The sequence below is a fragment of the Ascaphus truei genome, chromosome 3 (assembly GCF_040206685.1).
Source record: "Ascaphus truei isolate aAscTru1 chromosome 3, aAscTru1.hap1, whole genome shotgun sequence".
Classification (NCBI taxonomy): domain Eukaryota; kingdom Metazoa; phylum Chordata; class Amphibia; order Anura; family Ascaphidae; genus Ascaphus; species Ascaphus truei.
The window spans coordinates 83,552,103-83,675,393 of record NC_134485.1 but is presented as its reverse complement, the minus strand read 5'-3'; the positions used below and the strand labels follow the sequence as shown (position 1 = coordinate 83,675,393).

The 123,291-nt window shown below is 45.5% G+C and overlaps 3 protein-coding genes across 6 annotated transcripts; 1 reads left to right on the top strand and 2 right to left on the bottom strand.

Moving 5' to 3' along the window:
* Positions 1–2,031: 2,031 nt before the first annotated feature.
* On the bottom strand, positions 2,032–6,792 carry LOC142491611 (thioredoxin domain-containing protein 17-like). Its single transcript, XM_075594424.1, has 4 exons — positions 6,346–6,792; positions 3,709–3,790; positions 2,782–2,857; positions 2,032–2,338 (listed from the first exon to the last, which is right to left on the bottom strand). The coding sequence occupies exons 1-4, from the start codon at positions 6,488–6,490 to the stop codon at positions 2,270–2,272; spliced, it is 372 nt and encodes a 123-aa protein (XP_075450539.1). The 5' UTR covers positions 6,491–6,792; the 3' UTR covers positions 2,032–2,269.
* Positions 6,793–6,932: 140 nt separating this feature from the next.
* Positions 6,933–85,521, top strand: KIAA0753 (KIAA0753 ortholog). Of its 4 annotated transcripts, none has more exons than XM_075594418.1 (18): positions 6,933–7,421; positions 9,190–9,323; positions 51,209–51,342; positions 52,521–53,097; positions 55,176–55,282; positions 55,671–55,733; positions 56,778–56,999; positions 58,285–58,504; positions 62,135–62,328; positions 64,499–64,656; positions 64,744–64,863; positions 65,996–66,085; positions 71,169–71,238; positions 79,147–79,305; positions 80,341–80,419; positions 80,521–80,641; positions 81,381–81,593; positions 83,588–85,521. In XM_075594418.1, the coding sequence occupies exons 1-18, from the start codon at positions 7,285–7,287 to the stop codon at positions 83,712–83,714; spliced, it is 2,925 nt and encodes a 974-aa protein (XP_075450533.1). In that variant the 5' UTR covers positions 6,933–7,284; the 3' UTR covers positions 83,715–85,521. The 4 variants fall into 4 exon arrangements, with proteins under 4 accessions (XP_075450533.1, XP_075450534.1, XP_075450535.1 ...); XM_075594419.1 differs by having other exon boundaries at positions 6,935–7,421; positions 79,168–79,305; XM_075594420.1 differs by having other exon boundaries at positions 6,957–7,032.
* On the bottom strand, positions 34,753–49,498 carry LOC142491610 (thioredoxin domain-containing protein 17-like). The gene is made up of 4 exons (XM_075594423.1): positions 49,133–49,498; positions 36,827–36,908; positions 35,953–36,028; positions 34,753–35,059 (listed from the first exon to the last, which is right to left on the bottom strand). The coding sequence occupies exons 1-4, from the start codon at positions 49,275–49,277 to the stop codon at positions 34,991–34,993; spliced, it is 372 nt and encodes a 123-aa protein (XP_075450538.1). The 5' UTR covers positions 49,278–49,498; the 3' UTR covers positions 34,753–34,990.
* Positions 85,522–123,291: the final 37,770 nt, after the last annotated feature.

Below are 123,291 nucleotides of genomic sequence, written 5' to 3'. Positions count from 1 at the left end.
CAAATAACACAATCGCAGTGTAACTAGCCAACTGGGGCCTTAGGGGGAAGAATCTAGCCTGAACTAGGTGCAGGGGCCCGCTTCGGTAGGCTTGCCCTGAACAGCGTCTTCTCCGTGCTCTTCAACCAATAGCACTTTCGAATAGCCCGCCAGTCATGATGTCAGTCTCCGATCCACGCTCCAGGATTAACTCTCGAATGGTCTGGTATTCTGATCGTCCGTGCCCCTTATATAGGCCTTGGTCTTTTTGCTGAAGCAGATGCCACCGACCAATCAGAGCACAGATCGTGACGGTGCAGCCAATCGGAGGACGAGGGGTCGTCCGGCTGCACCAATCAGAGGGGCGGTTTAGGGACTCTGGACCGCCCCTTGGGGAGTGAGCTACTGGTAAGCAGGAAATTCAAACTAGCCAATGGGAATCGTGCCTACGGGGCTGAGACACGGCAACAGTTTCCCTGACTAGCCTTATACCCCCTGCGGGGTAGGCGCCTTAGCATCTCGGAGAACAAAGGCTCTGCAGAGCCAGGAACTAGTTCCCAGGCACAAGTCACAGTTCTACCCCACTCACCATTGTCCAGGTTTTCAAGCTCTGCCACAAACCAGCATTTCTCCGTATGCAGCCCAGATAAGTGAATTACTGTGTCTGCCCACAGAAAAATGCTAACACACAGGACATTGCTGTCTTACGAACTGTGCGGGGAAAACACTAACCAGGAATAAAAGTGCTTTTATACAATCCCAGTTCCCCCCTTCCAGATATCACACTGTGATAATGCTCTTTTCTGGAAGAGGTTACACAAAACACATAATACACAGGCCAAAAATGAGCCTCACGGAGGCAGCCATTATACACGGTTTTGGGCCAGCCAGGCTCACCTATATTATGTGAGGCTGGTTGCCCTTACCGTCAGTGTTGATATGGAATCTTTAGTTATGAGGTGCGTTCATGCAGGCACTACTTTATCTAATTAATAGTGAAATCTTGATTTAAAAAAATAAAAAATATATCAGTGATGCAGAGGACCTTTTATACATTCCTGTTCAATATGGCGACAAGCAGGGTAATGCAAAGTTGATGCAATCATCTCTGCTTCTCCTATTTGAATAGATGTCTACAGCTAAATATTTCAGTTTCCTTAAGTGTTTCTCCTTAGAACTTGTATGAACAGAACAAAAATAACTTGAGCTTTCAATACTGAAGAGATTGAACGCCTTTACCTCGTCTTCAACCCATGAGATCAGAAATATTCATTCACAACTCTAGTCTGTCATGCGACAGCTGTATCATTTTCTTTGGCCATCTTGTTAATAAATATTTTTAAAACAAAGTCTCAAATCTAGTTATAGAGTAATCACATTATGAATTATGAGCTCAATTTGTCACTCCGTATGTCTTTAATGCAAATGTCAATTTTCTGCACAGTTGAATACGGGAAATGTATGGAGATTTAATCTCAGGTACTGTTTTAACCCACAACTTTATTTATTTATAAAATGTTTTACGAGGAAATAATACATTGAGAGTTACCTCTCGTTTTCAAGTATGTCCTGGGCACAGAGTTAAGATGACAAATAATACATAGTTACATAAGTGATAACTTTATTATATGATAAGATTATAAAACAGACTAAAAAAAAAAAGTGTTAGCTGCTTTCTGCTTTTAACCCTTTCCTGCACAAACCAGCGTTAATGTTCTCTCCTATACTGTGGGGTTTGTAGTTTGTTTCAGACCATACTTATAATGCAGTAATGTTGCATACAATGTCAAATTTAAATATTGCAATTTTTATAGGATTAAATGAAAATGAATTGCCTGTGATTATCTAACATGTTTACATTATTTTAGTTGCATCAGTATATTTAGCAGAAAAAACATTTAAGGCCGGGATTCCATCAAAGCAATATCACACTTGATCCAGTGTTAACTTCCATTGATCTGAATGTTAGTTAACACCGGATTGGGGAGCAGTAGCACCTCTCCTCCGCCTTCTCCCCAGTCTTAGCGTGAAAAAAATGGCACAAGAATTGAATGAATATTTAGCAGTTTATTGTTATTTGTCCGTGTAATTCCTGTGATTGTGTTCATATTACAGTTGGGCATCAGAACATTTTAGATGTTTGAAGGAAATCGGAATTACTTTGGCCTATTCTTGGTCTTTTGAAGAAACATTTGCTTATGTAAGCCGTTTAGACTATTATGTAATGGATTCATCAACCAACAATCATCCATAGTTCAGCATTTACTGGGCACATTTCAAATAAGGAATGTTAATCTTCTGAAAACATCATCCTCACGAGATCAGCCTTATAGCATTCCTCTTCCACCAGCTTCTGGGGCTGAAAAGAAAGAGGGTAGGTCCAGCTTACAAATAAATATTCACAGTCCTACATAGTGTGAAAGTCGTATTTAAAGTAGCTGCACATCACATGTTTTAGAGCAACATTGAATTTCAGAAATTCGTAAGAGCATGTCCAGATACCAGAAATAAAAGTGGCATATTCACAGAGGACTTTAAGGCCCAGATTCACTAAAGGGTGCTAACATTGATCACACCTCAACTCCAATTCAAGTGACTGGGGATAAAAGGCGTGCTCAAGATTAGCACCTTTTAGTGAATCTGGGCCTAAGATTATCACAGCCTGCAAAAGTCTTAGCCAACGAAGCTGTTCGAAAAGTTCCAAAAATATTTATTGAACGAGGTAAGGGGGCTCCAGGTTTACCACAAAATGTTTAAGACCAATGGTTCTCTCTCATCCATGTGCAATAATAACAGACTCACCGTTCCATACTTTAGAAGTGTGGGGACAGAAGTCAGTTTCAGGATACTTTTGAACTCATTGCTAGGATCCTTCCAGCTACAAGGAAACAATAGATGGTGATGTCACAGAATAATTATGTTTGCACAATATTATCAATAAAAATACAAAACCCAGAAAGATGAGCAGAAAAACACTGAGGTGTCCATTACAGAGGCTTAACCAGCTCATGTAACATTTCAGTTGATCATTGAAGCTTACACCTAACTGGAGTTGTATGGTGCAGTAGTCGGTTTGTGCTCTTCAGAGCTTTAAAATCTGATTCAAAATACAAAAATGCTTCAGATTTCCAATGTATCAAAAAAGGTTCTGTAAAAATGGCATTTCATAACACATTTAAGTGAGGTTAATGAATTGATGCAAACATTACTCCTGTTTTGCAACAGATTTTTTGCAACTAATGGCAGAACGAACACACACACACACACACACACACACACACACACACACACACACACACACACACACACACACACACACACACACACACACACACACACACACTTTGGATGGTGAAAGGAACATTATACCAAGCAGCATTAACATTGAACTAACGTTTACTTAGAAAATCTGAGGACCAACAAATCCTGGTATTCTAATACTCTGTAATAGTTTTTTTTTTTGAGTTTTCAGGAGACCATAGGGGGGAGGGGGTGCAGATATGACGGCTTTATTGGTGTATGATGATTTTGATTTGTCGTAGTCTAAAATGTATGCTGATTTAAGATATCGTTCACTTGTTTAGTGTGTTTATGGTAGTTAATGATTTAGGTAATTAACGTACACCTGTAACTTTTGTTTATGTGCAATGTTTTGTATTTTTGGGGGGAGCGGGGGAAACTTAATAAAAACTTTTCAACAATGACATAAAAATGATGCATGCAACTTACTATGCTTTCTCTCCAACCTGGCAATATATAAAGACTGATCCTTCAGGAAGGCTCTCCAGTTCACCACGCACAATAGGCTCGGCTGGAAAAAGAAATGTATATACAGTACACAGACACGTTTACTGTATGAGCGAGTATGGGTTAGCAATCGTTATTTAATTTCTTAAGTGATAAACGTAAAATAAAGTTTACTCCGAAGTGCACAACACTTTATTGAGAGTTTTCTGATTGCAAACAGAATTTCCCCATTCTAGGCAACTGGGCAATCCAGTGTGTCAAGATGCTGATTTCAAATACGTGAGGAGGGGGGAAATCTAGGTGAAAGAAGATTGTTCTTGTGCCGAAAGTGAAATCTTAGGCCTCGGCCAGGGTGCCGCTGAGCGGGCGCGCTCACTCTGGGCGCGATAAAACACATTGATGCAATGTGTGTGGCCCGCGTGAGCAAGCCTCTGCGCATTGCTTATCTGCATGGCGTGACAACCAAATTTGATTTGGCTGCTCGCTGTGGATGCATCACGTGAGCGGTTCGCCCAATGAGGGAGAACCAGCTCTTTGACGTGCAGGCCTCGCCCCCTGACACGCCCCCTCAAGCGCACACCTAGCCGGCCTCAAATCCCCCGGCTGAGTTGGAGCGCGTGACGTCATCGCGCGTGAGCACCAGCTCCCGGCCTAACAGCAGCCTTAGAAGGGCAAACTGATGTGTGCTGCAGACCTGCCAACTCGCAGAGTTTCTGTGAGCCTCTCAGATTTGGAGTCAGTCACACTGATTTTTAGCATCAGCAGACTTCAGATTCAAACTGATCAAAATCACAAATTTTCGATTAAAATTAATTTTGTTTTTGCAAAACTCACTGATTCCTGGCCTTGCAGATTGATATCTTTTGTTGGGTGCCATCTTAAAGTGTATGGTGTGGGGAGGAGGGAGAAATGTAATTGTTTCATTATGTTTAATTTGCTTCAATGAGTACTTTAAACAGAAAGTTGCAAATTATGAGAAAAAATGTAAACATTTGGAGAGGGGGAGACAGACAGAGACAGAGAGAGACACAGAGAGAATATAATATAATAACTGGGACTAAAAAATTGCAAATTGGCCTGAAATAACTGCTAGACCATTCGATAAAATTATTTTACGCCCAGTTGGGTATAAAATATGTATTTGTAATATAGAGCAGTAAACAAAGAATGCCCAATGCATGTTCAATGTCAGATTATTTGATTTCTGTTTTTTTTCTTGTCATAAATAGGAGTTATTAATTTCAATCTTGTGGCCAACACACATTAAGCCTGCAACCATGTCAAGATAGCCCCCTTTCAGCAGGTACCTACACTACCAATGTTATACTGTGTCCTTTGTATTTCCTCCACTGCTTAAAGAAAAACAAAAAAACAAAGCAATGATACAGTCATTAGCATGGGATCCATGACATGTATGTGGTGCCCAAGGGGTTAGAATTAAATCCCAATGCACATCCAATATGACAAATTACTTTATTCATTTTTATATGTTTTTTCTTCTCATAGGGGCTACCAGCGCATCACAGAACATTAGCAATGCATTGCTAAGCCTTCTGGCAGGATCCTGCTTCCAGTACGAAGAAAGCAAGGACACAAATAGTTGGAGATTTGCTCTTCTTCAGCAGTGGGAAGCAGCATATTGAGAAAGGGCAAGTAGCCTATATGTTCATAGGCTGGGGCCATGGTGCCTTCGCCCAGGCGGAGACTGTGAAGTCACCAGATGACGCGGGTGTTTTCCTTGGCCATGGGGGACAAGCCGTGGGTGGCGCTGCAGAGCTGGTTCGCCCTCATTGGGCAAATCCCTCACGTGACCTGCGTGTAGCGTCAAGACATCAATTTCAAATGTTTCTAAGGCTACGGTCTCAGTAATGTCTTTGACGCGCGCCCGGCAGTGGCGCGTGCACAGTGCTAAACGCGATCTGAGGGGAGAGAGGGAGCTTGCGAAGGTAGGGGGCGTGGTCGGGAATTTGCGGGGGCGTGGCCATCACGTCACGCTTCAGGTTCGCCCTCATTGGGTGAACCGCCGGTGGGGGCGTGGACACGCCTCAGTCGCAAGTTTTAAACTCAATTTCATTGAGTTTAAAAAATCTTGCAGCACGGCGCAGCTGCACCTTCAGCGTGAAGGTGAGTACTGGGCCCAGCCCCATTGAGGGGCGGTGCTTACACGCACAGCGCACGCCGAGCCGTGCGCTGTGGCAGTGACTGGGACAGCAGCCTTCTGCAACGCGCCCCCTCCTGCCTCTGCAAGGTCTATGGACGCAATCAATGCCTAAAAGGCAGTCTAATCGTGCTCTGCGCGGTCTCCCACACCATGGACTCAGTCTAAGTGATGCTAAGCAATAGCATGGCTATCCTCCCATTCATCTGAATGAGGGTCAGAACTTGTTGAAGTGCAGAACCCTTCAGTGCATATGGGCCAATTAGTCTAATCTACAAATCAGCAAGACTCATAGAAAAGCAGTGAGACTTCAAAGGTTAGAGTAGTAGTTTTGGTACCAAAGACAAGATAAATCCTCCTGCTGATAACAGCCTTCTTGATCATTCCCTGCACTATATCAGCAGCATGACACAATGCCAGGGTCGCCGCATACCCCTTTCCTGGGGGAGGGAATTCTGTACCTATCACACAGTGTGGGCACCAGTTCACCCCTTCTGCATTTTTGTTGCCAGAGAAATAGGTGAATACCGCCTGACCCTTATGTTTCTCCACCTCCTTGCAGTACTCCTCGTAACCCTGCACTTTCACTTCTGTATACGTAGCCATGATGTGGTGTAACGGGCAAGAGGAGCGTTATACAGAGGCGCAGACGTCCACCGCAACAGCACACTCAGCACGTGCACGTGTCCACTTCACTTCCTGACTGAGCTCTTAAAGGGGCAGATTTAAAAATAAATAACTCAGTGTAACTTGCTTCCTGAGAGGTTCAATCACCTTTAACCCTTTGGGTGCCTGATGGGCCACAGTGGTACTTATTCGTATCTGTTACAAGCAACAACAACATAAAATGCAGACATGTTAGTTTCCAAGGACCCACGAGGCAGATTTGGGGGTTGTAACTAAGGCAACAATGGGATTTTTACATACTGATGTTAAAGTGATTACAATGACCCCCCCCAAGAATGTTACACTCCGCAAGGGCACAGACTTTATCCACGTGACACGGTCGTTGGTGTGAAAGAGAGGTTTGAGGCGCAGATGGAACTGCTGCGTCACTTACGTAAGGCGCTAATGACGACCATCTTTGGTTTGGGAAATGACGAGTCAGCCCTACGTGGATAATGCTGTTTCAATCAAATATAGCTGAAGTGTGTATGTTTGGTGAACACGTCTATATTCCATCTATTGTCACATATATATTTTTGTTATACGTTTGCCAAATGGATAATGGCCGTCAAAGGGCTTGAACTTTTCCGAATATTTTATCGTTGAGCCTGTTAGCTGAACTATTCCCGCCCGCGTGAGGCCGCATTCGATGAGGTTTGGTCCGTGCGGCGACTCGTAGAAACTGATTTGAGACTTAGTGCCAGCTGCTCCCATCAGGCCCTTCGGCTGTTGTCATGGCGCCAGTTTCAACTGCTGGGTATCTGTGTCACCGGGTTAATTATGTGTGGGCTGGGGACAGAGAGCGGCCCGGAGCGGGTGTGAGGCGCTGGAGTCACCAGCCTCCCCACCATCAGAGGATCCAGACACACAGGTGATATATCCCTGATGTCTCTTAGTAACTCATAGGTCATTCGTTGTAATGCTCAATGGAGCAACAAGGGAGATCTGTTATGATACTGTGCGATGAACTGTCATGATACTGTGTGATCCGTGTCATGACGTTGTGCGATCCGATGTTGTGATGTAATAGTGAAACCGTACAGGCCTGCCCTCCATGTGTTACATACATGACGATATCTCTTGTCTACTGTGGGTTAGCAAATCCTAGAACAAATTCAGACTGGCCTCGTCTCACTGATATAAGTCATCTCCCAAAAACCCCACTGATAAGTAGTTGGAGGTTGACATATCTAGAAATGTCATCGGGCGATGCAATAAATGCGGTTTGGTGAATCTACAATTTTTTTTTTTAATGGGAAAATATTGATACCAATCAGAGCCAAAACATGTAAGATTGGCTGAAAATAAAAATGAATATGGCAGGTCTGCAAATGAACACTTCTACACTGCAACCCATTATTAGTTATACAAAAAGTATGTGAGAAAGGCAGCACTCCACCACAGGTGATGTGAAACAATAAGAAAATAAATGTAGTGGTGCACGGGCACAGAGAGGGACCCTAACCCCCTCAAAGCAATAACCAATAAATCTATACAGGCAGTCCTCGTTTTACAACGCTTCGCTTTACAACGAATGGCTTATCCAACGCTATGCAATGCATACCTATGTTCATTTTTACAACGCCAAAATGGCTTATCCAACGCTCTTATGACACTTTGCAACGTTGTGTATGTGTGTATATATATATACACATTCACATAAACAACGTTGCAAAGCGTTGTAAGAGCGTATATATATAATATTATACTATATAATATTATATTATACTATATAATATATTATTTATTATGTTATATTATATGTATATACACTATATAATTTATGTGTGTGCTGCATATCTTATTGCCTGCATAAAATATTTGGTGTATTTTTGTGTTAAAAATGCCTTCAGGAACGGAACCTTTCATTTAACAGTGTTCCTATGGGAAAACGTGTTTCGCTTTACAACGTTTCACTTTACAACGCTATTTTGAGTAACGCATTGTGTCGGATAACCGAGGACTGCCTGTATAATGGTTCCCAGCACTCAGTATGAAAAAAACAGACACAAGCGTCAATATGTGAATGAAAATGATATATTCAAAAGTAATACAGATCAAAAGCCAACCCTAATGGGGGCTAGGTAGGAATTAAGCATTGAACTAATCAGTAAACAATGGGTAAAAAAAAGGGGGGAGGGGGATGGAGGGAATACATACAGTAGGGAACAAAACATAGTAAAAAACAAAGGGGGGGGGAGGACAAAGTATAACAAACGGCCTGGTCAAGGTAATACATTTTTTTACCCATTGTTTACTGATTAGTTAAATGTTTAATTCCTACCTAGCCCCCATTAGGGTTGGCTTTTGATCTGTATTACTCTTGAATATATCATTTTCATTCACATATTGATGCTTGTGTCTGTTTTTTCATACTGAGTGCTGGGAACCATTATATAGATTTATCCATTATTAGTCAGATTTCTGATATGAAAGAGACCCTCTAGACGTCTCAGAAAGGCAGCTGCCGTGTTGAGAATGGGATTCTGATTTTTACTTGTTAAAATCGAGATGAAAAATAAAATCCAGGTGGGATGTGATGTATAAACATTGTGATAGAGCGAGACTGAGAAGCATTGATCGAGGGCATACACTGGGCTCCATGCTCATCTTCTGCTTTTTTTTGTGTTTCTCCAAAGGTATAACGATGGCTTTGGATTTTCAGCATTACCCAAGAACATCAAAGTTGGACTTATCCGGCATAAATATTTCACCACACAATGGAAGCCACCAGTTGCAGGGGTTATGGAAGCCCTCACATCCCCAAACTCAGGTTGGTAATTAGAATTATTTAAAACCAAAGACATAACATAAAACACAGACAAAGCTCAGTGCACATCCAGTAAATATTATACATGGTACAGTGCCTAAATATACATATATACAATGCCTAAATATACATGTATAGATAACTAGTTGCAAAGTTCTAAGTCTGATTGAAGCTTTTAATAACCTGTACATTACCAGGAAAAGCACTCTGTAATAGATTTGTCACAATCACACTGTATGCAAGCAAGTTCCCCTCAGAGTGGGAGATGCCATGGAGTGAGCTTTTAACCATTTAAATGTGGGAGGGAGTGAGCTTCAATTAGGTAGGAGGTTGCCACCCTCCAATCAGCTAAGACCAGCTGAACAAGAATTATAAAACATACAGAACACCTTCAAGCTCATATTGAACCCCCAAAATAACCACAACATATATATAAGCATATAAGTTTCACAGAGGAGTGCTATTGAGCATGGGAATATATATATTTAAAACCAAAGACATAACATAAAACACAGACAAAGCTCAGTGCACATCCAGTAAAACTTATACATGGTACAGTGCCTAAATATATATGTAATTTACAAGAATTATAAAACATACAGAACTTTGCAACTAATTTTGACAGATTTATTATAAATCATTCTTCCTGGCAATGCACAGGTTATTAAGAATCTATATTAGTGTTAGGGACCCTTGAAACGTGGTCTGCCGTGCAGTTGGCTCAGGGGCTTACAACAATTTAGCCAAAATGTTAAACTAAAAGACCATTTGATTTATTAGTTATCTATACATGTATATTTAGTCACTGTACCGTGTATAAGTTTTACTGGATGTGCACTGAGCTTTGTCTGTGTTTTATGTTATGTCTTTGGTTTTAAATATATATATTGCCATGCTCAGTAGCACTCCTCTGTGAAACTTATATGCTTATATATATATATATGTTGTGGGTATTTTGGGGGTTCAATATGAGCTTGTAGGTGTTCTGTATGTTTGGTAATTAGAATTGACACGGGAAAGAGCAGAGCTCGAGAGATGTGATAAATTATCCGGATGTGGGATTTCAGAAATGATCTGGGTACAAAATGTGGTATGAAATGTGGCCTTCTATAGTTTGCTGTGATCATGACTTTTTTTTTCTCCAGTTAAAAAATAATGGCAGATGAGCAGTTAACACAGGTATTATTACAAATGAAAATCCCATCAAGTTGTTCTGTTTTCCAAGGGAGAATACACAAAGTAAGACCTGCACTACAGGACATATAAGTCTCACACCTTTTTACTAAAACTAGACTTTATTTGTGGCAAATCACAACTAGACCAACACTTGAAGGGAATTAACCAATATTTATAGGTAATATTTGCTCAGGTCTATGGCTAAAGATTACTCAGGATAATTTCTTTCAAGCGTTAATGTCCTCTTTAGAATCACTGCAGCATTATTTTAATTGTTCGATATCAACCCCTAATGCAGTGTTTCCCAACTCCAGTCCTCAGGGAACCCCGTCAGGTCTTAAGGATATCCCTGCTCCAGCACAGGTGGCTCAGTCAAAATGACTGAGCTGCTGATTGACCCACCTGTGCTGGAGCATGGATATCCTTAAGACCTGACCTGTTGGGGTTCCCTGAGGACTGGAGTTGGAAAACACTGCCCTAATGAAAGGATAATGCATTGTGGAACATATTTACTAAGCCGTGACAACTTCATAAGACAACTTTTAGCACTGCTAGGTAAACATGGCCTATTCAAGTGGATGGTCTCCTCCGAAGCAGGGGGGGAGGGGTGGGTGTCCTATGGAAAAGCATTGCTTACTAAATAGGGGCCCGTCTATCCCATATCATTTATTTTTAGCTGTTTAAATTGAGGCTTTCAGACCTAAACTCTTTGCTGCTAGAAGCAGCTGCAACACATTTCTCTTCATGAAGGCCAGGCCCGTGCTTTGTGTGCATTGTATTACATTCATCCAGTGCTTCACTGGCCCCTATAGCAGTGAAGAGGTTAACTTTGAAACCTTTTCACATCTGAAATGATGAAACTTAAGCTAAAAGGGTAGGCCGATTCCTTTTTATTATGCGAGTTCAATACATTTTGTTCAGGAATAACCCGGTACTCGCGAGGGGTACAGTTCAGGCTAATAACATTGTAACCTGTCATGTATTGTGTCATTTTGCTTTGTAGCTCCAGTTCAATCGGGACGTTATTTCTCACCCAGCTAATTTGGCCGCCCGATATTTCAGCCCTTGTCCGATTACAATAGAGAAACTGAGCACACCTCGCAGGTTATTGTACGATGACCCTGTGTTAACTTCAGTTTAACGCGAGGCTGCAGTATAACGTTTGTCAGATTAATGAATCTATGTGATGGCCTTTACGCCCTACAGCACTCCGGTATCTGCTCTTGTAATTGCTGGTCCTCCATACTGTGCTGTAAAAACATTCTTCTTGTTGGCTCATAATAGGAAATGAGGCTACTGTCCGTTTCGCTGTCTTTCATTCCCACCTACATGGGCCCATACACAATCGGAGTTAGGAATAATAGACTTTCTTTGCTTCTGAACATTGTGAAAACCTTGAGTTGAACCTGCAGAAAACCAATTTCCAAGGAGGCAGCCATTTTAGATTGGATCTTGGCGGTGTCACAGTGCAACACTATCAGTTGTCGGTTACAATAGACACACATTAACTCTTTAGGTTGGCAAAGGCCCTGCCTTTACGTTTTTGTATATATTTTGTTTGATATAACACATTATTTTGACTGTTTATCATTTCTATCTATATTTGAGTGTCAATAAAATGGCTTTATAACTGAAAACAGCATTAGAAAATACTTACAAAATACAATAACCTCAATGTGGAAGGAGTCTAGAATGCATGTGTTGTTTTTAGGAATTCAGTTAGAAGTATCCTAAACACTAAAAACAAATGCTAGATGGCGCTCTACTAAACCCAATGAAACAGTGAAGTGAATAAATCAATAAAACTATGAAGTGATTAAATAAATCAATTAAAACAATAAAGTGAATAAATAAATCAAATAGTGATAAACATTCAGTGGGTGTAAATCGTGAATACAAAGGTAAAAACCACTTATCACTCGACCCTGCAGAAAAGACTGTTTCAAAAGTCTGAAGGTGCATTGTTGATCGAATTCCAGGGGAGCGTCGCGGATACCCAAAAAAGAAAAAATATATATAGTGTAATACAGTAACAAAGTGTCGATAAAAATATAAGGGGTTGCCAAATCACTACTCACAAACGAAGTAGATTTTAAAGCATTGAATCTGTCTGGAACCGTGAAACACCCCAGTCAGGTGCGGTATAAACGGACAGCAATCTCATGAAAAAGAGAAAATAGCCACGGTGCAGATAGAATAACAAAGTTTTATAAATAAAGGACACAAATGGAGGCTTACATAGATCGTAAAAGTAAAGGCAGTATGCAGCGGGGTCTTTAGTGTGTCGCAATCTCTCACCGCCCGGTACACACTGCTCTAAGCTCTCTCGTGCGTCTGGACACCGTGACGTCACTTCCGGATCGTGTCGTCACAGCTCGCCGGAACGAAAGACACCACCGAGACTCCCTGTGCTTCTCTTCCTCCTGTAAGATGGCTAACGAGCCAGACTCTACGCGTTTCGACGTAATGATTATCCAGTAATAACTCCGGAGGGGGCACTTCCCGGGCTGTCAGCTCATGGGGATTTCCTTACTCCCTTGCCTGCCTAATGCTTGTAGTATTCACTGTTGCTGGGCTGTCAGTTCATGGGGACTTCCTTACTGCCTTATCTGCCCTACGCTTTAGTGCTCACTGTTGCCGGGCTGTCGGCTCATGTTTACTGTTTACCCTACCTTTGCCTTGATCATTGGGGGTTTGCTCTGACTGCACTTTGTGCTACATTTGGACTTCCCCTTTATCCTGCTTACTACTTGTTTGCTATGTACCACCATTATTATTTTCTTAGTCATTTGGGTATTTTTTGCTGTATGTTACACAAACTTTCCCCAGTAATTATGTTTCTGTGCCTGTTATGTTATTGTGTTATTTCATGCAGTATCTGTAATGTTTTTGTTATCTGACTTGCAGGTTTTTGATTAATTATTTTGTGCTCTGGTTTGTCCATTAATTATTTTGAGTTCTCATTTATTCTTTGATCGGCCAATCTTTGTTACACTACTCGGGGAATTTTCTTTCCCCTGGTTCTGTTATGTCCTGTTAGAACTCTTATTATTTGGTCTTTCCAGGTTAGGGGTTGGTGTGTGTTTAGTTATTATAAGTTATATTTTGCAGCAGTTTATTATGTGGTATGTGTTTGAGTTTGTCTCTTGTGTTTTTATGATGCATTGCTAATAAAGTCCATTTTTCTACTTTCCCATTACATACTATGACTGCTCCTTTGTTTTGACCCTTCTTTTTTTCTTTTTGTGTTTATATATCATGTATATATGTTACATAAGGAACAGAACATTCTAAATAATTTTAGTAGCCAAGTGGTGTTTGTCATGGGAGACCAGAACTTTTAACCCCTTTTCCACCGGGATCACTATCACCAGTTGTTGAATAGACGACAGTTTATTCTGGTAAGCCAGCAAACATACAAATAACACAATCGCAGTGTAACTAGCCAACTGGGGCCTTAGGGGGAAGAATCTAGCCTGAACTAGGTGCAGGGGCCCGCTTCGGTAGGCTTGCCCTGAACAGCGTCTTCTCCGTGCTCTTCAACCAATAGCACTTTCGAATAGCCCGCCAGTCATGATGTCAGTCTCCGATCCACGCTCCAGGATTAACTCTCGAATGGTCTGGTATTCTGATCGTCCGTGCCCCTTATATAGGCCTTGGTCTTTTTGCTGAAGCAGATGCCACCGACCAATCAGAGCACAGATCGTGACGGTGCAGCCAATCGGAGGACGAGGGGTCGTCCGGCTGCACCAATCAGAGGGGCGGTTTAGGGACTCTGGACCGCCCCTTGGGGAGTGAGCTACTGGTAAGCAGGAAATTCAAACTAGCCAATGGGAATCGTGCCTACGGGGCTGAGACACGGCAACAGTTTCCCTGACTAGCCTTATACCCCCTGCGGGGTAGGCGCCTTAGCATCTCGGAGAACAAAGGCTCTGCAGAGCCAGGAACTAGTTCCCAGGCACAAGTCACAGTTCTACCCCACTCACCATTGTCCAGGTTTTCAAGCTCTGCCACAAACCAGCATTTCTCCGTATGCAGCCCAGATAAGTGAATTACTGTGTCTGCCCACAGAAAAATGCTAACACACAGGACATTGCTGTCTTACGAACTGTGCGGGGAAAACACTAACAAGGCATAAAAGTGCTTTTATACAATCCCAGTTCCCCCCTTCCAGATATCACAAAGTGATAATGCTCTTTTCTGGAAGAGGTTACACAAAACACATAATACACAGGCCAAAAATGAGCCTCATGGAGGCAGCCATTATACACGGTTTTGGGCCAGCCAGGATCACCTATATTATGTGAGGCTGGTTGCCCTTACCGTCAGTGTTGATATGGAATCTTTAGTTATGAGGTGCGTTCATGCAGGCACTACTTTATCTAATTAATAGTGAAATCTTGATTAAAAAATATATATATATATATATCAGTGATGCAGAGGACCTCTTATACATTCCTGTTCAATATGGCGACAAGCAGGGTAATGCAAAGTTGATGCAATCATCTCTGCTTCTCCTATTTGAATAGATGTCTACAGCTGAAATATTTCAGTTTCCTTAAGTGTTTCTCCTTAGAACTTGTATGAACAGAACAAAAATAACTTGAGCTTTCAATACTGAAGAGATTGAACTCCTTTACCTCGTCTTCTACCCATGAGATCAGAAATATTACACAACTCTAGTCTGTCATGTGACAGCTGTATCATTTTCTTTGGCCATCTTGTCTTAATATATAAAATCGAAAGGTTAGTGCTATCTGCGGTGAATCTGATTGGTCCTCAGCCTCTGGCCAATCAGATTGTGGGTCTGACGTCACCCAACTGCCACTGTCTTCCCCCTCGGCCACACACACACACACACACACACACATACACACACTCTCTCCCCCCCCCCATCACACTCGCCTCACTCCCCGGCGCTCCAACTCACCTCCCTCACTCCCCGGCGCTCCAACTCACCTCCTTCACTCTCCGGCGCTCCAACTCACCTCCCTCACTCCCCGGCGCTCCAACTCACCTCCCTCACTCCCCGGCGCTCCAGCTCACCTCCCTCTCCCGTCTCCTTACCCGCCTGAAACACACCTCAGCGCGCACTTCACCCTCTCCGTGCCCTTTACATGCTGGCGGGGGGAGCAGAGCAGTGGCGGCCGCAGCGGGGCTGACTGTAGTCAATCCCCCCCCCGTGCCTCCCACACAACCTGCCGCCTCCCCAAAGGTTCCTCTCCGCGTGAGGGGGGGATGCCCAACCGCTATCTTCATGCCGCCTGAAGTGTGGGGGTTGCCGGGACGCTAACTATTTGCATGCCGCTGTCACGTGAGGTATGGGGAGTGCGGGGGGGATGACGGCCTGCCCTCTAGCTTCATGTCGTCGCATTACATATGGGGGATGCAGGGGGAGGAATGCCGGCTCGCCTGCTATCTTCAGGCCGCCGCCTCCGGTATGGGGGGGGAGGGCGAAATGTCACCCAGTCACCCACGCAGTCACTCACTCCTCACCCACCCAGTCACTCATTCCTCACCCACCCAGTGACTAACGCACTCACCCACCCAGTCACTAACTCACTCAACCACCCACCCACTAACTCACTCACCCACTAACTCACTCACCCACTAACTCACTCACCCAGTCACTAACTCACCCAGTCACTCACTACTCACCCACCCAGTCACTAACTCACTCACCAACCCAGTCACTAACTCACCCACCCAGTCACTAACTCACCCACCCAGTCACTAACTCACCCACCCAGTCACTAACTCACCCACCCAGTCACTAACTCACCCAGTCAACCACCCACCCAGTCACTAACTCACCCACCCAGTCACTAACTCACCCAACTCACCCACCCACCCAGTCACTAACTCACCCACCCACCCAGTCACTAACTCACCCACCCACCCAGTCACTAACTCACCCACCCACCCAGTCACTAACTCACCCACCCAGTCACTAACTCACCCACCCACGCAGTCACTAACTCACCCACCCAGTCACTAACTCACACACCCAGTCACTAACTCACCCACCCACTAACTCACCCACCCCCTAACTCACCCACCCAGTCACTAACTCACCCACCCAGTCACTAACTCACCCACCCAGTCACTAACTCACCCACCCACCCAGTCACTAACTCACCCACCCACCCAGTCACTAACTCACCCACCCACTAACTCACCCACCCACCCACCCAGTCACTAACTCACCCACGCAGTCACTAACTCACCCACGCAGTCACTAACTCACCCACCCAGTCACTAACTCACCCACCCTGTCACTAACTCACCCACCCAGTCACTAACTCACACACCCACTAACTCACCCACCCCCTAACTCACCCACCCACCCCCTAACTCACCCACCCAGTCACTAACTCACCCACCCAGTCACTAACTCACCCACCCACCCAGTCACTAACTCACCCACCCACCCAGTCACTAACTCACCCACCCACCCAGTCACTAACTCACACACCCAGTCACTAACTCACACACCCAGTCACTAACTCACACACCCAGTCACTAACTCACACACCCAGTCACTAACTCACACACCCAGTCACTAACTCACACACCCAGTCACTAACTCACACACCCAGTCACTAACTCACACACCCAGTCACTAACTCACACACCCACCCAGTCACTAGCTCACCCACCCACCCAGTCACTAACTCACCCACCCACCCAGTCACTAACTCACACACCCAGTCACTAACTCACCCACCCAGTCACTAGCTCACCCACCCACCCAGTCACTAACTCACCCAGTCACTAACTCACCCATCCACCCAGTCACTAACTCACCCACCCACCCACCCAGTCACTAACTCACCCACCCAGTCACTAACTCACCCACCCACCCAGTCACTAACTCACCCACCCACCCAGTCACTAACTCACCCACCCACCCAGTCACTAACTCACCCACCCACCCAGTCACTAACTCACTCACCCACCCACCCAAGTCACTAACTCACCCACCCACCCAGTCACTAACTCACCCATGCAGTCACTAACTCACCCACCCAGTCACTAACTCACTCACCCACCCAAGTCACTAACTCATAGTCACTAACTCACTCACCCACCCAAGTCACTAACTCACTCAAGTCACTAACTCACCCACCCAGTCACTCACTCACCCACCCACCCAGTCACTAACTCACCCACCCACCCAGTCACTAACTCACTCAAGTCACTAACTCACCCACCCAGTCACTATCTCACCCACCCAGTCACTCACCCACCCACCCAGCCACTAACTCACCCACCCAGTCACTAACTCACCCACCCACCCAGTCACTAACTCACCCACCCAGTCACTAACTCACCCACCCACCCAGTCACTAACTCACCCACCCAGTCACTGACTCACCCACCCAGTCACTAACTCACTAACCCACCCACCCAGTCACTAACCCACCCACCCAGTCACTAACTCGCCCACCCACTAACTCACCCACCCAGTCACTAACTCACCCAACCAGTCACTAACTCACCCAACCAGTCACTAACTCACCCACCCACCCAGTCACTAACTCACTCACCCACCCACCCACCCAGTCACTAACTCACCCACCCACCCAGTCACTAACTCACCCACCCACCCAGTCACTAACTCACCCACCCACCCAGTCACTAACTCACCCACCCACCCAGTCACTAACCCACCCACCCAGTCACTAACTCACTCACCCACCCACCCAGTCACTAACTCACTCACCCACCCACTAACTCAACACAGTCACTAACTCACCCACCCAGTCACTAACTCACTCACCCACCCAGTCACTAACTCACTCACCCACCCAGTCACTAACTCACTCACCCACCCAGTCACTAACTCACTCACCCACCCAGTCACTAACTCACTCACCCACCCAGTCACTAACTCACTCACCCACCCAGTCACTAACTCACTCACCCACCCAGTCACTAACTCACTCACCCACCCAGTCACTAACTCACTCACCCACCCAGTCACTAACTCACTCACCCACCCAGTCACTAACTCACTCACCCACCCAGTCACTAACTCACTCACCCACCCAGTCACTAACTCACTCACCCACCCAGTCACTAACTCACTCACCCACCCAGTCACTAACTCACTCACCCACCCAGTCATTAACTCACCCACCCACCCAAGTCACTAACTCACCCACTCACCCACCCAGTCACTAACTCACCCACCCACTAACTCACTAATCCACCCACTAACTCACTCACCAACCCACCCAGTCACTAACTCACCCACTCACTAACTCACTCATCCACCCACTAACTCACTCACCAACCCACCCAGTCACTAACTCACCCACTCACTAACTCACCCACCCACTCACTAACTTACTCACCCACCCAGTCACTAGCTGAGACCCCGCTCAATAACTCACTTACCCGCCCTCACTAACTCGCCCACTCACTAACTCACCTGCCCGCTCACAAACTCACCCGCCCACTCACTAACTCGCCCAGTCACGAACTCACCCACCCAGTCACTAACTCACCCACAGAGAGAGGGCAGTGGGGAGCAGAGATAGGGGGTGAGTGGACAGAGAGGGGGAGCAGGACCATTCTATCCCGGGCAACGCCGGGTATATCAGCTAGTTAATAAATATTTTTAAAACAAAGTCTCAAATCTAGTTATAGAGTTATCACATTATGAATTGAGAGCTCATTTTGTCACTCCGTATGTCTTTAATGCAAATGTCAATTTTCTGCACAGTTGAATACGAGAAATGTATGGAGATTTAATCTCAGCTACTGTTTTAACCCAGAGTGAAAAAAAAGTGATCTGCGCTCATAAATTGTGAATAAGTGCTTTGTGGGCTAGGGCAAATGTGACCCTTTAAGGAAATAAACAACCTGATTAGGATGAGGTAGATGCTGCTGTTTTCATGGGATGGCTCAGCATACCAAGGCTAGTACAGAAACGAAAAGAAAAACGGCGGAAAAAAACCTCATAGTGTAGTAGAATTAAAAATATATATTTATGATAAAGATGAGTATTGCACGTACATCTACTATATATTTCTGAAATGTCTGTATGTTTGTCTGCATGCCCTGTGTCCCTAGGGCCAATCGCATTGCACCTTTGGCCTGTCACTCCACCTCAACACTGTCCCACCCCTGACCACACTGTCCCACCCCTCACTGACAATCCTCACTGCTCTGGGGCGACCTCTCAACCCACAAAACCCTCACCGCCTCCTACCACAGATCAGGTACAGAATCTCTATATCAACATTCACCTCCACACACCGCACGAACAAGCAGCGCAACACTGCCTCTTACAAACACCCCCCTCCACCACCACCCCCTCAACCTCATGCACCCCCCTCCACCACCACCCCCCCCAACCTCATGCACACTACGAACGCACGCCACAGCTCTCCCGCTACTGCAGCCCATCACCAACCCCCCTCACCCAAACATACAACGCACGATGCTCCATCACCCCCCCCCCCCTCACACGAACAGCGAACAGCAAAGCACGCTGCTGAACATACAACGCACGATGCTCCATCACACCCCCCCCTCACCCGAACATCCCCGGAGCACACCCAAAACAACCCCACCCCCCTCACCCATACATCCACCGCACGATGCTGCTCCGGAGCCCCTCACCCCCCCCACTCACCCGAACATCCACCGCACGATGCTGCTCCAGAGCCCCTCACCACCCACCCCCCCACACTCACCCGAACATCCACCGCACGATGCTGCTCCGGAGCCCCTCACCTCCCCCCCCCCCACACTCACCCGAACATCCACCGCACGATGCTGCTCCGGAGCCCCTCACCCCCCTCCTCACCCTCTGTCCGCCGCCCCCCCCCACATCACGTGCGCCGCCCTGCACCGGCTCCGGACGGGAAGGGCGGCCCTCCTACCGCAGCCGCTCCCTTACTTCCCTGGCGCTACCTCCCGCTCAGGTAAGGCACTACGTGTCCCGCCTCAGCTTATAGCGCCAGTAACAGCCTCGCGCCTCAGGCCCACCCGCGCAGCCTCGCGCCTCAGGCCCACACAGGGCGCTTCCTGCTACCGCCTGCAATGCGCCTCACTTAGCCGGACGGCCACATCGGGGAACCAAGCGGGCGCCACGGGGGGGGGGAGGGAGCGTGAGTCACGGGGAACGGGGGGGGGGGGGGAAGTCACGGGGAGGGGGGGGGAAGTCACGGGGAGGGGGGGGGCCCACCAGCCGAACCAGCCGGGGGTCGGATGCACGGAGGGGGGGGGGGCAAGCACATACATTAATTATGACAATACATATGCCCACTGCTCTCCACCCCGTCCCACACACCCCTTCCCCCCCCCCCCCCCGCTCCCCTTTCCCCCCCCCCGCTCCCCTTCCCCCCCCCTCTCCCCTTCCCCCCCGCTCCCCTTCTCCCCCCCCCCGCTCCCCTTCTCCCCCCCCCGCTCCCCTTCTCCCCCCCCCCGCTCCCCTTCTCCCTCCCGCTCCCCTTCTCCCCCCCCGCTCCCCTTCTCCCTTCTCCCCCCCCGCTCCCCTTCTCCCCCCCCGCTCCCCTTCTCCCCCCGCTCCTCTTCTCCCCCCCGCTCCACTTTCCCCCCCCCCGCTCCACTTCCCCCCCCGCTCCACTTCCCCCCCGCTCCCCTTCTCCCCCGCCCCTTTTCCCCTTCTCCCCCGCCCCTTTTCCCCTTCTCCCCCGCCCCCCGCTCCCCTTCTCCCCCCCCCCGCTCCCCCCCGCTCCACTTTCCCCCCCTTCTCCCCGCCCCTTTTCCCCTTCTCCCCCGCCCCCGCTCCCCTTCTCCCCCCCGCTCCCCTTCTCCCCCACCGCTCCCCTTCTCCCCCCCCTCCCCTTCTCCCCCACCCTCCCCTTCTCCCCCCCGCTCCCCTTCTCCCCCCCCGCTCCCCTTCTCCCCCCCCCGCTCCCCTTCTCCCCCCCCGCTCCCCTTCTCCCCCCCCGCTTCCTTTCTCCCCCCCCTGCTCCCTTCTCCCCCCCGCTCCCCTTCTCCCCCCGCTCCCCTTCTCCCCCCCCGCTCCCCTTCTCCCCCCCCGCTCCCCTTCTCCCCCCCCGCTCCCCTTCTCCCCCCCCGCTCCCCTTCTCCCCCCCGCTCCCCTTCTCCCCCCCGCTCCCCTTCTCCCCCCCGCTCCACTTTCCTCCCCGCTCCCACTTTCCCCCCCCCGCTCCACTTTCCCCCCGCTCCTCCCCCCCCCGCTCCACTTTCCCCCCCCGCTCCACTTTCCCCCCCCGCTCCACTTTCCCCCCCCCGCTCCACTTTCCCCCCCCGCTCCACTTTCCCCCCCCCCCGCTCCCCTTCCCCCCCCCGCTCCCCTTCCCCCCCCCCCCCCCGCTCCCCTTTCCCCCCCCCCCCCGCTCCCCTTTCCCCCCCGCTCCCCTTTCCCCCCCGCTCCAACTTTCCCCCCCCGCTCCCCTTTCCCCCCCCCGCTCCCCCTTTCCCCCCCCGCTCCCCTTTCCCCCCCCGCTCCCCTTTACCCCCGCTCCCCTTTCCCCCCCCTGCTCCCCTTTCCCCCCCCTGCTCCCCTTTCCCCCCCGCTCCCCTTTCCCCCCGCTCCCCTTTCTCCCCCCCGCTCCCCCCTTTTCCCCCCGCTCCCCTTTCCCCCCGCTCCCCTTTCCCCCCGCTCCCCTTTCCCCCCCGCTCCCTTTCCCCCCCGCTCCCCTTTCCCCCCGCTCCCCCTTTCCCCCGCCTCGCTCCCCTTTCCCCCCGCCCGCTCCCCTTCCCCCCCCGCTCCCCTTTCCCCCCCTCCGCTCCCCTTCTCCCCCCCGCTCCCCTTCTCCCCCCCGCTCCCCTTCTCCCCCCCCGCTCCCCTTCTCCCCCCCCGCTCCCCTTCTCCCCCCCGCTCCCCTTCTCCCCCCCGCTCCCCTTCTCCCCCCCCGCTCCCCTCTTCCCCCCGCTCCCCTTCTCCCCCCCCGCTCCCCTTCTCCCCCCCCCCGCTCCCCTTCTCCCCCCCGCTCCCTTCTCCCCCCCCGCTCCCCTTCTCCCCCCCCGCTCCCCTTCTCCCCCCCCGCTCCCCTTCTCCCCCCCCCCGCTCCCTTCTCCCCCCCCCCGCTTTCCTTCTCCCCCCCCCGCTCCCCTTCTCCCCCCCGCTCCCCTTCTCCCCCCCGCTCCCCTTCTCCCCCCCCCGCTCCCCTCTCCCCCCCCGCTCCCCTTCTCCCCCCCGCTCCCCTTCTCCCCCCCCGCTCCCTTCTCCCCCCGCTCCCCTTCTCCCCCCCCCGCTCCCCTTCTCCCCCCCCCCGCTCCCTTCTCCCCCCCGCTCCCCTTCTCCCCCCCGCTCCCCTTCTCCCCCCCCGCTCCCCTTCTCCCCCCCGCTCCCCTTCTCCCCCCCCCCGCTCCCTTCTCCCCCCCCCCGCTCCCCTTCTCCCCCCCCGCTCCCCTTCTCCCCCCCCGCTCCCTTCTCCCCCCCCGCTCCCCTTCTCCCCCCCCGCTCCCCTTCTCTCCCCCCCCGCTCCCTCTCTCCCCCCCCGCTCCCTTCTCCCCCCCCCGCTCCCCTTCTCCCCCCCCCGCTCCCCTTCTCCCCCCCCGCTCCCCTTCTCCCCCCCCGCTCCCCTTCTCCCCCCGCTCCCCTTCTCCCCCCCGCTCCCCTTCTCCCCCCCCCCCGCTCCCCTTCTCCCCCCCCCCGCTCCCCTTCTCCCCCCCCCGCTCCCCTTCTCCCCCCCCGCCTCCCTTCTCCCCCCCCCGCTCCCCTTTCCCCCCCGCTCCCCTTTTCCCCCCCCGCTCCACTTTCCCCCCCGCTCCACTTTCCCCCCCGCTCCACTTTCCCCCCGCTCCACTTTCCCCCCCGCTCCACTTTCCCCCCCCCGCTCCACTTTCCCTCCCCCCTCCTCCCCTTTCCTTCCCCCCTCCCACACCCTTTTCCCCTCCCACACCCTTCCCCTCTCCCACCCCCTTCCCCCCTTCTACCCTCCCCCCTCCCCACCCTCCTCACCCCCTACCCACCCCCCACCCCCTTCGCCTTCCTGCCCGCCTTCCTGCCTCCCCGCCTCTGCTTTCGCGCCCACCGCCTCTGCCTTTCACCCGCCCTTACTCCGCCCGCCTCTGCCTTTCACCCACCGCCTCACAGCCGCTGCATGCACTCAACAGACACCCGCCACACTCGACACATACCTGCCGCCACACACACCTGCTGCCTCCCGCCCCTATGCACCGACATCACTGACCCACCGCCTCACACCCTAGCAGGCCCCCGACTCACAGACAGCACTCACAACCCACGCGCCACCTGCCGCCTCACACCCTAGCAGGACCCCCACTCACAGACAGCACTCACAACCCATGTGCCAACCCGCCGCCTCACACCCTAGCAGGACACACGCCTCACATTTTACATCTGTTATGTCACCAAAATATACATTGTACTGTGGTGTGTTTACAATAAAACATTTTTAAACAACATCGTATTACATTTTATTACATCTTTCTTTTCAATATTATTATCCAACCTTTGCAACAAATACTCACCTATTGTTCCACGATTTATAAATAATACTACCTATTACGCATTTACATCCCGGGCAACGCCGGGTCTCTCAGCTAGTCAAGAATAAAAATAAACAGCAGGACATGTTAGGGACAGGTTACCACTCGAAGAACTGCAACACTGGAACACGCCGTGGTAGCTTGGGTTTCTCTCCTCCAGTAGCAGGGGCCAGAGGTATACTCTCTCCACTCCGGTCTGCAGTTCCTCACTTCACGGTGAGGGCGCAGCTGCCGCTGTTGTAGAGAGGATTCCTCTTGCCGGTTCCGGGTTACTCCACGTGTGTCTGTGACGTCATCGGTTGGCATCGTTCAGAAGTCCGCGTCGCGTTACGTCTTAGGCAAAACAGCCTAGTGAATGTCCCGAACAGAGTCAATGCTGCTCTGAGAATCAGAGCCTCAGTAGGTATAGAATATGGAACGCGCCCTCTTCCTACACGTTTCGTATAAATGTATACTTCATCAGGGAATGTTGGAGGTAACTGTAGGGGCGCTTCATATACCTGTAGCTCTCCTATGATTGGCCACACTAAATAGAACTGCCCCTCACCCGGAGAAGCATGTATCTCTCCTTTGATTGGCTATAACTAAACAGAACGGCCCCTCATCCGGAGATATACAGGGTTAACATTATGCATACTAAATAATATTACATATCCACATTTTATTTAAAAAACACACATCGTAAAACGAAAAAAATACTCTAAAAATAAAGAGACAAGAATTAATAACATTAAATGACATATGGTGATACTTTATAATATTAATTAGTGTTATGGTAAGGTCAAATAAGAAATCACCACAAACCCATAGACATAGTGGAGAGAAATAGAATGGAACTTGGGGTGGATTGAACTCGAATTACTAGACATATTAAAAATATATAAAAAAGACAAAAACTCATGAACTGACATTAGCAATGGTGAATAATAAAGAGTTTACAGGAAGATCAAAATAATGACCAAACATCAATCTTAATTTTATAAATCCATAAACGTTCCTGTTTGGAAAGCATTTTATCTCTGTCCCCACCACGTCTCCCTGGTGAGGCAATCTGGATACCAATATATTTTAATAATGTAGAATCACAATTATGGGGCCTATGCAGAGAGCAGCGCTATTTCGAAATTCGCCATTTTTTGGAGAAAATCGCGCAGAAAGCAGCAGAAAATGGCGAGTTCCGAAAAACGCGCCAATTTTTCTTTTCTATTTGTAAAACTCGCCTCGCGGCTGGCGAGAACCTCAATCTCGCCAGTTTTAAAAATATCCAAATGCAGAGAGGCGCGAACGGCATCTAGCGGCTGTTCGCGCCAATAAAATGGCGCAATTGTCTCCTTTTTGCCTCGCCAGAAAAAATTGGCAAGAAGCTGCCGCTCGCGGCCATTGCAAAGGGAAAAAAAAGGCGCGAATTTGTTTTTACACGTTTCTGAAGCGCGCATCTCGCCAATTTAAACTCGCCACACGCATCCATGTTAAACATAGCAGAATTCGCACGTTTCTGCATATGGAGAATAAAACTCTCCAAAAAAGCTACTTTTTAATAAATTCGCCAATTTTAAAATTCGCTGCTCTCTGCATAGGCCCCTATGTTTGGACTTAAAATGCCTAGAGACACTATGTTGTTCAAGACCTAATCTAATATTTCTAGCGTGTTCTAGAATTCTTATCCTAAGAAATCTTTTTGTGCGTCCAACATATTGGTATCCACAGGGACACTGCAGAAGATATAACAAATATGTAGATTTGCAGGATATGCAATCTTTTACAGTAAAACATTCTTTGGTAGTATTTGATTGGAATTGTTTGCGATCTGAATTAAGCATATTACATGCTTTGCATTTTCCACAGCTGAAATTTCCGTTGGGCTTTTTTGGCATCCAAGGTATCTCCGAAGATGTAGTAATCGGAGGTCCGATATCACTTGGTGCCAGATAGTGTTTCACATTTTTAGCCCTACGGTAAATGAAACTGGGTTTGGGGTGGAGAGAAGGACCAAGAATAGGGTCATTACATAAAATGTTCCAATTTTTATTAATAATTTTTGAATGTTTGTACTGACCGAATTAAACTCTGTAATAAATGGAACTTTTATTTTGTTGTCACTTGTATTATCATTGCTCTCTTTTTGTTTCTGTAGCAATAATGACTCCCTCTTCATATTGTCAACTTTCTCTAGAGAATTAATTAGCAGGGCCTTGTCGTACCCTCGTTCAATGAACCTCTCCAATAAAGTGGTTGATTGAACCTCAAAATCAGTCTGAAGACTACAATTACGTTTGATACGCATTAACTGACTTAAGGGTATATTGTCAATCCAGGATCTTTTGTGATTACTGGATGGCAATAAGAAGCTGTTCGTGCCCACTTTCTTAAATAAAGTTCTGGTATTAATATTTTGACCTATTCTGGATTCCAGACTCAGATCCAGAAAATCTATCAGGTTGGTATTGTAAGGGTCTGGGAGTCACGCCGCCCTCGGCGTGCTCCTCACTTACCGGCAGCTCCGACGGGTCCTCCCGCGACACGCAGGCAGCCTCTCTCCGTAACGCCGATCACGGCTCCACGTGGGCGCGCGCGCGCACGCCAAAGCTCCCCTTCTACTCTCGGTCCGGCGGCTACGCTCGGTCACGCGGCCGCAAGCACAGCTACACAGAGGCGCGGCCACACGGAGCCGCACCAACCCCTTAAAGGCACAGCACCTCAAACCATTGCTTCAATCCAATGCACTAGAATATGGTGAAAGATCACAAGGGTGGCCTAAAAGACTCCTATTTGCACTCGCTAGACCAGAAATGCTAGGCCAGGAAAAATTCAGGGTAATGGGAGTCTTATCCACACCATATAGGTTACATGCTGTAATCAATACCAATAGAGGATTATGGTGGGGAGTCTACTAAAGAGTATATAGATTTTTCATATACTGTCCTGAATACAATTGGAGTCTCTCATTGATTGGTTAACTTTATAAGTACTTATCCCCCAACCCCCACTTTCTCTGTATTTTCCTGGAGCCACACAGTGGTGTTTTAGATAAAAAGATCTATTGTATATATGTTTAATAAATGTGATTTTATAAATTGTTTATGTATGGCTATGGAGGCAACTCCCAGGATTGAATTTTTCCTAGCCTAGCATTTCTGGTCTAGCGAGTGCAAATAGGAGTCTTTTATGCCACCCTTGTGATCTTTCACCATATTCTAGTACACCACCCATCCCGTATGCACCCTATCTCTTCATTACCAGTACATGTTAATATTTTACAAAAGGTGAGCGGTAGCTACTTTTCTACCTTGTTATATATGCAATCCAATGCAGTCTGACTACTGGGCTTTATGGCTCCTCCCCTGGGACTCATGCTGGACCTATCCCTGCCGTAGCCAGGCCCTTCCACACACCCCTACCTTACTGCGCTGCCATTGGACCCGCTCTCCTATATATACCTAACAGTGTCACTGACTCGTTGGCTGAGCATAGAACCAGTTGTTCTCATCACTCTCTGCCTCCCTAGTCCTGTCTTGTCCTGTTTTGTTTTTGCAGTCCTCCTCGTGTACCGAACCGGCTTCCGCTACGTCTACCCGCACCTCTGGCATCCCGAACTCGGCATACGGCAACACGACTCTCCACACCTCTGGAATCCCGATCCTGGCAAACGGTAAACGATTACGTCCTTATCTCTAACCCCGGACTTTGCATACAGCACCCTCTACCACCCGTACCTCTCCTGCCCCGATCCGGACTCCCAGACCATTCTACTCTCAAGACGTGCCCTCGTGGCTGTGGGTGGCGTTATATCCTATCCCACCTCAGCACCGCGGTCCCGTCTCGTTTGTGGTGAGCACGCCCTGACAGGTATTGGTCACCAAAGTGAATTTCAAGTTGAAATCGTTATTATTAAGATAGACCTTGAATAGATCCAAAGTCATATCATCACCCTCCCAGACACACAAGACATCATCAATATATCTCTGCCAAACAATAACTTTATCTGCAAATGGGTTATTATGCCAAATAAAACGATCTTCCCATGCCCCCATATATATATTGGCAGAGCTGGGAGCAAATCGTGTCCCCATAGCTGTGCCACACAACTGGATAAAAAAATTGATTCATGAATAGAAAATAGTTGTGTGACAGAATATAACTGATGGCATCAATAATAAATTCACAATTCAATGGGTGTAGGTCTATGTCTTGTGTTAATGTCTCTTTAATGGCCTCGATACCTTTATTATGGGGAATGCATGTATAGAGGGACTGGACGTCAAATGTCGCCCATCTATAATTTCCTTGCCATTTGATTGTTTTAACTAGATTTAAAACAGCAGTTGTATCTTTAATATATGATGGCAACAGTTTTACATATTTCTGTAGGAAATAGTCTACATATTGAAACAAGTTGGATGTTAATGACCCAATTCCGGAGATTATAGGTCTACCTGGTGGATCGATTAATGTCTTGTGTATCTTGGGAAGATGATAATATACTGGTATGATAGGAAATTGGACATATAGAAATTGATATTCAGATTTTGTAATCACTGTGGACTCGACAGCTTCATCGAGAAGGTTTTTAAGTTCTAATAAGAACTGTTTTGTAGGAACCTGAGTGAGTTTCCCATGATTTATAGAATCACTCAATATGCGTATTGCCTCAGTTTCATAGTCCTTACGGTTTTGAAGCACTAACTCCCCCACCTTTATCTGCTTGTCTTATAATCAGATCTTTTTTATCCTGCAACTCTTTTAGAGCTAAATGCTCATTATAACTGAGATTATGTAAAATATCAGATGGTTTGAAATTCTTTACCAATGTTGTAAATTCATTATTCACCACATTGAAAAACGAATCTATAAAACTGCCTTTGCTTTGGTTTAAAATTGCTATGTTGACATAATGTCAGATTTGAATCCTCAACTGTAGAATCCGACTTTATATCATTATCATTAAGTTCATTTCCTATTTCTTTTTTCAAGAAATGTCTTTTAAGTGTCAGGTTCCTAGTAAATTTATGTAAATCTGTAAACAACTGGAACCCATTTGGGCCACAAAATTGGGAAAATTTAAGGCCTTTGCTAAGGACTAACTTTTGACATAGGGTTAATTCAGTTGAGGATAAATTAAAAATGCCTGTAATTGATTCGTTCTTTAAGTCTAGTCTGATTCCCTTCTTTGCTTGGGTTTTACACCCCCCCCCCCCCCTGTTCCTCTTCGTGTGAATGATGTCTTATCTGTGACCTGGGTGTTTCTAGACATTTTTTCTCTTTCTCTCTTACTGTACTCCCTTTCTCTCTTACTGTACTCCCTTTCTCTGTTGGACCCAAGTACCGTAACTTGAGTTCCTCCAGAAAAAGGGATCGTTTCGGAGATTGTTGCTCAGAGTCCTTCCTAGGGGGTGTATTGGCCCTCTTGCGTTCATGGTGTTTATCTTTAGAGTATGTTTCTCTACCATATGTTTCTTTATGGGTTGCTGTTTGAACTATCTCTCCTTTTGTTATAGTGTCTATATTGTTTGTCTTGTGTTTTTTTGGGGTAGCTTTTGTAAGATTTGCGATTTTCTTTAGGCTGTTTTTTTGGCCCCTCTCCCCTTCAATGTGATGGCTATTGTCCCTTTTTTTCTGGTGTTGTCCACCTTGATATTTTCTAGGGGGATTTTGGCCATTAGTAACATTGCCTTTTTCTCTTTCAAATCTACTCCAATCTTTTTGTCGACCATTATCATAATCGTGTTTATCACGATAAAATTTATTTTGCTTGTTTAGCATAATTTCCTCCGTTGTTGACTCTAAAGTCATTTTGAGTTCGCATTCCAATTTGGAACAATCAGTATTGATAATTAAAGGTTCCAAAATTAGAATTTTATTACCTATTTCTTTTTCTAGAGCAGCAATTGATTTACTACGCTCAAAGATGATCAACATCATTAGTTCTCTAGAGCATTCCTCCTGAATTCTATCCCATTCCTTCATAAAGTGAACGGTATCTCTCCCAAATGTGTTTTTTTTTTTAAACGTAACCCACGGGGTACTCTCCCACGGGGTACTCTCCCGCAATCCAGATATCTTTGGATAGTGTTACGCTCTAACCATTGTTTGGTTTCAACCAATAACAGATTTTCTAGTTGTTTAAAATGGGCTTCAATGGGGATATCAGATAAGATATCATCTTCAAAGACATTTGTTTCATCTCTGAACATAGAATCAAATAATGCTGCCTGTTTCTCTCTACAGCTAGATAGTGACCAAGCCATATTGATGAAGTGCAACAGTTGATACAACAAACACAACAATAAACAAAAAATGTGCTGCAATTGTGAGCAGGATAGGACAGAGTGAAAAAAAAGTGATCTGCACTCATAAATTGTGAATAAGTGCTTTGTGGGCTAGTGCAAATGTGACCCTTTAAGGAAATAAACAACCTGATTAGGATGAGGTAGATGTTGCTGTTTTCATGGGATGGCTCAGCATACCAAGGCTAGTACAGAAACGAAAAGAAAAACAGCGCAAAAAAGCCTCAGTGTAGTAGAATTAAAAATATATATTTACTGAGGCTCTGATTCTCAGAGCAGCATTGACTCTGTTCGGGACATTCACTAGGCTGTTTTGCCTAAGACGTAACGCGACGCGGACTTCTGAACGACGCCAACAGACACACGTGGAGTAACCCGGAACCGGCAAGAGGAATCCTCCTCTGTACAACAGCGGCAGCTGCGCCCTCACCGTGAAGTGAGGAACTCCAGACCGGAGTGGAGAGAGTATACCTCTGGCCCCTGCTACTGGAGGAGAGAAACCCAAGCTACCACGGCGTGTTCCAGTGTTGCAGTTCGTCGAGTGGTAACATGTCCCTAACATGTCTTGCTGTTTATTTTTATTCTTGATGTACGTGCAATACTCATCTTTATCATAAATATATATTTTTAATTCTACTACACTGAGGTTTTTTTGCGCTGTTTTTCTTTTCGTTACTGTTTTAACCCACAACTTTATTTATTTATAAAATGTTTTACGAGGAAATAATACATTGAGAGTTAACTCTTGTTTTCAAGTATGTCCTGGGCATAGAGTTAAGATGACAAATAATACATAGTTACATAAGTGATATCATATAAAGTTAAGATTATAAAACAGACTAAAAAAAAAAAAGTTAGCTGCTTACTGCTTTTAACCCTTTCCTGCACAAACCAGCGTTAATGTTCTCTCCTATACTGTGGGGTTTGTAGTTTGTTTCTTTTGTTTCAGGAGACCATACTTATAATGCAGTAATGTTGCATACAATGTCAAATTTAAATATTGTAATTTTTATAGGATTAAATGAAAAATGAATTGCCTATGATTATCTAACATGTTTACATTATTTTAGTATTCCGTTCGCAATCCAGGGGGAGCATAAAAGGGAAATAAAACAAAAGAACAATCTAAGTGTAGACAATAAAACAATTGTGAATTCGTGATGTGTCTTGGCTCATATGCACTGCCTACTCACAAGATGAAGATAAAAAACGGGCAATTGGGAACAATTTCTGGACGAGAAGAAATCCTATTTCGAATAGGGTTAAGACCTCCAATCTCAGCAGAACAGTGGTATATGTAAAGAAGGAAAAGTATCCATAGTGCAGACCAATCTTAAAAACGTAACTTTTATAGGGCTTAAAAATGCACACTTACATGCATTATTTGAATGTTTTTATTGTATCACAACACTGTGACGGAAGAGAGTATGCTGTGGACATCTGGCTCACCCCCCGCCTCCGGTCTGCAAACTATGCATTAGTGGTCAGCTCTCTGCTTCCTGAGCTCTCTCCGAGATGTGCCGACACGTCACATCCGGATTTGGATTCTGGGTCTGCAATCTCTGTCACTGCTTCTCTCCTCCTATGGGCGGCTACCACTCTACGCGTTTCGCCAATCCAATACGTGGCTTCGTCAGGAGTGTACCGCCCCCTCCCACCTAACATCTTAATATACCCTACATAATTAACATTAATAAAAAGCATCTGCTACAATGGGTCTGCACTTGTTAAGTAATCAATTAGCATTTCTATCTTTGTATAAAAAACTGGGACTTCAAAGGAAACATCCACGTGATAACTCGGTCACAAAAAGGGATGCTATGTGTACAATTAATTCAAAAAGGGGAATGATTGATGATAAATGAAAAAAGGGGGGGTGATCAATATATTAAGGGAACGATATACAAAGCAATTACTCAAGATTCACCAAATTCTAAATAAAAATCTTAAAATAGGATCTCTATATTATATGGTGTTCGTTTAGGTGTAAAAGGGGACATTAAAGGAACAGGCCAGTGAAAAAATGTCTTAAAAGAATTATCTAAAAAAATTTTTTTAAAATTTATCTAAAAAAAGGGGGAAGGGCAGGCCAGTGCAAAAAGGTACCAAAAAAGGGGGAAGGGCAGGCCAGTGCAAAAAGGTACCAAAAAAGGGGGAAGAGTACATTGGTAGTATCAAAAAAGTACAAAGATAAAACGGTCATGATTTCACACCTTACACAAATATGTTATACAATTCAATGTAAAAGGTACACAATAATGTATCTCTGGGACACAAGAAGGGGTGAATGGCCGAGGGAGCAGAAATTAAAAGGGCCCAGTGATCAACACATGTTTGACTCATACTTCAACCAGGAACTGTAAAAACACAGAGAGAAACAAGGAAGAAACAAGAAAGACAAGATTAGCATCACAAAATAATTCTAATTACAAAAATGGTGCTATTTCTATATTAAGGCCCCTGGGGGAGAGAGTCCGCAACCTGTGTATCCAGAAAGACTCTCTCTTTATGAGTTCCAGATTGCGGTCTCCCCCCCGCCAATGGCCCGGAATGTGTTCTATGGCCATGTAGGTCAGACCAGCAGTGTCCCCCTGGTGTGTCTCCATAAAATGTTTGGATAGACTGTGCGTGACAAGTTGTCTTTTTATGCTACTAAGGTGTTCTATGATTCTGACCCTTATCAGTCTTTCAGTCTTCCCTACATACTGTAGTTTGCAAGGACACTCCAGGAGGTACACTACATGGTCCGACCTACATGTCAGACATGACTCCACTTTGAAAATCTCTCCCGTGGTGTTAGAGGAGAACTCTATTTTATTTGTGGGTTTGAATTGACATGCCCTGCATGTTTTACATCGATAGAATCCTTTATTTTGTTGTAACCAGTTTCCAGATTTAGTTTTCTTTTTAAGAGTACTAGGTGCTAATCTATCTTTCAGGTTATATGCCTTCCTGAAAATTGTTTGGATGTTCGGGAATTCCCCCCCTCCCCCCAGAATGGGATCATTCCTTAGAATGTCCCAATGTTTTGTAATGGTCTTTTTAATTTCTTTAGCTTCCCCATTAAAATCAGTGAGGAAAGCAAAATCTAGTTTGGTGTTTCTAACTTGATTCTTAGATCTAGGTTTTAGGAGATCCTCCCTCTTTAATCCGTATACCTTGCATAAGGCTTCGTCTAACTTGTCCTCTCTGTAATTTTTTTTCAATAAATCTGTTCTTCAATTTCTTCGATTGTGACAGAAATACTTCTCTTTCACTACAATTTCGTTTGATCCTTGTGAACTGGCCAGATGGAACCCCATCCATCCACCAAGAAGATGGCAACTAGTTCTCAAGATATAGTTGTTTTTATCGGTTTCTTTAAAATAGGTCTTAGTTTTTATACTTCCTTCTTCTATGTAGATCTCTAGGTCCAAATAATTCACTTGTTTATTGCTGGAGCCGTTTGTGAATCTCAAGTTAAGATCATTAATATCTATCTCCAATAGAAATTCATTCAACTCCCTCTCTCCCCCCCCCCTCCATATTAAAAACACATCGTTGATGAAACGGCGCCATAGGACCAGGCCCTCCCAAAGCTCGCCGTCCGGCCAGATGTTACCCTCCTCCCATGAGGCCATGAATAAGTTGGTGTAGCTTGGGGCGAACCTGGTCCCCATCGCCGTTCCTCGCTTCTGTAGATAGTATTTCTCGTCATACCAAAAAAAGTTGTGTTGTAAAATGAAACTAATTGCATCAATTATAAAATTAGCTTGTGTTTCTGCAAGATCTACATCCCTTGACAAAAATCTTTTTATAGCCCTGCAACCCTTCTCATGGTCTGTTGATGTATATAATGATACAACATAACACGTCAATGTTCTTTACATATACCACTGTTCTGCTGAGATTGGAGGTCTTCACCCTATCCGAAATAGGAGTTCTTCTTCTCGTCCAGAAATTGTTCCCAATTGCCCGTTTTTTATCTACATCTTGTGAGCCCGTTTTTTATCTACATCTTGTGAGTAGGCTATGCATATGAGCCAAGACACATCACGAATTCACAATTGTTTTATTGTCTACACTTAGATTGTTCTTTTGTTTTATTTCCCTTTTATGCTCCCCCTGGATTGCGAACGGAATTCTACAATTTGGGGACCAGCGAAACCAGTCCCTGCCAGCTGGGTTTGAGCAGGGTTTTTTAATTCAATTTACACTTGTCACGTTTTGTATTAGTTAATATTTTATAATCACTGGTTTATTAAGTTTATTCACTGTATATTTTTAGTGATCACTATTAGTGTTAGCGCCTTTCTTTCACTATCACACAGTACATTATTTTAGTTGCATCAGTATATTTAGCAGAAAAAAACATTTAAGGCCGGGATTCCATCAACGCAATATCGCACCTGATCCAGTGTTAACTGCCATTGATCTGAATGTTAGTTAACACCGGATTGGGGAGCAGTAGCACTTCTCCTCCCCCTTCCCCCCAGTCTTAGCATGAAAAAAATGGCACAAGAATTGAATGAATATTTAGCAGTTTATTGTTATTTGTCCGTGTAATTCCTGTGATTGTGTTCATATTACAGTTGGGCATCAGAACATTTTAGATGTTTGAGGGAAATCGGAATTACTTTGGCCTATTCTTGGTCCTTTGAAGAAACATTTGCTTATGTAAGCCGTTTAGACAATTATGTAATGGATTCATCAACCAACCATCATCCATAGTTCAGCATTTACTGGGCACATTTCAAATAAGGAATGTTAATCTTCTGAAAACATCATCCTCACGAGATCAGCCTTATAGCATTCCTCTTCCACCAGCTTCTGGGGCTGAAAAGAAAGAGGGTAGGTCCATCTTACAAATAAATATTCAGAGTCCTACATAGTGTGAAAGTCGTATTTAAAGTAGCTGCACATCACATTTTTTAGAGCAATATTGAATTTCAGAAATTCGTAAGAGCATGTCCAGATACCAGAAATAAGTGGCATATTCACAGAGGGCATTAAAGCTGCAGTTCAGTCTTTTTTTTTAAAATTTTTTTTTTTTTTTTACTTCAATAGTTTCATGTGTGCAATCTCTAATTATTTAAAGAACTGTATAGCTGCAGGTCAATTCGTTCTCCATGTATTGATCGGCGAAATTTGGTGACATCATTAGAGCTGGCATATGTTTTTCTTCTGCTTCTGTCACTCAGTGGAAGCTCATGAATATGCATGAGCACTCCTGCACTGACATGTGCTAGAGGGAGGGCATGGCAGGGCTGACAAAGGGGTGTGCCAGGGCTTGTGACAGGACATGAAGTGTCTTAGCAAATGCTTGTTAAAATAGAATACAAGAAAATTGGTCTTTCAAAGTTGTTTTTTTAAAAACAGAAAATGCTAAAAGTATTTTTTCTTACTACAGAACTGATTTATTAAAATAAACACACATGCAGGATATTGACTGAACTGCAGCTTTAAGGCCCAGATTCACTAAAGGGTGCTAACCTTGATCACACCTCAACTCCAATTCAAGTGACTGGGGATAAAAGGCGTGCTCAAGATTAGCACCTTTTAGTGAATCTTGGTCTAAGATTATAACAGCCTGCAAAAGTCTTAGCCAAATAAGATGTTTTAAAAGTTCCAAAATATATATTGAACGAGGTAAGGGGGCTCCAGGTTCACCACAAAATGTTTAAGACCAATGGTTCTCTCTCATCCATGTGCAATAATAACAGACTCACCGTTCCATACTTTAGAAGTGTGGGGACAGAAGTCAGTTTCAGGATTCTTTTGAACTCATTGCTAGGATCCTTCCAGCTACAAGGAAACAATAGATGGTGATGTCACAGAATTATGTTTGCACGATATTTTCAATAAAAATACAAAACCCAGAAAGATGAGCAGAAAAACACTGAGGTGTCCATTACCGAGGCTTAACCAGCTCATGTAACATTTCAGTTGATCATTGAAGCTTACACCTAACTGGAGTTGTATGGTGCAGTAGTCGGTTTGTGCTCTTCAGAGCTTTAAAATCTGATTCAAAATACAAAAATGCTTTAGATTTCCAATGTATCAAAAAGGTTCTCTAAAAATGTAAAAATGGCATTTCATAACACATTTAAGTGAGGTTAATGAATTGATGCAAACATTACTCCTGTTTTGCAACAGATTTTTTGCAACTAATGGCAGAGCGAACACACACACAAACACACACACACACACACACACACTTTGGATGGTGAAAGGAACATTATACCAAGCAGCATTAACATTGAACTAACGTTTACTTAGAAAATCTGAGGACCAACAAATCCTGGTATTCTAATACTCTGTAATACAGTTTTTTTTTTGTTTTCAGGAGACCATTGGGGGGAGGGGGTGCAGATATGACTGCTTTATTAGTGTATGATGATTTTGATTTGTCGTAGTCTAAAATGTATGCTGATTTAAGATATCGTTCACTTGTTTAGTGTGTTTATGGTAGTTAATGATTTAGGTAATTAACGTACACCTGTAACTTTTGTTTATGTGCAATGTTTTGCATTTTTGGGGGGAGCGGGGGAAACTTAATAAAAACTTTTCAACAATGACATAAAAATGATGCATGCAACTTACTATGCTCTCTCTCCAACCTGGCAATATATAAAGACTGATCCTTCAGGAAGGCTCTCCAGTTCACCACGCACAATAGGCTCGGCTGGAAAAAGAAATGTATATACTGTACACAGACACGTTTACTGTATGAGCGAGTATGGGTTAGCAATCGTTATTTCATTTCTTAAGTGATAAACGTAAAATAAAGTTTACTCCGAAGTGCACAACACTTTATTGAGAGGTTTCTGATTGCAAACAGAATTTCCCCATTCTAGGCAACTGGGCAATCCAGTGTGTCAAGATGCTGATTTCAAATACGTGAGGAGGGGGGAAATCTAGGTGAAAGAAGATTGTTCTTGTGCCGAAAGTGAAATCTTAGGCCTCGGCCAGGGTGCCGCTGAGCGGGAGCGCTCACTCTGGGCGCGATAAAACACATTGATGCAATGTGTGTGGCCCGCGTGAGCAAGCGCCTGCGCGGTGCTTATCTGCTTGGCGAGACAACCAAATTTGATTTGGCTGCTCGCTGCGGATGCATCACGTGAGCGGTTCGCTCAATGAGGGCGAACCAGCTCTTTGACGTGCAGGCCTCGCCCCCTGACACACCCCCTCAAGCGCGCAACTGGCTGGCCATGAAACGCCCAGCGACTGACGTCACGCGCTCGAGCGCCAGCGAGTGCTCTCCCACCATGGCCGCAGCCTTAGCTAACAGTGCCTGCTTCGCGAAGTGCGCTTACATGCGCACACACGTACGTACATTCAGCACTCTGATGTTGTATAGAGGTGTACAAACTAGAAACTACACCAGACGGCCAAGTCCAGCGTTGATGCTGTGACATTTTGCCGCCACAACTGAAATTGAAATTTCGGGCTGCAGTCGCGTCACATGAGCTGATTCAGCCAATAAGAGCGAAACTGCTCTGTGACACGTTCGCCACGCCCCCAATCCAACTCCTGCAGCATAGCGCACAAATTGCTGGGCTGCAGGAGCTCGCAGCGGAGGCGCGAACGGCCAAGTTGGCACCGTGAGCTCGGTCTTAGTCTGCCTTAGCCGCGCCCCATGACACCCCCCCCCCCCCCCGCACACACCTAGCCGGCCACAAATCCCCCGGCCGAGTTGGAGCGCGTGACGTCATCGCGTGTGAGCACCAGCTCCCGGCCTAACAGCAGCCTTAGAAGGGCAAACTGATGTGCGTTATAGACCTGCCAACTCGCAGAGTTTCTGTGAGCCTCTCAGATTTGGAGTCAGTCCCACTGATTTTTAGCATCAGCAGACTTCAGATTCAAACTGATCAAAATCACAAATTTTCGATTAAAATTAATTTTGTTTTTGCAAAACTCCTAGCCTTGCAGATTGATATATTTTGTTGGGTGCCATCTTAAAGTGTATGGTGTGGGGAGGAGGGAGAAATGTAATTGTTTCATTATGTTTAATTTGCTTCAATAAGTACTTTAACCAGAAAGTTGCAAATTATGAGAAAAAATGTAAACATTTGGAGAGAGGGAGACAGACGGAGAGAGACAGAGACAGAGAAAGACAGAGAATAAAATATAATAACTGGGGCTAAAAAACTGCAAATTGACCTAAAATAACTGCTAGACCATTCGATAAAATTATTTTACGCCCAGTTGGGTATAATATATATATATATATATATATATATATATATATATATATATATATGTAACAGAGCAGATGGCACACAAATACAGATGAGGACAGGTGCTTAGTCCCATATGAATGAATACAATCAAAGGCTCCTTACCAGGCACTCCCTTGATAAAGGTCCTGTTTTTAGGACCGAAACGTTGGTGTTTTGTGCCTGCTTCACTAATACAATTCTTTTTGCTAACAAGTGTGCTGTCTCTTCCTTGCTGTGCCTGCTTTGGATTCCCTGGATTCTCTGGTCTGCCTGGTAAGGAGCCTTTGATTATATATATATATATATATATATATATATATATATATATATATATATATATATATATATATATATATATATATATATATATATATATATATATATATATATATATATATATATATATATATATATATATATATATATATATATATATATATATATATATATATAATCAAAGGCTCCTTACCAGGCAGACCAGAGAATCCAGGGAATCCAAAGCAGGCACAGCAAGGAAGAGACAGCACACTTGTATATATATATCTCAAATGTTTGTGTGTGTATGTCTGCTGGACAGCTCCTCACACCGTGACCACGTGCGCCTCTGACCAACACCACAAACACACACACACACACACACACACACACACACACACAGTGGCCGTCACTCTTCCCCCTCAGCAGGGCCCCGCACCTTCCCTGCTGCAAGCTTCCCGGTGGCTCGCGCTCACAGGTGCAGAGAGGGGGCGCGTGCGCAGCGCTCCCCTGACGGGAGGAGGGAGAGCAGAGAAGGACTAGGCGCGCGACAATCGGAGGAGCACGGGAGAGAGGAGCGGTGATGTGAGTCCTAGCAGAGGGGAGGGGGCTATGTGGTCCTGTAACAGGGGAGGGGGCTTTGTGTCTGTGTGGGGGGGGGGGGGGGACAGTGTGTGTGTGTGTGTGGGGGAGGGACAGTGTGTGTGTGTGGGGGGGAGGGACAGTGTGTGTGTGTGTGTGTGGGGGGGGAGGGACAGTGCGTGTGGGGGGAGGGACAGTGTGTGTGTGTGGAGGGGGGAGGGACAGTGTGTGTGTGTGTGTGTGGGGGGGGGAGGGACAGTGTGTGTGTGTGTGTGGGGGGGGGGAGGGACAGTGTGTGTGTGTGTGTGTGGGGGGGGAGGGACAGTGTGTGGGGGGGGAGGGACAGTGTGTGTGTGGGGGAGGGACAGTGTGTGTGTGTGTGTGTGGGGGGGAGGGACAGTGTGTGTGTGTGTGGGGGGGGGAGGGACAGTGTGTGTGTGTGTGGGGGGGGGAGGGACAGTGTGTGTGTGTGTGTGGGGGGGGGGGAGGGACAGTGTGTGTGTGTGTGGGGGGGGGGGGGAGGGACAGTGTGTGTGTGTGTGGGGGGGGGGGAGGGACAGTGTGTGTGGGGGGGGGGAGGGACAGTGTGTGTGTGTGGGGGGGGAGGGACAGTGTGTGTGTGTGTGGGGGGGGGGAGGGACAGTGTGTGTGTGTGGGGGGGGGAGGGACAGTGTGTGTGTGTGTGGGGGGGGGAGGGACAGTGTGTGTGTGTGGGGGGGGGAGGGACAGTGTGTGTGTGTGTGTGGGGGGGGGAGGGACAGTTGTGTGTGTGTGGGGGGGGGGAGGGACAGTGTGTGTGTGTGTGTGTGTGGTGGGAGGGGACAGTGTGTGTGTGTGTGTGGGGGGGGAGGGACAGTGTGTGTGTGGTGTGTGTGTGTGGGGGGGGGGAGGGACAGTCTGTGAGTGTGTGGGGGGGGAGGGACAGTGTGTGTGTGTGTGGGGGGGAGGGACAGTGCTTGTAGTGTGTGTGTGTCGGGGGGGGAGGGACAGTGTGTGTGTGTCTGGGGGAGGGGGGACAGTGTGTGTGTGTGTGGGGGGAGGGGACAGTGTGTGTGTGTGTGGGGGGGGGAGGGACAGTGTTGTGTCGTGTGTGGGGGGGGGGAGGGACAGTGTGTGTGTGGGGGGGAGGGACAGTGTGTGTGTGTGGGGGGGAGGGACAGTGTGTGTGTGTGTGGGGGGGAGGGACAGTGTGTGTGTGTGGGGGGGGGAGGGACAGTGTGTGTGTGTGTGGGGGGGGGGAGGGACAGTGTGTGTGTGTGTGTGGGGGGGGGGAGGGACAGTGTGTGTGTGTGTGGGGGGGGGGGGAGGGACAGTGTGTGTGTGTGTGTGGGGGGGGGGGGAGGGACAGTGTGTGTGTGGGGGGGGGAGGGACAGTGTGTGTGTGTGTGTGTGGGGGGGAGGGACAGTGTGTGTGTGTGGGGGGGGGGGGAGGGACAGTGTGTGTGTGTGTGGGGGGGGGGGAGGGACAGTGTGTGTGTGTGTGGGGGGGGGAGGGACAGTGTGTGTGTGTGTGGGGGGGGGGAGGGACAGTGTGTGTGTGTGTGGGGGGGGGAGGGACAGTGTGTGTGTGTGTGGGGGTGGGAGGGACAGTGTGTGTGTGTGTGTGGGGGGGGAGGGACAGTGTGTGTGTGTGTGTGTGTGTGGGGGGGGAGGGACAGTCTGTGTGTGTGTGGGGGGGGAGGCACAGTGTGTGTGTGTGTGTGTGTGGGGGGGAGGCACAGTGTGTGTGTGTGGGGGGGAGGCACAGTGTGTGTGTGTGGGGGGGGGGGGGGAGGGACAGTGTGTGTGTGTGTGGGGGGGGGGAGGGACAGTGTGTGTGTGTGTGTGGGGGGGGGAGGGACAGTGTGTGTGTGTGGGGGGGGGAGGGACAGTGTGTGTGTGTGGGGGGGAGGGACAGTGTGTGTGTGTGTGGGGGGGAGGGACAGTGTGTGTGTGTGTGGGGGGGGGAGGGACAGTGTGTGTGTGTGGGGGGGGGGGAGGGACAGTGTGTGTGTGTGGGGGGGAGGGACAGTGTGTGTGTGTGTGGGGGGGAGGGACAGTGTGTGTGGGTGTGTGTGAGGGGGGGAGGGACAGTGTGTGTGGGTGTGTGGGGGGGGGAGGGACAGTGTGTGTGGGTGTGTGGGGGGGGGAGGGACAGTGTGTGTGTGTGTGGGGGGGGAGGGACAGTGTGTGTGTGTGTGGGGGGGGAGGGACAGTGTGTGTGTGTGTGTGGGAGGGACAGTGTGTGTGTGTGGGGGGGGGAGGGACAGTGTGTGGGGGGGGGGGAGGGACAGTGTGTGTGTGTGTGTGGGGGGGGGGAGGGACAGTGTGTGTGTGTGTGTGGGGGGGGAGGGACAGTGTGTGTGTGTGTGTGGGGGGGGGAGGGACAGTGTGTGTGTGTGTGGGGGGGGGGAGGGACAGTGTGTGTGTGTGTGTGGGGGGGGGGGGGGGGGAGGGACAGTGTGTGTGTGTGTGTGGGGGGGGGGGAGGGACAGTGTGTGTGGGGGGGGGGAGGGACAGTGTGTGTGTGGGGGGGGAGGGACAGTGTGTGTGTGTGGGGGGGGGGGAGGGACAGTGTGTGTGTGGGGGGGGGGGGAGGGACAGTGTGTGTGTGTGTGGGGGGGGGGGAGGGACAGTGTGTGTGTGTGTGGGGGGGGGGGGACAGTGTGTGTGTGGGGGGGGGGGGAGGGACAGTGTGTGTGTGGGGGGGGGGGGGAGGGACAGTGTGTGTGTGTGTGTGGGGGGGGGGAGGGACAGTGTGTGTGTGTGTGTGTGGGGGGGGGAGGGACAGTGTGTGTGTGGGGGGGGGAGGGACAGTGTGTGTGTGTGTGTGTGTGTGGGGGGGGGGGAGGGACAGTGTGTGTGTGTGTGGGGGGGGGAGGGACAGTGTGTGTGTGTGTGTGTGTGTGTGGGGGGGAGGGACAGTGTGTGTGTGTGGGGGGGGGGAGGGACAGTGTGTGTGTGTGTGTGGGGGGGGGGGGAGGGACAGTGTGTGTGTGGGGGGGGGGAGGGACAGTGTGTGTGTGTGTGTGTGTGTGTGGGGGAGGGACAGTGTGTGTGTGTGTGTGGGGGGGGGGGGAGGGACAGTGTGTGTGTGTGTGTGTGTGTGGGGGGGGGAGGGACAGTGTGTGTGGGGGAGGGACAGCGTGTGTGTGTGTGGGGAGGGACAGCGTGTGTGTGTGTGGGGGGGAGGGACAGCGTGTGTGTGTGGGGGGAGGGACAGCGTGTGTGTGTGGGGGGAGGGACAGTGTGTGTGTGTGTGGGGGGGACAAGTGTGTGTGTGTGGGGGGAGGGACAGTGTGTGTGGGGGGGGGAGGACAGTGTGTGTGGGGGGAGGGAGGGACAGTGTGTGTGTGTGTGGGGGGGGAGGGACAGTGTGTGTGTGTGTGGGGGGGAGGGACAGTGTGTGTGTGTGTGGGGGGGAGGGACAGTGTGTGTGTGTGGGGGGGGGAGGGACAGTGTGTGTGTGTGTGGGGGGGAGGGACAGTGTGTGTGTGTGTGGGGGGGAGGGACAGTGTGTGTGTGTGTGGGGGGGAGGGACAGTGTGTGTGTGTGGGGGGGGAGGGACAGTGTGTGTGGGGGGGGGGAGGGACAGTGTGTGTGGTGGGGGGGAGGGACAGTGTGTGTGTGGGGGGGAGGGACAGTGTGTGTGTGTGGGGGGGAGGGACAGTGTGTGTGTGTGGGGGGGGAGGGACAGTGTGTGTGTGTGTGGGGGGGGAGGGACAGTGTGTGTGTGTGGGGGGGGAGGGACAGTGTGTGTGTGTGGGGGGGGAGGGACAGTGTGTGTGTGTGGGGGGGAGGGACAGTGTGTGTGGTGGGGGGGGAGGGACAGTGTGTGTGTGTGTGGGGGGGGGACAGTGTGTGTGTGTGTGTGTGTGTGTGTGTGTGTGTGTGGGGGAGGGACAGTGTGTGTGTGTGTGGGGGGGGAGGGACAGTGTGTGTGTGTGTGTGTGTGTGTGGGGGAGGGACAGTGTGTGTGTGTGTGTGTGGGGGAGGGACAGTGTGTGTGGGGGGGAGGGACAGTGTGTGTGTGTGGGGGGGGAGGGACAGTGTGTGTGTGTGGGGGGGGAGGGACAGTGTGTGTGTGTGGGGGGGGAGGGACAGTGTGTGTGTGTGGGGGGGAGGGACAGTGTGTGTGTGTGGGGGGGGAGGGACAGTGTGTGTGTGTGGGGGGGGAGGGACAGTGTGTGTGTGTGGGGGGGGAGGGACAGTGTGTGTGTGTGGGGGGGGAGGGACAGTGTGTGTGGGGGGGGGGAGGGACAGTGTGTGTGGGGGGGGGGAGGGACAGTGTGTGTGTGTGTGTGTGGGGGAGGGACAGTGTGTGTGTGTGTGTGGGGGGGAGGGACAGTGTGTGTGTGTGTGGGGGGGGGGGGGGGGGAGGGGGGGGGGAGGGACAGTGTGTGTGTGTGTGGGGGGGGGGGGGAGGGACAGTGTGTGTGTGTGTGTGTGTGTGGGGGGGGGGGAGGGACAGTGTGTGTGTGTGGGGGGGGGAGGGACAGTGTGTGTGTGGGGGGGGGAGGGACAGTGTGTGGGGGGGGGAGGGACAGTGTGTGGGGGGGGGAGGGACAGTGTGTGGGGGGGGAGGGACAGTGTGTGTGTGTGGGGGGGGAGGGACAGTGTGTGTGGGGGAGGGACAGCGTGTGTGTGTGTGGGGGAGGGACAGCGTGTGTGTGTGGGGGGGGAGGGACAGCGTGTGTGTGTGGGGGGGGAGGGACAGCGTGTGTGTGTGTGTGTGTGTGGGGGGGGGACAAGTGTGTGTGTGTGTGGGGGGGACAAGTGTGTGTGTGTGGGGGGGAGGACAAGTGTGTGTGTGTGTGGGGGGGAGGACAAGTGTGTGGGGGGGAGGACAAGTGTGTGTGTGGGGGGGGGAGGACAAGTGTGTGTGTGTGGGGGGGAGGACAAGTGTGTGTGTGTGTGGGGGGGACAAGTGTGTGTGTGTGTGGGGGGGACAAGTGTGTGTGTGTGTGGGGGGGACAAGTGTGTGTGTGGGGGGGACAAGTGTGTGTGTGTGGGGGGGGACAAGTGTGTGTGTGGGGGGGGACAAGTGTGTGTGGGGGGGGACAAGTGTGTGTGTGGGGGGGACAAGTGTGTGTGTGGGGGGGACAAGTGTGTGTGTGGGGGGGGACAAGTGTGTGTGTGTGGGGGGACAAGTGTGTGTGTGGGGGGGGACAAGTGTGTGTGTGGGGGGGGACAAGTGTGTGTGGGGGGGGACAAGTGTGTGTGTGGGGGGACAAGTGTGTGTGTGGGGGGACAAGTGTGTGTGTGTGGGGGGGACAAGTGTGTGTGGGGGGGACAAGTGTGTGTGTGGGGGGGGGACAAGTGTGTGTGTGGGGGGGGACAAGTGTGTGTGTGTGGGGGGGGACAAGTGTGTGTGTGTGGGGGGACACAAGTGTGTGTGTGTGTGGGGGGACACAAGTGTGTGTGTGTGTGGGGGGACACAAGTGTGTGTGTGTGTGTGGGGGGGACAAGTGTGTGTGTGTGTGGGGGGGACAAGTGTGTGTGTGTGTGGGGGGGACAAGTGTGTGTGTGTGTGGGGGGGGACAAGTGTGTGTGTGTGGGGGGGGACAAGTGTGTGTGTGTGTGGGGGGGACAAGTGTGTGTGTGTGTGGGGGGGACAAGTGTGTGTGTGTGTGGGGGGGACAAGTGTGTGTGTGTGTGGGGGGGACAAGTGTGTGTGGGGGGGACAAGTGTGTGTGTGTGGGGGGGACAAGTGTGTGTGTGTGGGGGGGGACAAGTGTGTGTGTGTGGGGGGGACAAGTGTGTGTGGGGGGGACAAGTGTGTGTGGGGGGGACAAGTGTGTGTGTGGGGGGGGGACAAGTGTGTGTGTGGGGGGGGGACAAGTGTGTGTGTGGGGGGGGGACAAGTGTGTGTGTGTGGGGGGGGACACAAGTGTGTGTGTGTGGGGGGGGACACAAGTGTGTGTGTGTGTGGGGGGACACAAGTGTGTGTGTGTGTGTGGGGGACAAGTGTGTGTGTGTGTGGGGGGGACAAGTGTGTGTGTGTGTGGGGGGGACAAGTGTGTGTGTGTGGGGGGGGACAAGTGTGTGTGTGTGGGGAGGACAAGTGTGTGTGTGTGGGGGGGGACAAGTGTGTGTGTGTGTGGGGGGGACAAGTGTGTGTGTGTGTGGGGGGGACAAGTGTGTGTGTGGGGGGGGACAAGTGTGTGTGGGGGGGGACAAGTGTGTGTGTGTGGGGGGGACAAGTGTGTGTGTGTGGGGGGGACAAGTGTGTGTGTGGGGGGGGGACAAGTGTGTGTGTGGGGGGGACACAAGTGTGTGTGTGGGGGGGACACAAGTGTGTGTGTGGGGGGGGGACAAGTGTGTGTGTGTGGGGGGGACAAGTGTGTGTGTGTGGGGGGGGACACGTGTGTGTGTGTGGGGGGGGACAAGTGTGTGTGTGTGTGTGGGGGGACACAAGTGTGTGTGTGTGGGGGGACACAAGTGTGTGTGTGTGTGGGGGGGACAAGTGTGTGTGTGTGGGGGGGGACAAGTGTGTGTGTGTGGGGGGGACAAGTGTGTGTGTGTGGGGAGGACAAGTGTGTGTGTGTGGGGAGGACAAGTGTGTGTGTGTGTGGGGGGGGACAAGTGTGTGTGTGTGTGGGGGGGACAAGTGTGTGTGTGGGGGGGACAAGTGTGTGTGTGGGGGGGACAAGTGTGTGTGTGGGGGGGACAAGTGTGTGTGTGGGGGGGGACAAGTGTGTGTGGGGGGGGGACAAGTGTGTGTGTGGGGGGGGACAAGTGTGTGTGTGTGTGTGGGGGGGACAAGTGTGTGTGTGGGGGGGGGACAAGTGTGTGTGTGGGGGGGGACAAGTGTGTGTGTGTGTGGGGGACAAGTGTGTGTGTGTGTGGGGGACAAGTGTGTGTGTGTGTGGGGGACAAGTGTGTGTGTGTGTGGGGGACAAGTGTGTGTGTGTGTGGGGGACAAGTGTGTGTGTGTGAGGGGGGGACAAGTGTGTGTGTGTGGGGGGTACAAGTGTGTGTGTGTGTGGGGGGGACACGTGTGTGTGTGTGTGGGGGGGGACACGTGTGTGTGTGTGGGGGGGACACGTGTGTGTGTCTGGGGGGGACAAGTGTGTGTGTGTGTGTGTGGGGGGGACAAGTGTGTGTGTGTGGGGGGGGGGACAAGTGTGTGTGTGTGTGTGGGGGACAAGTGTGTGTGTGTGTGTGTGTGGGGGGGGGGGGGGACAAGTGTGTGTGTGTGTGTGGGGACGACAAGTGTGTGTGGGGGGGGACAAGTGTGTGTGTGGGGGGGGGGACAAGTGTGTGTGTGTGGGGAGGACAAGTGTGTGTGTGTGGGGGGGGACAAGTGTGTGTGTGTGTGTGTGGGGGGGACAAGTGTGTGTGGGGGGGACAAGTGTGTGTGGGGGGGACAAGTGTGTGTGTGTGGGGGGGACAAGTGTGTGTGTGGGGGGGACAAGTGTGTGTGTGGGGGGGACAAGTGTGTGTGTGGGGGGGACAAGTGTGTGTGTGTGGGGGGGACAAGTGTGTGTGTGGGGGGGGACAAGTGTGTGTGTGTGTGTGGGGGGGGACAAGTGTGTGTGTGGGGGGGGACAAGTGTGTGTGTGGGGGGGACAAGTGTGTGTGTGTGTGGGGGACAAGTGTGTGTGTGTGAGGGGGGGACAAGTGTGTGTGTGTGGGGGGTACAAGTGTGTGTGTGTGTGTGGGGGGGACACGTGTGTGTGTGTGTGGGGGGGACACGTGTGTGTGGGGGGGACACGTGTGTGTGTCTGGGGGGGACAAGTGTGTGTGTGTGTGTGTGGGGGGGACAAGTGTGTGTGTGTGTGGGGGGGGACAAGTGTGTGTGTGTGGGGGGGGGGACAAGTGTGTGTGTGTGTGTGTGGGGGGGACAAGTGTGTGTGTGTGTGTGGGGGGACGACAAGTGTGTGTGTGTGTGTGGGGGGACGACAAGTGTGTGTGTGTGTGGGGGGGGACAAGTGTGTGTGTGTGTGGGGGGGGGACAAGTGTGTGTGTGTGTGGGGGGGGACAAGTGTGTGTGTGTGTGTGGGGGGGGACAAGTGTGTGTGTGTGTGTGTGGGGGGGACAAGTGTGTGTGTGTGTGTGTGGGGGGGACAAGTGTGTGTGTGTGTGTGGGGGGGACAAGTGTGTGTGTGTGTGGGGGGGGGACAAGTGTGTGTGTGTGTGGGGGGGGGACAAGTGTGTGTGTGTGTGGGGGACAAGTGTGTGTGGGGGGGGACAAGTGTGTGTGTGTGTGGGGGGGGGACAAGTGTGTGTGTGTGTGGGGGACAAGTGTGTGTGGGGGGGGACAAGTGTGTGTGTGTGTGTGGGGGACAAGTGTGTGTGTGGGGGAACAAGTGTGTGTGTGGGGGAACAAGTGTGTGTGTGGGGGAACAAGTGTGTGTGTGGGGGGGACAGTGTATGTGTGGGGGGGTACAGTGTGTGTGTGTGTGTGTGTGTGGGGGAACAGTGTGTGGGGACGACGACTGTGTGTGGGGGGGGGGACTACAGTGTGTGGGGGGACGACTACAGTGTGTGTGGGGGGGCGACAGTGTGTGTGGGGGGACGACGACAGTGTGTGTGTGGGGGGGGGGGCAGTGTGTGTGTGGGGGACCGTGTGTAGAACACTGTAGTGGGGGGAACGGAGCTGCGCAGGGGGGGGAACGGAGAAACAGACAGGGGAGTGGAGAGAGAGAGGGGGGAGCGGGAAATTATACTCCCGGGCAACGCCGGGTCTCTCAGCTAGTTTGTAATATAGAGCAGTAAACAAAGAATGCCCAATGCATGTTCAATGTCAGATTATTTGATTTCTATGTTTTTTTCTTGTCATAAATAGGAGTTATTAATTTCAATCTTTTAAGCCTGCAACCATGTCAAGATAGCCCCCTTTCAGCAGGTACCTACACTACCAATGTTATACTGTGTCCTTTGTATTGCCTTCACTGCTTAAAGAAAAACAAAAAAACAAAGCAATGATACAGTCATTAGCATGGGATGCATGACATGTATGTGGTGCCCAAGGGGTTAGAATTAAATCCCAATGCACATCCAATATGACAAATTACTTTATTCATTTCTATATGTTTTTTCTTCTCATAGGGGCTACCAGCACATCACAGAACATTAGCAATGCATTGCTAAGCCTTCTGGCAGGAAGGGGGTTAGGACAAATAGGCTTTGAGTGAGGCGGTTATATCATTAAGCGATTCCCAGCACTAAAAGGATCCTGCTTCCAGTACGAAGAAAGCAAGGACACAAATAGTCGGAGATTTGCTCTTCTTCAGCAGTGGGAAGCAGCATATTGAGAAAGGGCAAGTAGCCTATATGTTCATAGGCTGGGGCCATGGTGCCTTCGCCCAGGCGGAGACTGTGAAGTCACCAGAAGACGCGGGTGTTTTCCTTGGCCATGGGGGACAAGCCGTGGGGGGCACTGCAGAGCTGGTTCGCCATCATTGGGTGAATCCCTCACGTGACCTGCGTGTAGCGACAAGACATCAATTTCAAATGATTTCTTATGCAACGCGCGCCCCCTCCTGCCTCCGCAAGGTCTATGAACGCGATCAATGCCTAAAGGCAGTCTAATCGTGCTCTGCGCGGTCTCCCACACCATGGACTCAGTCTAAGTGATGCTAAGCAATAGCATGGCTATCCCCCCATTCATCTGAATAAGGGTCAGAACTTTTTGAAGTGCAGAACCCTTCAGTGCATATGGGCCAATTAGTCTAATCTACAAATCAGCAAGACTCATAGAAAAGCAGTGAGACTTCAAAGGTTAGAGTAGTAGTTTTGGTACCAAAGACACGATCAATCCTCCTGCTGATAACAGCCTTCTTGATCATTCCCTGCACTATATCAGCAGCATGACACAATGCCAGGGTCGCCGCATACCCCTTTCCTGGGGGAGGGAATACTGTACCTGTCACACAGTCTGGGCACCAGCTCACCCCTTCTGCATTCTTGCTGCCAGAGAAATAGGTGAATATCGCCTGACCCTTATGTTTCTCCACCTCCTTGCAGTACTCCTCGTAACCCTGCACTTTCACTTCTGTATAAGTAGCCATGATGTGGTGTAACGGGCAAGAGGAGCGTTATACAGAGGAGCGTTATACAGAGGAGCAGACGTCCACCGCAACAGCACACTCAGCACGTGCACATGTGTGCACTTCACTTCCTGACTGAGCTCTTAAAGGGGCAGATTTAAAAATAAATAACTCAGTGTAACTTGCTTCCTGAGAGGTTCAATCACCTTTAACCCTTTGGGTGCCTGATGGGCCACAGTGGTACTTACTCGTATCTGTTACAAGCAACAACATAAAACGCATCCACGTGACACGGGTCATTGGTTTGAAAGAGAGGTTTGAAGCGCAGATGGAACTGCTGCGTCACTTACGTAAGGCGCTAATGACGACCATCTTTGGTTTGGGAAATGACGAATCAGCCCTACGTGGATCATTCAGTTTCAATCAAATATAGCTGAAGTGTGTATGTTTGGTGAACACGTCTATATTGTCACATATATATTTTTGTTATACGTTTGCCAAATGGATAATGGCCGTCAAAGGGCTTGAACTTTTCCGAATATTTTATCGTTGATCCTGTTAGCTGGACTATTCCCGCCCGCGTGAGGCCGCATTCGAGGAGGTTTGGTCCGTGCGGCGACTCGTAGAAACTGATTTGAGACTTAGTGCCAGCTGCTCCCATCAGGCCCTTCGGCTGTTGTCATGGCGCCGGTTTCAACTGCTGGGCATGTGTGTCACCAGGATATGTGTGAGCTGGGGACAGAGAGCGGCCCGGAGCGGGTGTGAGGCGCTGGAGTCACCAGCCTCCCCACCATCAGAGGATCCAGACACACAGGTGATATATCCCTGATGTCTCTTAGTAACTCATAGGTCATTCGTTGTAATGCTCAATGGAGCAACAAGGGAGATCTGTCATGATACTGTGCGATGAGCTGTCATGATACTATGCAATGTCATGATACTGTGTGATCCGTGTCATGACGTTGTGCGATCCGATGTTGTGATGTAATAGTGAAACCGTACAGGCCTGTCCTTCACGTGTTACATACATGACGATATCTCTTGTCTACTGTGGGTTAGCAAATCCTAAAACAAATTCAGACTGGCCTCGTCTCACTGATATAAGTCAGCTCCCAAAAACCCCACTGACAAGTACTTGGAGGTTCACATATCTAGAAATGTCATCGGGCGATGCAATAAATGCGGTTTGGTGAATATTCAATTTTTTTTTTAATGGGAAAATATTGATACCAATCAGAGCTAAAACATGTAAGATTGGCTGAAAAATAAAAATTAATATGACAGGTCTGCAAATGAACACTTCTACACTGCAACCCATTATTAGTGATACAAAAAGTATGTGAGAAAGGCAGCACTCCACCACAGGTGATGTGAAACAATAAGAAAATAAATGTAGTGGTGCACGGGCACAGAGAGGGACCCCTAAAAAAAAGGGGTGAGGGGGATGGAGGGAATACATAGGGAACAAAACATAGTAAAAAACGGGGGGGGGGGGGGGGAGTGAAAAAGGACAACGTATAACAAACGGCCTGGTCAAGGTAATCCATTTTTTTACCCATTGTTTACTGATTAGTTCAATGCTTAATTCCTACCTAGCCCCCATTAGGGTTGGCTTTTGATCTGTATTACTCTTGAATATATCATTTTCATTCACATATTGACCCTTGTGTCTGTTTTTTCATACTGAGTGCTGGGAACCATTATATCGATTTATCCATTATTAGTGAGATTTCTGATATGAAAGAGACCCTCTAGACGTCTCAGAAAGGCAGCTGCCGTGTTGAGAATGGGATTCTGATTTTTACTACGGTAGTTAAAATCGAGGTGAAAAATAAAATCCAGATGGGATGTGATGTATAAACATTGTGGTAGAGCGAGACTGAGAAGCATTGATCGAGGGCATACACTGGGCTCCATGCTCATCTTCTGCTTTTTTTTGTGTTTCTCCAAAGGTGTAACGATGGCTTTGGATTTTCAGCATTACCCAAGAACATCAAAGCTGGACTTATCCGGCATAAATATTTCACCACACAATGGAAGCCACCAGTTGCAGGGATTATGGAAGCCCTCACATCCCCAAACTCAGGTTGGTAATTAGAATTAACACGGGAAAGAGCAGAGCTCGAGAGAGACGTGATAAATTATCCGGATGTGGGATTTCAGAAATTATCTGGGTACAAAATGTGGTATGAAATGTGGCCTTCTATAGTTTGCTGTGATCATGACACTTTTTTTCTCCAGTTAAAAAATAATGGCAGATGAGCAGTTAACACGAGTATTATTACAAATGAAAATCCCATCAAGTTGTTCTGTTTTCCAAGGGAGAATACACAAAGTAAGACCTGCACTACAGGACATATAAGTCTCACACCTTTTTACTAAAACTAGACTTTATTTGTGGCAAATCACAACTAGACCAACACTTGGAGGGAATTAACCAATATTTATAGGTAATATTTGCTCAGGTCTATGGATAAAGATTACTCAGGATAATTTCTTTCAAGCGTTAATGTCCTCTTTAGAATCACTGCAGCATTCTTTTAATCGATATGAACCACTAATGCAGTGTTTCCCAACTTCAGTCGTCGTGGAACCCCGTCAGGTCTTAAGGATATCCCTGCTCCAGCACAGGTGGCTCAGTCAAAATGACTGAGTCGCTGATTGACCCACCTGTGCTGGAGCGGGGATATCCTTAAGACCTGACCTGTTGGGGTTCCCTGAGGACTGGAGTTGGAAAACACAGCCCTAATGAAAGGATAATGCATTGTGAAACATATTTACTAAGCCGCGCCAACTTCCTAAGACAACTTTTAGCACTGCTTGGTAAACATGGCTCATTCAAGCGGATGGTCTCCTCCGAAGCGGGGGTGGGTGTCCTATGGAAAAGCATTGCTTACTAAATAGGGACCCGTCTATCCCATATAATTTGTTTTTGAGCTGTTTAAATTGAGGCTTTCAGACCTAACCTCTTTGCTGCTAGAAGCAGATGCAACACATTTCTCTTCATGAAGGCCAGGCCCGTGCTGTGTGTGCATTGTATTACATTCATCCAGTGCTTCACTGGCCCCTATAGCAGTGAAGAGGTTAACTTTGAAACCTTTTCACATCTGAAATGATGAAACTTAAGCTAAAAGGGTAGGCCGATTCCTTTTTATTATGTGAGTTCAATACATTTTGTTCAGGAATAACCCGGTACTCGCGAGGGGTACAGTTCAGGCTAATAACACTGTAACCTGTCATGTATTGTGTCATTTTGCTTTGTAGCTCCAGTTCAATCGGGACGTTATTTCTCACCCAGCTAATTTGGCCGCCCGATTTTTCAGCCCTTGTCCGATTACAATAGAGAAACTGAGCACACCTCGCCAGCCAGTAGAGGATTTAGCAGAGCGGGATGTGTTGAGAAATCCCTCCCCTTCTGTGTCCTTCACAGTCGTATCAGAAGAACGGCTCAACCACGCTGTCCAACTTGCCAAGCGAGATGTGAAACGAAAGCACCTTGGAGAGAAACTGGAGATTAAGCAAAAACCACAAGGACACAAGGCTCTTCCTCCACATGCCACTGAAAAGGTCAAAGCAAAACCTCAACCTCCGAAGACAAGCAGCCGTCCCAACAATGCATCAAAAGCCGAAGTGACCAGGTCAGGTGCTCGGGTCTACGTGTACACCGCAGATAGAAACAGGATGCAGTCATGCATGTTGGACTCTCCACCTACCCGTGATCCAGGGCCTGGGAACAGGACCAGCCCCAAAGCAGAGGCTGAGGAAAGTGAGCAGGAGGTGAAGCGTCTGCAAGAAGAGCTGCGCACCTACATGCAGAAAATCGAAGAGCTGGCACAGAGAGGTAAACTGAGGTCCTGGCTTCCGTTTTACTGAGAGGGCATAACAAAAAACTATCTCAAGAAGGTTTTTAGATGTAAAAATGTGCTTCCAGAGAAAGTAGTAACAATAATGGTGAACGAATTTGAAGCAGCATTGCTTTCCAAAAGGGAACCACACTATTTACATCTGTCAAATCTTAATCTGGGATACAAATAAACAGTAGAAAGTCCCGTGGGCTGCCAAGGTCAACCTCACTCTGTCAAAAGTGTTGCAGGTAGCCTAAAAACTTAGTTCTAAGGTACTGAAACCTTAATTTACCTCTTAGACGTGCTCTATATTAAAAAGACTCTGTGTGAGTCCAAGCTGGAACAATGCCAGCAGTTGACTGATCACAACTTGCAAATAGACCCCTATTGTTGGTCTTATAGTGTGGTAATATCAAATTGCTTATAGTCATCAGAGATGTGAACTGCAGCTAGCAGGTATGAGATATAATATTCCCTCTGGTCGGGGGGAGAGGGGAGGGAGTAGTATAAATAGTGTTAAAGCCATACACTCATGTGGCAAATAGCACACTGTAATGCATAGATAGCATATAGTATATACTGAGGTGACAGTGAGCTAGCATATATGCTTGCTCTATCCGGAGTACAGAATATTCAAATACCAATATATTGGTTTCATGGGGCTTCTATCCGCTATTCTCACGTGGATAGAACCTATCAAGTAGTAATGGCATGCGGAGTCTCTCACCCCCGGTATTCCGGCTGTGTGTCACTGCTTAATGCTGCGGAATATTCATATGCCAATATATCAGTTTGGTGAGGCTTCTATCCGCTCTTCTCACGTGGAAAAAACCTATCAAGTGGAAATGGCATGCTGAGCCTCTCACCTCCGGTATCACGGCTGTGTGTCACTGCTCTATTTCTGCAGGGAAGATTTCTCCTGCAGCTGAACTGCTAGCCCTCTCGGTAATTATCAGAGACTCAAGCTCCTGCTCAATTAGTCTATATTGATGGCGTTACAAGCCGTTCACCTCAGAGATCGCAACCTTAAGCTAAATAATCAAACCCTGTTTGCTGTCTTAAGTAATAAGCTGTTATTGCCACATTTAAAAAAGCCCCCGTCGACGATCGTTTCGCGTTATGCTTTTTACAACCTCACTCTGGATTTTTATCTGAGGTTCTTTTGACTCTATTTGCCACCTGCTGTATAGGATTATTTCTTGCTCTGGATCAAGAAAATAGTACAGGATAGATGCAGAGGAACTGATCTTTCTAAAGTCTTTAAGGACCTAGATCCTTTATTCTGTAAAACATGTTGCATTACTGTAAGGTGAACCAACATCTACTCTGTAGCTTTTGCCCCTTACAGTTGAAAGAAATGGGTATAGGCTGCACTCCACATTTATAAAGACATAGAACATACAGGGTAGTCCTGTCCACACTACCCATGGATATATGTAGGCAAGGAGACATTTATGCAGCACACTGAAAGAATCAAGTACAATGTATGATACAAAATGCATTTGCCCAGATCAGGGGTGCGTAAAGTTTTTTTTGACCCTGCGCCCCCCCCCCCCACCCCTTCCCTTGCCTTCTTACCTCCCAACTCGCGCCCCCTCCTGCAAGACTCCGTCGTCAAATGACGTGCGGGGTCATGTGACGTCACGTGACCCCACAGCGTCGTATGCCGCCGGTTACCATGGCGACGCATCGCCGAATATCAGGTAGGAGAAGCTGCAGAGGCCTCGCGCGGTCCCCCCAGCACTTAATTTAAATGCCTTGGGGGATGGCGCGGGATCTCTGTAGCCGCCGCTCCTCCCACTTTGCGCACCCCTGGCTTCGAGCTTAGTGCAGGACACAAAAACCAGAACTTATGTTTCTGGGCAGCAGCCCTTTCCCAGGGGGGGGATCTGACTAAATGGCTGCTGCCCTGAAGCGCTATCGTTTTTTTTGTCTTCCACTAAACTCTAAACATTGTGTTCGATTCCTTGAGTGCTACATACATTTTTTTTTTTCTTGCCTACTTAAAGTTTAAAGCACAGAGTGGGGTTAGAAGGCAGTGGCAACCTCTATAAATGAGTATGTTTTCTTTTAGAACACTCCGGGGACGTATTGGATCCTGATGAAGAAGCTCGGGGTCGCATCCGCCAGCAGGAGCGAGCAACACGCTCTGCTAGAATGCTTTATGTTCTCCAACAGCAGGTATTAACTTCTGCCATCCAACAGCATGTTGTGCACTGCAGTGAAGGAGTTCAACTGATATCCACCATCTTTAAGAGAGGCTAAAGAGGCAATCCAAGCGCACTTAAAAATAAATAAAAATATATATGTAGAGGTATCTGTACCGTGTTAGCCGAGCTTAATAATCAAAAATGCTGGAGCTGACAGCGGGGCCGTAGCCTAAGAGTAGAATGCCCACAGCACCTTGTTTTACATGTTTGGCTTTTCTCGTTACAAAGTTATTTGTGCAGCTTCTGTAAGAACAGTCTTTCAATAACTGACTCGGTTATTCTGTGTGATAAAAACGTATGCGTTTTTGTCTTGTTTGTTTCCCCTCCTATTCACTTTTTTTGTTCTTTTTAATGAACAGGTGAAAGAAATCCAAAATGATTTGGAGCAACTCAGCCCCCAAAAAATCAAGCACACAAAGAAGGTAAGGGGGTGATTGGTTTCTGTCGAGTTGCATGGATACGTATAGTAGAATATGCTGCTGCCAACATTTAATTAGCCTTGTTAAGACCAAAATGCTGGCACTTTGTCATATCTGTTTTTGGGAGAGACCGACTGCAGTTTGCACTCTGACGTTTCAGTGAATGGTCGGACACCTTCTGACCTCCGATACATTCAGTAAAATGGATGAGATGATAAAGCAAAATATGGATGATCTGGGATACTAATATACCAATCATTGGGTTTATATATAAATATATGGCAAATGTAGAAAGCATGAGTCAGAGAAACAATCTGGGCATGAGCACGGCACAATTCACCGGACGATTTCACACTGCTGAAAGAAATTTATGCAGAGTCTGTGTCCGATAGTCACGTGACCTTTCCTAAAGAAATAACTGTAGTTAAGTCACCTAAATCTCACATGGAGATTCTCTCACACAGCAATAATTCTAATTGAGTTTAGAATAAATACATTTAGTTGACCTTACCCAGAATGCTTTGGCTTTCAGTACTGGCCGGAGAGAATCTAGATCAAAAGTTTTTGTGGGGTCAAAACTCGAACTCCAAGCTGGTAGTGTCCCCACCTTGGCAAAACGATGATGGATAGCCATTTGTTTTTATCCTAGGTTGCCACTCATCAAATGAGTCACCCAATTCCATGCTGTTTTCTAACATATAAATCAAATCTTATAGGAAAGGGGTAATAGACCCATGTCATAACATGGAAATGGATAAAGGAGAGCATACTGGGTAAATGTGGCTCTAGTTTTGTCCATCTATTATATTGTAAGCAGTTCTACTCCGCAAAACTCCTTACAGCCTGTGCACTTAAATGGCCGGTAAGGTGCCTTCTGTCACCAGAAGGTGTCTTTTGGAATAACACTGCTTAGAAAATATGTCCCGTAATCATTTCACTGCAAAACAATGTGTTGCAAAAATCTGTCAGTGAAGAGGTGACCAGCCCCATCTCGCCTGGTTGCTTCCACTAATGCTATTAGCAACACTTGGTAATTGTCTTTTTCAGTCTCGCACTATGTCCAGACTGGTTGCTGTCCACAGAGGAGCCATCCGGGCACTGCAGCTGTTTGTCACTCAGTTGAGTGAGCGAGGGGAGCAGCAGGTTCCAGCTCTCTACAAGGAACTTGGGCAACTCATCCGCCAGCTCTCCCTCTGCACTGCAAAGGTTGAGGCAGGAAGTGAGCTCACAGCTTCAAACACCATCATATCCATTCTCCAGCAAGTTGAGGTAACGTAGGTGTTTTTTTTGTTTTTTTTAAGTGAAACTTTTTTGCTGGCACAAATCTCCTTCATGGAGACGAAGGTAATGCAACGGAAGTGACATAATTGTTGGCAGAAGAGGCCGTCGGACTGCAGAAGTGGCTGTCTCCGCGAGCCAAAGCGTGCGCAGAAGCGCCCGCCGTATCCAGCGTTTGCGCAGAGGCGTCCGGCTCCGCAGATAGAGATCATTATGCTGAACATCTGGCTCTTGCCATCAGTGTGTTTTGGATATTAGCAGTGGAGGAGCTCAGTGCAGCACTTGCTAAATTGGTTTGCATCACATTGTGTTCCTGTCCCTCTTTTTCCTCCACTTCCACCAACTAAGTCCTAGGTGAGGGATTAATACAGTTTGTGTCAAATTTAGAACACTAACTAGTTTCTTAAATATGACCCTCACACTAATGAATATGCCCTTTGAGCTGCACATACCCTAGTTTTGTCATGGTTCCTAAGCCACAAAGGCCACAAGCCTTCCCTTCCCTTTGCAATGCATCATCTCAGCGAAGTATTTCTTTGAGAATAAATGAACAAAACAACCGGCTCCTATGTAAATAAAATGAAAATGATTGTAATACTCAGACTAAAATGTTTCCAGTGAGCGAGATCTTATGCCTAATTTAAGCTGATTAGCTGTTTCTAGGAGCTGAGAGCGATACTCTGCTGCGACTTTATAGTTTTATTAGTTTCTTTGCATTTTGTGTATCTGTTGCTGATATGTCTCTGATGTATCTTTCCTTCTGAAAGAGCTAAAGCTTAAAGCAGCCGTCCAAGGTTTTTGTTTTTTTTAAATTCCTTTTTAATATGTGCATCAATACAGTCCACGCAATGATAAGTAATTAGCTACGTTGCCGATCGATGTCGCGGTTGTTTACTAAATGGCTGCAGAGGAGTTTTCTGCAGTCAGTGTGACTTTGTAATTGGTTGCTATAGAAACAAAAAAGGTGTGTTACATTATAATACATTCAAAATGTCATTCAGAGTTGTTTTTAAAAAATTCTACAAGTATTTTTTCTCATACTACAGAACTGATTTATTGAAACAACACACATGTAGGATGTTGCTTGGTCTGCAGATTTAAATCTGCCTGCTAAGTGTTGACAGAATGCAGGGTCTAATTAATGAGGCTAGATGACTTCTACAAAACCCACACCACCTGCTGAGAACTCTTGACACCAGCTTTCAATACAAGAATACCTGAAATGTACCTCTCTGAACTAATTGCAATGAAATAACACATCTTGATGCCCCTGTAGGATTTGGACATTCTTCTTGAAGGCAAAATGTTATCCCGCACTAGAAAAGCGAATACACCGAATGCAGCTGCAAGTCGGTCTCCGTCCACCAGAAAGGGATCTACCCGTGAACCGCATGCTGGGTCTCCCAGCAGAGAGAAGAAATGTCCCCCTCCTGTCCACAAGCAGCGAGAGCCCCGGGAAGAGAAGTGGGCAGATGTAAGGAGATCACTTGTGGTTGGTAAGAAGTGTTTACCTTGTATGTTAAAGCCTTGCCAGTAAAACCGTTAATTGGAGAGATAATAGAGATAATTGAACACTGTAATTGTATTGGTCAGAAAAGAAATTATATACCAAAGAAAAAGAACCCCGTTATGGTAGCACTCGTTTATCTAATTGTGTTGGTTGTAATTAAAAGTAATCGGTGCTACTATAGCGTGCAGTCTACTTCTACTGTTCTACTATAGCATGCAGTCTACTTCTACTGTTCTACTATAGCGTGCATTCTACTTCTACTGTTCTACTATAGCGTGCATTCTACTTCTACTGTTCTACTATAGCATGCAGTCTACTACTACTGTTCTACTATAGCGTGCAGTCTACTTCTACTGTTCTACTATAGCGTGCAGTCTACTTCTACTGTTCTACTATAGCGTGCATTCTACTTCTACTGTTCTACTATAGCGTGCATTCTACTTCTACTGTTCTACTATAGCGTGCAGTCTACTTTATCTACTAAACAAAGGAACTATATGGTATGTATTGGTTTTTATTATACTACAAAGGAACAATATTGCTCATTGGTTTGTAACGATAAACACTTTGTATGTCTTTAAGAAATTGTAAAAACAAATCTTCTGCATCCTTTCTTAGCACTTTCCAGCAAATGTGATCAAGGTGTGATTGAAATAGCTCATTAGGAACGCCTCTCATTTTCTTCAAAATGCGTATTTTGGCATCCAAAGTAAGAGTCACTGTTGTGTTCATAGGTATTTCCGTGACAAAAAAAGAACACCAGTTCTACAATTTCGCACAAACTTAGGGGCTCATGCAGAGAGCATAGATAAGGAAATAGCACCATCTTCTGGCGAAAAAACTAGCCAGAAATCCTTAAACTCAGGAGAAAATGGCGCGATTTTTAAAAGTGCTCAGAAATTTTTTCAGAGCTGTAAAACTTGCCAAACTCGTGGCGAGAACCTGAAACTCGCCATGCTAATATAGCGTTGTATTCCAGAAGCTACGAATCGCTGGAACACGCCAATATGTGCATTAGTATGGCGAGTTTCAAATAGCCAGGAAAAGTTGGCAATTTGCAGTTTTTTGCCGAAATGAGTTAACGACGTTCTCTGCATAACACCTTCACTAACGGCAAATCTGTGGCTATTTTACAGCCATTTTAAACTTTTTTAACGTTCCTCTCTGCATAAGCCCCTTAGTTTGCAGTGTACTGACTATAGGAATTCAAATGAGGGTTAAACTGACAGAATGCACGCAGGGTTAAACTGACAGAATGCATGTCAGGGTTAAACTGACAGAATGCACGTCAGGGTTAAACTGACAGAATGCACGTCAGGGTTAAACTGACAGAATGCACGTCAGGGTTAAACTGACAGAATGCACGTCAGGGTTAAACTGACAGAATGCACGTCAGGGTTAAACTGACAGAATGCACGTCAGGGTTAAACTGACAGAATGCACGTCAGGGTTAAACTGACAGAATGCACGTCAGGGTTAAACTGACAGAATGCACGTCAGGGTTAAACTGACAGAATGCACGTCAGGGTTAAACTGACAGAATGCACGTCAGGGTTAAACTGACAGAATGCACGTCAGGGTTAAACTGACAGAATGCACGTTAGGGTTAAACTGACAGAATGCACGTTAGGGTTAAACTGACAGAATGCACGTCAGGGTTAAACTGACAGAATGCACGTCAGGGTTAAACTGACAGAATGCACGTCAGGGTTAAACTGACAGAATGCACGTTAGGGTTAAACTGACAGAATGCACGTTAGGGTTAAACTGACAGAATGCACGTTAGGGTTAAACTGACAGAATGCACGTTGGGGTTAAACTGACAGAATGGACGTTAGGGTTAAACTGACAGAATGCACGTCAGGGTTAAACTGACAGAATGGACGTTAGGGTTAAACTGACAGAATGGACGTTAGGGTTAAACTGACAGAATGGACGTTAGGGTTAAACTGACAGAATGGACGTTAGGGTTAAACTGACAGAATGGACGTTAGGGTTAAACTGACAATGCTCGTTAGGGTTAAACTGACAGAATGGACGTTAGGGTTAAACTGACAGAATGCACGTCAGGGTTAAACTGACAGAATGCACGTTAGGGTTAAACTGACAGAAGTGGGCCACAGATCACCGGTAGACTGCATGCTATAGTAGCACCAAGTAATCTTTATTTAATTAATAATTAAACTAAGTGGTGCAGAAAGTAAACCAAACAAATATTGTATAGAGAAGGGCTGTGTGGCTCCTTGGTTTGACGCAATTAGTATACCGACTGTTATAAAATTACTAGCCTGTCAGTCTTGATAAAGCGTTCACGCGAAACGATGGTCAACAAAGAATCTCACATACTTGGCAACATCAGCTAGCTACCCACAAAGCTGCATAGACCATATATAATGTTGCAATTTTATGAGGATACTGGTTCCAGACGTATATATAGCCTGTAGTTAGCTTTGGCTCTTCTGCCAGACTTGGTGAGTGCAGTACAGCACCGCGCATGACTACCCACGGGATGTTCTCTTCAGATCAAACATAGATAATCATTTATTTTGTTCTTAGCCTCTCACAAGAGGTTATACTGGTATACTATGATTAACTTCACTGAACACTATATACTTCCCTAATACAATTGTTATGTTATGCTTTGGCACATGGCTAAATAGCATTGCTATACCACTGCAATTCTAAGGCTTTAACATCAAGCGACATACTACTGTTACGTTTTGGCACAGAGGCTATATATTTAAGTAAACTCTATATATACGTTACAGCACTTCGAGTTCCTGAGAGAGCCCACACCTGAAGCAATTATTTGCTTAATCATACTCTGTGAGTTCAGCACCAGTCGGTATACTAATTGCCTCAAACCAAGGACCCAAACAGCCCTGCTGTATACAATATTTGTTTGGTTAACTTTCTGCACCACTTATTTTAATTATTAATTAAATAAAGATTACTTTTAATTACAACAACCAACACAATCTGATAAACGAGTGCTACCATAACTGAGTTCTTTTTCTTTGGGATATATGTTGATACAATTCTCAGTTGAGCACTTTGTCTACACTCACCAACTACTTTGCACTATATAGCTGAGCAGGGGTTACATTCTCTCTTTTCCCGCGGTATATACAGAAAATAAATTAATTAGACCACATGTTGAATATCCATCATCAAATTCTGCGTAGCTATGTAATGTCCTTGGTGTGTTAACTAATGGCTACCTCATGAAATGCCTCAAGGCCTGTCAACTTATACGGCAACACTTAGGCACTTTGGTTACTGTCCCCTTGGAGTTTTCTAGTGCACTAAAGGACCCGTGTTGGATCCCCTTTTTCATTCTGGCCCATCTAGTCCGAAATATTAATACCTGTTCAAGTCCTCAAGGTATATTAACCTGATGTGGAAATTGTGTTACAGGTGTAGCACAAGGCACAAGGTTCCATGTAATCAATTACTAGTGCATTTTCTTTTTGAAATGATTGTGTTTTGTTGAACCCAGTTGCAATAGAAACTCTGTATAGATTTCCTTCTACCCTGAATCACACACACTCTGGGAGGAAAAAAAAAGCATTGTCGATTTTCTCTCCTAATATTTGACTGCATATTCCTTCCCCAGACACCACAGAGTCTCAGAATACAGCAACCCAAACAGAGGCCAGAGAAGCCGAATACCTGCCGACACCAGAAAGGAGCGTGGCCCTTAAATCCGGGCTGGAGGCTTTAATACAAGCGGGTGGTTTAAAGGGGTTGTCGAGGACTGCAGTTGGACAGCACAGGAGTAAGGGAGTGCTGCTTCCAGAGAGACCGCAGGTACACACACAATGCAGTGTAAAAGCACGCATCTATACACACATTATCACAACTGTATGTGTACACACAGGACAGGAAACAGACATTCAATATTGGTTCATGAAACTGCTTAGTTTAAGTAGCTTCCTTAACCCTTTGCTGTGCAATGCTTTGCTGTCCCCTCTGACAGCGAAAGGGGTAACATGTAATTATGCTTAAAACATACATTTGGCTGTTGCAGTTTATTTAAGAATGGCAGGATTTTCTTTACAAGGCTGACTGCTTGGGGCACTGAATATCAATCATGCCGCCCCGTCCAAAATGACCTATGTAATGCCCTTTTAAAGCAGATTGCCAACCATGTATTTATTTTTCCTTAAGTGTGTTGATTTGTATTTAATTGTTCTTTACAAAGGCACTTGGCCTGTGTTGGCAGTGTTCATATGGCAAACTGTACTTTGTATTCTTACTTGCTCCAACTCACCAGCAAGCACAGAGCTAAGTTTTTTTTTTAAAGCAGCATTCCCCCAGATATATATTTAAAAAAAAAAACAGGGGTCCCCCATAGTTCCCGAGATGCATACCAGTAAAGTTACTGAGATTAAATCTCCCTGCAGGGAAAACAAAAATGGCTGCCAAATCTCCAGCCAGTAGGAAGCCGCCACATCATGCAGTTTCTTATTTGATGGCCACTTAAATCCCCTTTAAAGAAACAGGAAGTAATGCCAGTAGCTTTCAACTTTAAAAACGTTTTTAAAAACTTGTTAGATATATTGGTCAATAGAGGAAGGACTGTACGTTTTTTTTTTTTTTTAAAGGATTGATGCTTTCAAACACAGCGAAGGGGAAAGTCGTTTAGGTCTTCAAATTGGTCTTGCTGCCATGATTGAGCTACACCAGGGGTGGCCAACTGCAGTCCTCAAGAGCCACCAACAGGGATATCTCTGTTTACGCACGTGGCTCAGTCGAAGTCAAAGACTGAGCCACTGATTGAGTCACTTGTGCTGAAGCAGGAATATCCTTAAAACCTGTCCTGTTGGTGGCCCTTGAGGATTGGCGTTGGCCACCCCTGAGCTACACTCCACTGTAGATGTTTGTTTTGTGTAATGTTGCACATCGGAGACCTATTGATTACAGCTTACTACTGTAAGAAAGAATTCATAAACTAATTCCTTTTATTTAATGCTTGAGTTTTCTATGACACCTCAGAAGTTTTTTTTTGGTTTTTTTCTTCAAGTTTTTCGTTATTCCTTTCTAATGTATAAAGGCTCCTTTTTGTTAAGCCTATTCCAGATATGAAGTGACCTTTTATAAGCTCTGCAGCAGGAAAGGAGAGGATAGCGACTTTTCTGTGAAGGCTGGGTAAATAATCATGGCTGAGCCTCACAATAGCTTTGTCCTTCGTTTGTGGGGCTTGGGAGAAGAGTCCACTAAATATTTGTTTTGCTTGCTGGCTTTCGAAATGTGCAGCAGCCAAAAAAAATATTTATCTAGTATTGCCTGTGATTTCTTATCCCCCTTCAGCGCCAGCTGGTCGGGACACCTCCGTGGCTACGGACGCTGCGGCACCTCGTGATCATGTGACTGCTCTTCGGAGCGATCATGTGATCGGCTCCGTGTGGGGTCGCGATCGACGCTCCGCAGGAGCCACAATCGCATGCAGCTTGTAAAAAAGCGAGCATCGGGGCACATTATAAGGGCCCCCCGGAGTGGCACTTTTTTATACGGATTTTGTAATCTGGCTGCTCCCTTTGTATGATCACATTTTGTATTCAACAAGCGTTTCTCGAGTAAGGAAAATCCCATGCCCCTTTAATCTTTATTGGCTCTGTCATAAAGACGAGATAAGTGTAAAGAAAACGTTCAATTGATAAACGCTCGCTTATTCATAGGTCCACAAGAAATGCGATTCGCATTTACTGCCCAAAGAAGCAAAAGTAGCCATCGGTTTAAGGGAACAAATTTATATTGTGAAATTCTCTTCAAAATGTGATTGTTTGGCCGGATATGTGCGATTTGTACCTTCAAAACGTGGAAGCCCATTTTTATAATGTCTTGCTGATCTTGTATATAGTGTGGGAAAGGAAAAGCAATCCATAATATATAATAATAAATATAGCCTTACACATGGTCCTTGAAATAATCTCTTGATGGTAGATCCTTTTTTTTCCCCTACTCCCATTACCATTAGGGATTTCGCCGGCCGCATCGGACAGAGCCGTCTCAGCGCGCACATTTTCAAGAGAAGACCGTGGCATTCATGCTGAAAGAGAATCACCCGCCTGTCCGGGAAAAGAAAACCCCTTGGGTGCCTCCCAACCCAACATCCCCCCCAGCTTCACCCAAAAGGTGAGAAGAGGGTTCGGAGACCAATAAAGAAGCATTGCATTGGTACTTGTGCTTTTGGGAACTCGTTTCTCTTCTTTTCTGTCTTAGGGCAAACTGGGATAGGCAGCACAAAAGACTGAATGATTCCATAGCAAGGACTGATCATGCAGAGCTACCCAAGATTGCAGAGTCTGAGAAGATAGCAGCAGCAGGAGAGGAAGCTATAAGGTCAGTGATCTGTGGCTCATCCACTCCATCACTGCTGACAGAAGCAGACATGTTCTCTGACACTGTGTGCTCATTGGCATGTAATTTCCCAGAATTCCTAGTGCAGTGGAAGCACTCTGCTAAGAGATAATGATGAAAATGAGGGTTGCAGACCTGTCTGAGACATGAATGCTCACAAGTGATATTTTTATTTGATGTACACAGTTTTGTGTGACTTCCTCAAGTGTAACCTGCTACAGCAGCGCTGACCATACATGTTTGTAATCGTCATGAGTAGTGAGCTACAGTAACAAATATCTGTGACACAAATGTGCTTAATACACTAACAGTCACAATAAGGACCAAAGTGATGTTTATAATGATGCAAATGTAGAGGTGTTTTTAAAAGATTCAAACCGCTATAAGTACTTTTACCGTATTTTTGCAATGGGTGATGTTGCATGGAAGCCAAATGAATGAGGGTTTCTATGATCTACCTTATTTATGATTTATATAGTCAGAGATTTGTGTGAGGGTAAAGCACCAGTGGAGTACCTTTGGTGTCTCCTTTTTACCCATGCTGAAGAATAAAATATTTTTATACTCCATTTTGGTGATCCGGACTCCAATGACTGTGCGCTGCTTCTACCTTGCTTGCTCTACTTTATGATTTACCTACAAGTATTATCGTTTATTTGTAAAACAGTGACGTAAAATGGTGGTTACCGAGCGATGTAAATTACATAAACAAGTAAGGACAAACCAGCATAAACCGTTACGAAAGGTAGTGAGGGCTCTGCTCATGAGTGCAATCTAGAGGCGTACGTTGTCAATCGCTACTTCTTTCCTTTGTCTTTCCCCTGTGTTGTAATTATGTCCTCATTAGCCAACCAATATGTGATCATTTCCAAGGCTCCAATAACATGTTGTTTGTATTAACATTTCACAGGACACAAACAAGTAAAAGCTTTTACATTTGTGCAATGTCATCTTTCTAAAGAAGCCCCAATTACATTGATAAGTTGTTTTAGATTTTGTCTTTTTACCTGCTACATGGGCTACCCATTTAAAAATAGTGTTTTGATTCCTTTACTTTCTTTTATCAGCAGCCATTATTTTGTTTCGGTAAACCTACCTCCCTCTTTTTTAACAGACTGGCATGGCTGGACTCTGAAACAGCAAGAAGAATGCAGAACTTGGACAGTCTTTACAGAGAGGAAATTTCACGCATACAAAAACTGAGGTACGGTTTAGGGTTCACAGGGAGGTGAGTTGATGACGTGAAATTTCTTGCTGAGATTTTTTTTTTTTACGCATTTACGTGTATGTATTTAAATAGTTTTTCTCTTCCGTTCCTCCATGTTGGCTGTAGAGGGAGAGGGGGGTTGGCCCGGTATTAAAGGGGTTGCACCCCATATGGCCACCCCCTGACCTCACCATGGAGGCAAGGGGTTAACTGGACTGCGGTCCAGGAATGCGGCTTACACCTTGTCATGTCAGGAAAATGTATGTTCCCCTGTTCCCATGTTTCATTATAATCCTGTATTTTAATGTTTTAAAGTGCATTTCTGTATCTCCAGTTCTGGAGGTCGCAGAGAGTTGATATTTGGCCAATGTGTGGAGTTACTGTAGGCATTAAAAACTGTCAAATTTCGACCCACTGAGCCCACCAGAATGGAACTTATTAATATGTGTAGATATTAAAGTGTATATGTATGGTATTTTGGATCTGCTCTGACAATGCAGACTCCATCTGCTATGCTAATAGGTCATGAAGGGCAGCCGGCTGATTGAGCCTAAGCACTGTGATCAAAAGTTAACTGCCTGATTGTTTACACTAAGTACTAATCAACCGACCAAGTACTAATCAACAGACTCTGCCACTGTAATTGTTACCTGAGGGTGGAGAATCATCAAACTGGAGTGGTTTGTAAGTGTTATGTCTACACCTACAAACAATGCAGATACTTCATTTGGTAGACTGGTCGTTGCCCCTGATTTAATTATGGGGCTACCCATAGAGTCCCAGTACACATGGGCTAATTAGCTGGGGGGCATGGGTTAATCTGTGTCTCCACGTTAGGGATTGGATACAGATAATTGTTCACCAATAGTCTGTATTCAATGTTAAGAATAGGGTTACACAGGTATATAAACTGTGTCAACCCTACAGTTGTAGTTGTTCTTCTGATTCCACCTGGGATGTCACCGGATTGCTGGAGAATTGCTAGCTGATACTTCTCCATCCCCCAACCCTAAGTAAGTGTTACCTTCTTGTCTGTTAATTGTACTATATTGCTGTGTTCACCTTTTTTAAGGAATAAATATATTTTATTATATCTAAGCCTCGTTCAGTTCAACCCAGATATTTGGTGTTCATTATATCTTGTCATAAGCTACCGTGACATTGGCCCACGATAGTAGGAAAAAGGCTCCTCCCACCTGGAGTTAGGCCACAGATCACCTGAGTTGTTTTAGACATAATCTCCTACTAAATCGTTCTGCAGTCAGTTATTCGGTGTCCTGCCAGCTAGGAGGAGGTTCAATGGTCGTTTTTTTTTTTTGTCTTCTATGAAGCCGCTGTTTCTGGTTCACTTTGGTGCAGGGCGCATCCATGAGCTACTATTGCACCATTCTGCCTGTACCCAAGTACCGCTACCTTCCCAACAGCCGAGGTCCTCTTCCGTTAAGACCTGGAGTCACCAGCCAGGGCAAGTTATTCCCCTCCACCCTTCCCTCCAGCATTTGTCTGAAGTTGCTGGGTATATTTTGCTCAGTTTCTAAGGTGTTAAATACAACTGGAACAGGATTTTATAAATGTTCTTTTTTTTATGTTAATGAAAAGGATTTGGAGGCTCCCTCCCAAATATCCTCCCGGTCCTCCGTAGTTATGTCTATGGTCGGATCTAACGCCCATTGAATCATATATTTGTGTTCCTAGGTTCTCCCTACAGGGATCAATTCTCGATAGAGCTTCGTAATTAGGCCCTTTTGGTAATCCTCACAGAACAACAGGCAACACAGGCAACTCAAGAATACTCTGGACTGAGCCTCCTTCAGGAAAAAATGCCCGATCTGCAGAAATCTGAACAATTCGTATTGTGGGAGCATGTATTTTGAACACAGTTTTTCAAAGTTACGTGGCCTATCCCTGGCTAGTAAATCTTCTCTATCCTTAATCCCTGCCTTCCTCCACGTTTCATAGGCTCCATAGGATACCCGGTGGGAAGTTGGGATTGTCCCTTAACGGTGTTAATTTTTAAGGGTTGTTAGAAAGAGGGGAATTTAGGTTTAACCAAGTTCCTTATTTTGACTTGGTTAATAGTCGGGGACCTGAGCTTATAGAGCTGCTGTTGCCCTTTGGACAGCCATAGTTTCACAGGGAGCGAGACTGCCTCAGAGAGCCAGGCCTCCCATCTGTTCACATAGCACGCACCCACATAGCTGATCTGTTTTACTTGGGAATCCAAGTAGTACATATGCAGTTCTGGGACCACCATGCCCCCACCCTCCTTAGGTAACATCAGGAGCACCCTTTATAGGGGACCATGATTGGAAGAGTTTGGTAGAAGTACACTAACCTGGCTAAAATATTCATTTTGAGTGAGCACATCTGCCCTAACCAAGAAATTTGATAGCTATGCCATTTGGCAGGATCCTTCTTAATCTGAGATATGAGTTTGGGGTAATTGTGTTGCTACAGCATCTGGTGCGCTTTAGTAATGGAGACAACCAAATATTTTATATGCGACTTTTGCCACTTATAGTTGAAGTTACTCTCTATGAGCTTGACCTCGTGTTCAGGAGGTGATATGTTTAATGCCTCGTTCTTGTCTGTGTTGATTTTATAGCTTCACATAGCACCAACCTCTTCCAAGGTTGATTACGTAGAGGGGTCAAGGGATTTGCCAATGTGAGAATTATGTCATCTGCAAATAGCGAGATTTTGTACGAGTCTTTTCCAATACCCTTAATATTGCTTTTACGTCGGATTGATTGGGATAGAGGTTTAATTGTAAGGGCAGCGAGGAGGGGAGACAGAGGGCCGAAGTTTTAGCAGTTTGGTGGTCTGGAGCATTCAGGTGTGTGTGTTAACACAATGCCAAGGAGGAAAGACATCAGCAATGATCTTAGAGAAGCAATTGTTGCTGCCCATCAATCTGGGAAGGGTTATAAGGCCATTTCCAAACAATTTAAAGTCCATCATTCTACAGTGAGAAAGATTACTCAAAAGTGGACAACATTCAAGACAGTTCCCAATCTTCCCAGGAGTGGAGTCCCAGCAAATTCAGCCCAAGGTCAGACCGTGCAATGCTCAGAGAAATTGCAAAAACCCCAAGAGTTACATCTCAGACTACAGGCCTCCGTTAGCATGTTAAATGTTAAAGTTCATGACAGTACAATTAGAAAAAGACTGGACAAGTATGGTTTGTTTGGAAGGGTTGCCAGGATAAAGCTTCTTCTCTCTAAAAAGAACATGGCAGCACGGCTTAGGTTTGCAAAGTTGCATCTGAACAAACCACAAGACTTCTGGAACAATGTCCTTTGAACAGATGAGACCTAAGTGGAGATGTTTGGCCATAATGCACAGTGCCACATTTGGCAAAAACCAAACGCAGCATATCAGCACAAACACCTCATTCCAACTGTCAAGCACGGTGGTGGAGGGGTGATGATTTGGGCTTGTTTTGCAACCACAGGACCTGGGAACCTTGCAGTCATTGAGTCGACCATGAACTCCTCTGTATACCAAAGTATTCTAGAGTCAAATGTGAGGCCATCTGTCCGACAGCTAAAGCTTGGCCGAAATTGGGTCATGCAACAGGACAATGATTCCAAGCACACCAGCAAATCTGCAACAGAATGGCTGAAAAAGAAAAAAATCAAGGTGGTGCAATGGCCCAGTCAAAGTCCAGACCTCAAACCGATTGAAATGCTGTGGCAGGATCTTAAGAGAGCTGTGCATAAACAAATGCCCACAAACCTCAATGAACAGAAGCAACGTTGTAAAGAAGAGTGGGCCAAAATTCCTCCACAACGATGTGAGAGACTGATAAAGTCATACAGAAAACGATTACTTCAAGTTATTGCTGCTAAAGGTGGTTCTACAAGCTATTGAATCATAATGTGTACTTAGTTTTCACACATGGCTTCTCCCTTTTGGTTTTATTTTTGTTAAATAAATCATGACACGGTGTAATATGTTGTGTTGTTCATCTGAGGTTGTATTTACCTCATTTTAAGACCTGCTAAGGAACAGATGATTATGTCCTGATATGTAAAACCATAGAATTCAGAGGGCGTACTTTCTTTTTCACGTCCGTGTGTGTGTGTGTGTGTGTTATATATATATATATATATATATATATATATATATATATATATATATATATATATATATATATATATATATAATACATTTCAAGAATTCAGTAGGTCAAGTAATCCTTTTTTTTTTGATCAACGTAAGGGACAAGCAACACTGAAGATAAGTTCAAAATGTATCATGACCGTTCTTCAGGAGACTTAGAAAGCGTCAGGGGTGACCCTTCCATAATCAATTAAGGCTCATTCCAGCAGAGCTATGGCCACATAAGCAATAAAGCAAGCTATATCAGCAAAGCAAGTCTTGGAAGCGGCAACATGGTCTTTGCTCTATACCTTCTTGGGATATCACCAGTTAACCTTATCAGCATTATGTACCTTTGGCAGGAAGATCCTCCGGGCAGTTGTTTCATAATAATTTGCTTTACCTAGGTACTGTGCCCCTACAGAATTTTGGGACATTCCCTAATGTAATGCACTGACAAGGAGGCACAGCAGAGAAAACAGAAATGTTACTTACCGATAATTTTATTTCTCCAGGTCCCCATTACATGACTGATTACATCCCTTTATTCATGCTCAAATCTCGCAGTACATTCCTTTTGTAAGCTATGTTTCTGACGTTTCTCTAATTTTTCCTTCCATTTCTTAAAAATTATTTCAATCTGACCAGATTTAGGCCTTGATGGTGTCTTATGAAATAGCACTGCTCAGTAAATATGGACATAAGTCTTTCGCTCAACGAGTTGTAGCTCCCAGTAGACCGGGATCTTCAAGAAGCACTGTTTTCTCAGTGTGTGTGTGTGTGTGTGTGTATCTATATCTGCAATATACTTTCTTTGCTTACGCATTGCTCTGGTCACATACTTAATTCAAAATCCCTCTGTCTGTGTTTTATGTCAGGGAAGAATTAATGTCAAATATTGCTGAACTCTGAATGCAACAGTGACAAGTATCAATGCTCATAATGTCTAAAAATGCACTTTCTTCTGATTACTTAGAGATGAAATGTGTCCACCAAACAGGTTACCAGCTGGAGATCCGGCAGGAAATAACACACTAGGAAACCAGGTAATAGTGGTGCTTTGCTTATCTTATCTGTACATGTTGTATAATCTGCAATGGAGTCCACTTTATTTAAGACTTTAGCTTGCCTTGCACTGCGACAAATACTGAGGACCGGTATATTACAAACACAAGCTCTGTGAATCTGGAACATCACTTCTGTAAAACTTTATTCAATTCTCACACTTTTGTATTTAAAATAGCACTTCAGGTGAAGTTCCTTAGGTATTGTCCCAATGGAGTTCAAAATGAACTTGCAGTGACCTTTCATAGGTTACAAGTCGGTGATGGATGCCTTTTTAATCTACTAAACCTAAGTGAGACTGGACTTTTATTATATCAATTTACAAAACGTTCTCCATCTATAGGTATATCTTAGAATTGCTCCTATAAATAATGTTGGAAGTGGGAGAAATTGGAGCGGGTATGCGCCTCCTGTCCGGATTAACTTTACATTGGCTTGGTATGTGTTTTTGCTTTGTATATGTGGAAATCTTGCATATATGAGCTGCTCTTGCTTTTTTTTTTTCTTGGATAGAATAGCCGCTCTGGCCCCTGCCTCCTCTTCTGGATGAAAACTTCCATCTTTAGTTGATGATCCCTCGGTCAGACTCATAAAAACAAAAAAATGTAAGGCCAAGCTTAAGCATGTGAATGGTCTTGGCCGTAATGATGATTTCCCCCGATAAGCAGAAGGTAGTTTGTCTGCTCTGAATTAGAAAAACAACTTTAGAAGAAGCTCCTGTGCAAACGGCTGCATTTTTCAGCTGGTTTTTGCCTATAACGATTGTATCTGTAAGGGTCGCAGTCCAGGCTGGGGCCCGCTCTTACCTGGCTGCTGTGGACATTTTGATTACTGGCAGCCTGATATATTGGCTGCACCTGTTCAAGGGCTTAAATAGCAGCCAGTAACTTCCGGCCCCTGCCTGAGCATTGTATACTTTTCATTGTGTTCCTGGCCACCCTGGGCTCTAGTTTCTGAGTCTTCCCTGTTCCTGAGCCTTCCCTGTGGCTTCCCTGTTCCAGAGGCTAGCCTGTTGCTGTGACTAGCCTATCCCTGTGGCTTCCCTGTTCCAGAGGCTAGCCTGTTGCTGTGACTAGCCTATCCCTGTGGCTTCCCTGTTAATTTGGAATTCCTGTTGCTGACCCCGGATCGTGACCCCGACCTTGCATCCTTCCGCCTGCCCTGACCTTTTGCCTGTCGCCTGGATTCTGCACCACTGCTGCCAGCCCTGACCCTTTGCCTGCTTACCGACCACGGGTACTCTTAACAGGACTCTGTCCCTGGTCGGTTAATTGGCATCCCTACCTCAGCCCTGCGGGTCAGCATACTGGTCAGAGACGAGCATTGTCACGGTATCCTTCAGATCTGTTTAGGAGGTGTTCAAGTCATCGTTAAAGCAACCTAGACAAAATCAGGGATTGCCCCCTCATAAACCCACAACACGCTGAGAGCATTTTTGTCAGATGCATCTGGCACATCAGTGTGAGTTCCACGGTTTAAACGTCATGGTGTATACCAGGGGAGCGCAATCTTTTTTCCCTGCGCCCCCATGCCAGCTGTCCCCCTCAACTCGCGCCCCCTTCCTGTTTACCTTGACTCAGGCGTCTTGACGTCATGTTGCCATGGCAGCGCGACATCACATGACCCCATGGCGTCATTTGCCGCCACGTTGCCATGGTGATGCGTCACCAGGAGCCGTCTGAATCAAGGTAAGGAGATTTTTACAGAGGCCTTGCAGATCGCCCGGCATTCATTTAAATGCCTTCGGGAAGCACGTGGGACCTCTTGTAAACCCCGTGCCCCCCGCAGCGAATCGCGTCCCCCCTGAAGGGCGCGCCCCCCACTTTGCGCACTGCTGTTGTATTCAAAGTCTAAACTACACGGTTCTTACGTGTGCTTGTATATCATGGTCCATGATTTGTGAGTAGCTCATTTGGGGTTAGCACACCCCATCTACATTTGCTATTATTCCTATACAAATGTTTTGGGGGTCTAGCTGTTTGTGTCTTATTATTTACTTATGTCTTTTTTTTCTGGAGAGGGTTGCAGATTTTATTATATATTGGGAAAATATGCTTCCGAATCCTATTTGCTGACTTAATTAGATGAACGGGAATTAAAAGGAGATCAATTCAATTTTAATATGAAAACCATTGACAAACTGCTTAAATATGTCAGCCACTTCAGGCTTATAATCTGAAAAAGGAGAGTTAAATACCTTGCATAAGATTTTCTTTTGATCCATGAATTTTTTTGTGTATAACGTGATCAAGGATTTAATCAAAAGCACATTTTCCATTTGACAAAAGAATAAAAGCCCCAGTGCTACATCCAATATCCAATATACATCCAAAGTTATATACTTATCTGATTTTCTTCTCATAAGTATGAGGTATGCATTTTTGCAGGTTCTAACGCTACCTGTAAACGTTCTTTTCACCTGTCTGAGAGGGAGAAATGTCTTAATAGACCGGTGCACAGCAAGACTTTTATTAGATACATGAGGTCACAATCCCAGTAGCAGTTCTTTTGACGTGTGTGTGATGATATATATATATATATATATATATATATCATCAACTGTAAATATTCCTGTATGTTCATTTGCATGTCTTAGATAGGTCTGCAACCCTGTCTTTCACCATTATCACACAGCACTTCCACTGCAGCAAGGGATTCTGGGAAATGACATGCACATGAACATACAGGAATATTTACAGTTGCTATATGCTTTACTGTGGAGGGTTTTTGTCACTTTTTTTACCCATCATAACCTTAATAAGTGTGGTGTGTGTGTATATATATACAGCGCATACCCTAGTGCATTACCGTGACACAACGCGTAGGGAGTGACGTCATCGCGCTACCTCGAGAGTGTGATTTTATATGCAGAGGGAATCCCTGGCTGTATGTGAGCAGTGTGTGCCAAATCGTTATCGTGTTGTGCTGAATCAGTTTCAATAACGTCCAAGCTACCTGCCAGCTGCAGATTGAGACCGGGCAAAACTGTTGGTGTCGGAGAACTCCAACCGTGTCTACAGTAGCCCAAGGAGCAGGAGGAGCCTGTGTAGTTACCAGCTCACTACCGGGTGATCCCCTCGGCAGTCGGTGATTATACACAGTTACACCGCCAAAGATACCTTTTATGTGAACTTTCTTTTATCTATTTTGTAAGTGGGCATTGTGAACCCCCCTTTTCCTTATAATAAATTCATTTTTTATGGTAATGCACTTGAGTGTGCGCTGTTTCTTTTCCCTTTCTCACAGATCTTTTCTGGGAAGTGATTCTTCCCTTTCGCACAGCAGCCCCCATCTTCTGCGTATTGGCAACTTTTTAACATCTATTGTGGAGTGGGATTGTCTTTTCCTCCTTGTAACCTTAATATTGGTTTTTACAATATATCTCTCTTAATGGTCAAATTTTTTTTCTCCATTTATTCATTGTGTGTGTGTCTGTGTGTTCTGAGCTTACAGGAATAGTATGTGGTGTAAATGTCAATCTGTAACAATGGTTTGGAGGTTTTTGACCCCCTCCTCCCTGGTTTTTAAGTTCACCCACCCTGCCTTCTAAATAGCAGGTCTTGCTATGCACCTTTGAATGACCGGTCAATTGAGACATTTGTCCCTCACAGAGGTGAAGAGAACATTTACAGGTAGTGTTAGGACCTGCAAAAAGGCATACCTCATACTTATGAGAAGAAAACCAGATAAGTATTTATCTATATAATTTTTCATATTGGATGTACCATTGGGGCTTTTAGTCTTATGTCAAATAGAAAATTTGCTCATAATTAAATCCTTGACCACGCTGTGCACTACAAACTAATTTCAGAAAAGATATGCATTTAAGTCAGCAGATGAGGATGAAGGGGGAAATCCTCAGAGTAGATGCTTCTATAGCAGGATTTCTAAGAAGGACGAGCATCAGTTAGAAGCTCCTTTTTTCAGTGATCCTATGGACATGATGATAGAGAGTCTGCTTAAAATAATGTATGCCACTATAGGAACCACATACAGACCAGTTATTGCTACTTAATAAGTGTAATGAAAATCTGGTTCCCAAAACATTAGATTTGATCAACTCCATGCATTCAAGACAAATTGCCTGAAAGAATGTGCCACTCTGTCTGTCCCTGGATTTTTTTGTGTGTGGTGCATCACTGGATACTACCAAATTACTAACCAGATAGTCGGCTTGTTCAACTCGTCGTGCGCTTTGGCTCAAACATGGGCCGCAGTTGGATCTTTAAAAAAAGCTGATTTTTGAAGAAGCAATCCATGTAATAGCCTGTGCTAGTATCCCTGGGATACCTTCTACCCAAACCCGGTGATTATACTCTCGTTGGGAGTTACAACCTTACTCTGATACATTGGTGGTTTCTGGGGAGAAGGGTACCTCTGTGGCCGTAGAGAGTCCCAGGGCTCCCAAAAATCATACTGATGCCGCGGCCGTAATTTCGAACACATCTAGGCGCCGATTTTGAGTTCTCTGCTGTTCCCCATGCAGCATGAACGCGGCCAATCGCCCCAGGCACCCCCGCTTATTGCGGATGTTTTGTTTGAATTTCATGGATTCTGTTTCTTCGTTTGCAATAAAATGGATGAATTGTAATGTGTACAGTACTGTGTTACTGTGCTACTGTGTCATTTTCATGTTTTTAATAGCCAGAACACTAAAATTCGTTTTTTCTGCACTCGCCGCGCTCGCATCTTAGTGCGGGAAGGCTGGAATTCATCCCGCGGTTTCAAATCGGGATTCCGATGTACGTGACGCGTGAAGTGTTTGAATAACGGCCGCTGCATCAGTACATGTTACACAATCCCCGTACACACTGTAATGGTTCTAGTCCAAACTCTTATACCCTGGTGGTCTCTGGGGCACTGGGATCTCGTTAATGTAGAGAGCCCCAGAACTCACACAGCACATTGCATATACAGTAACAACCCTAGTCAAACTCACTACAGGGTAGCGTTGCCACCAACCAGGCTATGAGTGAACCCACACAAGGTACACGCCCGCTCCTGGTAAACCCTGACTCGCACAAGGAGTCAATCCCACTTCAATGATTAGCGTTTCTACTAGTACTTTTATGCATGGATTACTGGGGATTATGAGATCCAAGGCAACTGCCAGGTTTACAGACTTCCTAGTAAGCACTCTAAGCAAATGTATGTATGTCTTTATTTATATAGCGCCATTAAAGTACATAGCGCTTCACAGCAGTAATACACGTGACAAGTATTTAGGTGACAAATAATATAAATAACAAAAGGGAGAAGTGCTTCAGACATAAAAGTAACATTTAGGAAAATGAGTCCCTGCTCCGAAGAGCTTACAATCTAATTTGTGAAATAACATCATATACAGTATATCGCAAGTCACACTAAATCACATGGTTTAACACTCAGTCACGACAATAGAGCTATTAAACACGGGATTAATCTACTACAGTACACCAACTATAATATAGAATCAGAAACCGTAAATAAAAGGGGGAGTAGTAGAAAAAAGGTTCTTGTAAGTTTTTAAGAGAGTTAGTTCAACCCGTTGGTGTGTGGTAAGGTTCTTTGGGCTGATGCAAGGGCAGTGGGACTACTGCACAGGCCAATGTCTTCCAAAGAGAGATCACCGCATCGAAATGTCTTTCCCCAAGTGAATCTAAAAGTGAAAATGGCCACACAGGGTTTTTTTTTTTTTAAAAATACATTTTCTTGCCCATTATTCCCTATTGTGTATTTAGGCCAGTCTGGGAGATTTGAGGAGGGTTTTAATCTTGAGCCAATCACAGGGCTGGCTCACAGACAGATGAAATTTGAAAATAGGAGGGAATCCAGACTAGAAGGGGTTAATGACTAACGGTGCACTTGATCTGAGATTTAGGAAGCCTCAAAGGACCTCATCTCAGGAGGGGTCATGCAGCAAATGGCAAAGCTACAAGGGATTGGACACAGGCCATGTAGACCCACAATATACACATTCGGGGACTGCTTCGCACATACGCCAGGCTAGAATTGAGAAACCACAAGGAGCCTCTCGTGGACTAGGGGGGACGGAACGCAATATATTGAAAAACTGTGCACTATTCTAAAAGACATTTTCCCTTGTATTTCGATCTAAAATTAAGGGATCCCAATGTGGCTGAAACGTTATTTTTTTAAGAGCGCCCTGCCTATTCCGTTACACCTCTCCAAGATGGGGACTTGCGTGGCGCCTGCCCACATGGGTAGGTGACTTGGTCCCCGCTAACCCAATCCGTAGGCTGACCAAGATATTCCTTGGTAGAAAAGCTTCCTGGGTCGCACATGTCAACTGTCGTCATGGAGCAAATCCCCAAGAATAAGCAGGGACATGCATGCATTATAAACCATAGTGGTTCCTTCTTATTAGGGGAAACCCAAATATTGTCCAATACTATCCCAGGGAATATTCCTCCCATAAATCCATGTTGCATAAGTGTACCCCTGTCTTCTGGGTCACTTCTCTGCTGAAGCCGTCCATGACTGAGAAGGTTTCAGGAGGGCAGAGTTTAGTCCCAGTCCTCCAGTGAGGACCGGTCTCCGCTTGACTAGCGGAAGAACCATAGGGGGATTGTGCTGTACACCCTGACCCAAGCTGGCCATGAGGCATACCGCAAAGGGAGAACAGTTCATGGTTGCACTTGGTGGTCCTACACCCCCCCACCTCCCACCCCCTCAACCACAAGGGTTTCTCCACATTCAGTGCCCTGTGACTTCTCTGTGGGCGCTTGTGCAGAGAAGGGTGCAATCTAAGTAGTCACCGGTGTTGGAGAAGCATTCCGTTCTGGCTGCCCCATTGGGCGGTTGTTCCACGTTCTCGGGTTAACACGTGTGGCAAGACATCTGGCAACTTTAGGGGGTGGGTGTTCCCCAGTGTGGGTCACCCCCGCCTCCTCTTGCTGCATAATTACAGGAAAATATTAAAGGGTTACAAACTGAAGCCTTGCTTTATAATTACAATTTCTAGTCCTGCCATGGCAGTGCATGCTTAATTCCCGTCCCTTAGGTCAGGGGTGCACAATCTTTCCAAACTGTGCACCCCTGCCTGCATCCCTCCCTGTTCTCGCCCCCCTCTCCGGCTCTCCATCATCAAATGACACCGCGGGGTCACGTTGTCATGGCAATGTGACGTCACGTGACCCCGTGGCATCATTTGACGCCGTGTTGCCATGGCAAAAAGTTAAGGATAGTTGCAGAGGCCTCACGAGGTCCCCCGGCATTTAATTTAAATGCCTCGGGAAGACCGAGGAGCTTTTGCAACTGCCGCGACCCCCATAAAAATCTTGCACCCCCCCAGTTTGCGCACCTCTGCCTTAGGTCATGTTTTGAGCTTTACATTATATTTTACTTTTGCATTTAGTTTTTGTATTTTGTTTTTCTTAGTCCTATATTATGAGTAGGGAAGCTTGGCTATACATACAACAGACCGGTAGGTGTTTTATACACACTTCAAATAAGTCAGATCTGTTTCCTACAGTACTTCCAGTTAGGATGGGCCAAAATCCCAAATGTCATGACCTGCCATGAACGGACTAGGAGAAATAAAACTACTGTTTGAGCAGTCCGACCAATTGTGTCAGGCCAATGCTGTACGAGGTACGTCATGAGGGCACTCGAACAGTTAAGCAATGGTGGTTTCTAACCCATATCAAATGAAAAAGTTACTTAAAACATGCTTTTTATAGTGTTACCCTTGATTTGAATTTCTAAATCCATTTTGGGTTTTTGTTCTGAAAGTTTAATTTTAAGTCTTGAAAGAGATCCTGTTTGGTGCTGGCTTATTTGAAAAATGTTCAGATGATTATCCAGAGTACTTTGTAAATAATTACTAGTGTTGGGACTAAAGGCCTTACATGGTCCACATGTTCTCTTTCAGTTTCTAACTGAAATAGTTTTTGTATACCTCCATCCAGGCAGAATCACTGAGGGGAAAGGTAACAGATAAGAGTTTGGGAGAAGCAGATCCATGGAGCAGGGAGCGCAATTCGGGGATCTTTCTGCAAGACAGCACCGACCTGGAGACCATGATCCAAAGAATGGAGGAAATAGAAGTAAGTCTATAGTCAGGATATATTGGGATAGTATTAAAGCCTGATGAGCTCACACTACTTTACTAGGACAAGAACATGTTTTATGCTTCTAGGATGCAACAATGTGGTCCACTATGTGTATTGAATTACTGCATTTGGATGCACTTTCTTGGTGCTAAACACCTTTTACTTCTGTTTCGACACGCTTGGGGCATGCTTTGAGGTGCGTGCGCGTGTGCGTGTGTGTGTTTGTGTAACAATTGCGAAGTTCAATTCCAAGCCTATGCAATCTCAAAGTCCCATTTACAGCTGATTTGAGCCACAAATTATGCTTCTATTTGGGGGGGGGGGGGGGGTGTGTACACATTGTTTTTGGATGATATTTTGGGTGTCAAGATCGATCTTCAACTGGCTTTTTTGTTTGGTGAATGCAAGTTATTGATCTGCTTTAATGTTAGACTGCTATTGTCAGTCCGCAAATATAAAAGATATGTGTGACAAGAAGGCAGAAAATGGTTGGTTATACAATATAAGTCTAATGTTACCTATTAACATTTCAAAAAGCTATACGCTGTATAAGTACCATTTTAAACAGAACTTGCAAGCACTGGTCAGCCTCCAGAAGCCTGCCTATGTTTCCACGGTTCAATAAAGAATCCGGTTGCTCTTCCTGCACTTACCGGGCACCTCACTTGTGGAACAATTTTACCAGGGGGCTCTCAAAACCACAACCTGTTTAAAATCTTTCAAGACTGTTTCACACTTTAGACTTATTTCAACTGTCATTTTTGGTTGTCCTCACAATATTCTGTACCCAGGACATACTGGAGTATGAGGTGACTCTTATTTGTATTTTGTCCTTGTAAAATATTTTATAAATACATTTGTCAAAATAAAATACATTCTTGATATGTTTCTCTATTAAAAAGGGAGTTTATTGCTGTTGGTAAATGTTGTGTGTTGTACAGCTCCTGTATTGGTAATGTCTGCTAGTTTATTTAGATCTAAAATATATATTCTAATGGGAGTTTCTCCATTCATTGTTTTGCTTTCCAGAAATACCAAGAAACTGTTCGACGGAGATTTAATCAGATCGTGTATGCAGATCCAGAATTCTGGGCCCAGGAGGAAAAAGGTTTACACGTCTTACTACTTGTGACACCAAGTTACTTTAATGTCATTTCAAATGCTTCTCTTCAGCATGCAGTAACCTAATGAATACGTTCCTTGCCGCAGAGAGAGCAACTGCAGCCATAGACCAGAGACCTCGCTCCCCGCACCCTATCAGAATTACCAAACCCACTGGCCAGAGGAACCCAAACGTGGAGATAATGTTAGAGGAGCCTCTTGAAGGAGAGTAAGTATTCAGTAGTGCAAAAATGTTGGTCGGCAGGGATGGGTGTGAGTTATGACCAGATGATCAGAGAGGGGTTGGGAGGTCTACCTGGTGGAGACGGGCTGTTGGTAATTTTTGAAATATTAATATAATGCAAAATACAAAAATGTAGCCTATAATAGTATAATACCCAAAGGACACATGGCGTTATCAAGCACAAGTGGGTTAAATGCACTCGAGCCTTTAACTCTTTCCTGGGAAATACTGGCCAGGTAATGCCCTGTCCTTCAGGGATTATTAGTTCATTGTGTTACCCCCTTTGCACCCTCTCAGTTTTTCCTTCCCTAAACTCATCCTTAAAATGAACCACCTGATTGTTGTGTAGTTCTGCTAATGAACACATAATTAGGATGTTATGTGAATAATAACATGTACCACAGCAATGCATAATTAAAATCAGGAGCCATTTTATTCAGCCCCCACCCACACAACCTATCATGCTGCTCATCTCTGCTACCATTCTATCCACACGATTAGGTTGTGATATCTTTTAATGAGATGAACATCAGCATTTTAGTCTTGTTCAGAATACTGAATCCTTTTTTTTTTTTTTAAATCGCCTGCAGAGCAGTTACACGTTGTTAGAAAACTCAATCAAGTCCTTTCTTAGTGCGGATTTATTTAGTGTAAAAGTAAATGTGCAAACCTTAATTTTGGCACAAAGTTGAAAAGAATGAACCTCTACCAATGTCTCTTCAAGTTCTCTACAAATAAACAAGGAAGAGTTGGTTGGCAGTTCTCCCCGCCACTTCTCCCTGACCGCGGCCGTGCAGACTGAGGGGAATATGCATCTCTCCGTTCCAACACACATGATGCAAAGTATTCAGAATTACAGCGAGCGCTCTGAGCGACACCTCAGACTGACTTCCCACGAGGAGGTGGGCGGCTTCAACCCATGGCACATCTCCGAGAGGTAAATGCCACCTTTTTATACATGGGACACAGGTGCTTTTTGAGAAGATGCTGTGTTTTGCTACCATACTATAGTCCTACATTTGAAAAGTAATAACAAAATACAGACGTAAAGTGAATTTTCCCATGTGTCTATATATAATAGTTACGAGGTTGGTTATAATTTTTTTTTAAAGTGACACTTTTTAGCTGACGGTGCGTCCTGAAAAATTCCCATGGGGTAAAATAGGCTTCGTTGCAACACTATTTTGAAACGGAAGTGAGGGACTGCGCATGTGCAGAATTCGCCCGGAAGCACAGTACCGCTGCCTGTGACAGGTTGTGAGGTGGGAGAAGGGCCAAGGTCCTGGCCCTAGGACTCCACATACACACACTTCGCAGGCCCTGCAGCTGGAACGTGCGGTCCTGCACTGGCCGGGGCTGCACAAGTACGGCCCGACCCTCCGGAGCACGGTAGCGCTACGTCTGACTGCCTCCCCACGACCACAGTGCCTCTGTCTGTGACTGGCTCCCTGGGGCGGCCGAGGTGGGAGCAGGACTGAGGTCCCGCCCCTAGGCCTCCACACAAACTAACCTTGCAGGCCCTGCATCCGGAATGTGCTGCACCAGGCTAGAACCGTGCTACGAATGTGCTGTACCGGGCCGGAGCTGCACCAGTACGGGGTGAAAACTCACAGAGCCGAGTGCCTGCCCCGGCATGGTGACCCCCGGACTGCTCACTGCGGGGGGGACTGTGTCATGACAACCATGCTGCGCTATTACCCACGGAGTCTGAGCTGCTGCACATTGTTCTATTTTATATATCTATACACACGCACGCTATAAATCTAGAAGTGCAAATAGTAAAAAAAAAAAAAAAACCTGTGTGTAAGAATAAAGACAGAAGTGCACAACATGCAAGCTGTGTAGACATACCACATATATAATATAGCAACTATAAGGGTTTTGTGCCGAACACCCACACTCAAACTTCATTGCATTTTATCAATGAAATTGTATTTTGACATTTATAATTTTAATGGAATGAAACACTTTTGAGAGTGACAAAACACACTGAAGTTTTGCTTCTAATGGTACACATCCCTTTTTATAATTGAGTAGGTGGCACAGGTACTCTTAGCTCACCACTGTTCACAAAATGTAAAGCACTGTGGTAAACATACGGGTGGTGATTTCATAAGCAATGTAATAAATCAAGAATTGTCTTGGACCAAACCAGTGCAAACTTATCTTTTTGTTCTAAAACGGTCTGCATTATATGGAGTAAAAACTCCTCCCTGCACTGAATGGGTTACAGGTAACAGGCAAAGTTTTCATGTCCAGATGGAATAGAAGGTAGGGGAAATGTGGCGATTCTAGGCGGCTTGTAAATATTTTGGATGCTAAGAAAGTGAACACTTGATGTACATGTCATACCCAGTAGTAAGCTTTTGAACAGTTTGGTTGCCTACACACTGCATAACCCTTTCACGATAATTGAAGCGGTGGAAAATGTTTTAGTAATAATACTGCTGTTACTCTATTGTTGGGTAACATACTACAGGCATACCCCGGTTTAAGGACACTCACTTTAAGTACACTCGCGAGTAAGTACATCTTGCTCAATAGGCAAACAGCAGCTCACGCATGCGCCTGTCAGCACGTCCTGAACAGCAATACCGGCTCCCTACCTGTACCGAAGCTGTGCGCAAGCGGGGAGACTATAGAGCCTGTTACACATGTTAACATCAGTTATGCACGTATATGACAATTGCAGTACTGTACATGCATCGATAAGTGGGAAAAAGGTAGTGCTTCACTTTAAGTACATTTTCGCTTTACATACATGCTCCGGTCCCATTGCGTACGTTAATACGGGGTATGCCTGTACTTGTTAATGATTAAGGCAGTACAGCTCAACGTTTGAGGGATCCTAAAAGAAAACACGAATGACCTGGGTGCTCTCCAAAAACTGTAACTATTCTAATACAGTGACCCCTCGCTCTTTTTCTGCAGTCTGGCAGAGGAGCTAATGGAAGAAACTCTGGATGAAATAGCAGCAGAACTACATGAGACGTGCGAGAGTTATGCTGAGGCCGTCTTCACATCCGAGTTCCTAAAGCCCGCAGACGCAAGCTATTGAAATCCAACTCCTGTGTGACTCACACGTACCATGTTTTTATATTGCCACAAAATCTGTTTAAAGAAAGAATATTTTTTTTATGACAAACTGTATTTTTGGTGTTTCAAATGGTAGAATCTATGTGTTACCACCTTTTCTGATCATGCACAGCAAAGAGACATCCCAATGACCCTCACAAGATTCTACCAACTTATCAGTGGATAAATTGTTTACATGCATTTGTGATAATTTATCAGTATACATCTTTTTACATTCTATTGCTCCTGCAGCTGTCTTTGCAACCTCAACAAATCTACTGTCTACAATCATGTGCCAAATTTTTCCGAAAACGTTGCTGATTGATATCTAAGGGGACTCTCTTTCACACTAAGCAGCAGAGCAGTTAATTCGTACGGCTTTCGTCTACAACAGCTCTTGATTTAATACACTGTTTCTGAAAACACTACATGTATCCTTACCCCACTATAAGTTTGATTAACAGCGGTGCTATGAGGACATTTGCCACCACCTTGGCTAATTAAAAAAAATAAATGTGTGTGTGTCTCATTAGGCAGAGTTCCAATTCTCACGGTGGACTGAAAAAATGAATATACTGGAATACTCTGCAATGTTCACCCGCAGTTACACCTTTTCAGTATACCCCTTTACTATCAGATGGGCCTGCAACACATTGCAGGAAGGCAACTGTGGTGGTTAATCCAACTACTAAGAACAAGTGCTCAAGAAATGCACACACATACACACATACACACATACACACATATATTTTTTTTTTATAGATGTTTTTTCTTTTAATATGAGAAGTTCTCATAACCTTGTTTGTTTTTTGTTTGTTGTTTTTAATAATCTTACTGCAAACATGCAGTTATTTATTAATTTTGGAATACAAAAATTAATGCAGAACATTAGACATTTAATGCTACTTAAGAAAAACTTGTTTTAATACCTTGCCTTTGACCATTTTTAGACGAGCGATAACTTCATGGTTCAGATCACTAAAATAAATCTTAAAGTAGCAACGGCTACAAAAACATGTACTGGAAAGTGTCAGATTTGCACTGTATCAGGACACAGAGATCCAGTATTTCATTGTATGAATACTATTCGGATGCTCTGCCCTCCCTAGGTTCATCTACCAATACAGATAGCACAGAAAGGTACTAGTACATGGGTGGCCAATGCCAGTCCTCAAGAGCCACCACCAGGCCAGGTATTGGGGATATCCTTAAACCCTGACCTGTTCGTGGCTCTTGAGGACTGGAGTTGGCCATCCCTGTACCAGTCATTCAAACTGGTGTGTAGGATGATCAGCCAGCATCTCAACATCCTCTTACTACTGTCTTCAATACCTTGGTGTAATGTCACTCACTTGGCAACTTCTAAAATAGAGGCCATTGGTGCTGTAAGTATCTCTCAAATATAATGTCAGGTATAAGCAGGGCTATCTAAAATAGAACAGTCCCAGAATGTTTGAGGAGAAACCTGCGCTCAATAAATCCTTCTGTGTTAAAGGTACAGTACACACGACATAACGTATGAGCCTGGCAGGCATTTCTTACTGAAGATCTTTTACAACTTGCTTTATAATTTACTTTCTGGAGTTTAACAAAAGATCTTTGCCAAGCAATGAGTGCAGGAATTGTAATATAACAGTGAATGTGATGATTCTCAGGGTCTCTTTGGTATTAGACTATAAGAACAAGTATATGGATGTAAGAAAATATTTTTTTTTAGATATTGTCGTTTGGTCATTTATTTATTACTTGGTATGTATTTATTCTTTAAAATAAACCATAATTTCTGTAAACATTTGTCATTTTGCCTTTGTGTGGCCCATGCACGTGAAGCACTTGCGTAGCACTATAACATTTGAAATTCACTAAAATGCCAAAAGAAATGGCTTTAGATGACATGAAAGCTTTATTTTTACTTATGACATCAGTTGATTTTATTAAAGAAGCAGTCCAAGCAGCTTAATTTTTTTTTATATTTGTTTGTTTTAATATACGGAATGCAGCATTTAATAACTTTTATTGAAAAACAATTACCCACGCTGCCGATCGATTTTGGTTCTCCTGTGATCGATCAACAAAATGCTGTTTCCCCAGTGTTCACTAAATCGCTGCTGTTCAGTTTCAATAAATCCTTCAGTCAGTGTAACTAGAGTTTAGAGATCTGAATCTCCTGAAGGGTGCTACTAAAATCTACATTAGTATTATATGTCAAAAGCGGGAAAGAGACATGTCAATTTATAAAGACAATGGATGGATCAGACACTCTGCACATTAGTCCGTGTATTCCTGTGCTGTTGCAGTCGCTGAGGCTCTGAATCACAGATATGAGCCTGCAGGAAAGCAGACCCCTAGCCATCAGTGGGGGGGCCTCCTGACCGGGGGGGGGGGCTTGGGGTTATACAACAGATATTCTGGTGCGCACGCATGGGGGGCTCGGGCAGCGGTTGTGGTCAACCTTCCCTTCCACCTAACTAGCCTGCTTTTACGGCGCCGCTGGCTGGCCACACACGGGATGGTTATTTCCTGGCCACCTTCCCCCCCCTTTTCTGGTTACCGCTGCCGATACGGGTTGAGCGGGGGGAAGGGGGGGCATATGGGGGAGAGTCTGACTTGGCGCGGCATGCTCAGACTATTGGGGACAAAGGGGCACTAACCTATGTGCGTGTGAGGAAGGGGCGGGCTCCGAGGCTTCCCTCCTTCCCAGCGGTGGCGTGCTCTAATGTTGTGGCCCGAGCTTCCCCCCTTCCAGCGCTCCCTGGTTGGCTCATGTCAGGCTGTGCCTTGGTGCAGTCTTCCGTCCTTCACTCCGGGTCACCTTTGTTCTGGCGGATGGGGAGCTGCTGAGGGGGAGACCAGCGACATGGTTGGGAAGCTCCAGCAGGGGCAGCAGGGCAGGTCGCAGGGTCAAATCCAGCTTTAAATTAAGGGCCTCGCCCTGCGTTCCTCCCCTGGCCCGCTTGAACCCCCTATGGAGTGGGTGGTACACTTTTGGTCCCACGTAGTTGAGGAGGAGGCACTTGGGTCCTCGCTGGTGTTGGAGGCCACTGCTGGGGTGGGGGTCACATTAAGAGCCCACGCTGGGGAACACGCTGGGGTTTGGGGCCCCCACTGGGACAAGGAGTCACACCAGGGACATCCACTGGGGTCCCTGCTAAGATACACTGGGGTGTGTCCCTACTGGGTGTGTGATTCCGGCTAGGGTGGGGGGCACACTTGGACCCCCACTGGTTTGAGGGGTACACACGTGGCAGGCCTCTAGCAGGCTTGACTAAAGGACAAGTCCGACTCGGCGGGGAAAACATGTAGGCCGGGGGAAGACCTGCGCCGTCCCTGATCTCGGCGTGCTGTATATTAAATGATCAATGGCCTGAATGCAACTCTGCTAGGCCACTTGGTTGGAAGCACGGGGGGAGGGGGCTCTTGCGCGGTGGCCCGCTCTCACGCGGTCCGGGGCTTCCCTCCTCCCCCAGCACGTCCTCTCCTCGTGACCAACACTTTGGGAATAACCAAAGCACTCTTTTTGCATATTAATAGAATGTTAGGTGGTTGTCTCAGAAAAACAAATGTCACCATAATCTGACGAAATCAGAGAGAGATGCGTTAAAACAGTTAATGGAAAACGAGGATATAATAATAAAACAGGCCGATAAAGGAGGGGTAATGGACCGAGATTTTTATGTTACAGAAGCCGGAAGGATCTTAAATGATAAAGATACTTATATTAAATTACAGAACAATTCTACTAAAGATTTTCTTCTCGAATTGGACACATTTCTCAATAAAGGTAAAGATAAAGGCATTCTAAAAGAAGAAGAATTTAAAAATTTATGGAATAAAAATTCCTAAATTTTATTTTTTACCAAAAATACATAAGAACCTACAGAACCCTCCCGGCAGACCGATAATTTCGGGTATTAATTCTATGACATCAAACTTGTCCGAATATATAGATCTTCTCCAGAAATATGTTATGAAGAAAAAATCTCACTTAAAAGATACAACGGACATATTATCCATATTAGAAGGCCTTTATTGGAGAGAAGACTTTATCTTGGTTACATGTGATGTATCATCTCTTTATACATTAATAAACCATGGACAGGGAATAGAAGCTGATAAAAGAATACTTTCTGATGATCCTAATGTACCAGAGGATCAAATAAACTTTGTGTTAGAGGAAATACATTTTATCCTCAGTCACAACTTCTTCTGGTTCGATAGGGAATTCTACTTACAGATTTGTGGTACAGCAATGGGGCCCAGGTTTGCACCGTGCTATGCCAATATATTCATAGGCATTTGGGGAAAAGATTTTATTTGATCCAACCATGAGTTTGGTGCAAACCTGTTCCTCTGGAAGAGAGCTATAGATTAAGTGTTTTTAATTTGGAAAGGGGAGGAAAGAGAATTAAATAGATTCCTCATATATATTAATCAAAATAATTTGAATCTGAAATTTACCTCTCAATATGACAAAACTAAAATAGAATTTCTAGACATAGAGATTTACATCGAAAATCAACAAACCAAAACTTTCTTCAAAAAAGTAGATGGTAATAATTATATTTTGAATACTAGCTGTCATCATCCCAAGTGGATATCAAATATACAATTTGGCCAGCTAAGACGAATTAAAAAGAATTGTTCAGAAAATACCATCTATGAAAAATAGTCAGAAATTCTCATACAGAAGTTTAGGGAAAAAAACTATCCAGAAAAAGTCATCAGAGAGGCAATAAATAAGACAAATATTTTAGATAGAAGTAGTCTTATACATCCGAATAAAAGTAATAGTGATACACATCAGCCATTCGTGAGACCTTCTTCCAGCCTATTTCACTTTATTTAAATCTGTATTGCACTATGTTGTGTTTTTATATTTTTCATATTCTACACTGATACCTGCGCTCCCCTACTTTTTGAGAAACGGTTGTCTCAGAAACTTGGTGTGGCTGCGAGTCACGAAAAGGGGTTTGGAAAACACTGCTATAGAGCATTGCTCTGCACCTAGCTGTCCGCAAAGGTCCTTGATGCGGGCTTGGACTTTCAGCTGCTTAAGCAACTAGTATTTAATTAGTAGGAACAAAGCGCAATGTTTCACACTGAAACACACTTGTAAATTAAAGTAATATAAATATATATTATAAAAAATGTAAAATGCTTGCAAAATGTTGAAATATTATCATTTTCAAGTCTTAAAATTTATCGTAAATTATATGGCAATAAGCTTGTTTCCCTTCTACCCCTAAACGTTTTTTGATCTGGCCCCTTTGGATAAATAGTTGAAGAACCCTGCTACACAAGATGGTTCAGCCTTAGAAGATCCAATGCAAAGAATATTAGATATAATCCTTAGAAATAATTTTATGGCATAAAGAGCCTCCTACAAACCAGCTGTTTGGTCAGCTTGTGGTAAATCTGGTTACTATATATAAAAGAAGACATAGTCTAGGCATTCCCTACAGCCAATAGCGATTGGCTGTTGAGTCTTGTGCAATGCTTTCTTCTAATTCGCCAAGCAGTTAGAGGAACAATAGCAGCCAAGAAAACAGTATATACGACATCTAAAAATCACCTGTATTACGTTCTCCTCCACAGAGCCCAGAGGACATCGACAGTAAGTTTGCTTCGGCAGCTCCTTCCACCGTGCTAGGTAGAAGTTTTCCCTGTATCCTGTTTGAATAAGTATTCTTGTACCTGTTGTACTGTGACTTCTTACTGTTAGCTCTGGCTAAATAAACTTTCGTTTATTAAAGCCATGCATTCTGTCTAGTGATTGTATGATCGTGGGTAGTCTGATCAACCCTGATCATGACAATTACATGTTGACCTTCTTTTCAGATAGGAAGCCCCCCCCCCCCCCCTATGCCACAAAGCAGAAGGCTAAGAAGATATTTATCACCTTTAAGGAACTCAAAACCAACCTTTAAAGATTCTAAAGCATACAGACCATGTAAAGGATCAAGACCCATGGGACAGATTTCTTCTTCATCCTCTTTCCCTAAAGCTAAAAGAATGCAAGAAGATTTCCTGCCTCTTTCCATTGACTTGCAGCATTGAAGCCTTTGGGGTTCAGGACTGGTGGGAGGCAGAATTGTGTAGGTTCTCCAGTTTGTCTATGATAACCGAACCAGCATTCGGACAAATGCAATCTCTCCGTTCAGTAACCATGGCCAAAAGATCAACTAAAGTTCCAGGCATTATTATTAAGTCTCCATACCGTATTTGAGGAACACGCTATTACAGCAAGTCGGCGACTGGAAAGAGGTCACAGAATCTATTTAAGGTTATCTCTGGTACCCAGAAACAGCAGACAGATAGCTTGCTCTAAACTGTAAGGATGCTACCACAGGATAATGGCTTCCTAGAAAGCTATTGGAATCACAAAAGGGAGAGGGGAGAGAAAATATCATTTTAATGGGTGCACTCCTATCTCAAACACAGGGTCGGTGGAGTGTATGTTTATTAATTAATCACATCTCATTTTGGGTTTATATTTACCCTTGTATCTCTTGCACAGAAACAAGCTGGAGTACCAGGTGGGTTAATATGTAAGAACAGATCTTTTGAACATGTAGGGTATCTGCATGTACATTTAAAAACCTCTTTAATACAAAATATAGTGAAAATTGTACACTCAAACGTAAAAATAACTTAAAAATGCAAAGGAGAGTCTCAAGAGTCTGTGTGCGACTAGCAAATATGTAATATATTAATTATAGTAAAGACTACAATACTGTCTCACTATAGAACTGCTGCCTTAAACATAAACTTTGCTTATTGTGCCTAATTGTAACACAGAAAGCTGATTACTGTTGTGTTACCGAATTTTTCTGGCTATTGCAGTTAAGCTAGAGAAATACCAATCTAAATAGATAATAAATCTTTACTATGGCTAATTAAACATATCCAATGCTAATTACGACCTTAATTGTTCAGATAGAAAAATTGCCACTTAGTATCTGGCTCACTCCTAAAGTAGGAAATGATGTATTGTATTCCTGTGAGCAGTTATAACACTTCAGAAGTCTATTATAAAATCATAGGAAGTCAGAAGACTAAAAAATGTTTGTTCTGACTGATCTGTTAATCTGTATTGCCCTGGAGAGATCTATGATTGCCATTGTCAAATAGGGGGTTGATATTATTTTAAAGAGCGTAAAAGTAATATACAGATAATAGATTTAACCGGAGAATGAATCAGTCTGCCTGTATATTGAATAATACTGGGCAGGTGATTCTGGCTTATCGGAGTCTAAAAGCTCTCTGCAGGGATTGAAGCATTTTATTCCGCTGGCTGCAATACTGCACAGTATATATATATATATACTGCATTACAATTCATGAATTTATGCCATCTGGTAGACACGCGAAGCATTGCAGCCTATTAAATCCTAATCATTATCATTTAACAGATCAGCCGCCCGTCAGCCAGGCATGAACCCAGGCTGGGAAGGCAAACGCAACGGGGCTTGTCAGAGGTGAGGAGCGGCGCATTCCAGGTATCTGCCAGGTACATACCGGGTATTTGCTCGAATAAAGTGTGTCGGTGCAGTACTCAGTGCTTCTGAGAGGTGAACAGCATTGTTTTTCTTAGGGGAACTGAAAAAGCCTGTGCGGGCTGACCGACCTCTCCAGTGGTCTCTGCTCCCAATCAATGTGAGACACCGCAGCATGGAGAGATTGTCTTGCTTTGAGAAAATTCCTCCTGCTCACGCAGCCTCATGGAATAATGCCCTTAGCAGTGATAAACATATAATACATCTCATCGGAAGTGTCAATCAGCCTGTATGCAGAATTACACTGGGCAGGTGATTCTGGCTTGCCGGAGTCTCTAACTTATCACTTTTACTCCGAGGAGAGGTGAGCCAGCCCGTGGATCTGTACTCTCAGTCAAAATAAGCCACACAGCATAGGGAGATCGCGTTACTGTGAGAAAACTTTTTCCTACTCGCAGAGCCTTATGTAATCGTGCCCTTAGTAATGCTATACATTAGACATAAACCGGAGTATGAATCAGCCTGCCTGTATCCAGAACTATACTGGGCAGAGGATTCTGGCTTGCCGGAGTCTCTATATATACTCTCACTTTTACTCCTAGGAGAACTGAGCCAGCCCGTGAGGCTGTCAGACCTCTCCTGTAACCAGTGCTGCCTTGCAGCCTAGGGAGGTCGCGTCTTGAGGCGCTATGGAAATCACTGCCCCTGCTCTCTGACTCTCATGTAATAGTGCCCAACAGCTGTTTCGTCGTCACAGAGGCTTCTTCTGGGGTAATCTGATCAACCCTGATCGTGACAATTACATTTTAACCTTCTTTTCAGATAGGAAGCCCCCTTCTATGCCACAAAACAAAAGGCTAAGAAGATATTTATCACGTTTAAGGAGTTCAAAACCAATCTTTAAAGATTCTAAAGCATACAGACCAGATAAAAGACCCATGGGACAGACTTCTTCTTCACCCACTTTCCCTAAAGCTAAAAGAATGCAAGAAGATGTCCTGCCTCTTTCCATTGACTTGCAACATTGAAGTCTGTGGGGTTCAGGACTGGTGGGAGGCAGCATTGTGTAGGTTCTCCAAACAGTTTGTCTATGATACAGGAACCAGCATTCAGACAGATCCCAGAAGCAATCTCTCCATTCAGTAACCATGGCCAAAAGATCAACTAAAGTGCCAAGCATTATTATTAAGTCTCCATACCGTATTTGAGGAACACGCTATTACAGCAAGTCTGCGACTGGAAAGAGGTCACAGAATCTATTTAAGGTTATCTCTGGTACCCGGAGCCTTACTGGATGTCAAATATTTGAACAAATTGCTAAGTATGAGGCTTTTAAAAATGGAATCCATGGAAAGGTGATGCAAGCTACAGAGAGGAGACTACAAAGATGCCTACTTACATGTTCCTACACAGCCATCTTACAAACACTTTTTCCAATTTGCCATAGAGATAAACCATTTTCAGTTCAGGGTGCTCATATTTGGTTTTGCCATATTACCAAGGACTTTTACAAAGGTCAGATCCAAGGCGCCAAGGCATAGCATTCTTGACGTATCTGAAAAACTGCTTGTCAGAGCACAATCATTCTCGGTACAGAGAGCCAGAGATTGGAATACTCTCCCCATATCCATCAGAAACATAAAAGACCATCCTACTTTCAGAAAACGGCTGAAGACTTGGCTCTTTGAAATGGCCTTTCCAAACATTGTCGAATTAGCTTGTGCTCGCGTGCATTACATTGTATTGACACAAGAAACATGTCATCAGTTTCGTGTCAGCACTTGCCTGCTGTATTGGCTGGAGGGGATTCATAAGGCGCGCGGACAGCCTCCATTTTGTACCCCTGACGAAGCACGCTGTTGCAAAATGCATTGAGGTCACGTGAGGCTGTTCCAGCGCGCACACCTATGGGCTGAAATGAAAGAGAATCTGCCATTGGGTATACCACCAGAGGAAAGAATATGGATTTCGTTGTTTACAGACACAAATCTAACGGCTGTGGTCTGCACTCTGAGACATTAAAGGTTCTTGGCCACCACTCGAGAAAACCTTGCTAATAAACTTTCTAGAAAAACGACCTGGAAACAGCCTCTGTTATGCATATTCCCAAGAAAGACAATTTAAAATCTATTTTTTTTTAAGCTATTGTGAGGTCAACCTGGGTGCACTGAAGCTGGGTCACTCCACGAATAGATCAAATGGCCACTTGCTCTAACAGGGCCACCATTGTTTCCATCGGTACTTAACACAATCAAAAGAGACAAGACCACAATTAAAATAATAGCACCCAACTGGCCAAGAAGAGCTCTTGTTGATTCCAGATCTTCTTTCTGAATAGAGATCTGTGAGTATCTTCAAAGTTACTTTGTGAACACGTTTTTTTCTTACATTTTGCATTTTTAAGAAATTTCACATTGCTCATAATTTCATCAATTTAGACAGCATTTTACTTGTTGCCAGAATTTTGCTAAAATGGCAGTATATCAAGGGCCATCTGACCTTGCACATAGTTTTTTTTTTCAACTTTATTTACATTTTCATTGATGAGAATAAGGGGTACAGAATGAGAAAAGGGTAAATCTGCCAGGCACAATAATGAATGTTACATGAGAGGCTAGGAAAGGAAGAAAACATTTTTTATATTATAATTTATATTATATTGCAGTCGATCGAGCACTCAAACCCATAAATGGTGTTGTGCAAAATGTGCAATGAGTGATACATAATACTAAACTTTATTAGTCATAAAATGTAAATATATAGTGACCCACTATGACTACGATGACCTGCCAGTGGTAGATAAAAATAGGTTGTCACCAGACCTCCAAATCCCTATACGAATGTACAATAGTCAGTATTCCTGATTTAATTCTTGTAGGTCTGAAAGCAGTGTTACTGATACATAAAGTTGTCACCTAAATATGGTTAGTATTCATCTGATTTTATTATGCCTAAGGTGTTCCCAATAATATAACTATAGTTCGTGTTGATCAGTCTGTGGTGTAATTCAAGTCTATGACTACAAAGCTATGGTCTATATATAGCATACTATGAGTTACTACTCATCTCCAACCGCATTGATAGCCAGTGATGTGCGGTAGCATCACTGTGTGGATACACGTTCTACCTAATGGAAGAAACTGCATATATATTCAGATTAACTCCATCATGGTTTGTAGGTAACTAGACACTTTTAACCAGTATAGCGCTCTAAGCGGGCAGCTAAATGTACTTTTCCGGCTTGTTAGTAACTGGGTAGTATCAGGTATAGTGCTATATGCAGTTAACTAAGAATATGCTGACTCAGCTACAGTATCTGGAACAATTATGCAGTCACTAGGTGTCAAGTATAGTAAGTTTCTTAGGTTACTAAGTACATACTGCCTGCTAATAAGTAACTAGATGTAAGAGATCCAATATATCACTAGCAGCGGGCAGCTGGAGTATATACTGCCTAGGTTGTTAACATCTTTACACCAAGACCATACAGTATGTGCATTAGCTAGTTTTGGAACTGGGAGTGTGACAACCAGAGGCTAGGAGCACTAGGTGTAGATGTGCTGTCAGAGAATACGCTCAGACCTCACAAACGACGAAGGAGAATATATTCAAACTAAAGATTAGAAGTGGAAGCAGATACATATCAGCATCTGTCGGCTATCCCTCGCATGTGGTGTCACAGACCACTACCTCGATAATCGCTCTCTCTAATGACATCATCAGAAGGCGTCTAATGTGCCAACGTAAGTTTCGCATAAAGATTACGCTTTGTCAAGGCATCAGTCTATGGGATTCCTCATCACAACTGTCGGTATTTGTAGGTGAGTCAATTAGGGCAGGCGGTAGAAATTCATAGCTTGGGTGTCCTTTCTAAGTGATAATAACAAAAATCATTTTGGTAGAATTTTTTATCGTTTTGGTAGGATAATTTTCTACTATTCTGATTTATGCTAACTTTGAATAAATAGCTAGAGATTAGACTAAATAGTGAAAGCAATTGTTATTAAATGAGCTGGATTCTATCATGATCCCAATTTTTATTCCAATATTTTTTATACAATACATTTAAATAAGGACCAGTCAAAAGGGTTCTAACTTCATGAATGCCACAATTTCTCAGTTATCTCACTTAGAGCTTCATCTCTTGCTCTAAAATGAAAGATGAGAATACACAGAGTTCAGTATTATCCTTATTTCCCAGGCTACTAACTTATGGTTGCAATTACATAAAAGAGAACCATTAGATAACAGGTTAACTTTATAGTGAATTTGTTTCTACAGTATGATCCTTAACTAAGGCTTTTTGTTTGATACCTTACAGTTGATTACGCTGGCATAGCTCATTAATCTCACTTGAGCGTAGTAGTAAAAGTTCAACGTTTTTAAATAAAAAAGCATAAGGGAGTGATTTTATTCCTTTTGTTAGAGGATCATTAGTCCCAGACATCAGATGTTAATCTCAGGATATATCACTATCTTCAGCAGCATGTGTTAAACTGTAATGTGTAGGATGATGATGATATGAATGGTCAGCCTCAATTGAGGTTAAAAGATGAATAAATCATTTGAGATTCACACAATGACTGTAAGTAAGATGTTTATAGTGGCATGGAACAGATAAAGGGTGTGAGCACATACCCCTCGTTCAGGCCTCTAGGTACCAAGGTTTTCAAGTAAAAAATCCATCTAGTTTCTTCCCTAAGCAGTTCTTGGTCCCAGTCACCTTTGTGTATCCCTTAAGGTAGCTTGTCTATTCCCATTCATTTCAATACTTTGGAATCTCCATTGTGACAATCGTTCACGTGTCTAACAACTGGGGTATCTACCTTGTTTCTTATTGTACCAAGATGTTCCAGGATACGGCAGATCACCCCTGAGGTTTGGCAATTAATAAACTTACTTATGTCATAAGTGCGCGCCATTCCAGTTGTTAAAGGTTTTTGTCACTAGCATTTGGTCACATGCCTTGCACTTTTGGCACCTATATGAGCTGAGGAGTTTGCTGGGGAGGTCTTATTGGCTGATCGTAGTGGCTGCGGACCAATAAGTCTCTCAGGTTTTGTAATGTGTGACTCGTTATTGTTGAATATGGTTGTAGCACCTCTTTCAGATCTCTATCAGCTAGGAGGATGTGCTAGTGTTTCTTGAAGATATTTTGAGCAAGGTTCCATTGTTGATTGAATGTGTTAATACTTCTTATAATGGTCTTCTGTAAGGGAGCTGGTTTATCCCTTAAGAGAGTATGCCTAGGTGGATGTTTGGCCCTTTTGTATACTCTCTTAATTATTTAATTGCTGTAGCCCCTTTTAGCAAACCTTGCCTTCATAAGGTTGGTCTATACTTCAAAATCTTCGTCTGTGGAGCAATTTTCTGAATTCTGAGAAATTGTCCCACAGGAATGCCACGTTCTAGAGTATTAGGATGGTGGCTCGTGGCATGTTTAATGCTATTTCTTGTAGTTTCTTTCCTGTAAGTGGCTGTAATCAATTCATTTCTCTGTCCTCTCAAAATCCCAAGGTCAAGAACTGTGATCTCTTTTAGACTTTTTTCAAGGGTAACTTTCAGATTGATGTGATTATAGTTTAGAGTGTTTATAAATTCTTGGGGTGATTTCAGATTACCCCGCCATAAGATAAATACATCATCGATATATTTTACTCAGGTATCGATCTGTTTTGTAAATTTCCCTAGCTCTTCTGAGAAGACCATTTGTGAACTATATTTCTATTATTGGGAACATCTTGGACTTATTAAAATCAGATTAATACTAGCCATATTTAGGTGTAGATGGTAAGTATCAGAATCACTGCTTTCAGTGCCATATTTAGGTGACGCCTTTATGTATCAGTATCCCTACAAGAATTAAATCAGGAATACTGACTTTTGTACATTCTTGTAGGGATTTAAAGTTCTGGTGACAACCTATTTTTATCTCTTACCACTGGCAGGTCGTCGTAGTCATAGTGAGTCACTATATATTTAAATGTTATGACATAAAGTATAGTATTATGTATCACTCATTGCACATTTTGCACACCCCTGTTTGAGTGCTTGATCGACTAGGATATTTTTCTTTATTTTGTTGTAATTTGACCATAAACCCATGTGATCACCGCCCCCACATTCTACTGTTGTTTCACAGGCTGAGTGAGGGTATTTCTGTTTTGTTTAATAATATTATATTGGCCACATTTTTATAGGTTTTTACAAGATTGTTGTCAAAAGTTTTGCTTGTTTGTTATGAAGGGCTAGTAACCTAATTTGTCAGAATATATTTGCCATTGTGAGATACAAAAAGCTGAAACAAAGGAGTCCAAGAATAGATAAAAATGTGAAGCATGGGGGACAAGAAGGGTACATTTTAAGAACTAGACAAGTTATTAAATCAGGCACTTTTTAGTATCAAATTTTCACTACTTTTGCATTGAGGAGGATTTTATTTAAATAAAAACAAAACAAAAAAAAAAACACTTTCACTGTGATTGTATGACGTTTTATTTATCCAATGGCATATCAATAAATAATCTGCTTTTCGTTTTGAATCTTAAATCTTTTAGATTATGCATGGTCATACTATTTGTTCAGTTGATTAGTTTGTATAAATATCCCGACTGGCTGCACATGTTTGTGGAGCCATCAGCTATATAAAGCAACATCTCCTCCAAAATTAAGTTTGATTCATACGGCCTATTCATTGAACTGCGCGACTGGCGACTGCAGGGAAACTTCCATTCAAGTCAATAAATGGTATCAATGAATAAAAATATCGCTGGATAAAAAACTTAAATAAGTGACAATATAAATATACAATACAGATATGAAGGGTACAATGCTGCTCTAAAAAATGACTTTTTCTTACAGTCTACAATTAACCTGAAGTTACAAAAACCACATACAGTATGTTCATTGCAACTATTGTGGCAAACTGCAAAGCCAGTTTATTTTTAATTTATAACACTAACTAATTCAAAACTTGACAACTTTGCCTGCCTGAATAACATTATTATTAAGAAGATAACGTAAAATACTATGTAGCCCTGCCTCCCCCCCGCCCCCCCGGGAGATCCCGCCTTGGCTACAGGTCTGTGTGGTGCTGGTTACCTGCGAGGATCCAGGAGAGAGGAGCTTCCGCGATGTTATGGGGAACAGGACAGGCTTTGGGTGATCCTCAGGTTCTTTTCATTGGTGACAGCGCCTCCAGTCACAGTAGGCTCCAACAGAGTTGGAGACAGTCCCTACCATGACAGTCTTTTCTCCAATACTTCTGCCCAATAGACTGCGACTTAGTCAGAAGTATATAAAAAGGATCTTTATTTGGTGCAGCCACTGCCGGTGGTATTACAGCGTTTGCATCTTTGTGGAGAATGGGTTCCAGGCCCCTGGATGGTGCGGGCCAGCAGGAAATGTTGAGGCCTTGTGCTATGCACAGATCGTGAGCTCCTCAGCCCCAGGAGGGGATGGACTCCTCTCCCTTCCCCGGCTAGGGAGGAACCCTGGCTGACCCTATAATTTAAAATGCATCCTCCCTAATGCAGAAAGGGGAGGGCACAGGGTCTGCACCATGATTGGCTGCAACACAGACCCAGTGTCACCGCCTCTCCTGCCACCCAGGGAAGCTGCGTGAGGTGGGTGGGGGGTAAACCCCACTGGGTAGCCTGTCACTGCCTGTAGCTACTAGGGCTTACATGACAGGAAGGCAGAAAGATAGTCTGGACCAGCCATGACTATAACTATAAGAAGATTGAGTGAACTACTGAAGAAAGGACATGGTCAAATATAAATGAATAGGAACGTATCTTACAAAGTAGAATATAATAGCAACATGCATAGAGCAACTAAAACACAATTAAAAAACAAACAACCCATGTATTGCTCGAGAGCAGATTTTGTTCTAGTTAAAGTCAGGAATCTTAAAGATCTGTCATTTTTCATCGTGGGCGAGGAGATCTAGCTGACCGGGCTAGTTATGAAATCACAGAAGTTACGGATTTATTATCAGTTCAGGAAGTCCTGGGCATCCATACAAGTATGGAAGATCATCAAGCTTCTTCTTAGTGGTGCTTTGAATTTTACGAAGTAGATGGGTAGAGATTGAGATCTCATCTTTGGCAGATCTGTATAATTTGGAGAGAACTCTGTTTCCTTTGCAGATCTGTAGGGTAGTCCTTATTTTGGACATAGGCACCTTCATGCTTTCAAAATGCAGCAACGGAGGCAAAACATTTACACCCCAACTGGTTAACTTTTTATTAGGCAAAGGATTAAAAGTGCCAACAGTAAGAAGATGGATTAGATTTAGTGGGATTAAAGCCATTATTTTCTCCAGCATAAGGTTAGCAATTTGTTGAGCAAAATGTATTCTATCCAAAGGTTCTCTGTGAGATAAAGCCTCAATCCACGCTTGAATGACAACACTTGTCAGGTTTAGATTTTTTTTTAGCCATGTTTGATCAGAGTCAACAGCTACAGTCTTAGATGATCAATGCTGACAGATTGTACAGGGAAATGTTTACAGAAAACGTCACTGCTGTGTAAAAAATTAAAGTACAGTACTTATAACTAGCATAACAGTTGCAGAATACAAAAAGAAAGAGCATTGCAGATTTAAGACTTCAGCTGCAGACCCCTCCCCGTGTTAGGCACACGATACATTATACCGATAATGTTATTAAATAGCTGTAACTGGACTGGTTATGTAAAAAGGAACATTTTAACAAGAGCCACGTTTAGATCAATTGTGAAATGGGGTTTTCCTTTTCAGCTGTGAAAGTGTCTCTATCCACTCCTCAGCAGTCGCAGCTAAGGCCGAGTCCATGGTCCCTGCTGGCGTGCTGAGGAGCAGGGAAAGCGGGTGCTTTCCCTGGCCTTGCGGTTGCTTACCGCAAGCGCTCTCAGCAGCCATCAGGGGGCAGTCCGGGGGCGGGCGCGTCACTGGCCGGGGGCGGGCCAGTGACGTCACGGAGCTGGTTCGCCCCCATTGGGCGAACCGCTCACGTGACCGGCCTGTCTCGCCGGCAAGCGGGGAATTTTAAATTCCCCCAAGACCTGCGCTTCCACAAGCGCGCGGAAGCGTAGGCGAGCCCCTACTAAAGCCGCTCTAATTGCGGCTGTAGGGGCTCAGTGCTGAGCGGGAGCGCGCGTCAGCACGCTTCCGCAAGCACGCAGCAAACATGTCCGGGGCTAAGTGCGGGGGTACTGAAGATCATGCAACACTTACCCTGACTTTTCAGGGAGTTATCTTATCCAGAGACACCTTCTAGTACTGCAGATCCTGCAGATCAGCACCTTCAGTGAATCAACTGTGTCACGCAGGCTCGGCATCTGAGTGCTGTGCCATGTAGTAGGCCCGAAAAGTTTGATTACTTTGGATTTCTAGAAAACAGGATCAAACTTGGAAAGATTGGTCCTGTTAAAAAGCTCCAGCTCTGAGCCATGTCATACCGTTTAGCATACTGAAATACCTTAAACCAGCAGATGCTAAAGGATACCTCTTGCGCAGGTAAATGGCAGATGAGGTTTAATACAGATAAATGGAAGGTTATGCATTTGGGGAACAAGAATATAGAGGCGACGTAGAAATTAAATGGGGAATAATTAGGGGAATCCTTGATGGAGAAAGATTTAGGAGTGCTTGTAGGTAGCAGGCTTAGCAATAGTACCCCATGTCATGCAGAAACTGCAAAGTCAAAAAGATCTTATCTGGCATTAAACAGGGAATGGATGGAAGGGAAGCATAATTATGCCCCTCTATAAAGCATTAGTAAGACCGTACCTTGAATATGGAGTACAATTTTGGGCACCACTCCATAATAATAGAAATTATTGAACAAGAAAACGTGCAGGGAAGAGCCACTAAATTAATAAAGGGGATGGAAAATCTGACTTATGTAGCAGAGGCTAGCTAATTTAGATTTGTTTACATTAGAAAAGAGGCATCTAAGGCCGTGTTTATAGCGACGACGACGTGACCGATGACGTCATCCGTCGCCATTGGCGAAAGTTGCATTTAAAATTTGAGCGACGTTGCTGACGACAAGGCCAGTGATGTCACCAAGGGGGAGGGCAGAGTGCAATAGGCGCTCTGTGATTGGTTTAGAGACAGTCACATGTGGCGACTGTCTCTCCCAAAATCAAATAACACTGACTACAAAAATTTTGGACGCTCCGTCACTCCGGCGCGCCTACTATAAGCACATGCAACGGATTCAATGTATTTGTTTTGGCGTGACGTCGCGTCACCGTCGCCAGGCACTATAAGCGCAGCCTAAGAGGAGATATGAGAACTACTGTGTATACAAATATATTCAGGGATAATGCAAGCAGCTTTCAAAAGAACTATTCATGCCAAGGGCAGAACAAAGCGCTCGGGCCTTCCCTTAAGGTTGGAGGAAAGGAGATTTCACCAGTTACAAATGAAAGGGTTCATTACAGTAATGGCAGTTAAAATGTGGTATCCATTACCCATGGAGACTGTGATGGCAGATACAATAGATATCTTCAAAAAAATGTTTGACATCTTTTTAGAAAGGAAAAGTATACAGGGATATACTTAATAAGTAAACATGAGAAGGATGTAGATCCAGGGAGAAACCTTATTGTCATTATTTGAAGTCAGGGAGGAATTACATTTTCCCCTTAAGAGACAGCATTGGGAAATGTTCACTGGGGTTTTTTGGTTTGCCTTCCTCTGGATTTATGTATGTATGCAGTTTTATTTATGTAGCGCCATTAATATACATAGCGCTTCACGGTAGTAATACACACAACAATCATATAAATCACAATACAGTATAAATAACACATAATGGGAAGAAGTGCTTCAGACATAAAAGTAACATTTAGGAAAAGGAGTCCCTGCTCCGAAGAGCTTACAATCCAATTGGTAGGTATGAAGAACGTGCACAGACAGTAGGAGGGCGTTCTGGTAAGTGCGTCTGCAGGGGGCCAAGCTTTATGTATCAGATGTATATTATTAGCCATGGAGCTACTCATATGCTTCGTTAAGCAAGTGTGTTTTAAGGTGGGTCTTAAAGGTGGATAGAGAGGGTGCTAGTCTGAAATCAAATACAAAATACAGTAAATACAAATATATATACTATGTAACTATGCACCTATGATATAAAAAAGGCTAGGCAGGAGCTCTAAAAATGAGTGGCCATCTTGAGGCTCTGCCTCCAGGAAGTCATTATTTTCTTTTTAAAATGGTAAAGAAGCTCTAGTTACATCCCTACTAGTCTCTTACGCTCGACCCAAGGATGTCTCATCTCTGCGCCTTTTAGCATACAGCCCTCTCACGTCTTAAACGTTTTTCACTCTCCCTATCTATGGAACTCTCTTCCACTCACTATACATCAAGCATCTTATTTTTCGAATTGGAAAACTCCTCTTACAATCGCATTGAATTATCTATGGCTACAGTAGCGACTCCAGATACACCTGACTTGCCATTTTAATACATGCTCTTTTACTCCAACTGTGTCTGCATGTCTCCCAATACACCACTTAGATTGTAAGCGTCTCTGGGCAGGGTCTCCCTTTGCTTTATGTTGTCATTTAGTTGCTGCTCTTCTCCCCATTGTTTGTATTTTATTTTCCCTGTATCAAAATGTTGTAAAGCGCTACGTACACTGTTGGCGCTATATAAATAACGTTCTATACACATACAATTATTTTCCATTATGTTTAGCATCCGTGGAATCTACAGTATGATAATCTGGGACTATCATTTGATGGATCTGTAAGGCCTTTCATTCAGGCCTCCGTATCTAGGAAATGAGCAATAGTATGAAGAGACGGTGGCAAAAAGTTCCTAAGTTGCTAAAAGACTATTTTTCAGTTGAGCTGCATGGCTTGCTGCTTGCTGGTGCCCAGAGGCGATTTACCATTAGGCCTGATGGGCTCGGGCCTAGGGCGACAACCTTTTTGAGCGGAAAATTTCCTCCCCCCCCCCCCGCTATTTAGTCCCCGTTGTCTTCCCCACTGATTGCTGGGGGGAGAGAGTGAGGCCTCTGTAAAGTTCTTACCTTCTCCTTCATGTTATTAACAGTTGAATGATCACGTGATATAGTCACAAGAGCATTCACAGAAGTACATTTAGGGTGCACATCACAATAAACATTTTTACATTTTCTAACAATGCTATAGTGAAAAACCAAGGTGAAAAGTGAAAAAATAAAAATATTAATAAAATATTAAAACACGTTGAGCTAATGGTCTAGAACCCAAACAAGAGTGCTAATTGATTGCACAGAGTCACTAAATGCCTTGAACTATAAAGCGTAGATCGCTGGATATACCTCCTGCCTGATTATGATAATAACAAGTTCAAAACAGTTAGCAAATTATTGTCATATATGTTAAATAGCTAGAGGAGCGTCAACAGCCACATAATGTGTACAGCACTGTGTATGACTGCAACCGCAGACCATGAAAGCAAAAGTAGTGTTCACACTGAAATGCCGTTTGACAAATGGGGATTCCCTCACACATAAGCTATCATATGAACGCTACTTGCTTGCAAGTAGCAGAGCTCCAACATCGCTCTTAACAAGTACTGGGAGTCCCTATGACTAGTGACAATGATTATAAGGTAACAGTAGACCAGAGAAACAATATCATAGCAATCTGTGATACTGGCTAAATTGCCAAATGATGGGGGATTCCCTGTTACTAAACTGTCATATGAACGTTGCTTGCTTCCAAACAACACAGCTCCAACATCGCTGTCAATAATTACTGGGAGTCCCTGTAGCTAGTGTCAGTAATTGTAATCACATTAGTAAATCACAACTCTATGCGTGATACTTAGCTGGATTAGCTCTCTTCCTCTGCTCCTGCTGGTACACAGAGCTGCCAGTGCTGCCGGAGCGCTCCTACTAGCTGCTGCTTGCTCGGGATCAACTGCTCAACGTGATGTGACGTCACCACGCCACGGTGCCCACGCCCTACGCGTTTCTCTCCAGGCGGAGCTTCGTCAGGGGCAGGTGGATGCCGGGACTGAGGACCGAAGGATTGGAGGTTCTGGATAGCTGACATACGATAAGATGTGGGGTTCCTGGGCGGCGCGGCACAGTGAGGCGGGATACAGAGACAGAGCGGCTGCTGGTGACGGGACCTGGGTGGACACTTCTCCTTCATGCCATCGTCCTTCACCGTCATGGTGTCAAATGACGCTGTGATATCACATGGCATTATGTGACGCCACAATGCTGAAGATGGAGGATGGCAGCGCAAGTGCCATTGAGCGGCACATTTATAAATCCGCCACTGGTGGTGCCCCTGCAGCGAAATAGGCTGACCCTCTGTTTCCTTTATATATATATCTATATATGAATACCTTTAGTACATAGCGCTTTACAATACACGTGAAATAATAACACATAATGGGAATAAGTGCTTCAGATATTAAACAATAAACAATAAGAAAAGGAGTCCCTGTCCCATAGAAAAAAGAAGAAAACCTGGCGCCAAATGTTCAAATGGTAAGTTCTGTGATCCTCACAGAATCTGCACGAGTGCTTGACAGGCCATGAAACGAGAAAAGAGAAAACAAACACAAATCATAGCGTACAACTGCTGGGTAACTCAGTCTACCACTATACAACATACAACAATAAGACTCCTAGTGAACAAACTAAAAATAAAATTTATTATAAAATGAACTCTATCATAAAAGACAGCATTAGAGCAGTAGAGGGTAGCTGGTCATCCGGAGATGGTAAAATCAAAACCCTACTTACAACAAGCAAGGTGATAACAAGCGGTGAAATAACAGTGTCCTCTCGGCGCAGGGGAATGTCCTGGCAGAGTATAAACTCTGCTCCGCCGGTACTCTCGCCCAAAATCCCTTCCGTGGTGCACAAGAAACGTGCCAGTGGTGGAAGCAGTCTCTCCGGGGTTCACAAACCGACAGCACGTGTGGCTGGTTTCCCTTCCTTCCTTCTCCTCTCCCCCTGGCAATAGACACGCGCCCACGCGTGAGTGTGCCCGTGCTCTTAAAGGGATAGGGGCTGTTGTCTGGATGCCGGAGGCTAACAGTGAAAACTGAAAGCACTTGACTAGCTGCTCAGAAAAATACTCAATGCGGTCCTCAGGGTGACACCATCCACCCACCCTACGCGTTTCATAGAAATGATTCTACTTCCTCAGGGGCTACAAACTGAATACACATCACTCTCTAATATACCCTTATCAATAAAGGTTAATTGCCATTTAAAGCAATACAACCTACATGTCATATATATCATGTCTATCACTAGGATCAGTACACATACATTACATAACCCAACAATACAAAATACATACAAACATTATATAACATAAAAACGTATACAAATTGCATATTGCAAATAATGCATATCATAAAAAATGCATATCACAAAAACACCTAGATTGGCCAAGGATCATTCAAACTCCCACGAATATCTCTGATCAAATATTTACAGTCAAATATTAATCCTTCAATTAACATCTGAAATAACCATAGATTAAACTGGCAATGTAAATACTGGAAAATATTGCATATAACCATGTATATTGAACATTGTATAAACAAAGTACAAACACATACTGCTAATTAAAACCTGCATTCAGTCTCAAAAATCACATATATTAATAGTACTTCAATTGACCAAAAAGGACCCCAGTTCAAAATCAATGTTAAGCCCATTGGGAGAAAGGGTTTTCAGTTCATATATCCAAAAGGCCTCTCGTCTATTGATATGTTTTCTCTTTACTCCCTGCCCCATAGAGCTTACAATCTAAGTGGGAAGCGGGAAGGACTTGCAGAGACAGTAGGAGGGTGTTCTGGTAAATCCGTCTGCAAGGGGCCAATTAAGGTCAGTGAATATGAGTTGTATATTATGTGTTATTCCCCTTGTTCGTTCAGACAACTTGAAAGAAAAATTAGATTGTCAGGATAATAGTTGCCTCCATAGGGTATCATCAGCCACTTTGAGCTTTCAAAAGAGAGGGGAACAATTTGATATAATCTGATCTCCTTATAACCCAAGTCATGTAACTCCTCCTTTTGACACTCCCCATTCCAGAAGATGACACATGGCACAAAAACTGGAGCGAAGCCCTTGACATATTGACGATAAGAGGAACAACACATAAGTGATCCAAATTTGCACTAATATTTCTATTAAACTGCCTAATTTCTCTATTCTTTATTGGGGTGGACATCTCTGCCTGATCAGTGGAAAGCTGAGCTGGAGATGTATTTCAGCCTTCTATTACCCAGCCAAGTGCACAGGATTTCTTCTTACTGTACGTATTGGCCTGTGTTTTCCAGCTCACGTTCACTGGATTGAACTACCTGAGCTCTTCCGAGCCTTTCCGCCTAATTACTCTTCTGTAAGGCAGAATGCCATATTGTTAGGGCTTGGTTTAGCCAGTCCTGTTTCTTTAAAATCCCCTTAGGCAGGGAATTCTATGGAGAACAATAGCTGCACAGTAAGCAGTGGGTGACACTGTTGCAGATGATCAAGATGAGGTCATCTTTCTTTTGTGAATTATTCTTCATTCTTATGGTTTATTGAATTCTCAAACCTATCTCAGCCAGAACAGATTTTTGGCATAATGAATATTCAGACACACAATTTACATATAAATGTCATTCATGTTCACGTGAATATAGTTATATTAGCATATTCATTGGTTACCTCGTGAATCTGATGTGGCTGATGGTCCGTCCCCGAGGAAGATTTGTGTCATGTAAATTATAATATTTAATCTGCGTTTGAAGTTTTACCCAACTGAATTCTTCTAATACTACTCTGCAGTGTCATTATCCTCGGAAACCGTACCCAGGTTATTTAAACAATTTGACTGCAGCATTGCACTTCCAGCAAATAAACTGAAAGCATTGTCTGTGTGTTAGTTTATGTTAAATCCCCATAATTAGTGTCTCAGTTTAATGGGAGAGGGAGTGGCTCAGTGAGTAAAAGACACTGACTGGCACTGAGAGTTTGAAGCAGGGGAGCCTGGTTCAATTCCCGGTGTCAGCTCCTTGTGACCTTGGGAAAATCACTTTATCTCCCTACATAGATTGTAAGCTCCACAGGGCAAGGACCTGTGCCTGCAAAATGTCTCTGTAAAGCGCTTTGTATAACTAGCAGCGCTAGACAAAAACATGCTAAAAATAAATAAATCAACGAATGAATAGTTATGAAGTTGGAGATGAAGCACGCTGTACAGAAGAATACATTCATCATCCACACATCTTTGTGTGTCATCCTATGTATCATGAAAATAGCCTGTCCTCTCTTAAATGTTACTGTCCTGTGTATATTAAGCCCTAAATTGATCATTTCCAAATTGATGTGATCTTTTTGGGCTGTTCCCTATCTCTTCATTTTTTTTAAAACATGTTTCATCTTTTTTTATCTGTATAATGTAGCTCACAAACTGCCCATCTGCATCATCTGTTTAACACAATGCATTGTTATTCTCGCTATGGAACAGCGGGGTTAAAAAAAAAGATTGGACTGCAATTGGGGGAATAACAACTGCAGTGACGCATTAGCTCTATCTCAAGAGCGTTCTAAGATCTAAGGGAAATATAATAATGCCCATTTATCAATACCAATACGCTCAGAGTGCCCTGTTCGAGGGAAGATCTTTCAGGCGATAAGAGGTTAACGAAGCCGCCCGGCGTCATCGCACGCACTCGGCTGTCACCCCACCCTCTGCGGCACCGCTTGCTGCATGGGGAATATTTAGGATGCTATAAATAGACTCAGGCAATTCAGAAGAATGCCAGGCTCTGCTCCTGGAGATTCTGACAATTGTCGGCTCAGCTGTTTTAACTCTTTCGCTGCCTTAGGGTGTTATCCTGGTTAACCCCTTTGCTGGCAAGGGGGCCAGCGATTTATAGCTGCATAAGGTTTTGCATTGTAACTACACAGACACTGCACGAGGGGACCCTTATTTTAGTACTCCAACCAATAATTTTAAAAGTCTGCTCAAGGTCAGAAATAATTAGAGGGTTGTGACCTTCATCTGGTGGTGCACAGGTTTCTAAGAAACAAAGACACCCCCCAAAATAAGCACTCATCACCGCCCTAAAATAATTATCAAACCAACATACAAAAACAAAAATTGGAGTTTGTGTAGTTTACTGTACGCAAATTACGCAATGATAAATATATGGTATCGTTTATCTTCGATATTATGTAGGGTTTATGGTTGTTTGTTACTAAATTTTTAGGGACCCCACGTAATGGGGATGGGGGGTAAAAATAAGTTGTTTCGGGTGGCTGAGGGACTTGGATATAGTCTGGATAAGTGGATCCCCCACTGGTAGGGGGTGGAGAAGCTCTAGAAAGTTCCTAAAGTAGGACACTCAATTTATAGCTGGCATGGTTCCACGTGTGGCTGTCGGAAAGACGTTAGGTACCTGCAACTACGGTGCCCCCCAAAAGGCCTTATGCTTGCTTGGCTAACCCCACCATAGGTTGGCTAGTATTTTCTTGGCTAGTACCTTTTGTATTGGCTTGCTTCTTTTTTTATTTGTTACTTTCCCTGTTTTTCCTCCTGCCCCCTCTCCCCAGGAGCACAGCCCTCGACCTAATAATCGAAGATCTTGCCTGTATATGCGCGAAAATGGGAAAAACAAAAAATAAAGTTAGTGTTATTTGACTACCCTCAACCCCACACAATATGACTAATAAACCATCAATTAAACGCATCTCAATGAATGTCAAAGGTCTTAACACCAATTTTAAATGTAGAATTGCACTATGCGAGTTCAAAAGGCTACAAGGTGACATTCTATTCCTCCAGGAGACTCATTTTGACTCCCTAGGCCCTCCTAATACAGTACCTTTAAGAGAACATATCCATTGGCGTTTTATGCTTCCTGTCAAAGTAAGAAACAGGGGGTTGCTATATTTGTTAAGCATGACTTTCCTTTTTAGTGCCAGAGCGTTGAGAGACCCAGGTGGATTTTTTAAAAGTGACTCTGGAATCTATAGAGGCCTCACTTCCAACCTCTCCGATTGGTGCAGGACACTATAACATGGTCCAACACCCAGATGTAGACACATCCAATCTACTAGGTAAAGCTTACTCGGCTCAATCATATAAGAATGGTAAACATTTCTGCCATGAGGGTCTGTATGCTGTGCAGCTGATTACACTCGACAGTACCTCAGAATCTCTGAGACATAATATCCGAGTCGCCCCAAAGGAGGTAGACTTTGGTGGTAGTTGAAGTGCGTCAGCCTTTTGCTGATGTTACAGCTGCTCTGTTATTGGTCTTGGGTAAAGTATTTCTGATGTATATTGAAGCATTTCCATCTTCCCACATTACCTGGTTTCTGTCAGGTACTCCAGGTGTGGGATGGGCCTCAGTGGCCGGTACAGCAGGGCGAAAGCGAAGGAGTAGTTGGGGTCATAGGCAAGGGTCCCGGGTAGGCGACAAGGTGGCATAGTCGGGTCATGGGCAGAGATCGGGAGCAGGCAGCAAGGTAGTGTAGTCATCAGTATCACAGGAAGGTCAGCAGTGAGGTGGCAGGAACAGGATGGGAACATAGGACAGGGGCACAGGAACAGGGCAGGAATGCAGAGACAGGACTGTGGTGGGGTGGAGATCATGGCTGGGACAAGGAACAGGACTGGGCAAGCCTATACAGGTAAGGCATGTAAACTAGATTCAAGCAGATACTGTACATGGAACAGATAATCAGAAACAGGGAACAGGCTATGGCAGAAAGAGTCGCTAGAACACAAAACAAAGGCAAAAGTAACCAGAAGACAGGAAACTATAAAGTCAGGGAAAGACAGAAGACAGGAAACTATAATAGAACCAAGAGTAGACAGACAAAGAAAATCCCAGAGAAGACAGGAGCAGCAGCACACCCGGTGGACAAGTAAACGAACTGTGCAAGAGAGGAAGCCAACTGGCTATGTCAGGTAGGTCCCTGACACTCTCACGGATCTACCTCTGCATATTCCCACTTCTTCCCCAATGCTAACTCCTTAAAAAAAAACGCAGGTATCCGAAACACACCAACTTTTTTTTATCCCTCTGTACCTTATGTTTCCACTTACCCTTCTGGATGGATTGTAAGCCCCTTGGGGAAGGGCCCTCCTTACCTAATGTTACAGTTTGTTATTTTATTGTTTTTTGTCCTCCAACCCTATTGTACAATGCTGCAGTATATGTTGGCGCATTATAAACAAATGATAATAATAATAAACATTTTAGAGAATTAATGAGGAAGTACTCTCTGATTGATGCTTGGAGAACACGAAACCAGGGCCAGAGGGACTATACATTCTTCTCTCCATATAAATCCTACACCAGAATTGATCATATCCTAATCACTTCGGATTTTATGGAATGGGTCTAGCATTCAGTGCTAGGCCCAATTACCTGGTCAGATCATGCCCCAGTTCAGTTAGTCCTTAGAATCCCTTCTGCCCTCTTGAGAGTTGGTCAGTGGAGCCTCAATGATTCCCTTTTGAATATCTCAGAAATTGATGACAGAATAAGAGACTCGCTTGAGGATTTTTTTTTATTACATGAGGGCTCAGTTGAATCAGGGTCCATTCTATAAGAGGCACATAGAGAAGCAATCAGAGGGACCTTCATTTCGATAACTTCCAAAAGGAAATTAGCTTAACTACAATCAACTAAGGGCTTTGTGGAGAGAATCTCAACCCTAGAGCATCTCCAATATCTATTATAAAAAATATCTTAATATATTATCCCCATACTTACTAAATCTCTTCAAGCCCTTTCTAGAAGGCAAACCGATCCCTGAACACATCTCTAGTGCAAACATTGCTATTATTCATAAAGAGGGAAGACACCCAGTAAATTATGAGCTACCGACTGATCTCCCTCCTAAATTCAGATCTCAAAATATACAGCAAAATCCTGGCAAATAGGTTAAACCCGATCTTACAAAAACTCATCCATATTGACAAAGTAGGATTTGTTAGCGAAAGGCAGGCATCTGATAAATCTAGGAACATTATCAATATAATTGACCGCATTAATTCCACTAAGTGCAAAGCGATCCTGTTGAGCCTAGATGTGGAGACGGCATTCGACAGGATCAGTTGGCCTTTCTTAAACAAGACTTTAATGGCCTTTAGGTTTATGGGCTCTTATTTGAAAGGGCTCCAAGCGTTATATAATCATCCATCGGAAAATGTAAAACTGCCTGGGGGAAATGTAAATAAAATGTAGATATCTAATGGTACTAGACAAGGACATCCTTTATCTCCACTTCCTATTGCCCTAGCCATTGAACCACTAGCCTGCACCAAAAGAGAGAACCCTAACATACAAAGTATACAAATTGTCAATGAAACCTATGTATTGTCCCTTTTTGCTGGTGATATTATATTAATCATTTCAAACCCACTTTTGGAGCCTTTTCAGACTATAACATAAACTGTGGCAAGTCTGATACCCTGAACCTGACCCTGGCAAAACATCAAGTGAAGCTATTGCAGTTGAATTGTAATTATAAATGGAGGGATACGCAGATTAAATATTTGTCACGGATGCTCACTGCAACCTGGACTGAACCGCTGGGCTGAGGTGGGGAAGATATATAACACCGCCCTAAGCCATGGGGTGGGTCCGGATTGCAGGGTTGTGTACGTAGCCGGATCAGGGTTGGAGAGTGGAGAGGGTAGTGGGTACTTGCCTATGATCCGGGGTTGGAGAGCGTAGAATAGTCAAGATCCGTAAGCCGTGATCGAGGATTGGAGAGCGTAGAATAGTTGTTGTCCTTAAGCCATGGTCCAGGGGAACAAGAAGAGACAGGTCAGGTACAAGCAGAGTAACAACTGGAATTCGGAATAAATGTAGTCAGGTACTCAGGCTGCAAGTGAGCATGGTGCATAGAAAGGTCTATGCTCAGCCACGACCAGAGGGTGACTGAAGCATATATACAGAGGCGACACATTTTATTTGAACTCGGCTAGTTCCGCAAGTCGGGAGATGTCCCGGCTTGCTAGCCGAATCCCCTCGGCTTCATCGGGTGCCTGCGCCCCCTGCGCGCGTGCCCAGGGCTCCCCGAGGGAGCCCCGGTGTCCCGGCGGTGGGGGGTTCCGGGGGACCCGGCGGACCCGGATAGGGGAGGGGGAAGCCCCGATCGGAGGGCCGCTCCTCCGAGGCTTCGGCGCGCGCCCGGGACACCCCGGCGCGCCCGGTTACTGTCGCGGCCGAGACCGGGCAAATGCTCGAATAAACTTGGCCGCGACAGTACCAAAGGAAACCAATCAGGAAGAACAGGGAAGAGTGGCTCAGATATAGGTAGACCTTTGATAGGCTGAGGCAGGGTGAAACTCAGGTGTAGCCACCCTGAGATTAGTCCAGGCATTCTTGTAGGTATTTGTCCCTCTAAGAGGCGCGCGTGCGATGGGAGTGTGACGCGCTGATGTGCACACTGAGGTGCGGACAGGACCAGCCTCGCGCCCCCGGGAGGCGCGGATGACGCACCACCGGGAGCGAGGCTGACAGAGCAGCAGAGGATGCAGCCACGCAGACCACCATGGTAAGGAGGTGGGTGAGCAGGGGAGCGTAGGAACTGGGCACACGGGGAGACCACCGGGTTACCCAAGGATGACTGAGTGATACTTGCGGTGAAACTCCCAGATCAGTCTAGGAGCGTGTACTTGGTCCTGGCATATCCATTCCCGTTCCGCCGGGGCAAACCCTTCCAGTGTACCAGGTACTGTAGTTTTCCCCTGGATACCCTTGAATTTATGATGGCCTGGACCTCGAACTCCTGTTGGCCCTCCACTAGGATGGGTCGGGGAGAAATGTTCCTGCTGGTAGCGGAATTGTTGGGTAGGAAGGGTTTTAAGAGAAACATGAAAGGCCGAGGGGTTCTTCATGGTAGGAGGGAGTTTTAACCGGTAGACCACTGGATTGATTTTCTCCAGAATGGGGAACGGTCAGATGAATCTGGGTGCTAGTTTAGGAGAGGGTCCCTTGAGTCGTATATTCTTCATGGAGAGCCAGACATTTTGGCCAGGAGAATAATTATGGGTCTCGCGGCGAAGGCGATCAGCTTGATTACTGTGGAGAGCGTGAGCGTGAGTGGAGCGGCCTGTCTTAAATTGTCTTGAATCTTCTCCCAGGATTGCCGAAGGAGTCGGTCCTCCACTTCCGGAACCCCAGAGTTGGGGACAGGAGATGGGAAGGAGGCGGGGTGGAACCCATAATTAATGAAGGGAGACTGTTGAGTGGACTCGTTGTGTGAGTTATTGTGTGCAAATTCTGCCCAGGGTAGAAGTTCTGCCCAGTTGTCCTGTACGTCAGAGACAAAGCAGAGAATATATTGTTCGAGTGACTGGTTGGTCCGCTTGGTCTGCCCCTTGGTTTGTGGGTGGTAGCCAGAGGAGAACTGTAACTTGATACCCAATTTTTTGCAGAAGGCTCTCCAGAACTTAGACACAAATTGTGACCCTGTCACGCCTGTATGCCCGCAGACCTTGCAAGACCCCAATACTGAGGTGGGAACGGTATTACCACACACCCACAGCTGTGGGGGCAAGCCCGGAGAGTGGTATGGCGTTGCTGGGCCTTTTGGAAGATAGTTAGTATACTTGCAATGTCTTGGTGGTATAACATAAGAATGGTCGTGTCCGTTCGCCAAAGTCCAGGGATCTAGAGAGCAGAGTAGTCAAGTTCGTAAGCCAAGTCCAAGGGTTCCAGAGGTCAGCAAAGTAGAATTCGTAAGCAGGGTTTCAGGGGTAACAGAGAGAAGGGTAGTCCAGGACGAGCAGGGGTCAAAACCAGGGAAATCCAAAGATAAGCAGGAGCAGGAACAGGCTGGAACACAGAGAGAGCAAAGCATAGGACTGCACACACAGGGATAACAGGAACTATGCAGAGCAATGATAGAGAGGACAGATAGGGATTATAAAGGAGGGAACACCAATAGGAGAGAGGAGGAGCAGAGGGAGAAGTGGGAGACAGCAGGGATAGGTCAGGAGGAGAAGAGGAGGAGACGGGGATCAGACAGAGAGATTGCTTGCAGGGCATGGGAGGAGGAGTTAAGAGACTGACAGGCCTTAGAAAAGGAGCGTGTGTTCGCACCCTCTGTAAACAGAGAGTGCGCGTGCACAGGCTACGTCACGGGACGCGGAGCGCCGCGGAAACACCTGCAGAGGGGAACGGAGGAAAGGAGGGGACTGCCACCAGAGGTGAGGGAATGGAAGCGGACACTGTGGGGACCTGGGAGCGGGGAGTGTCACCGCAGGGGCTTGGGGGACGCGCGGTTGCGCGAAACTTGCGGGGCGCGAGCAGTGGCAAGGGAACGGCGTCAGAGGCTGCCGGAGCGGGAAGGGACAGAGAGGGCGACGTCAGGAGCATAAGAAGGGGAAGGAATCCCCTGAACCGTCACAGACCCCCAATCAGACACTATAATTTGGGGTGTCCCGTGAAGTCTGAAGATCTCCTTGGTAAAGGTTTCGGACAATCTGGCGGCACATGGTAGTCCTCAGAGGGGAACAAAGTGTGCCTGCTTCGAGAAGCGGTCTATCACCACTAAGACCATATCCATACCCCTGGACTTGGGCAATTCGACTATAAAGTCCATCGAGAGATGGTTCCACTGGCGATCGGGAATGGGAAGAGGCAGTAGGAGGCCAGGTGGTTTATTGCTGGGGTTCTTGTTCTGGGCGCAGGTAGCGCAAGAAGCTACGAAGCTCCTGATGTCTTTGCGCATGCCGGGCCACCAAAAAGTGCGCTCCAAGAGATCGATAGTCCTCCTCGTGCCAGGGTGACCTGCTGTATTGGAAGCGTGACCCCACTCCATGACCTTTCTGTAAAAACTGGGGGGAGTGAACAGCCGACCCTCAGGAACCTAGATACCCTCGGGGATGTTGTTCTGTGCCTTCGTGATCTCAGGAAGAGCGCTGAAGACGTTTGCGGAAAGAATGCACGTCGGAGGGAGAATAGGTTCTGGTTGATCCATGGATTTGTTCTCAGTTAAGAACTGTCGGGAAAGTGCATCTGCCTTGATGTTCGTTGTAAGATGTAGGAAATCACGAAGTTAAAGCGGATGAAGAACAGAGCCCAACGTGCCTAGCGTGATCCTAGGCGGCGAGCCCCTTCAATATAAAGAAGATTTTTATTGTCCGTCAAGATGGTGATAGTGGTTGTTGTGCCCTCCAGAAAGTGCATCCATTCCTCCAAAGCCATCTTGATAGCGAGGAGTTCACGATTTCCCACGTCGTAATTCCTCTCTGCGGCTGAATTTAAAAAAAAAAAAATGCACATGGGTGAAGTCTTGCCTGGAGCTCCTTTCTCTGGGAGAGTGCCCCGCCTGCTCCCACATCAGAGGCATCCACCTCGTGGGTGAAGGGTAGTGCAGGGTTCGGGTGCACTAGTATAGGTGCAGAAATGAAGGCCTTCTTCAGTCTTTCAAAGGCTTCAATGGCTTCGGTAGGCCAGTGAGTCGGATCGGCTCCCTTTTTGGTTAGTGCTGTGATAGGTGCGACTACTGCGGAGAAGCCCTGGATAAACCTCCGGTAGTAATTTGCAAAACCCAGGAACCTCTGAACTGCCTTGAGAGAAAGTGGTCGTGGCCATTCAATGATCGCCTTGACTTTATCCGGGTCCATCGTCAAGCCAGTACTGGATATGATTTAACCCAGGAACGTGGTGGAGGACTGATGGAATTGGCACTTTTCTAGTTTGGCGAAGAGATGATTAGTGCGTAGTCTCTGGAGGACTTGTCTCACGTATTTGGAGTGCTCGACAGCGTTTTTTGAGAAGATCAGGATGTCGTCTAAGTATACTAATTCGTATTGGTCGAGTAGATCCCTGAAGATCTCGTTCACAAATTCTTGGAACACAGCGGGTGCATTGCACAGGCCGAAGGGCATCACCAAATATTCATAGTGCCCGTCGTGAGTGTTGAACGCGATCTTGCACTCGTCTCTGTGACGGATCCTCACCAGGTTGTATGCTCCTCTCAGGTCCAGTTTCATGAAGATTGTGGCTCCCTGGAGTCTGTCGAATAATTCTGAAATCAGAGGGAGAGGATAACGGTTTTTAACTGTTATTTTGTTGAGCCCCAAATAATTTATACAAGGTCTGGGCGACCCATCCTTCTTTTTAACAATGAAGAATCCCACACCAGCGGGCGAGGAAGATTTTTGGATGAAACCTCTGGTGAGATTTTCTTGTTTATATTGTCTCATGGCCTGAGTCTCCAGTGCGGATTGAAGGTAGGAGTAACCACGGGGTATAGTGGCACAGGTCAAAAGGTCAATGGGGCAATCGAAGGAACAGTGGGGTGGTAGTTCTTCGGTTTGACCATTGTCGAAGACGTCCCGGAATTCGTGGTATATCTCTAGTAGAGAATCTCCAGGCTCCGGTAGTAGTGGTCCGGCGAGGGTTTTGGAAGTGTTTAGACATCCCTCCTGACACCGAGTACTCCAGCGGATAGGCAAAGTACCGGTCCAGTCCACCTCCGGGTTGTGTTGCTGGAGCCACGGTAATCCTAGAACGATATCTACCGAAGATGTGTGGATAACGTCGCGTTGTATAGTCTCGGAATTACCACCGGGGGAGTGTAGAGAAAGAGGGGTAGTTTGAAGGATAATAAAGGCTGGTTGGAGAGGACGACCGTCGACAGCCTCGAGGCCCACTGGGCGATCCTTAGGGATTAAAGGTATCTTGTTCTTCTCCGCAAATCCCTGGTCGATTAAGTTGCCCCCTGACCCGGAGTCTAGGAAGGCACGTGTGGTCGACTTAAAGTTGTCTCCCGACAAGGTGACGGGATTATGGCTCCTGGTAGGAGATTTGGGAGAGGGATGTGACGTTGTTCTCAGTGAAGTTCCCCCGACCTTCACTGGGTGTTGGCTTTTCCCGGCTTCATAGGGCAGGTGGCGACTAGGTGACCCTGCTGCCGCAATACATACAGTCCCGAGCATTGTCTTCGCTGTCTCTCTTTGGTGGACAGACAGGTAAAACCGATTTGCATGGGTTCCTCCATGGCTACAGCTGGGGCATTACCACTGGAGAATGGTGAAGGAAGACATCTAGGTGAACTTCGAAAGCGCTTTCCTCTCTCCATCCTCCTTTCTTGGAGACGCTGGTAAATCCGATTACACAGGGACACTAACGCTTCTAATTCTGATGGATGTTCCAACAATGCCAGTTCGTACTTGAGATTTTTGGACAACCCTTGCCAGAACACTGCCGACAATGCTTCGTCGTTCCACCCGGTTTTGGTGGCAATCGTGCGGAATTCGAGAGCATATCGTGCCACCGTGTGATTTTCCTGGGATATATTTAGGAGTGAAGAGGCTGCCGTTACCTTCCTTCCTGGAGTGTCAAAGACCCTTCGGAACTCTGCGGTGAATCCGTCAATGTCAGACGTGAGATCGGGTCTTTGCTCTCAAATCATTGAGGCCCAGGCCAGAGCATCGTCCATCAGGAGAGAGATTATGTACGCCACCGTAGAGTGAGGAGAAGGAAAGTGTGCAGGCAGTAATTCAAACTGTATGGAGCACTGATTAAGAAAACCCTGGCATGCCAGGGGATCGCCCCCGTAGCGGTTGGGAGTCGAGAGGGCGCCGGACTCGGGAAGGGAGGAGCAGGGTTAGGTGCCGGTACAGCAGGCGTAGGTACAGCGGGTTGGAGGGTGGTAATCTGGGCATCTAGATCCCCTAGTGAACGTTGGAAACCCTCCATGCATTGATTATTCTGATTCAAACACCCTTCCACTTGTTTAAACATTGTTTCAATTCTTTGCAATTGTTGGGCCCCCTCAGCGGGATCCAGGTGCTTTGGGCTGAGCATAATGTCACGGATGCTCACTGCAACCTGGACTGAACCGCGGGGCTGAGGTGGGGAAGATATATAACCACCGCCCTAAGCCACGGGGGTGGGTCCGGATTGCAGGGTCGTGAATGTAGCTGGGTCATGGTTGGAGAGTGGAGAGTGTAGCGGGTACTTGCCTATGATCTGGGTTTGGAGAGCGTAGAGTAGTTGAGATCCGTAAGCCGTGGTCGAGGATTGGAGAGCGTAGAATAGTTGTTGTCCGTAAGCAATGGTTCAAGGGAACCAGAGGACATCCCCTCTGTATCCCTCTCCCATCCTACACCTCATCATAACTCTCCTCCTGCCTTCCTTGACTCTTTTTCCGCTGTCCCAGAGGAGGATGTGTCGTTGCTGATCGCATCTTCTTCCTCTACCACCTGTCCTCTTGACCCCATTCCCTCTCATCTCCTAACACCTTTTGCTCCTATTATAATCCCTACGCTCACACATTTTTAACTCCTTCCTCTACTCTGGTACCTTTCCCTCTTCCTTCAAACATGCAACAGTTATACCATTACCATAATTCAGAATTCATAAAAACTGTAAATGACTTAATGCACACTACAAATAGCAATATATATACTGTATATCTCAATATATATCAGCATTGGTGCTTATAACCATGCAGAGTAGAACTACCAACAAATGAAAAAAATCCTAAAGGAAGGCGATGCACAGCAAGAAATGAGCAAAAGCTGAACGTGAAGCTCCGAGAATAAAAACAATTTATTGGGCTCTATAAGCAAACATGTAGGTACAGGTAAGTCCTCTGACAGGTTTCACACCTATGTAGGTGCTTTATCAACGATTTTTTTGCTTGTCATAATTTACCAGCATGAAGTACGCACCTGAGGAATCATCTACCAGGACTTTAACTTTGAGAGTGTTATACAGCTATTTTCAAGCACTGAGCCAGTGCAAATATTCAATCTATGTGGTGGCACCTTCAGGGATGATGTTGAGAAGGTGGGATGGAAGACTCACTTGCCGGCAGTTTCCTCGTTACCTGCCCCAATCTATCCTGCTCATTGGTCAGACAACACCACATACATCCACACATACATATATGGGCACAACAAATGCTGGTCTCTAATAGATCCACTCAATATTGCAAAGATGCCTGTATATGTTTCTTCCACGTATAGCTCCCCTGTACAAGAGGCCACTGCAAGGTTTTTTATGCACCGGATCTGGGAATGGGTTTTTACCTACATTTCAACCTTAGAACTACAAACAGCTACCACGGGATATTGAAGAGCAAAAAATAGCATGTAGCACACAGTAAAACAACAAGAAGAAAAATCTGCTTACTTGGTTATTTACTGCAAATGCTTATTTGAACATACTACTGTAGGTCAGGGACAAAGATAATGTTTCAGAGCAGCAGTTTATTCATCAGAACATTCCCACAATGTGAATATTTCAGTGTAAATATACAAATATATATACAGAGACAAAACTCGCCTCCCGCCACCAGTCGTGAGATGCTGCCGTTTCTGTTCTTGCAGAGATTGTTTGGCAGGAGACGGAGATTCAGTTGGCATAAGGCGTTACTCATAAAGTTACTCTCTGAAGAAGACCGTCCCCCTGTGTGACACGCCATTGCTAGTCAACCTGAGACGCTTAATAAAGAAATAAATGGCGGGAGAGTGGCAGTGATAGTACAAATGTAACCCCTCTTTATTTCCCTAGAGGTTTAAGTATGGAGATACTAGGGGTGGTGGCTTAAGTCTGCCTCCACTGTAAAGGATAGAGAATAATCAGCCTGCAAGGGCTGGGTCAGACAGCACAGAGTACTACATATCTGTAACCCCATTGGGATTACTATGGCCTTAAGGGGTTAACTGTGTGGGCCCACACAGAGTAACGCCCCATCCCCATCACATGGTGCTGGGTGACTAGGTAGGATTAGAGCCCTATCCTCTTCTGCCTAGTGATAGTGATGTCATTGCAGGATATATATATATAGGAGAGAGGTTTCTAGAAGGTCAGGTCCCTGGAGTAGTTGAAGGTGAGGGGCCTCCCTGTGAATAGTGTATATAGGTTGTAATATAGATGAGTCTAGGATATATAGTAAGGATCCCCCTTTATTGTGTTGTAGATAGGGACAGTGCCCTACATATATAGCGTCACCAGGTATATCTCCAGACTACTGTCATTCGAATAGAAGAAGCCTATGCCTTGAAGGGCTTCCCAAAGCTGCAGCCCGAGGCATAGCTGGATCAACACCAATAGGAGGGTTCATAGCAGACTCTAACCCAGAAGGCCAAGAAGGCATTCTGTACCCAAGAGGGGGATACTTACAGAGAAAGTAGTATAAGGGCAGGGGCCAAAAGGAGATGAAGCACCACAGTCGTTATACAGCAGAGGGTTCACTTAGGTAACAGCACCTCCCTAGCGGGCTGAGATTGGGGCAGCAAGGGAAGAGGATACAGGCAGCACAAACAGTGATGAGATCATACTCGTAGTGATGTATACCGTGTAAATGAGACTATCGATGGTGATTAATAAAGCTGCTGTTTGTTTGAATAAAGTTCCTGGCGCCCATCATTGCATTACCAACCCCCAGCCTGAAATGAATCCAGCACCCTTACAAGGTAATCAACACTGAGTACGCCAATTCATGAGATATTTATGTAAACTCCTGAGGAGCTGTGCAGGGGGGTTTCCATTTCTTTTGAGTAACCATACTTTATGTATGAAGAACGGAAGGTGAGCACCAAAAGCAAACACCTTGTTAAATTTCTTTAAACAGTGGTGTGCCATTTATAATCCTTTATGTATGAAGAACACAATTATTACAGACAGGGGCCCTAATACTCGGAGGACCCTGAATAACACATATCACACGTGCAAGGAGAGATTTAGGAGGTACCTGGCTCAGCAATTGTCCCACAATGTCTCTATCACATAGTCCCAGTGGCCCTGATGTTAACTATAGGGCCATGTTGGTGCCGGCACATCTTTGGAGCTTGTGTAGTATATGTTGTTATTGTACTGTAGGTGCAAGCCTGTTACTTCGCAAAGAGTGGTATAAGTGATGGATAATAAAAACAATACTGCAAAGGAGTGTGGGGTTCCATGTGGCCTACTCACTGCTTCAAGGCCCTCAGGTTTCTGTGGGTCCTTTTTACACCAATGAAGCACTCTCCGGGATGTCCCAGCTACCTCCGGTACGTGCTGCTCTGTCAAACCGGAAAGGCTCTGCTATGGTACACGCTGTATCCCTTGCCAGGCTCCTTGGGACAGGTCTTTCCTCACTCTTGCATTCTGAAGCTCTCCCCCCACCATGTGCTGCTCACAGCCTATATCTCTCTTGCCACTCCTCCTTTGTGATGTCATACTCCCAATGTCCTATGATCTTAGTTCTTTCCGTATCTCACAGCCAATGGCCGGAGAGCATTTCCATCACTGTGCTTATGTGTGTCCTTGGGGGTGTTACATTAACATACAGAGTTACAAGGAACAATAAAATAAAGAATAACAACATTTGGATTGTCCTTTCAATTCTAATATTAAGGGACCATCACGTGACCCTAGTTGCCATGGTAATGGGACCCTACGTGACGTCACGTTGCCATGATAACTTGACGCAGCGTAACGTTGTGATGTCACGTACCATCCTGTTGTCATGGCAATACGGCGTCATTTGACGCCGTGCAGCCATGTTCACAGAGTTGCAGGGGGAGATGCAGGAGAATGCCAAGAGACGCCACAGCACCACGCCGTTGGTAAGAAAGGACATTTTGAACATTTATCTTCGTCAGTAGAAGGTAGCAACACTGTCTGTTGTACAATGTTTTATTGGAGCTTTCTGAACTTACTTTGGAATTGCAACGTTGAAAATGTACTTTGCATAAGGCTCACTCATAAATAAGTAGAACGTTAATGGTTATAGAATGTCAGACCGAAAAAACAGGCAAGTGCTACATCAAAGCAAAAGAAGCGGTTGGAAAAATGAAGTTTGGTAATGTTTTACTTCATGTTGGTAAAGTTCCCACCATCAACAGGAATCGATGTTTAAAAAGTTTGTTTAACAATATGAAATTCAGGCTATTTACTCTGGCATCAGTATGCAAAGAAAAGTGTAAAACATTAAATCAGACAATCTCAATACCTTTGCATTGAAGATTGGCCAACAGAATTGAATTCTAAAGACGGGGACAATGAAATTGAAGAAGTGGCAGAGTTTTGGATTGCATGGAAGACATACACTGCGAGCTTTCAGAGAATTGAAGGATAGTAAAGGAATTAAGACACGCGAGGATCTTAAAATAAGAATTGAAGCCGTTAATTCAATACCAGTTTCCACTGCAGAGTGTGAGAGGAGTTTCAGTGGAATGAATCTGTCCATGTCACCACAATGTGGAAGTGTTAATGTGGAACACCTACTGTATGAAACATACTTTTTATGAACTTGGTCGGGCCACCTTTTTCTCTCTTCAATCCAGAAGCTTGTTAACTTTTGGCTTCTTCTGGGAAGACGCAGTGCTGAAGAAACTGCATGTCGTAAAATCCCATGCCTAAGATCTGGAAAACGCCAGAGTTGTCCCAATCTTCAAAAACACTGTCTCGAACAACAGGTCAATCTCTCTTCTCCCAATACTATCCAAAGTCATGGAAAAATGTGTTCACTCCCAATTACGCGATTACTATACCAAGACAAAATTTCCCTAGCCAATTCCAATATGGCTTTTGCCCCAAACACTCCACAGTAACTACACTGCTAAAAGTTTGCAATAAAATCCAGTGGAATGGAACTGGGACAACTCACTGGTGCAATATTCCTAGATTTTGCAAAGGCTTTTGATACTGTTGATCATGCTATCTTGCTTAACAAACTCCAGTTCTCTGGAATAGGGAAGCATGCTTTAAACTGGTTTCATTCCTACCTATCAGGTAGATCCCAACATGTGTCTATCTCAGGCTCTAACTCCAACCCCTTGGATATCCCCTGTGGTGTCCCACAAGGCTCTGTTCTGAGGCCTCTACTCTTCTCAGTGTTCATCAATGAACTTCCTACAGCCTTTAAGGAAGTTTCAATACATATGAATGCAGATGACACAATCTTACATGCACACAGCCCTAGCCTCTCCGACCTTGAACACATACTTCAATCTGACTTTTTGAGACTTGAAAATTAGATTTCCCAAAACAAACTATTTTTAAACACTGGCAAGACTAACAATGGTATTTGGGACCAAGGTTATATTTTTAAAGCTTCCAATGATTGAGCTCCAGATCCGAACCAGCGC

Excerpts from the sequence above, each read along its gene's own strand:
- LOC142491611 (XM_075594424.1), bottom strand. The coding sequence starts at position 6,490 with ATGGCTACGTATACAGAAGTGAAAGTGCAGGGTTACGAGGAGTACTGC. Across the intron at positions 3,791-6,345 it reads GTGCCCACACTGTGTGATAG|CCGAGCCTATTGTGCGTGGT; the intron begins GTACAGAATTCC and ends TTCTTTTTCCAG. Across the intron at positions 2,339-2,781 it reads CACTTCTAAAGTATGGAACG|CCCCAGAAGCTGGTGGAAGA; the intron begins GTGAGTCTGTTA and ends CTTTCTTTTCAG.
- KIAA0753 (XM_075594418.1), top strand. The coding sequence starts at position 7,285 with ATGGCGCCAGTTTCAACTGCTGGGTATCTGTGTCACCGGGTTAATTAT. Across the intron at positions 62,329-64,498 it reads TGCTTCCAGAGAGACCGCAG|GGATTTCGCCGGCCGCATCG; the intron begins GTACACACACAA and ends CATTACCATTAG. Across the intron at positions 80,420-80,520 it reads CTGGGCCCAGGAGGAAAAAG|AGAGAGCAACTGCAGCCATA; the intron begins GTTTACACGTCT and ends TCCTTGCCGCAG.
- LOC142491610 (XM_075594423.1), bottom strand. The coding sequence starts at position 49,277 with ATGGCTACTTATACAGAAGTGAAAGTGCAGGGTTACGAGGAGTACTGC. Across the intron at positions 36,909-49,132 it reads GTGCCCAGACTGTGTGACAG|CCGAGCCTATTGTGCGTGGT; the intron begins GTACAGTATTCC and ends TTCTTTTTCCAG. Across the intron at positions 36,029-36,826 it reads CAGGTTGGAGAGAGAGCATA|CTGGAAGGATCCTAGCAATG; the intron begins GTAAGTTGCATG and ends GTTTCCTTGTAG.